The sequence below is a fragment of the Hyposmocoma kahamanoa genome, unplaced genomic scaffold, assembly GCF_003589595.1.
Source record: "Hyposmocoma kahamanoa isolate Upper Pololo Valley unplaced genomic scaffold, ASM358959v1 213, whole genome shotgun sequence".
NCBI lineage: Eukaryota > Metazoa > Arthropoda > Insecta > Lepidoptera > Cosmopterigidae > Hyposmocoma > Hyposmocoma kahamanoa.
This window is the reverse complement of record NW_020653734.1, coordinates 109,447-233,544: the sequence shown is the minus strand read 5'-3', so window position 1 is coordinate 233,544 and position 124,098 is coordinate 109,447. Positions and strand designations below refer to the sequence as shown.

The 124,098-nt window shown below is 36.9% G+C and overlaps 4 protein-coding genes and 1 long non-coding RNA gene across 5 annotated transcripts; 1 reads left to right on the top strand and 4 right to left on the bottom strand.

Annotated features, from left to right (window-relative positions):
- Positions 1-3,651: 3,651 nt before the first annotated feature.
- On the bottom strand, positions 3,652-29,752 carry LOC113227678. The gene is made up of 13 exons (XM_026460649.1): positions 28,078-29,752; positions 26,769-27,033; positions 16,953-17,037; positions 16,133-16,339; positions 15,812-15,916; positions 15,334-15,441; positions 13,960-14,110; positions 13,470-13,562; positions 11,468-11,584; positions 10,762-10,889; positions 9,737-9,911; positions 5,921-6,037; positions 3,652-4,484 (listed from the first exon to the last, which is right to left on the bottom strand). Exons 1-13 carry the CDS (start codon positions 29,750-29,752, stop codon positions 4,366-4,368), a joined length of 3,345 nt encoding a protein of 1,114 aa, XP_026316434.1. The 3' UTR covers positions 3,652-4,365.
- On the bottom strand, positions 18,196-24,341 carry LOC113227705. Its single transcript, XR_003310224.1, has 3 exons — positions 24,266-24,341; positions 20,026-20,225; positions 18,196-18,265 (listed from the first exon to the last, which is right to left on the bottom strand). It is a non-coding gene; the product is annotated as an uncharacterized LOC113227705 (long non-coding RNA).
- A 10,437-nt stretch (positions 29,753-40,189) lies between the features above and the next one.
- On the bottom strand, positions 40,190-75,352 carry LOC113227677. The gene is made up of 8 exons (XM_026460647.1): positions 74,794-75,352; positions 74,058-74,237; positions 69,915-70,073; positions 66,268-66,369; positions 62,734-62,780; positions 49,564-50,683; positions 42,929-43,025; positions 40,190-40,349 (listed from the first exon to the last, which is right to left on the bottom strand). The coding sequence occupies exons 1-8, from the start codon at positions 75,350-75,352 to the stop codon at positions 40,190-40,192; spliced, it is 2,424 nt and encodes an 807-aa protein (XP_026316432.1).
- A 16,875-nt stretch (positions 75,353-92,227) lies between these two features.
- Positions 92,228-97,725, top strand: LOC113227713. The gene is made up of 2 exons (XM_026460701.1): positions 92,228-92,570; positions 97,298-97,725. Exons 1-2 carry the CDS (start codon positions 92,379-92,381, stop codon positions 97,451-97,453), a joined length of 348 nt encoding a protein of 115 aa, XP_026316486.1. The 5' UTR covers positions 92,228-92,378; the 3' UTR covers positions 97,454-97,725.
- A 5,767-nt stretch (positions 97,726-103,492) lies between these two features.
- Positions 103,493-116,452, bottom strand: LOC113227711 (testis-expressed protein 9-like). Its single transcript, XM_026460699.1, has 6 exons — positions 116,348-116,452; positions 115,887-116,268; positions 113,274-113,371; positions 110,926-111,066; positions 104,638-104,805; positions 103,493-103,746 (listed from the first exon to the last, which is right to left on the bottom strand). The coding sequence occupies exons 1-6, from the start codon at positions 116,450-116,452 to the stop codon at positions 103,540-103,542; spliced, it is 1,101 nt and encodes a 366-aa protein (XP_026316484.1). The 3' UTR covers positions 103,493-103,539.
- Between the last annotated feature and the right edge of the window lie 7,646 nt (positions 116,453-124,098).

The window sequence follows — 124,098 nt, the reverse complement described above, 5'->3', positions numbered from 1 at the left end:
TTTTGAGAGAATAATTGCAGGAAATAATTCATAGAAAATAATAAAATTTGTCACCAATGTATTCAAAAGAAGATGGCGAAAGCTGACCCAATAATTATAAATACAACGAAGAGCCGTTCACGGACGTTGTTAGTATAATTTTACGTTTTAGTTTATGCCTAGTTAAGAGTATATTTTTAGAAGTCTGGAATAAAGACATTGTAAAACAATTTATTTTAGAATAAATGCAAGAACACAACGCAATTGATTCAGTTTAAGATAATAGATTATGTAATGTTCTTGTACGTACGGATCATTTTAAGCATAATTGAACACACAAAACATTATAGCTATAAAATACCTAATCAAATAATCAAGGTATAAAGTAAACAATAAAACACAATGAAAATATTCAAATGAGAGATAAGAAAGCTGAGGATGAATAAAATAAAGTTAGCAAAGGAACGTTTTGATTAGAGGCCTCTTGTCAATGTCGCATCAATTGAGAACAGTGTGACCATTTGTGTCGAAACTGACACTGGCCCAAGCCTAATGGCCGCCCATAAGGAAATAATAATAGAAATAGACCATTTTTATTAATTTTCATTGCCGCATCGGCAAACCATGCTAACGTTTTATGTAACAGAGTTTGGCAGATTTGGGAATATTCAATAAGTTCTTTATTATTTTTGGGAACAAACTGAAAACTTGTAGTTTTCTACTGCTGCGAATAAACATCTGAAGCGAAATACGAGACAATGCAATAAAGATAACCTATATCAACTTTATAACCCCAGCTTCTACAGGCTGTACTCAATTAGGTTTTTTGATGCTATGATAATGAATCATAAGTATCGATAGGTCTCTTTAATGCACGTTGTCAAAAACACTGGGTCACAAAAACACGGGATGCCGCTATCCGTCTTTCAATAAATATGCATATTCAAATAATATAATCAGTTCCGAGAGAAATAGAAAGTAATGAACTACCTCCGTGGCCGAACGGTTACCATGCCGGACTGCCATGCAGAGGTCCCAGGTTCGATTCCCGGGCCGGGAGAAATATTTGTATGGCCTACATTCATTTGTCTCGTGAGTTTGGGCGTAATTTGTAATTGTCTATTTGTGTGTCCATGGCACCCGCGACACAGGGTTTCCCTAGTGCGGGGCTATGTCGAGTGTGTGCGTTATTATTAAAGGAATATCCACATTATTCTTTAGTTTATCTAAAATTAACTGCCTCATTTTCCATTACTGCTGATATGATTCACTCTTTCAAGTTAACCATATAATAAAAGAAAAATCACACTTGTGCCAAGCCAATTACGCAAAAAGATTAGAGATCAGTATCAGATTCTTTTTTATAAATTTAATTATAACCTTTGTTTTATAGTTTGAGCTAGAGTGTACTTTATTATTAAAGTCAAGCAAATTTGCCTACAGGGTGTTAATTACAAACAATTCTTATTGCTGACATCAGTATGACATGCTATTATGACCACCAATAAACGGTAGGTATATTTGGAGGAATGCTGAAAAAAATTTAATTAGGAATGGTTTTTTTATTAAACCATGTGACGGGACGAAGAACTCGTGCATCTGGTGGTAACCGACACGCCTGTCCAGTTGCAGTGTCACTCAGAGCTTTAAGATCGCACAGATCAAGTAGATGTCGATAGAAAAATCACATTTTGTAATATGTGTGTTGTTTATAACAAACATCTATTTACTTCATTATTATGTGCCTAGTAACAAACATCCAATTACCGTGTCTCAAAATGACGGCGTCCTATTTTTCAAGTGTCAGTGCGGCCAGTATTTTTACAACTGAAGTGGGGACAACTGTATACAACTGTGTTCACAAATCCTGATGGATCTACTTGTGTTAAGCAATGGAAACATGGGTATTTGACAATCCTATTGGACCCACTAGTGGAACTAAGCAGTCCTAAACGAAAGTAACAAATTCCCTGTAGGTACAGTGAGTACCAGAGCAGCACTCACTCCGGGGCACTCGACCAGAACACCAGGACCAATTTAGAAGTGTTCCAAATTAATCGTACCGGGAATCGAACCAGTTGTAAAGGTTAGGACATCGAGGTCGTCATTATTAGATTTCCACTGAACTGTTTATCGAATTAATTATTTTTCTTAGAAGAAACGAGAGAGCTTTTTTGGACAACTAAATTAATAACTCCAATTCCTCGTCGTTCGGAAATTAATCGCTAGATGGCAGTACATTGATTGAAATTTCAATATATCAAAACGCAACTTTCAATAATATAGGTATTGTTGATATTGAATTTTCAACGATATGCCAACAGGGCAAAGTTAGAATTATATTAACAATCCAGAATTTATAGTGTTACGAATGTAATGTGAGTTTTGGCGACATCGGTTCTCATAGTAATCAAGGTTTAAGGCATTTTTGTTTTTTTTCCTTCCGTGCTAAAATTATAAAGAATAACTTTTGTTAATTCATCAGAATTTACTTTCATATTAAAATAAATGCGATTTAAATAGATCGCTCTAAACGGTAATAACTCTGTGCAGCACGGGACTCTTGCACGTTTGAACTTATTTTACCAAATACACATCTAAAAAGTGTCAGATAATACAAGAAAAACTTTTTATTGTCGGTCATGTTTTGCAAAATGTTTTGAAACAATTATACGGGATAATATGGGTTATAACAAAAAAATAAAACATCCTAAACATTACTGCACTTTTAATCTTAAGTAAGCACAGCTAACAAGATCTAGGTCACAACAAATAACACTTAGCAAATACTATACAGCTCTTAAAACACACTATATCTAAAAGTTACAGCATTCTTAATAACAACTAAGTTTTATAAACAATATATAAAGATACTTTTCACAGGGCTAGAGTTCCGTAGGTGTTGTCAGTGTACAAATAATCTGAAGTATCAAAGTAACCCAAAATATTCACACGTTCAAAGTGATCAAAAATGCAATCGGCTTAAGGTTGAATTTTGTCCACAGATTGTAATGAACATGTGGGTAAAATTCACCATTTGGATGAGATATTTTAGGTTAATATGACCGTTAAGAGCGTTTTGATGATTACTGTACCGAGAATAATAGATTTGTGATGAATTAGTTGATCGAGAAGAAAGATTAGTGTGCTTGGGTTATACCTGCTTTATATTTTTTGTTAATTTATTATTTATTTGTAGGAGAAACATATAACAATCTCTTGTCCATGCTGATAATTTTATTGGGTCTAATGTTATTGGACCCAATCGATAAGAAACTTGATGCTATTTAAATAATCTCGTAATTCCATGATGGTAATTTTATTGGAACTAATATTATTGGACCGAAACAATAAGGTCCTTGATGCTATTATTAATAACTGTTATTTAATCAATCTCAACTTCCAAAATGGTAATTATATTGGACCTTACAATATTGGATCGAAACAATAGGGTCCTTGATGTTATTAATCTATCTCTAGTTCCATGATGATAATTTTATTGGACCTAACATTATTGGACAGAACAATAAGGTCCTTGATGTTATTATCAATAACTGTTACTTTTTATATCTATTCATTTATAATTTATTAGATCCAACCAATAAGGTCCTTGATTTTATTGACACAACCGAAAAGGTCCTTAGGAACTAATATAATTGGACAAAACGAGATGGTTTTAATGGTGTTATTATTTTTTGGACTTAACTTTATTGGACACGAATAAAAAATTTTGCAATTTGTTGTTATCGCGCATTACCCAAACACCATAGAAATGTATATGCATATAAAAAGAAATTTGTCCATCTTGAGTAGCTTACTTTTGCGTACGTTATAACGTAATGTTCTGGATAACTAGCAAAAATTAAACAAATCACCGAAAGCTATTGTTTTTAAAAAAAGTCCATTTGAATCTACGGAACTCATATATAATTTCTGAAAGCACAAACAATTTCAAAATTAACAGAACGAAAGCGTATTTTAGGTCAAAATCCTATATTTTTTCTTGGCAAGCTAACAGAGAATATTTGTTGACATTTAAGTTTGTAGTTTATTAACGCTAAATACTCACCTATTTAAATGTAGTGCTTAATTTGTAATATTAAAGGTATAATCATTTTGTTGACAGCACGTTTATTTTCGGCATCTGTACTTCAGATACTGTCTGTTAACTTGTCAAGAACTGTGGTAATGCCGTGCTAACTCTAACACAAGTTAGTGTCCATTTTCAATGCAACTGGACGGTTTAAATACCGATGTCTTGATTGGCGCTTTACATTTTGACAGCTTAAGTTAAGTAGCTGTGTGGGTTTTGGACTTTGTTGAGGGGTGCCTCTAGGCATAAGCTGTGCCAACTTGTTCTAAGCAGTTGTAAGACCATCTTCGGCACTAATCTTCGTTGATAGTTGTGTTGCTCAAGTTGAAGTCAATGGGGGGAAGTGGTGGAGGTAGTTTTTCCAAATTCTTCATCTTCCACTTCTCAAACTTATTTTCTTGAAAATCTTCAACTAAAAATAACCGTACATTACAATAGTGAATTAATTAAAAAAGAATATTTTTTTAGAATCGATGAAAAACGGTTTACTCAATCCCTGTGAAAGGGCATTGTTATGTATGTACAATTTAAAATTTATTAACAAAGACATTAAACAATTTCCTACTTGCCAAATATATCTAACAATAAAAGAGAAAAAAATATTTCCTAATTTTGAGTAAAAGGACCGTTTCAAATAGTAGCACTGGAGCTCTGCTGATGAAATTACAGGCACCCGGACTTGTCAACTTATGTCACAGGGTGACGGGCGCAGTGGCAGTGCCCCTCAGATCTTTGCGATTTAAAGATCTGAGTGGCACTGCAACTGTTATGGACAGGCGTGTAGTTTACCACCAGGAGCACGAATTGTTCGTCCCGTCACTTGATAATATAAAAAAAATAATACGATTCACAAGTATGTATTTAGATTTAAAAAAATAAGTACTTCAACAAAACTGTACTTATCTAATCTAAAAACGTTAAGTAAACCAGCAAGAATGTCTTGAATAAAAATATATTTTTTATTTGAATTTGTTTGAATCAACAACAGTGTAGTAACTAGAAATACAACAAGTTTATCTTTTGTTTAAAATCATTTATACCCATTGACTTACAAATAAATGGACGACGGGTCTAATACAAAAACCACGAAAAAAATGTCCCAAGTAAACCTATTTAAACGTAGTGACATGTAAAGGAATATGAAAAAGCTAAAACGTTGAATTTAAATTGTAATGTCATCGCAGTACTGTCTAATTTTGCTTGCTTCGCTGTCAGTCGAACAAACGAAGACTAAAGCGTGAATGACGCTCTGTATACGATTTTAACGCCCTATAAGTTCGGACACTTTTTAGCGCGGACCCGACGTCCATATAATTGTAAGTCAATGTCTATACCGCTGTAATTCGAAACAGTGCAGTAGAAAAAGCAATGCTCCTCCTCGCTTGTCGAATTCCGATCACAACCCATAATGCAATATTGGATTTCACAGAAGTCAGCAAACCACTAACAGTGACTTCCGGTGACATCAGCTGTTTCTTACAATATCCTAAAGACGGGTTTCAAATGAAATTTTACGTTCAGAAATTTAATTTCAGATATTTTGAGTTACGAGACTATTGTAATAACGGTACGTATGTTGTAAGAGTCAGCTAAGTTACGACTTAATATATTTTGTATTGATACTTGTATTTCAGGATACACAAAGTGTTTTTATTGAAAACCTATCATCATCATCCACAACCCATTTATACGCCTTATTGCTGAACACGAGTTTACTCTCTGGCGAGGGTTTTAGGCCATAGCCCACCACGCTGGCCCAATGAAGGTTGGGAGCTTTACTCGTTTTCAGAGGGTTGTGATCTTCGATATGTAGGTTTGATCACTGTGACTTGGTTTCTGTAGGCTTACCAGTAGCACGTGAAGAGGACGAACGCCTGAAGAACTTGGCCAGGATGACAGCCGATGGCGACAATGGATGGCTCTTGTTCGATTGCGCTTGCGACGAGTTGCTGCGTTTCTTCGATCCTGTCGTTATTAAAAGTTTGTTCACGTTTTTTTCAAAGCGACCAAGAAATGATTACAACATTAAGTTCAATTGTCACTTCAGCTTTTGATTTTGATTGCCTCCCTCGATCGGAAACTGCCTCTTTTCCGAGTCGAGGCGCATAATTGCGACTTTTGACATTTCTAACTCACAAATTAGAAAGATATAGCAGGAATCAGGTTCATCTTCTCGCTCAGAAAACCATCTGATTTCCAGACTACCCGATCGATTCCGATTTGAATGAAAATCAGGACGAAGCTCGTCTTATTGACCGACTTCAAAAAACGCAGGAAGTTCTCAATTGGACGTTTTTCTGTGTATGTTACGCGATAACTCTTTAAATTTGTGAACCGATTTTGATGTTTCTTTTTTTTATTGGAAAAAGGGTACCTCAGACAGTGGCAGATTTGCCCTAAGGCCACCCTAGGTCCGGGCCTAGGGCGACCCGATTGTAGGGGCGGCCAATCGTGACAAAAAATTCACTGATGAGAACAAGAAATAACTCAAAGTCCCTAAATATTTTAAAGGCTCACGCACATTATAGCGGGCCGCACTCCACCGCATCGTACAACAATAATCTTCCTAAATCACTTACGTACATTGTACTTATAAAATATAGATATGTCTACCAGTAGGTACATGAGTGCTGACAAAGGGGCGGCTGGTACTGACTACATTGCCTGGGGCCTAGGGCAGCCATGACTGCAAATCCACCACTGACCTGATGTGGTCCCATTTACGTTTGAAGAAAATATTCCACCCCTGAAGATGGCAAACTAGGGGATGAATGATTTATGATGTCGGTTTTTTAGTACTCTGTACTGTTTTGTTATTATATTTGGGGATCGACACGTGTGATCCTTAGACTTATGACATATTTCAATGCGATTTTCAAGCAAATCTATTAAATAGAAAGGCAAATCGAATCATCTAGATCAAATGGCAATAAACAAACATTTTGTAATAAATATCATTCAATGTGCCGTTGGCGTTTCGAACATTCGGCAAGAATTGCCGTTACGGTCAATGGATTACGCTATCGAGATATGTTAACAACTCAATTTTGGCCTATTATTGATGATACGGATATCACTTACTTGTTTCAACAAGACGGTGCCACAAGTCACACAGCCACCGAAACAATGAATTTATTGCAAACCAAATTTCCCGATCGCATAATTTCACGAAATTCAGCCGTTAAGTGGTCAGCTCGAACATGTGATTTAACACCGCAGGATTATTTTCTATGGGGTTATGTTAAAGACAGAGTCTATACGGAGCCTATCCAATTGATTGCAGCCTTACAACTCAAAATTCGTGAAGAGATTAACGAAATAGACCCACCGTTTTGTCGTTAAAAAAAGTGATTAAAAACTTTGATGAAAGAATCGACATTTGTAACTGTGGTCGTGGTGGACATTTATGAGATATCATTTTTCATTCATAATTGCCAAACCTTACTTTTTTTAATGCAATAAAAATTAGAATCATTGTCATCTAAATTTATTGTTTTATTTTCATTTACAAAACAAAGTTCTTGTTGAAAACTCATCTCTTTTGTTCATTGACTTACAATTATATGGACGTCGGGTCCGCGCTAAAAAGTGTCCGAACTTATATATTTTTTTTAATTATTTATTTATTTATTTATTTCAGGCAACTAGGACCCATAGATACATACCTTACAGACTAACGTACATATAATATAACAATAATATAATAAAACAATAACAGAAATATTAAATAAATACCTTACGGACTAATCATAAATACAATATAACATGATAATATACATATAACACTATTTATTTACACGTATGTACTTCGACGTGTGACGCAACGTGTGTGTCCGGTAGCCGTCCTCGGAAACGCCGGTACATGACACCCTTCGGCCAAAAGTCTTCTCTCATGAAGGTCGACAGGTGTTGAGTTGGTGCTCGCACCACAAATGAATTAAAATTCACATTGTGGCGCGACTCCAACCGCTCGACCCTCAGGTTTGCGTTGGCCTTCACTCGCATGTACTCCACAATATCCGCAGACTTGGTGGAGTAATGAAGACGTGACACGTATAACAACGTCGTCGGTACCGCTGGACGCAATAAATGATTCGGACCAGTCAGGTCGGTGCCACTAAGGTTTCGGCTGGTGTTCTTCTTTTTCTTTTCCACCTTCCGAAAGCCGTCCTCGTCGCACTGATCAACTCGTCTCGGTGGTACTGACGACGCAGCTCCAGATACGAGTTTCTTTTTCGATTTTCCCTTCATTGGTTGCCTGGGTTGTGGTTGTGGAGTACTAGGTCGGGCAGCGGCAACAGCTGCGTAATCACGTGGAGGGGTCGTCTCCGGCGGGGCGGGGTGCGGGGAAACGCGCGCGGCAACAGCGCGAGAGGTCGGTGACACATGCATGTGAGCCGACTCAAAACTGCTGAAAGAAGCATTTTGCGCCCCGCGACAAGTGTTCACGTTGCAGGCCTCAGGTGACCTACTTACCGATGCCGCACTACTAAGTAATACAACTTGGGCACGCAACTCACTGATGGTGTTGTCTGAGGCCTCCAATTTACACTGAACATCAGCAAGGCTTGCTTTTAGGGACGTGATGTCCTTCAGCAGCCTGGTGACGTCGACGTGGTCGAACGTGACAGGGGGCAGCTTATGCAGCTCCTTCGTCACGAATGCAGGCACGTCGTCTGGGTCGGTCTCCTTGAACAACGTAATGATGTCCTGGAGACTCTTCGCTCCTCCATCTCTCCGACGAGACGGCATCTGCTCGGCTTTGCCAAACGTCCGGAAAAGCAGCGCCTTGCCACTGCAAATCTCTTCTTCTTTGAAATTTGACTTGCAGATCTGCACGATGCTGACTTCGTCCATGGTATCTATGGCGTGTTGTATAAACGCCAACAGTTCGTTGGCTATGAGTTGCTGAGAACCCATAGTCAATTACGTGCAGCGGCTATTGCCGCGCGGGTCGCGAATTATTATAATTCTTATTGTGCAGTGGAGCACGTCCGAATCCGAGCGTGCACCGCACCGCACTGATTCGGATGTGCGTATAGGGCGTTAAAATCGTATACAGAGCGTCATTCGCGCTTTAGTCTTCGTTTGTTCGACTGACATCGAAGCAAGCAAAATTAGACAGTACTGCGATGACACTACAATTTAAATTCAACGTTTTAGCTTATTCATATTCCTTTACAAGTCACTACGTTTATATAGGTTGACTTGGGACATTTTTTTCGTGGTTTTTGTATTAGACCCGTCGTCCATTTATTTGTAATTCAATGATTTAGTTATAAATATTTTTTGCTTTCAATTTTAATATTAATGGAGCCGTTAATGGGTTTCGGCCCGGTTTAAACTCAGCGTTAACAAAGCGCCAAGTTAAATGCTATGCAGCACTTTCTTGCTGAACTGTCTTTGTAGTGATCTTATTTTTTTTAATTTATGTTTGTGTATTTACATTATTATATTCGGTGTTTATAATACCCATATACCTGTGCAAATGTTGGTATTTTTATATTTTTATCTCTGTTATATTTTTCCCTCTTTCTCTTTTGCACACTGTTGCCCGCTTATGACCTTTGTTCTCATTGCGTTGGTTTTTTATTATTGATTTTTATGTTGCATGTGTTTTTGGGGGCAATAAATAATATATAATAAAAAATTATTTTAAATTACCTCTTTTAACCGCCATCGTCCATCGGCTCTCGATATCGTGCAACATGGTATGTCTGACTGAGGGCGTTCGGCATCCTGTCATATGTGCCGTAAGAGCGCATACAGCACAAATGAGACAGGCAGACAGAACACCCAATGCTGCAATAGTGTAGCCGCATGGAGGGTACCACCACCACTGTTTAAGAGGAGAACTGGATTTTGTAACATAAGTATTAACAGATTATTTGATATTTAATTCGGGACTTAATCATGTTTAGAACATATTTTAATTACCTCGACGTTTCGTTGACAAAAACTGCCCTCTGATGCTGGTTTCGTTTATGAAAATAAATAGTGCCAACTTTTACCACTTAATACAGAAAATCTGGTATTCATCCACTATAATTTGCCTTTATTGAAATTTGAGTAGGTATTAAATTTACAGATAACGTTATCTAACAAGTAATGAACGGATTGTCAACGATCGTGTAGTTGCTATTTATCCCATTCATCGAGTATATAACCAGAAATAGATACGAAATGTCATTTCATTTTTTTTTGAAAACTATTCTGCCTTGTCATTACTGTGACAACAGCGCTCCGATTGCCGATAAAGCCGTTATAGTTTCCTGCGCACCGCGACGGCTACGAGTGTGCATTGTGAAAACGGAAAAGCCCCCCACCACCTGGTTTCATCATACCTGAAGAGCAACTACCACCAGGTTGCGATCTGCGGTGGCCCGTGTGGAAGTCCTTAAATCGACTTCGCACTCAGGTAGGACGCTGCATAGACACGCTGTGTAAATGGGCTTTCAGGGATGCTAGTCTAATCCAATGTGACTGCGGTGCCCCAATAAAGTCCATGCAGCACTTACTCTTGTGTCCTAATACCTATACGAGGGAAGATCTCTACGCGACCATGGATAGCGCAGTCAAGGTAGCAACGTACTATACGGAGTCAATATAGTCCTAACAAAAAAGAAGAATCGACACGACAATAAGAAGATTTACTAGAAGGAACTTAGACGGTGTTTATATGTACGTACATCGTACCTGCGCATGCGGCGCAGCGAGATTCGGCATCGGTCGGCGCCCGGCTCCGACGTCGTGCCGGGTGGGCACGAGTAGCACGTGTTGTCGCCGGCCAAGGAGTAGGTGTCCGATGGGCAGGATACTGGAACGGATAGACCTCCTTGTGAGAGTTCGTCTAGGGAAGTACTGCCACCTTCCTTACCCATTTCTGCCGTCAAGTAGTTATGTCACAGATTACTAAGTAACAGATACATCACTTTATTTACGCTATAATAGCCTACTAAATCTGACTAATGACACCAGGAGTTCACTACGAGGAAAAAGGCAGCTAAGTACGAGCTCAGAGAGGTGAAAATAACGTTGCCCGCCCTGTGCCATCGTGCGGAGCCCAATGCACATAAATGAAAGATTTGTATGAGTATATGAGCGGTAGGCACTTATCGCATATAACCTTGACCGAGTGATGGAGCCCTGGTACTGGTAACTCCGCGAATATTGCCTATTTCTGCTGCCAAGCAATAATGTGAGCATTACAGCTTTCCGGGTTAGACGGGTAAGGGGTGCTGATGAAAATACAGGTGCAGTGGGAGTGTCTATCACATCCTTGCCGCTTAAAGCTTTGAGCACTGCAACTGCTATAGATATACGTGTCGCTTAACACCAGGTGCACTTGTTTGTCCCGTCATTTGCTATCATAAAAGAATCAATAGTCAAACTAACCACAAATCTTTTCATTGGGCAACAAATAAAACCCGGACGGACAGGAGACGACGATGTCGATATTGCCCGGGTGCATGTTTGACGCCAGTTGGTGGAAATTGTGGTTGGGTGCCTGGTCTGGAACAGAGGAGCTGAATGTGACGACAAGGTCATTGACTCTGGCAAACACACATACTTACACAATACTTTCAGATCTGGATCAATGTGATTACATAGAGCAGATTTTACTAGTGATGATGCCGATGGTGATATGTATGACAATATCGATAGTGGTGTACCCGTAAATATAACACACTAATGCTTCCGCTACCTTACCAATTTTTACCAAGCATTACTATATTCCGGATTAAAGAGTAAATGTGTTGGTGAAACTTGTTTTTAACAAACATACTCATAGCCTCGCACTATTTTATTTATTTTTCATTTTATTTTATTTATTTTATTTATTTATTTATTTCAGGCAACTAGGACCCATAGATACATACCTTACAGACTAATATACATATACTATAACAATAATATAACAGAAATATTAAATAAATACCTTACGGACTAATCATGAATACAATATAACATGATAATATACATATAACACTATTTATTTACACGTATGTACTTCGACGTGTGACGCAACGTGGGTGTCCGGTAGCCGTCCTCGGAAACGCCGTACATGACACCCTTTGGCCAAAAGTCTTCTCTCATGAAGGTCGACAGGTGTTGAGTTGGTACTCGCACCACAAATGAATTAAAATTCACATTGTCTATGGACAGCCTGTATCGCGGGTGCCTTGGATACACACATAGACAATCACAAATTACACTCATCTCACGAGATAAACGTAGGTCAATAATCAAATAATCATTTATTCCATAGGTAAAATGTTTACACTTGAAAACGTAATTTTTTAAGCTACTGCTCGTTCATTACGCTTACCTCCCTGAGAAGAACGAGCAAGAAACTCTAGGGGTCTAGACTCACGTTATTTTCTCTGCACATCTTTATCTAACACGTAGTCTACAATTTTGTAATATGACTTTACAATTAAAATACTTTTAATGTAAGTTTTAAACATAGGAAATGAAAATCTTAATATATTCTCCAGAATCTTATTGTAAGAACTTATACAGTTCTCCATAAAATAATCGTTTACCTTAGTTAAACGAAATCGTGATACCATGAGTTTGGGCTTAGTTTTAAGGTTAATATTATGGATATCTTCTTTCTTAATGAAATTATGTATATTTTAACGGGCATATAAAATATTTGACTAAATCTACTGTGATGTCATGTCATGATACCAGCCTCCTTAAACTTTTGTCTGAAAGAAACCCGAGAACCTACCGAGAATACCGTAGGACATTTATACTATGGAAATAACTAAAGTAAACTAGTGTAGCAGTAGCAACAACGGTAAGTTCATGCATTCTACGGACTGCGTATGCAGCGGAGCTTAATCTGCTGGCCAGGGAAGATATATGTGGAAACCATTGGAGTTTACTATCCATAGAAATATTTCTACGATTTGTTTGACGTATTTGATATACGTATTTGACGACCTCCTTGGTCGAGGGGCTTTCATGGTGTCGCCATCTCTGAGGGTTGCCGGGTCAATGTAGTAAAGCTTTTCTATATTGTCTCGGGTTTGGGTGTTTGTGGTACCGTCGTTTTTTCCGATTCCATAATCCAAGTGCTTTACTTTGGGTTCGGAGCAACATATGTGACGTTGTCTAATATTTATATTTATTTTGTTTTCTTGGCCCGGGAATCGAACCAGGGACCTTTGCATGGCAGACATCCTGGTCTGCGTTCGGCCACGGAAGCAGTTAAACCTATGGGCACATGGGACTTGTCAACAGCATGTCTCAGGATGACGGGCGCAGTGGCAGTGCCTCGTAGCTCTTTGCGATGTAAAGCTCATACACTGCCGTAGGTGGTATCCCATGAGGCGTACGACTTGTTCGTCTCGTACCAATTTTTTGTCGCTAAATCTTTCATACATACCTTTTTTCCTTAATGTGTGTGTGACGATAAGAGACCGAGGGTTCCTCGTTGAGGGTGTCAGGCTCACGTTTCCGCCATTCCTCGATATTAGAACTATAAATAGTAAACACCAAATATTAACACCTACTAGTTTCCTTGACAGGCGTTTTACAAAAGAGACCAAAGATGTTTTGCGTTGTGACACTTTTCACCATTTTGCTGAGCTGCTGACCTTTATAGCTCTCACCGCTATTGTCTTTTAAACTCTACGAGAAATGTAATTGCCGCCTCCAGACTCCATGATTAACCAGCAGTCTGACTGGCCACAACGACAGATTCACTAGACTGACAGGAATTCAAAAGACCGACTTTCTGTTGGACAAAAGACGACAATCGATTTTCTTTTTGACAAAAGCAGACGACTCCACTTGACTAAATTTATATAGATAGACCGTACAGAATTTATATTTATTAGTGTACTGGAATAAATAAACGATTTTAATTTTATTACCTGGTACAGAAGCCAAAGCAGGTGCATTAGCAGCGCACAATAAGGCGAATGAACTTTGCAAGTCTCGCCTGCACTTTGGGCTGCATCGTACGTCAGGTATCACGCATGATGTCTGGATTGCCGTAGCTCTGAGTTGGGTGGTATCGTCCCACTGGAAAATGAGGTACCAGGAGCTCAGGTACTGTTATCTTTATGTAGTCTTTTGTATTCTTTGCGATGGGCAAAAACTCTTCAAGATCAATCAGTTAATTAATTATTTTAGTGGCAGGTTGTTTGTTAATTAAGAGTTTAAAGGTGCTAACAGATTGACTGCACGTTTGCAATAAACGCGTGAAGCCATTATCAACTTCATGTTTTGTTGCAAACAGACCGAGACCTCGTGTAGTCAATCTATTAGGAGCCTTTAGGGTTCAGGGATTTGAATTTCTAAATTGCGTGAAGAAGAACAGGTGATGATTCCTGTCCAGTAGTGGGACAGGTTGACGATGACGACGAAGTGAATTTATTCATGGCCTCTTTCTTATATGACGGCCATTAAATCAGTTAACAAGTTGTACTCTTGGAGTAATAACGTCACATGTGATCATCAAGGTGTTAAAACCATCAAATATTAATTAATTACCGATTCGAATTCCGGATTTCCGGAAATGCATTTACTGCATCTTAGGAGAAAACTGTTGAACTAGGAAGTCGAAGTTGCATTTTACAGTAATTCTAATGGTGAAAACTGTTGAACTAGGAAGTCGAAGTTGCATTTTACAGTAATTCTAATGGTGAAAACTGTTGAACTAGGAAGTCGAAGTTGCATTTTACAGTAATTCTAATGGTGTCATGTAGAAAATGCAGTAGATTACTGACCTTTTACTAAAACAGACAATGAAAAAGCGACGAGAATCGTCACATTGACGGAACGGCGACATTGTAAAACTTAAGAAAAAAAATTCATTTTAAATTTCATTTACGTGGGGAATTTTAGGACACTGCTAAACGTTTAAACAAGACGAAAAAGTAGTATTTTTGACGGCCTTACCCAAGTACGGATCTTCGTAAATAAAATAAAGACAGGAGTTTCATTCATCCGTAAATCCGGAATTCGAAAAAAGCACTTCATTAATATTTGGTGGTTTAACGACTCAATGTCGCTCTTTGTATATCTATATATATATCTATATATGTAGAACACCTTTTCCCGACCATTGGTGATCATAATGTGAAAGTGCTGTTATCACATGGATGCCATTGAATAATATGAATTACATGAAACAAATAGTAGAATACGAAATTGAATTTTATGCAGAGAATTTTTAAACCTATCTCCTGAAAAGTTGTAATATTGTAGGTGTGGGTTTATCAGACCAAGGGCGCAAAGAGTACCTTGTCCTGCAAGCAAAAAGTCTCATCAATAGCCACAGAATTGTGCTCTCTACACAAGCATGCTTGCCTCGACATCAACGGACCAAGATGTTGAAGGGCTTTTAGATCCTGGAACAAGAATGTCATCAACACACAGTGTAGACAGGTATTAACTTCATCTTTAATTCATGACGTGTTACAACGGAGCGGTACGAATAAGAATGTTTTTTTGCTCTTCGCGCTGCTTTGGTTAATATGGCTTAAAGTCCGTAGATAGTTCTTAAAAATCCCACTAGATCGCGAATGGGCTTAAAACTTATCTTTAGTTTAACTTTGGGCATGCTCTGTGTGTTGTGGAACGAGATCTGTACGTACTGTGATCTCCAACGCACCTACCAAGCGTTGTGATTATGGCACAACCACCACTTTTCAAAAGTTCTATGGTTGTTCATGGACAATAATATCCTATCTTAAATTATAAAAGATAATTGAAACTAACGTCATAAGTGCAGCTGTTGTTGGAAGTGTACATTGGGATAAAAATTACATCAAAAACCGGTAAAGTGATGATGGACAACGTCACTATCTTGTGGATAGATGGGCCCTGGAAAAACAATTATAACTGAGAATCAAAAAATACCTTTATTGTGCAGGCCACGAGGTTTTCAGCATGATTTTCAGAACAAAGGTTCCAAACGATGATCTAATTAAGGTAACTTTGGTTGTTAGTCGTTTATGTAGGTACTGTTAAATGTGTTGATATTAAATTGGAGAGGTTTCTTATCTATAGCATATTCAATGAGCTGTAGTGTAACCTTACCATACTACAAGAATAGTTTCCAGTATTTCTGGACTGCAAATTCTGGATTGTAACCGTAGGTCCATCCACCACAACATTATCGTATTTTAACATCATATTTCTGTCTGTCTTCCAAATAATTTGCTTGTCGAAAATTGGACTACGACTTTGTGTACGGTGGTTGCAGTCGATAATTACGGTATCGTATTTCATTGCGTATAATTCATTCTGAAATTTAGTTCGTTCTGAAATTTGGATCCGTATCAAAGTGATTAAGAAGTAACAGTAAAATTCAAAAGGCAAAGATGTATTTAGGAGTTAAGCACCAGTGACGTACTCGTATATCGCCTTGGTAAATTTCTTTTCAGGGTTCGATGGAACTAACCACTACAGTAGAGACAAGCTGGAAAAAACTTAAGATTAGCGTCCATGGCGATGATGGGTTTCATGAGATCTACTTCAACTTCGACCCTTGATGCGTTTCTGGACCTAACCTAGCTACTATTGTTCATCAGGCGTGAAGCGGCGACAATACGTTTAGATTGGTCTAGCTTATGAAGATAATTGAGGGTGCTAAGTATAGAAATCTTCAAGATTGTACAGGAGAAACTGCTACTGGAGGCGGCTATGAATAGGAACCCAATCAACCAAATGTGTCAATAAGAAATACAAAATATAATTGTTGAAAGATGCCGTTGGAAGATGCCAATGGAAGACAGAACACTAGAATGTTTATATATTTCTGACGAGTCTGTGACAAAGTCAGAAGATACTGGGTTAATTTCGGAAAATGACTGGGTGCTGTAAATTTATAATTTATTTAAACAAATTTCTACCTTACCCTGGCCGGTTTTAAAGGTGGTAAATTTGTCAACTCCGAAGTCAATTCTCTCATGTCAGTAGGAGTTCTTTTTATCCTCTTTTTCCTTTTAAAAACATTGTCCTTTCCTTTATACATTTTTTCAAAATACTCATCATTAGATTGTATGCCTGGACCCTCAAATTCCTTGTCATTATCGAAATACTGTTCCTTTACAGCAATTGATAGGAGAGACCGTTTATTTCGAATCCAATCCCATTTCACGGCCTCAGGTATAGTATCATCTATACCTTTAGGCTTTCGATTTTGTTTCTTATCCCTTTGCCCCCATGTCTCAATATAGAAGTACATAGGAAGTCTTTTAAAATAGATACAACTTAAATTTTGGATTTCTCTCTCGAATTTCCTCTTTGGCAGAGTTTGTCGTAGGTATAGGATGTGATTCAACATCGCATGGATATCACAAATGCACGAATCAGATTTGGAGTCACAGGCCTCTTGAAACAAATGAAGTGTGTTAATTTATAAACTAAGCAAAGAGAGGAGTTTCTGACAGAGAGAGTTTCGGTGGTGTGGGAAAAACAGCAAAACTTCTAATTACGAAACAAACGGAATCACACTTCATCGGTAATTAAATATTGAATATGTAATTTTCCAATTTTCGTCCATTATAGCAAAGCTCAAGTTAATTGGTCGAATTGAAGTGAAACAATTGACGACACCCGTCAATAGTTCCGAATTCGGGCTGGCCAATCGGAGCGCAGTTGCCACCGAAATGATTTGCACAATAATTTTCAAACAAATTTAATGACATTTCGTCTATATTTCTGGTTATATACTCGATGATCCCTTGCAACAGCCAGAGAACATGATGAGCAATCTTGTATGACAAATTTAGCGAAAACGTTATTGTAGGAAAAAAAAACTTTAAAGAAACCCGGGGAAGTGCAAGATCAAAACTACTGGCCTACCAGTTAACTGAGTCGGTTCCTGAGGTAGTGGGAGGGTGGGAGGTGCGCGGTGTGGGAGGAACAGGCGACTTGATCAACTTGTTATTGGTACTTTTTTCATTTAACAGCCTCACCTTTCTGTTTTGGTATTCTCAAAGCTTGCATTGTCCGTATTTTTTTTTCTGTTTTCTTTTTCTGCATTTTCTTCTTTTTTTTCATTTTCTTCTCTGTCTTAGTGACATCATCCTTTCCATTACTTCTTGTCACTAAAATAGTATATGGAAATACAGTCAAACTGTTTTCAGTAGATACTGGTGAAGGCTTTAGTTCTGTGACATTTACGGTCATCGCGTTGAGTTGTGCATTAAGTTTTAATGGGCATTTCTGAAATATTAAACAAAAACTGATGATCCTGTAGGGACGCTTAACAGCGTGAACGTGTGCTTTTAATACAGGCCGCTCGAACTAGATTACTAGCAGAGCTCCTCACCATTCGCTTTATCAGTGAGACAATATTTATTTCAAACACCTTAGATTGAAACAACCTGCAAGAGCTAAACGGGTCCACCAACCACGGATTCTTGTCATCCAAGTACGCAGTACTTACGTGTGGCGCACTATAAGTTTCCGGAATGAATAACAAAATAACCTAACCTCAGTACAGTAAAAAAACCGACCTCAAAAGTCATTCATCCCTTAGTTTACCACCAGTAGAGGTCGAATATTTTCTTAAAATTTAAATGGCACCACTTCTGTGGTACCCTATTTCCAACAAAAAAAGAATGATCAAAATCGGTTCACAAAGGGCGGAGTTATCGCGTAACATACATACAAAAAAAACGTACGGTCGAATTGAGAACCTCCTCCTTTTTATAAAGTCAGTTAAAAATACTATAAATGGTCAGAAATGAATTTGTTGTTTCTCAAAATATTCTCTGTAAGCGTTAATGCACTTTTTCATACGAATGAAACAATTTTGAAAACATTTATGCCACTCCTCCGTGACAATCTCTGAAACATATTTTTCATACTCTTCGACAGCCCCTTCAGGTGACGAAAATTGTTGACCGCGTAACTGGTTCTTAATTTTTGGATATAAATAAAAGTCACAAGGTGCCAGGTCGGGACTGTACGCGGGATGGTTCACAAGGTCAACGTTGTTCACCTTCAAAAATTCATTTGTCTGTCTGGGGGTGTGAGAACTGGCATTATCGTGGTGCAAGATGATACGGTGTTTACGATTATTTTTACGGAGTTTGTCAATAAGTTCCAGCAAACAAATGGTCGTGTACCAATCACTATTCACGGTACAATGATTCTCCAAAGCAACAGTAGCCACGTGTCCAGTTTTATTAAAAAAAGAAGCAATCATCCGCTTAGAGCCACTTTCCATGCGCGCCAATTTGTTTGGTTTCGGCTCATCTCGAAAGCACCATAAGCTCGATTGCTGCTTTGTTTTAGGATCGTAACTATAAATCCATGTTTCGTCACCTGTTACTATGTCCCACACCAAATTTGACGCCCCTTTGTTGAATCTGGTAAGCATGGCGTTGCACCAAGTGACGCGATCCGTTTTTTGAGCCTCAGTCAAATTGTGTGGGATCCACCGAGAGCACAGCTTTTTCACACCCAAATGTTTGTGTAGTATTGACTGTATTTGACTCATGCCTATGTCACATGCTGTGTCTGTTTTGATCGATGCACAGCACAGCGTCGATGTTTTTGTTGTTCACAGCAGTGGACGGGCGACCTTCACGAAATTCGTCACTGAGATTCACACGACCGCATTTGAATTCTGCAAACTAGCTATAAATAGTCGTCTTGCATGGTGCTTCATCGCCAAAAGCAGTTTGAAGCCGAGCGAAGCTCCGCTGAGCTGTTACATTACACTTAAAGTCGTAGAAAATCAAACTACGAAAATTTTCACGAGTTAAATCCATGGTGATGAAGACAACCAATTTCTAAAATGACGCCACAATGTAAAAACAAGTGACAGTCAGATGAAACAAACCGTATACTACAGCCAAAGAGTTTCATTTTCAAATGTTGTAATTACTTTTCAAATATTGTTTATGTAAGTGGCCAGTTCCGGAAACTTATAGTACGCCCAATCTATATTTAATACCTATATTTTAAAGCATTACCTTTAAACTAGTTGTATGTGCGGCATTGATGCCATTGATCGATTGAATCGAAGAAGTAGTAAATTCAGGGGTTTTTATAAATTTACGGTGTTGTAGTGCTGGAGAGTAAATTTTTTCTGTTGTCCTTTTCGTGGGTTCTGTTACTGTGGTGTAATCCTGATATTTGGGGTCTGCAAGCATAGGGATCACAGATGCGGGACCTAAAACAATTGACAGCCTAATTATGTTGTCCTACACAGATATTGAAGATACGTTTTGGCATTGAACATTCGAAATAGGGTATCACCAAACATAATAATATTTATGATAGTCTAAGTGTGGAACATTTAATATTTGGGGGAAAGAATTTGCCAAGAGTTTTACATATTTTATTTAACTTATGTATTGGTCATGGATGTGTGCCGCCGGAAGTTATTCGTACAGTGGTTGTACCAATTGTAAAAATACGATTGGTGACATATCTTCGACTAGAAATTACAGACCCACATCATTGACAACTGCTGTAGCAAAGGTTTTGGATGGTATTCTGAACATGCGTCTGCAAATATGTTTAAGTCTGGATGATGGCCAGATTGGTTTTCGGCCACGTTTGTCAACGGAGTTGGCAATTTTGAGTTTAAAACACACAGTGTCTTACTACACTGAACGGAAGGCAAATGTATACGCATGCTTTTTAGATCTTTCCAAGGCATTTGACCTGGTTAATTACAATCTGTTGCGGAAGAAATTAGAGGGATTGGGGATGTCTAGGGAGTACATTAACTTGTTTAAATTTTGGCATAATAATCAAAGTAACACTGTAAAATGGTCAAATGTATGTTCCGATGAGTATGTACCAAGTTGTGAAGTTAGACAGGGTGATTTAAGCTCTCCCAGTTTGTTTAGCCTCTATATTAACGGACTCATTGAAGAGCTGAGCAGCAGTCATATTGGCTGTCATATTGGACGAAAAAGTGTCAATAATACTGTATTTCGAAAGAAAACCCATACAGATAGGTATTTACATACAGGTAGGTTAGCTACCGTGGGCAAATCTTTGTTTCAGAGAGCACCATGGTGTCTGCGACAGTAATCATCTGGCAGGGGAACTTCAGCATATAAAGCAAGTCCTACATGCGAATAAGTTGAAGATTCCACGCCAATACCGCAGGCCCCGTGTGAACCATCAACAGTCGAGCGAAGACCTGCCATTAAACCTTACGTCAGAGGTGTTTCTGACAAGATCGGAAGAGTCTCCAGGCGTGCTTCTATCAAGACCTATTTCAAGCCCCTGAGGAAGATTTCTCAGTTCCTGAGACCCGTGAAATGTAACATCCCCTTACAGGATGCAGGAGTTTACAAGCTTGACTGTGAGTGCGGTCTCTCTTATATTGGACAAACAAAGCGAAGTATTTGTATCCGCGTCAAAGAACATATAGCTGATGTCAAACACCGTCGCGTAAACAAGTCTGCAGTCTGCGAGCATGTCATGGATAAACCTACACATTCAATGAAGTTTGACAAACCCCAGGTCCTTGCAAAAGAAGTCCGTTATCTGCCCAGGATGCTGCGAGAGGCCATTGAAATTAAAAAACATCCTAATTTCAACAGGAAGATGGTTTCTCCGTACCACCAGTTTGGGATCCAGTATTTCCTATGTTTATATGAAAATCCCAAACAGACATAAGACTGCAGTAATAATTAATATGTTTTAGTTTATTCTAATTTATATTAATTATTAATATAATAAATTGAACTTAATAAAAATTCATTCAATAAAATAATTTGTAAAACTTAATGTAGCGTAAATTGGAATGTTTTCTTTGTAAAATTAAAAATGAGGCATTTAATTAATAACTATTGTAACTATAGTGAAAAAATAGGGTGGTTTGCATCAATATTAGACATACTGGTTGAAGACTGTACCACCTCAGTCAACCGTGACCATGGGACCTGTAAAGGGCCCGAAACGCGTCGGTTTGTTTGAAAAAACAAATATACGCGATTTAAATCCGGAAAAATAGTTTCATTTCCTATAGTAATATAAAATTGTGAAAATCAATAATATTAAGTAAACATTTATATGAAAAAAAAAGTACAAAATTCTTGCTTTTTCAAAGAAAATATGGTTTCGACAGGTTTTTCCGAATGCGGTGGAGGCTTTTCTGAATTCGGTGGCATAAAATACACCGAATCCATGGCCACGGGATTCAGAATATATATATATTTTTTTATATTATTCGTAAATGACAATACTTGTAAAACCAATAAATTGTTATTATATTTTAGTCGTCACAACAAATAGTATAAAAAATATTGCACACAACCATAAAATTTAAAATTTCGTTTTTGAAATATCGTACACACCGAATTAAAAAATCAACGTGGACAAAATCCACTGAATAACCTATTTACACGCAAAAACTCCTAAAATCGGCAACAAATCGCACCCCTCATGGAAGAATGACATAAGTAAAATTACGTCAAACACGTTTTTTGCCTATTAGATAAAGCAAAATATAATTGACATCTTTTGGAATTGGATAGGATGTAGGTTATATTTTTCTGTATCTGATGTACAGTTGGAGAGGATGTGGGTTATATTTTTCTGTATCTAATCGAGCAATAAACATGTTTGACATAATTCCACTTATGCCATCATTTCACGAGACGTGCGAAATCATCCACCAGTTCTTTCCAGCTGCAGGGGCGTGATGGACGAATATTACGAACGAATTGTGAAACTTCTAAAATGCTTCACTTCTGATGTGTAGCGTGAATAGTAACCACCGAATTCCTGCGTAAGCTTGGGATACGCAGCAATCTTGGTATTGTGATAAAACTATTGTCTAGTTTTTGTGAAATTCAGATTAGAAGTACTGTCATCTAATATATTATATGTGAACTAAAGTCTAGTTCAATTTTGAGAAAAATGACACTTTGTGCTGCATTCAGGACACGCATCCGTTGTCAGGTTTTAGACCTTTCGGATTTTTTTCCATTAGGTCCGAAAGGATTATTGGGAACATTTTGTGCTCTCCAGAGTTAGCTTTCGACCTCTATATCTATAATACACTTTTTTTGTAGACTTTTGTTTTGATAAATAAGTGGAGTTTAGTGCATGGACACAGAAAATTGCGGCTTTGGAGAAATGCCCTTATATGACGCATATGACGGACACTCGATATATAAACTAGATAGGCGGGGGACTGGCGAATGCTTTCCTACATTCGTTCTACACAAACGGACATGAAATAAAGGACGCGGCTGTCGAGGCGGACGTGGGGGTACTCGCAAACTAAATTTATTGAGAATAGACGGGCAGTCTATCATGCCGTTCATAATTTTATGTAAGAAACATAAGCCTAAAGTATTTCTCCTACCATTCAAAGTTTGCATGCCAAAGTGCTCAAGTCGGGCACTGTAACAGTTTACGTCACGAGGCGGCCTGAAGCGGTATGCCAGGGGTCGTAGAAACCTTCTTTGGACTCTTTCAATTCTCTCAACATGGACTCGATATGTCGGGGACCACACAACGCTACAGTACTCAAGTTTACTTCTGACTGATAGTGCCCGGCACTCACTGATACGATGGGCAGAGCTGAGGCGTGGGAAATGCTACAATTGCATCGGCCGGAGAGTATTGTGTAATTGTGTAGTGTGCCTACAATCGTGGCCATTCTTTGGATAAATTTGTGAGGTCATACCTCAACATTTTAGTACTGGGTGATACTAAAATAAAAAAGATGTACGATATATTTAATCAACGATCATACTAATGAAATTTGTCTAGTGACAAAAAATCAGCCTGTGTACATATCGCACCCCTCATGGAAGAATGGCATAAGTGGAGTTTTTTAGTTCCATTAGATAATAATAATAACAATAACGCACACACTCAACATAGCCCCGCACTAGGTAAACCCTGTGTCGCGGATGCCATGGACACACACATAGACAACCACAAATTACACCCAAACTCATGAGAGAAATAAATGTAGGTCATACAAATATTTCTCCCGGCCCGGGAATCGAACCTGGGACCTCTGCGTGGCAGTCCGGCATGGTAACCGTTCGGCCACGGAGGCAGTTAAATATAACCCACAGAAAAATATAACCCATATTCTCTCCAATTTTTTAAACTACAAGATTTGGAGAGGACGTGGGTTATATTTTTCTGTATCTAATGGAGCAATAAACGTTTTTGACGTAACTCCACTTACGCCATTCTTCCATGAGGGGTGCGATATATTATAATTACCTGCAATAACAATGTAAGTACTCCCCATCTCGTTTTTACGCCAAAGTCGTGACCTGGGGATCACCCACCTGGCTCCTCGCTGACCTGACTGACAGAAACCTACATTAAAATACCTACTCTGTATTCGTCGTTACATTCAAGGATCTTATCTTATTAATTTAAAGTGAAATGCCAAAGCTTATAACATAGCGAACGCCTGATTTCACTTTTCTTCTCCGTGGACCAACGTACTCATAGTTACAGCCACAAATTAATTGCTAAATTCATTGACTTACAAATAAATGGACGACGGGTCTAATACAAAAACCACGAAAAAAATGTCCCAAGTCAACCTATTTAAATGTAGTGACATGTAAAGGAATATGAAAAAGCTAAAACGTTGAATTTAAATTGTAATGTCATTGCAGTACTGTCTAATTTTGCTTGCTTCGCTGTCAGTCGAACAAACGAAGACTAAAGCGTGAATGACGGTCTGTATACGATTTTAACGCCCTATAAGTTCGGACACTTTTTAGCGCGGACCCGACGTCCATATAATTGTAAGTCAATGGCTAAATTACATTAAGAACAAGTAAGTGTATGCGTTATTATTTGTTCCTTTGAAAGTACTATTTTATTTTCTCGCTGCCGAGCTGGTAGCAGGCGAGTTTCATAAAAAACATCAAACGAGTGTTTGAATGCCTAATTATGTACAGTTACATTCACTGCTTTATCTACACACATATTATAAGATCTCTGTGATGTGTTCAGGAACCGCATGTTACTGGCGAAATGGCGGCAAATAAAAACTTTTCTCACGCATGTCACACAAACGTAGTTTCTTTTTCTATCACATCGTTCGATATCAAGTTACGGGTAAAATTTCATCTCAACTGATATTAGAATTGAGGTCGAATCAAATTGCTTACAGTTACAGCTTCTGGCACGGTAAGCTAGAAGACGTCGGTTCGAATCCGGCCGGATCGAAGGAATTTTTTCTGAGTGTTCGATCTTTGTATTAATAATTATAACAAACTAGTGGAATAATGTCACAAAAAAAAAATTATATCAATTCAATAAAAAATTAAAATACAGTGAATAGCGATATCTCTCGCCAGGGTTGGTAACTGTAAAGATATCTAACTGGGTGATAAAACCGTCATAGATTTCTCATAGATGGTGCTACGACTAAAAAGTCGTTGAAAAAACCAAATACAAAAGATACGAAACACGCACATAGAAAAATTCGTGAGGTCCGCTGGTTCGTTCCGTGGCTTAGTTGGTATAGCGTCTGGCACGGTATGCTAGTAGACGTCGGTTCGAATCCGACCGGATCGAAGGAATTTTTTCTGAGTGTTCGATCTTTGTATTAATAATTATCGAATTTGATGTTAATATTATGCAATAATAACATTTTCACAGAAAATAAATTTGTTCTAACAAAACTTATATTTATGCTGGCTGTAATTTGCGGTTTTTGAATACATCATAGAGGGTTTATGATATGTGTGTAGATAAAGAAGCCTTTTTTAAATTACCCGCATGCCTAATTACTAGGAGGCAAAGGCGCCTCTTATATTAATCCACTTTCGTTTTATTCCTTCGTTCAAGAATAAAAGACGTTTTGGTCGCTACGTCACCTTCTACAAAGCCTACATCGATTTTGGATCTATCAAGGACCTATTTAGATAACAAATCTTTGAAGCTCAGTCTTAGCACCTGTCGTTATAAGCTACGATATGAACAATTTGATTAGAAAAATTCCAAATACCTTCCATTACCTGTCCGTCTTTTTTTCTCATGTAAGTTTGTACAAGATTCTTCAAGTATGTATATTCATTTGTTGTTTTATACGTTGACTTCAAGATCGTATTAAGACCGCCCCCTTCTGTCGCATTCCTTGGAATATTTTTTTTTGGTTCAGGGTCCATCGAGATAGGCTTGAAATTTCTTATAATGGCCAATGGTTTAAGTGTAGTTTCATAAATTGAATTTACGATGCAATAATCCCCTTCAGCCATTTCCTCTATTGTGATCGGTTTTGGAGCGTTTGTTGTGATCGCAAGAGTTCTGAAAAATAAAAACAAAACCGTAAATATGTATTTTTTCTGGACTGGCTGAATTTATTATTACTTTATTATAAAAATACGTAAATTATAAATTGTACTAGAACTGGGCTATGGCGCTATGGTGTTTTGAACGACAGTCAGTATAGAACTTAGAAAATGAGGAGAGTTAAGATGGAGTGGCCCCTATAAAACAACAGGGAATCGTCGACCTTCATAGATGCTTTGAGAAATACGTATCTATTGGTGGTCCTTTAGTCGTTGCTTTGAACTATACCGGCATTTTTACTTCTGTGACAGAACCTTTCCGTGGTTTCTGTTCAGTGCTAAATTTCCACCTTTTACTAGTCTCAACATAGTTTTTAGTAGTTTAAAAAACTTCCGGGCAACTCGATTGAAATAGCTATAGCGTCTGTAACCTACTTGTGCAGTATAAGCAATTAAAAAAATATACTTACGGAGGTGGTTTTATTGGTGTCATACTATTAAAAAAATGTCGGTTAATATCATCCATTGCATCTTCCGAAGTAGAAGTAATGTCGTGTTTAGATACAACTTTCGCCATTTCATCAGAAATTTTACTCTTTTCGTATTGCAGTACGTCTAGTAGCAATTCCTCTTTCTTAATTCGTTCTTTTTCTTGGTTCTGTTTATTAATTACTATATCTATTTTTTCAGTTGCTTGTTCGATTATATCGTCCACACCTTCGTTGTCATAATCATCTATTATGAAAATTGTTGGGTAAAATGTGGTCGTCCTTTGTGATAGTACATCTTTGAGTTCATCGAATAGTATTTCTAAGTTGTTTTTTAATAAAGCTCTGCCTTTACGTTCAATTACGGGGTACATTTCAATTGTTGAATTGCTGATATAAGGATCTGTAGATATATGTTTATTTTGTCTACCAAGCCACCACTTCCGTAAAGAAGCAGTACCTGCTCGCAATTTCTGTAATATATTACATGTTTTTGCATTTGAAGCTTCAACATGTGGGTAAAATATTTTTCTCAATTTTGAATTCGTTATTTCTTCAGGAAAGGTTTCCATTTGTCTCTGTACATTCGGTGTGTATGGCAATGTAGACTGTATTTTAGGTTGATTATTTAAAAAGGATCTATTTTCACTGTAGGTAGTTATAGTAAATCCCTGTGATTTTGTCATAGACGTTTTCCTGAGGTCACTGCGTTTGGTTTTACTTATTGAAGTTAAGGGATGGACGGTTGTTAATTCAATATTGTTATTAAATGGGTGGTGCTCGTAGTTCATGAACTCGTGTGTCGGTGGTAACTTATCAAATAATGTATTCCCGTCGAATGTTAATAAATCAGGTTGTATTGCATTATCGCTTACATTGTAACTATGTACAAATCTCTTAGCGTTAATGTGTTTCTTTATGTTTATTGAAAATAAAGGTTTTGATTTGCCTTCATATTTGTAGTAGCCTTTATCGTTCTTAAAGTTAGTTACCAGCTGTACTTTAGGATCTTTTGTTACACTGGATACGTATTTATTTTTTTGTTCCGTTTTCAGTATTTTTTCTGAAGAAACATTACATTGAGTGATATTAGGAACAAGACTTAAATAATGACATGAGAATCCATGATGATTTGGCAGTTTATTTGGACTTTCAGCAAATGTTGCCGATTTACGTAAAAGTCTTTTGTCACCGTTTAATCTTATTGATTTACGACTCATATTCAAAAACTTTTTCAAGCCTTTGTATTTCTTTTTATATTTAACTTCATCGTCGACATAGTTAAACATACTTCCTGATATTGGATCAGTTACTATGTATCCAATTGAATTTTTATAATTCATGTCTGGTGGTCTGGTTAGACCAGCTGTAGTGTCAGGACGGCAAATAATATTGACATTAATATTGTCCAAAGTATATAACCCTCCGGTTGGATTTGTTGCGCTTTTTGCATATCTGTTCATTTTCTTGTCGTAAATACAATTTCTTACTCTCCTAATTAAATTTTCAAAATGCCCCTTAAGTGACTCATTGGCGCACATATTCAGTTTGGCAGCTGAGTTTAAGCTATAATCTAAAGATTCTAAATCATCGACTAAATGATTTTCTATATAGCCACTCTTATTGCCTGATTGGGAATTTGATTGTTTTTTTACATAAAATGATGTACAAGGTGTTCCTTGACAATAGCCTTTGGATCTTTTAAAGTAATTACTAAGGCTTACATCTAGTTTGTGAACAGCATCTTTGAGTTTCCTTCCACCAGCTGGATTCATATAAAAATATGTTTGGATTTCGGTGCAATGTCTGGTCATGTAGTTTAGTAAATTATCCATTTCAAATATCAATTCATTCATGACTGCATCAGATGCAGCGCATGCCTTGCACATCTTTTCATTTGGTTTACATTTACACTTACATACTCTGTCGTGCTGAAATGTTTTTTTTATTTTTGCCCAAATTTTATGACGATCACACCGCTTGGCTACATGTGCTGATATTTTTTGACCCTCTGCTTTATTTGTATCTCTACATTTAATGTTATGTTCCACAAAACTACTATTATTGGCCTTATTAACTTTATCGTAAAGTTTAATCAACTCTTCATTTAACGATACAATAAAGTCCTTACTCAAAGTCACTCTTCCCATATTTTTAACAGACGTCGTTTTCTCCATTTTTTGGGTTACACTTATACCTGGAGAATCAGAACTATTTCCCTGTTCATTTGACTGCCTTACAATTATGTTCTTTAAAGATTTAATTGGTATAATTGATCGTGGATTATTTGGATCCAATAGAAATAACACTCCAGCAGCAGGTTGTGTGCTTCTTATTAAGACATCGTATGGCACTAATGTTTGAGGTATAACATCTGTTGTAATACTGTTTTCTGGATTATCAATTTGGAAAGATTGCACTTTGTATTCCATATCTACTGGTGATGACATTTTGGCCACAAATACTCTTCTAATTTTAATGGGCTCATCAGCAGACCTTTTAAAATATCCCAGGTACGGTATATCTATATGAATTTGTATGGCATTAGTGTTGCTATTAGAATTACTTTTGAAAATTCCACTTTTGTTGTTGCTTAGGTAAGATGATGAAGTTGGTCGAACTGGTGCAAGGTATGGTGAGTGTTGCATTAAATCAACTATCACTTCTAATGCAGCAACATCTTTCGCTGTATATATGCCGTCTTGGGCATGTCTTTTGATCCGATGATTTATACCATGTGTAGTTTTCACCTGTTGCAATTTTGGTTTTAAAGTATCTTCAATTTCTTTCATTCTCACTTCGAGTGCCTTTCTTTGTTGTTGAAATACGTTCGCATAGTCTTCAATACTTAAGTTCTGTTTTGAAAAGTCTTGTAAATTTAATTGATTACTACTGTATTGTTTTTTAGTATCTTTATCATTGTTAAGTGTGTTAGTACTTGTGATTTCATTATTGACTGGCACCATTTTTACATTTTTCTGATTCTCTTTTTGTTTGCACTGGCAAATGCATTGTACGACATTATCACAGTTTTTGCACTGCAAACATTTGCCGCATTCCTGACATTTTTTACAACCTTGACAGTGGATCAATGTTTGCTCTTTTTCTGTTGTTGTTTCGAATATTTTTTTCAATAAATTTCCTACCTTAGTTACCGTGTCGGTTGGTGCTGGTGAAAGATCAGCCGCATTTTTCACATTGGGCTTGATTGTTGACTTAACACCTGGCGTGCATGGTTGCTTAGAACATGAGCATTTCACGGGTAATGATGTTGATGATGGTGGTGTTGAAAGTTGACAGGGTTGGTACGGTTTACAAGGGGGGCATGACTTACAGTGAGGGCATGGCTTACAGTGGGGACAGGGCTTGTAGAGGGGGTATGATTTGTCGGGGAGGCACGGCTTGCAAGGTGGGCTTTCGCTTGGCTTGGTTGTTAGTTTATGTAATTGGGGCATGAGTTCTTCCATGTCATGTTTCGGTTGTGGACATATTGTTTCATTACTTTCGCATTTTGGAGTAGCAGATTTAAATGTTTTCAAATCTAACTTTGGAGTTATGAGTTGAGTATTGGAAAGCTGAAGCTTTTGAGATTCCAGTTTTGGGGGTACAGTTGACGATCCCGATTTTGTTGAATCTAAACGTGAATAGTATACATGAAACGGTTTCAATGTTGGCGATTCAATTTTTACAGAGTCCGTTTCTAAAAATGCAGATTTTTGTTTAAAATTTCTACTTTTTTCAAGCTTCAAAAAGTTGTTCGCATTGATATTTTCAAAAGTCGTATTTCCAAACTCTGCTGTTGGTCCCAATGCCTTCGATTCCACACTGAGTAGCTGTAACAGACATTCCTGTTTATAAAGGTTTGTAAAAGTGACATGAAGGACATACCTTTTGGGTTTTACAATGTCGTACTCTTTGTCTAGTAAAGCCATCTGTTATCATACGTAAAAAAATACGAACTACATGAAACCTTTACATCGGAGCGTTCATATTAAGAGTTCGATTCATATTTTTTTAAGAAAAGACAATTTACAAATGCAGACAATGTCAAGCATGAAGCTTCATTCGCATCACCATGTTTCTTTTCAATTGGTCGAGTATTTATTTGACAATAATTGTCTCGGACAATAAACGAGAGTAAACCCCCAGTTCGGAATCCGAGAAATGACGGTGTACACTATATATATATTACGCTATGGTTTATTAAGCCTTACTCTGTACTTACTTCACGCTTTATTAAGTCTATATCTTCACGTTTGGTAGTATTCAGCAAACTCTGTATATCTAAATTTGTAGTGAAGGGACTGATGTTAAACGCAGTAAGAATTTCTCTTTTTTTGATTTGCTGTAAAATTTGAAAAAAATGTGTCTTAAAGACGAGTTATTTTGGGCCTGAAAAAAGGAACGGAGGAAGGTAAGCTGGGAAGGAATTGTGGGCTAGAGCGACATAAGAAAGAAAAATTCTTTCAATCCGGCTGGTCTTGAACCAGCGACTGTCGCCTCAAAGTGGTTACTGTTTTGCGCACAGAGCTAAGCATCGAGAAAGCAAATCTTACATTACTCTCCATCAAGGATCGTCATATGTTGATAACAAATATACAAAAGTATATCAAAATAAAAATTAGAATAAAATAGAAAATACTCAATATGGTTACAGTTTTAGGTTCATAAATTCATTTACAGAGTATAAAGGATTTTCAAAGAATAGGTCTATTAGCCGGCGCCTAAATGTTTCGACAGATGGTTCAAGTCTGAGAGTAGCGGGTAGACGCTCATAGCAAAAGGTTCGATGACACGCGGGTTTTTCTCTGCAAGTGCAACGCGTCTGAGGCTGTCCTCAAATGACCGGTACGGCGGAACAGGACGCCAGAACCATTAACAGTAGTAAATGAAGGAAGACTATTTCTACCGTACATTATATTATATTTATGAAAGTTTCTTTGTTTACCAGGTACCTTACAGCTATTAGAGAACTGCAAGAATTTTGTCGCTATACTAAATAGTAACAATGACATCTCTGTCACCTTTTTAATTGAATCGATCGAATCAAAATGATTCTAACAGCACTTGTGACCCGATAACCCGGGTTACTAGCTTCTATATAACCCTATTATTTTAGAGTTTCATGGGTCGTCCGTGCAATATTCGACTTTTATTCAACAATTCACAATATTATTGTCTCGTTCACTCTCACGTCAAGTCCCCAATCAAGACACGGTTCGCCTTCTCACTCTTCGTTTGGGTCGAACATTTGTTCGATAGAACATTCATTCGATAGAACCTTCGTTCGATCGAATTAAAAAGTCAAGCAACCGATCAACGAGTCAATGGGTTAACGGATCATCTATCAATCATTCATCCTAATTGGTCCGTGGCGTTTAATTTGTTTTTCGGTGCGTTGTGTTTATTTATAAGTGCACTAGCTAATATTAAAATATTAAAGAATAATGAATTAGTAATTTTGAACGCTCATAAGTTTTTTGTTATGTATTTTCGTTTTGTATGTGTTACTTTTCCTAGAAAGAAATTTTAGTGTCCTAAGCGTGGTCATCTATATATAATGATGCATTTAACTTTGTACACATTACTCATCAGCAGTAAAGAATAAAAGCTAATTGTATAATTTGACACTTTTAAACGCCATATGGAAATATCGTGAACTACGGGTGACCCGCTGAAAGATCGAACATATGACCAAACATTTGACCCGATCACTTTACGCTTGGCTCATAATCGACCCGGGTTATCAAAAATGATCAACCGACATAGGTCTACTTTGCATCAATAATAATAAAACTTAACGTAGCTGCCAGCACTTAGTCAAGAAAGTTTATTTTTTCAATGTAGACTTCTCCTGGTTGCCCCAGAAAATGTCCGTGATGGGAAACTTCGAAATAGGTATTAAAGTAAATTCTTACTTCTCCATATCTGTAAAATTTAGGTCTCACTTTCTGTTTGCCTTTCTTTACAGGAACTGGCGCTGTAGTGGCTATTGAAGCTGAAACAAAATCATATATTACCTCTACTGTCGTTCGATGTAGTGTGTGTTGACGGGGTGTATCATATAAATATTCTTAATTTAACGCTCATTAAGTAGAAACCAAATATGGGTGAATATCAACAATAGTAAATTGCACAACAAGTGCTTAAAACGCGGCATTTTACCCGAGACGACTATATTTAAGTCGAGGGTAAAATGGGTTTTATGAACGAGTTATACACTCTGCTTTTTCGAAGTGAAAAGCAGGAAATTAAACAGCAATATTACGAATAAACGATTATTTAATTAAATTGAAAATTACAACAATTAGACATATTTAATGCGATGGTTTTTTTATTTTATGCACTAGAGCATAAAATCCTATTTCATGCAGCCTACACCGTAAATAAATAAATAATAAATATAAATACCATAGGCACGTCAAGGGACAAAACCATAAATACGAACATTAAGAGCATGAGCAATGAAAATGAATTTTATTGTAAGTTTTAGTGGTGCAATTTTTTTTTTAGATTTTCCAGTACCCGAGACTCGTTTGCAGCAAATGAAACATTTCATTTATATATATGTCGTAGCCACTCATGTGTATGGACACTAAACGCAACGAACTGCATTTCCTGCGCTTCGACAGAGCCGTGATGATGTTGGCGGGTAAAACAGGGCTCAGTTCCCGATTGAGCCTCCGCCAAAGAATATATGGTTACATACCGTACCGCGCCACGCGCCGGTGCGCGGAACGCGGAATCACGCGCGCGGTGGCGGAGACGCAGATCTACGACTACGCACGGATTAATCTGCGCGGGGGCAGCGGTCTAACGGCCCCAGTACTCGGTTGGTCGCCGTAGTGATTGTACATGTAGCAGAGATCCTTCTTTGACAAGAATGGTAAATAATACAGAACTCATTCGGGACGCTGCAGTTACACTGTCTTTCATTTGATTTTTGTTTACTCAAATAAAAACACACCGAAGATATTGGATTGATCAATTTCAGATATTAGCAACTTAAAATTGTTGTTGCCCCCAAAACTTAGAAAAGCTACCAAAACGTTTATCGGTTTCACCTAAATTGAATATTGCCACCAAAGTTGGAATATATGTAAAAACAATAAGTTTAATTTAATTAAGTATTTTCATTTTTGAGTGTAATAAAATCACCTATGATAACGTCGCTTTTTACCTTATTATAATCAAGGTAGATTAAAAATAATAACGGGCACTCTAATAACGTGCACACTGGTAACCCCGCAGTAGGGAAACCTTGCATCGCGGGTGCCATAGACACACACATAGGTAACCACAAATTACATCAAACTCAAAATAAATAAATTTAATGTAGGCCATGCAAATGTATAACTAGTATTTTGGAGTTATTTCTTTGAAATAATTCAAATAAATAACACAAAAATACATGAAAAAGACAAAAATAAGCACCTTTAAACAATAACAATTACAGAAATGGCTAAACAGTTTCTATAAGTGAAACTTCTAATAAATTACAATAATTGGATCAGTCCTAACTTATAAATCATAATATATTCAAAATAAATTTGAGAAAATACAAAAAAATGGATAGAAAACATTACTAAGCAATTGTAAAAAAAAAACTTAATTTGATAACGGCGGCAAATAAAAACTTTTCTCACGCATGTCACGCAACCGAAGTTTTTATTTTTAATTCATAGACAAACTAGAATCGGCCCCAACTATCATATCGTTCGATATCAAGTAACGTGTGAAATTGTCAAAATTGTTTGCTATTGACGTTTCATTTCGAATAAAACTTCATCTCGACTGATATTAGAATTGAGGTCGAATCAAATTGTTTTGTTTTTCAGAGATGTGAAATTTGAATGTAACAATAACATCGAATTCGATGTTAGAAGCAGTAATAGCATTTTCACAGATAAGAAATTTGTTCTAACAAAACAGTTAGGCTGGTCGTTTTTGAACACATCATAGAGAGTTTATGATACGTGTGTAGATAAAATAATATAATCACCAAGTGCTTGCTACATTTTATGATATTTTACTGTTTAGAACCCGTTTTAAAATCAACTGTTGTAATATTACAATAATTATGTTATAGTTTTCATCACTATCATCAATCAGTTTTTGTTTCTCAATATGTGACATCTTTTTAATCTTCATCTTCGTGACATATTGAAGTAACTAGAGTTTTCAAACTTAGAAAATCAGTCTTGATGTTGAAAATCCAAGTTTGTGCCATATTGTCTGTTTAATGATGGTTTAATGAATCTATGTTCTATACCCGTAAAGAAGAAGTTTTGTTTTGAGATTTCGTTGTTGTCTTCTTAGAATAATAACGCATAGTTTCATATCAAACGAACTGTCACAAGTGAGGCAAAAATCTAATTCATGTAGGCGTAAGCAACTTGTATCTACGCTCGTCGGCACGCACACAAATATACAAATAATGATGCCATGGAACAACAAATCCCTCAAAAGTGTAGTATAAGTACCGTCATTTACGCACATTTCGTCATTTTTTAGCTAAAATTGTGGAGCTGTTCGCGGTGCAAGTTGACCTTGAGCACCGCAGGCCCGCCCGCTCGTGTAGGCCCATTGGGAGCGCTTCAATTTGCCTCACTTAGCGTGTGCGGACTAGGTTTCTATGCGTTATTATTCTAAGGTTGTCTTGTTGTCTTTGGACTAAATAAAAAACTGTTTACCTTTTCAACAACGCACAGTCGAAGGGAATGAGTTCATTGTTGCTTTAATTAGCAGTTGAAGAATTACGATACACATCGCTATGTCTACGAATGTTTTCTAAAGATAAATTGTAGAAATCCAAATGTTTACCGTGAGGACATACGGTGGGTTTGTCCAAACATTGAGGCTTGATGCTAGATAAGACGTGGAGTGCTAATTGAGAGTTATTACTTTTTAACATTCATTCTATCAGGAAAAGGCTACCAAAAAAAATCCTAAAGAATGAGCCAGATTTTTTTCTACAATTTCAAATTTGAATATTATTATTGGCAGCCTCTAACGCCAGATAATCAATGTCAGTAATTTTGCTTCCTTTTTCCGCGCCCCCGGATTTGAAATAACACTCCTAATATCGAACAGACAAGTACCACGGCAAGTCGGGTTTAAACTTATTATTTATAAAAAGTGATATTATACCACGTACAAATTATCTGAATTGACAACATATGAAATGATTGATATTTATATAGTACACCTTTTTTATATTTTAAGTGCTGTAACACAATAACTTTGGCAATATTAGTAAAACAGTTCCGAAGTTCACCGCTAGATGGCATTGGCGTAGAAAACGCAATTTCTGAATCGGGGTGTTAAAATTTTCACTAAAGTAGTTTCATCTATCGCCAGTATTTTATATGACATTAATCGATTCAACGATTGCGTTGCTACGGTTATCCTCACTACTAAGCGGAAGCATCTCGAACTCGCGTCCATCTTTCGGGACTGGTTACGAGACATGAGTGTCTTTTTGTAATATTCGCACCCACCGGGACATGTCGCGGACTCTGCGCCGCGCTTGCATCCAACCAACGGGACGAAATCCTTTTATTGGATGCTCTTGTATTGTAGGCCAGATTGTAAGCTGTTGTACAATAAACCAAGTCTTCTTCACCAAATTTCGTCGTTTGATTCCTGGACGTAGTAAGGGGGCACCAGCTAGCCGAGCGCATCTCTACCACCCTGTACACCACTCCTACTACAGTGCTCATTTGACCTCCATCTCTGACGGAAAGTGGCGATGAGGTCGACAATGTACATCTATTTTAAATAATGCCTTTTCACTGTCGCCTTGAAAAGGTCCAAGTTATAGTGCTCGGAGAACAAGTCCGTAGGCAGGGAATTCCACTCAGGAAGCGAAACGCTTCGTGAGAATCCTGGGAGTATCCACAACTTGGAAACACAGTCCCGATGATGGAAAGGGGAAGGCCGGATGAAATCATGCAATTCCATCGCACACTCTCCTTGATGTTGGCACCCTGAGGGCGCTAGGGTTCTTCTTGTCCTGTCTTATTAAGTTATTCCTGTACAGATTAATTGCCATCATAGACACATTAACATACACTAATCGGTAATTTTAGCGGACTAAACTTTAACCTACTACAGCGAAGTTTTTGTTAAATTTTTTCTAAAGATAAAGCTGGTAGCTCACCTCCTGTTCTCTTTGGTACTCGGATTTGCCTTCTGCGTTGCAAGACTCTAGGTGACACCATATTCAACATAGACTTCGTTGATCCTCCATATATTGTAGTTACTTCGAGGCGTTTAGGTTTCATTGTCAGCGCTAAAATATTTAACCACATTACAAGATTCAATACAAAATAGCCAAATCTGTCTATACAATCGGGGTACCAGTGTACTATATGGTACTACTCAAGTTCTTCGTCATCGACATCTGTCCGAAACAATTAATGTCAAATGGTACTCTACTATACTATCACGGAGAGTGCAAGGGAATTGCACGACTTAATTTCGCCTTCCCCTTTCTATCATCGTAGGACCAGGCATAGGCTCGAGATACATCTCTTTGTTGTGGATATTCCCACGAGGCGTTTCGCTTCCACATTTATATGGCGAACAGCAATAACAGGGAATTCCACTAATTCCCGGCCTGCAAACTTGTTTCCTGAACGTTATAACTTGAACCTTTTCAAGGCGAGAGTGAATAGGCATTGTGTAGGTGATGCCCACCTAAATAGTGCTCCGTCGTCGACTTCATCGTCACTTTCCATCAGGTGAGATGGAAGTAAATGCGCACTTCTTTTTTTAATAAAAAAAAATCTCGAAAGTCAAAAGACAATATCTTGTGTGAAGCTTCATTCACATCATATGCCTATTATAACTGCGTTGTGTGACGCAGCTAAATACAGTAAGGTCGTCGCAAGTGGTGTCGTGATAAGTCATAGGGTGGAACAAGCATATCAGCGAAGTCCATAGAGAGGCCAGGCTTTGTTTCAAAATTGGGTTTTGTGTGGTAAACTCACGGTGGGGTACGCATTTAACGCTATGTACTCTCTAGCCGAAAAACATTTAAATCTAGAGTTGGTGGGTTCAACAGCCCCAAGAACAAATCAAAATGGATTTGCTCGCTACGCATCATCGCAATAACGATTTTCGTAATTTTTGGAAACTCGCCAAGAAAATGGAAGCAAGGCCTGGACACTCTGTTAGTGTCAATGGTATCTCTGACGTTAAGAGTATTGCTAACATGTTTGGAGAGCATTTTAATGTAAAGTCTTCTAGTGACACGACCGAAGGGCTGCAGTTGCTTGACAACGAGTTGGGGAGTGACATTTGTAAAATTTTGAAATCTCCTGGTCACGACCATTTAAGTGTCGAGAATTTGCAGTTTACCGGACCACACTTGCCTCGTCTGTTATCATGATTACTATTTAATGTCTGTATTAATCATTCTTATTTGCCCGTGTATATGACGAAAAGTATTGTGGTTCCCATCGTCAAAAATAAAACCAGTGACATATCTGACAAGACGAACTACAGACCTGTTTACAATTACTGCTAGAACACTTGAAAGTGCAATTGGACAAATGTTTGAAGATACATGACGCCCAGTTCGGCTTTCGAGCCGGACTACCCACTGAGAGCGCGATCACATGTCTAAAGCACGCAGTAGAAAAACACCTATGTATGCGTGTTTTTTCGATCTCTCCAAAGCTTTTGACCTTGTATACTATCAATTACTTTGGAAGAAGCTTGACGAGGTTAAATTTCCCAGGGAATTTACACGGTTGTTTGGATGTTGGTACGCGGGTCAGAGAAACTGTCCGATGGCGTGACGTCTTGTCATCCGACAAGACCTAGTCAGAGTACCGTCTGAAGTCCGGAGTCAGACAAGGTGGACCGTTGATGCCCTGATAGGTGAGCTTAGCAGCACGCATGTCGGATGCCATGTAGACAGGGTCTGCTTTAATAATATAAGTTACGCCGATGGCATGGTGTTGCTGAGCCTATCTGTCGGTGGCTTAAGAGTATTTATAGACACATGCGAATCGAATGCCATGAAGCACAATCTTAAATATAGTGCGCTTAAAAGTGAATACATGGTTTTTAAGGCAGAAAGTAAGCGCCTATCACTTGTCCCCCCCCATTCTTCTTAACAGTCAACAGCTGAATAGAGTGACCTCCTTTAAATATCTTGGTCACTTTATAACAGACGAGATATTGAGAGGGAACGTAGAGCATTAGCAATGAGAGCTAATATGATAGCGCGTAGGTTCAGTCGATGTTCGGAACATGGTAAGCTTACTACACATCGCTGTACACCTGTAATTTATGGTGCAGGCATATACAAAGGTCACTAAATGCGATGCGTTCAGGGTTCTGTTCCGGCTGTCGCGACATTGTAGAGCGTGTGGGATCTTCGCGGATGCGAGCTTTCACATCTTCGAAGGGGCTGCGCCGCAACAATGCGTAGAGTGCGCGCACACACATGGGTCAGTGGACTGCTAAGGCACTGGTCCTCTCTTCATCTAAGATTAAGTACTAACTTAGTTACTTCAGTTCTTGTTGTAATACTAACATTCTTTATGGATCTTGTTGTAGTCCGATATAAATGCATTTTATTTTTTTAATGGTTTGGTCGAGTATTAGTTATTTGGCAGTAATTGTTTCGGGCGGGAGTAGACCCCACGATATCGAACGTAATCGAAAAGGAGACTTCAAGATTAAGTAAGAGTAAAATAATTTAATGACATCCGTTTCTTGCTACTTGAAAATAAAATAATCTTTATTTAATTATGGTTTTTGAATGACATGAACATTGGGACTTGTAACGTAATGTTTATTTACATGTATGCAATGTTTATTTTGTTACGATTTTTAATTACATAAATACTGGTACTTGTAATGTACTTAAATGTAATGTAATAATAAAAATAAAAATGTATTGTAAATGAATATTTAAATATTGTATTATGGTTTTTTAATGACTTAATTTTATGTAAATGTAATGTTTGTTTAATAATAATAATAACAACGCACACTCTCAATAATATAATAATATATTAATATTAATATAACAATAATATGTTTATATAGTACGCCCAGACATTATCCTGAAGACGCAGCCATACTCAGTCAAATCTAATTTAAACTATCGCCTAGAAATGTTATTTGGTGGTTTACGGATACAAGAGGGTGGATATAAATGAATTATTGTAAAAAGTTTCACCTTCCCCGGGCAGCTGCGTTTGATAAGCATCGGCCATCCACGGACGTGTAACTTCCTCGCTAAAAACTTTGTTGGCATTAGGAGTCTTGTACTTGTCCATCCGTAACAGTTTTTACAGGTTTCTTTACGGCCAAAACTGTTCACTCCACAATTTTAAGTATTCACTTTTTAAGTTTTTGAATCATACTGCCATTGTTTTGAGTCAACTATGCGGAATTTTGGGCGTTGAATACTGGGGTCGATTTGAAAATCTTCTTCGGTTATTGGTTCGTTGTAAGTGGGGAGGTCGATTGTGATCAGACTTTGTGGACTGAGGGAGCCGACAGCGGCCTGGACAGTGTTGGCGATCTGTGTGTACTTTTCTGTTACGGATGGAAGGAACAAGCTGGAGTTTTCTTGAAAATACTAATAAAATATTTTAATGTATTATTATTATTATAACATACTGTCGTGCGTTACGGGCGCCATAGCCTAAGGCTGCTAAAAGATGGACTGCGTGCCTGTTAATAAAGGTGGGCGTTTAAACGAAAAGCACTTAAAAAAGGTCTGCTTTTTAAAATAAGCGCATAAGCACGCTTTTCATTTTAAGCGTAAACGTTGGTCACTGGCCAGTTCTATAGATACTCATTTTTTACCACGTGTCTAAGTTTCAAGTAGCGCCATCTATGTTTCCTAAACAAATTATTTGAACATAACGTTGCAAGCTTTTTTTAAACATAAAGTCTATGCGCTTAAACGTTTTTCTAAACGACTTTTTAAGCGTCAAACTAAAAAGCGCATAGCGAAACGCGTTTTTACAAGCACGCTTTTTTAAACGTACGTTTTAACGTTAAAAAATAAGCAGTTTTTCCCATTTCAACGGTTAACAACTACAAAAGTTAAACAACTTATGTTTTTAAACGCTTTTAAACGCCAATGAATAAAATGTTAATATAGTAATGTTATGTTAAAAATATAACTCGTTTGTTACAAAAAACTTATCTTAAAACCTTTAGTGGTCTACTCTTGCGTTTTGCTATCAACACAACAACGCTGCAAGCTTTTTTTAACATAAAGAAAGATACTCTAGAAAGAATCGCGAATTCAACACGCACCGACTGGTAATTTTACAATGCAGAACCATGTGCTCTAATAATAATTCTATTTCAGCTGCTTGTTAATAATACGAGTGATGTGCGATGTTGAAAAACACGTCGATATAGTCCATCACACTGTTTCTAACAGTAACGATCAAACTAGCGATGCATCAGCAATTGATAGATTAAACAAAATGATAAAATGTTAGAATCCCCACATTTTCCTCACATAGCGCCAATCCCCACTATATCCCCAATCTAGTTGAAACTCCCCACAATTTGGGGAATTCTCCACAAATTGGCAACGCTGGATACAATAGTCGTAATTCGCACTCGGGCCTGTCATGGCCGGCATTTGTTTGTTGACAAATAAATAAACATTGTGAAGTAATTCCGTGTTGTGAAATGATAAAAACAATTGAAATGAGCGCGTAAACTACTGTACTTCAATGCTGTGTATGTGTATTGTGCCGTCTATCAATAGAGTACAGTGAAATAATTATGTGGAATGTGGTTGGCGTGAAGAAATAACCTCAATTTTGTAATGAAAATTTTATTTCTTCCAACATAAGTTAGGTATGTCATTAAAATATTCCTTATATTTATATGATGGGGAATTTATCTACCTTTCTAGTCATATATAACACATTCCATATAATTATAGAGAATAACGTTTTTTTTGACTATGAAGTAGCCGAGAAAAATTTATTTTCTTTTTAAAAAGCAAATTAAAGTTGAAATTAGCTTGAAGAAGCCTAGAACTTCTTGGAAATGGTTTGTTTTGTGAGTTATTTTGTATATTTAAGCTTTCTATAAATATTTAAAACCGAAAATCGAATACTGTATTTTTATTAAGTTTATATTTTATACATAAATATTTAAAATTTAGCGAGCGTATTATTTTTATGGCAGGTTTTACATCACTTTTCATAATGTATTTAAAGTCGCACGTCAATTTGCGCTTTCTAACCGATTAAACATTGCGCGAAAAAGTCAGAAATATTATATCTAATTTCGCCATGTTGCAATTTTAATAGTTTATATTTTGTAAGCCATTAAACTTGAAATATATTAGTATTAAGAGAATTGCGTCTTATGTTTGTAACGCTTTCGTATTTTGGTTTTAAAATAGCATTATTAAGAAAACTATCATAGACTATAAATTATCTAAAACCTCTACAAGACTAAATAAAAACTGTCTACATTCTACAAATTGTCTTGTAGCATTCTAGAAGTGTTAATTGAGAAAAAAGATAAGAATCACTCTTAACACTACCTACAGATAGTTTCTCAAAGCACTCTTGTGATCTACTAATAAAGTTGTGCTCAGTTTTACTTTAAATTATCTAGAAACCTTCTTCGAGATATCTTGAGGGAATTTGAACTCTTAAAATATTCAATCGAATTAAATTCTATTAGATATCTTATAGTATGTATTTAGATATGGATGTGCTGCTTGGGGGATCCCCTGGGGGATTGTGCTAGGGAATTCTGGTGGACGAAACGATGCAGTGGCGTGTTTGCATGGATGCGACCGACTATAAATCGTTAGTGTAACCGGTCTAACATATCAATTTCGCGCATGCAGTCCGTCTTGTAGCAGCCTAAGGCGTGTGCTAAAGTGTCATATGGGGGTCTATTCTCATTCTCCGTCCAACATTCTGTCCGAAACAATTACTGTCAAATATGTAATACCCGACCAATTTAAAACGACGCCTGATACGAATGAAGCTTCGTACTTCATAGTGTTTTTTAATTTAATCGAGTATTACTTATTTGATTTGAGAACGAGAGTACAGGCCCAATTCATTTTTTAGAAAAATCATTTCTAAATAAATCATATAATAAATAAAAAATAGATGTACCCACTATCTTCCGGTTCCGTTGTCGTTTTCTTCAACAAATGCCTCAAATGTAACTTGGATCGCACATTTGTTGAATTTGATATATCATTGGTTGTCACTGAAAGAATAATCAATTAAAAAGCTAGACGCGGTCGTACGCTATATGTGTAAAGGTCACTAAATAAAAGACCGGATAAAAATATATATAGTTCTAGATCAGAAAAAATGCAGTTTTAATAATAAAATCGATTATTAAATCAATATTTTAGTGAAATAACAATGATATTTATATTGTTTTAAATTTACACGATTTGCACACCAATTGATTTTGAAAAATCGGGACTTAATTGTCGGTTTAGTGACAACTCTAGCACAAAATAAAAAATGAAGACTAAGGTATGGGTAGTTTTTGGAAAAATTCGTACGGCTACAAGATGTTGACACACGTCTTTTCAGTCCGTTCGATACCACGGGGGTTGCAACGCGTCCGATTAAGTCCTGATTTCTTCATGTTTTTTGTTAATAAATAAAATTTTATAATGTTGTACAAACACCAATTACTCCATGTGACGCAAATAAACAAGGAAACGTCGCGTATTATCTTGTTTTTTCTCCATTTAATTAATCACTTCTAATGAAAAATAAGTTCTTTTTCCCTTAATCTATTTCTTGAGATTTCATCATACATGGCTCAAATTTGGTGGTTATGGTGGCGTTTGTGTTACCACCTTAACTTAAAAACGCCACCAAATTTTAAATTGTTATGATATTTTTGAATGTACACTTTCGAATAATGTTTTAGACTATTACGTTTTAATTGGTCCAATAAACTTAAGAAAGATATGTGTTATTCATAATTTTTTAGATAACCGAAAATTACTTAATTACTCTTTAATCTATTTGTACCTTAGAGATCTTTTAAATTTGTATTTTACTTAAATTAACGCTGATATCATTCAATCAATTTCGTTCAGGATGTCAAATACGAAAAATTAGTTCATTGTTGTTTTCACTGGCAGTTGACGAACTACGATACATAAATGTATTGTAGTCACTTGTTTACCATGAGGACATGAGGTGGGTTTGTCCAAACATGAGACTTGACGCATAATCAGGCACAGAGTGCTAATTTAGAGATGTTACTTTGTCTCCATATAACCCGACGAAAATTAATGTTATCAGGAAAAGGCTTCAAATCCTAAACCATTGACCATTGTCAGTCTTTTTCTACAACTTCGTTATCTTCTACATATTTAAATTAAATATGATTACTGGCAGCTTTTAACGTCTGATAAACGAATCAATGTCAGTAATGTCGTCCCAAACGACACTAATTGATTTGCAGTTCTCTTTAAAAATCTTCCAACTCTGGGGCACCCTTGCCATGGCCACACTCACAATGATGCTAGATTGCGAAATTGTAAAAAAGACTAGCTCATTCTTTAAGATTTGAGGCCTTTTCCTAGTTACATGAATTTTCTTCAGATTATTCGGAGAAAAAGCAATAACTCTAAATTAGCACTCCGTGATTTATCTACCATCAAGCATCAATGTTTGGACAAACCCACCGTATGTCCATAAGGTAAACATTTGGGTTTCTACAGTTTATCTTTAGGAAACATTCGTAGAGATAGCGTTGTGTATCGTATTTCTTCAACTGCCAATTCAACTCATTCCCTAGGTAGAGCAACTGCAATTGTGCGTCGTTTTAAAGGGGCAAACAAATTTTTATTAAATACAACTTCTTCTATAGAGGTATCGAATGTAGATTCATTAAATAGACAATATGGTACAAACTCGAATTTTCAACATTAACACCGATAAAATATAAGTTTGATAACTAGAGATACTTCATTACGTCACGAAGATGAAGATAAAGGAGATGGCACATATTTAGAAACTAAAGCTGGAGCTACTGCTCTGAGTGATGATGAAAACTTTTAACATATTATAATATTTTTTCTAACCTAAGCGATTACAAAAGTTGATTTTAAAATGGCTACTAAACAGTTAAAATATCATAAAATATAGTGAGCATTTGATGATTATATTTTTTTACAAACATTTATTGCATTTTGTTTTAAAGCTTACCAAATAAAAAATTTCAGTTTAGTCACTAAATTAATTAATTTTTTTTTTCAGAATTGTTCATCAATTTTCTATCTATTTTTGGTATATCCCAGTTTATTTTGCATATTCAGATTATTTCGAGTAAATTGACAAAACCTTAAATATATTACGAATCATAACTTAGAACTGATTTAGTTATTATAATTTCTCAGACAGTTTCACTAATAAAAACTGATAAACTATTTCTATATTTGTTATTTTTTTAAAGTGCTTATTTTTGTCTTTTTCGTATATTTTTGTGTTATTTCTTTGAATTATTTTAATGACACCAAAATACTAGTGTAAAGGAAGGGGTCTCTCGCCGTGAGATGACGACAAGTCAAGTGAAAACTCCAAGTTGTTGAAGGAAGATTTATTTTCACCTTGTATGACGCCTATACAATTTCACCCTATATGCGGAAAGTCCGGGCAGTTGTTTGCAAGAAGGGAATCGACTTGTGGAAACTGTTCCGCGAGATGATAGATTTCACCCTATATGATGGGCAATCAAATTTCAACTAGATGTGTGTCGATCGTGTTCGATGGAATCAAAATGATTCCAACAATTTAAATATTTGTGTACAAAGACGAGGTTATCCCATAAAGGGATTTCTTCCAACTAACCTTTGAAAATCTGAGAGGAAAGTTGGTTTTTGGGATGGCACTAAAAATAGATAAATAAAGAAATGGAATATACTATACTCAATAAATACACAGATAAAATTATTATATTAAATGTACATACGAATACATATATATTGCGTAATGTTGATACATTAATACATACAAAACCTATAAAAAAAGGAATGCATAAAACTATAAATAAATATATCAAATGTAAATAAATATTTCATAAGCTCTAACATGTGGAGTCTGAACAATCCCAAAACTTCAAAAGAGCACCCTTGAAAACCCGGACCGAAAGCGACTATCTGACCTTGACTGGGAGAAGGTTCCACATACGGGCCGCATTTACTGTGAACGAGTCCGAATTTTTTTGGGAACTGTGTTGTGGAAGGACGAGGGACAAATTAGTGCCAGAACGCAGGCGGTCACACATAGCCTGACTGTATTGAAAACGCTCACGTAGATAGCTAGGTGAAGCGGGATGGAACAGGATTTTATAGAGGAAGCATAAAATGTGACAATTTCTACGTAAACGAAAAGGCAACACCAATTCATCTCTAAACTTGGAAATGTGGTCGTACTTATTCAATCCAAACACGAATCTGATACATTGATTTTGCAGCCGCTCCAATTTATTAAGAAGGTCCTCCGAAAGATCAAGATAGGCGACGGCACCATAGTCCAGAAGAGGAAAAAGAAAATTGCGTATGAGCATAAATTTGGTAGACAGAGGAAGAAAGTACTGCAGCCGCTTGAGAGAATGAAGTGATGCAAAGATTTTACGACTGCCAATAATTATGGCTTGGGACTTTTGTGTTGATTTAAAAGAAATCCGTAGTTCTTTGCCTATACCGAAACCGTTTGTAGGTCGGAATTCAATGTGCCGATAGCAGTAACTATATCGTCAAGACGGGCTGCTGTATAGATTTGGAGGGCATCGGCATACAGATGGAAAGAGGATATGAGTGGTGATGTAATTCCACCGAGAAAGACGGAAAAAAAGTATAGGAGATAAAACCCACCCTGCGGAACGCCAGCCCTAAGGCTACACCAGTCTGACTGCATGTCACCGGTCTTTACGAGCTGGGAACGACCAAACAAATACGAACGAAACCAGGATTCGGCTAAGGCTAAACATACCTCGGTTTAAAGTTCTGAGCACAGCAAGAAACAAGTCAAAATCAACAGTACTGAATGCACTGCTGAAATCCAATAAAGTGAGGACAGTAACTTTTTTATTTTCTATATTGAGACGAATATCGTCTGTGATTTTCACCAGAGCAGAAACCGTGCTATGACCCGTTCGAAAACCATTTGTTCGATAGAGCATTCGTTCAATAAAACCTTCGTTCGTTCGAACCAAAAAGTCAAGCAATCGATCAACGAGACAACGGGTTAACGGATCAATGAGTCTATCAATCATTAATCCTAATTGCTCCATGGCGTAGTGTCCATTACATGGTAATTTTGTAAGTTTAATCTGTTTTTCGTTATGTTGTGTTTATTTAAGAGTGCACGAGCAGAGAATAAAGAATAGAGAACGGACACTCTCCGTCCCTTCCTAGTTTTAGATACCGCACCACGCTCCGCACATTGCCGGTCACATTGACTGAACGACAACAAGGCTGCCGGCGAGCTGTTTTCGTGCAAAGACGGCTTTGATATTTGAATATAGTTTTCATTTATTCATTACGAAACTTGTACGTTAATATGAAACATCATTTTACGTTACTATTTATAATGGTCGTGAATTGTGCTGTGCTGTTTATCATCATTTTCCGAAAGATGAGACGAAGTAAGTAAAAAAAAAACTTATATCTGAGACTCATTCAGTTTTTCTTCTTTTATTTACTGCAGAGTAATATAATATATGTATGTATAAAAAATACAGATTTATTATATCAATATAATGAGACGCGATGACTTCGCGAATTTTCTATTCGTATTGCCGATAAATATTACGTAGGTAGTGAATATATCTAATTATTAATACCTTGGTTACCTTACTAAAACGTACATGTCCAAAATATAACATTTTAAGTGCTTTTAATATATTTTTGAAATAAATCTTCAATATTACTCTAGTTAGTGAATTAATGAAAAATATACTAATATATCGATATAAATACCTAATAGACAAGTATAATTATTAGGATTCTATTAATAGAATCATAGATAACAGATTCGCGTCAGAATTTTTGCAATGTTGCCGCTCTGACCACGTAACGTAATAGTGCGAGAAAGTGATGGGTAGCCCTGCCACTTCACGCACACATTTGCGCGTGTGGAGATAGCGCTTTGCTGTATGTAGTAGTAGTAGGTAAATAATTTTCGACCGTTGTATGGAGTGTCCGGGGTGTGCCACTAGCTAATATTAATGAATAATAAATTAGTAATTTTGAATGCTCATAAATTTTTTGTTATGTATTTTTGTTTTGTTACACAGTTAGTTTTTCTAGAAGGAAATTTTAGTGTCTTATCAATGATGCATTAAGTATAGACACATTACCCATCAGCAGGAAAGAATAAAAGCTAATTGTAGAATTTGACACTTTTGAACGCCATAATTATATGATCGCTAAAATATCGAACATCGAGTCATTTGACCCGATCACATTTCGCATGGGTCATCGATCGATCGACCCGGGTTATCAAAAATGATTGACCGACACAGGTCTAATTTCAACCTATATAAGCGTACGGAATATCACCGGATAGTAGTTCTTAAGAAACGACTCAACTCCTGGTCAACCTTACTGAGCTCTCGGTATTCTCCGATTTCTGTCTACATAAACAAAATTGTGTTACAGTACAGAGGTGAAATCCATAATCTGAACAGTTTCCACAAGTCGATTCATTATTTAGGTCTTTAGGTGTACATGCTCCATCGTCGACCTCATCGTCACTTTCCGTCAGGTGAATGGAGATCAAATGCACACTTACGTTAGAATAATAGGGAAAAATCTAAACACCACGATTCAGAAATAACGCCAAATGAGTCAATGCCATCTAGCGAATTCTCAGTGAACTACAAGTAAACGTTCTGACTTAAAGCCGTCTAATATATAAAGTAGGTTTGTTACACTAGTAACATATTAGTATGGCCTATATTAAATTTTGGTTTCGATTCGTGGGTTTGGATGTAATTTGTGGTTATCTATGTGCGTGTCGATGGCACCCGCTATGCAGGGTTCCTACTGCGGGGCTACGTACGAGTGTGTACGTTATTAGTGTGCGCGTTATTATTTTTAATAAGGTAGATTATTATAAGGTAAAATGCGACGTTAACATAGTGATTTCATTAAACCTAAAAATCAAAACGCGATTAAATTAATTCATTTGTGTTTGTTTTTACATACATTCTGGTGCAATCAGTAAGTGTTTTGGAGGCGCTTCTAAGCTTTGGTGGCGCCAAAACTTTTGAAATTGCTAATATCTCTGAAATTGATGAAAATGGATATGTTCCTGTCACATATCATATAAATGAAATTTTATTGCAATCGAATCTCGGATACTAAAAAAAAAATTGCGCCACCAAAACTTACAATAAAACTCATTTGTTGATATTCACCTATAAGCGGTGCTTGGCCAATCACGGACACTTCCATTCTATATTCCTGGTTTTTTCTTTTATAGCTTTTGTTTGGATGGTTTTGGGTTTGGATTTTGTGGATTGTTAAGAAATACATTAAATATTGGTTGTTTTCCATTATTTTATTTACTCGTAGAAAAAGTATTGGATGCAAACATTACATAATTTAGTCTTAAAATGTCATAACTATATTCACGGTATTCGACTTTAAGAAACCTCATTAAGGAACCATTGTATCAAATAATATTTTTCTCGGTAGTATTTTCTGAAAAGTTGTCCTATTCTCTAATAATGAACTATCTTTTTTGAAGCCAGATAAGTTACTTACTATTGTTAGACGTTTTAGTTGTATCATCTGGGGTTTTGAACTTGACACTGTATGTGTAGCATTCCTTGGTAATCACAATTGCATTTGATTGCTCATGCTCCTTCTTATCGTGCGTTTTAGTTAAAATTTGAAATAATTCCGGCAATTCTGCCTGTTTCGTATCTGGTGTGTAAATAGTCATATCCTGACCAAATTCCTTATCGTCCTTCGTATTCGGTGTCATTTCGCCAAAGGTATTCTCGCTCATCAGTGGAAATTTATCATCCACTTTATTATCTGCCAGCATGTTATCGTTAAACAGTTCATGAGAGCCGTCTGAGTTCGACCTATCTGTGAAATCTTGCCGTTCTATCTGGGAAATAATATGTTTACCCGGCCCGTACAGAAGTTTGTTATGCATACCATATGATGTTTCATCTGGTTTCTGTACACTATTCGAGAATTGGTCTGGTTTCTTTGGTGTTATGGTTTTTGTTGGTTCTATATCTACTTCGGTTGTTACATTGTTAGTTTTCTCACCAGATGATTCTAATAATTTTTCCATGGCAGTTTCTTCATCAGGCGAATGTGTATCGTAATTTAAATCAATAATCATAATATCTACATCTCCCGGGCTTGTCCGATGTGCTTCTTTTTCTTTTTCCTTTTCAAAAAATTTTAACTTTCTTTTAAAATCTTCCAAAACTTTTTCATTGATAGCATAGTCAGCAATGTTTGCCGAGTATTCATTCGGGTTGCCGTCATCTATTCTTCTTCTTTGTACTTTGACATTGTAATAATCATTCCTTAAGCTATTTTCCAAATCTTCTAACATTTGAAATTCATTTCCCGCGTCAAAGTCGTCCATTAGCTTGGCAGTAGTTATAAAAGGCAAAGTTTTTAGGTTTCGCACGACACTTTCTATCTTTTTTGATTTCAATTTAGCTGATTGAACGTACGCCTTCTTCTTAGCGAGCAATATGCCTTCGTCATAGTTCGTTTCGGTGAATGGCGTCGTGACTACGCTGACGCCCATTAGATTATCTTTTAGAAACTGATTGAATTCCGTTGTGCTCATCGGTACAGGGGTTGCAAAATATTGCTCTGGTTTTGGTGGTGTAATTATTTTAGCATCACGAGACTGTATATTAAATGAGATCATAGTACAGGTCTACCACTTAACTGAGTCAGTTCCTGAGGTAGCTGCGCGGTGCGGGAGGGGTGACAAATTACGTAACAGTTATGTCGCGCTGCACACGGGATAATTTCAACAAGATATTTCTGACGATATTCAATGACAAGTTCATTGAAACAAGCCTACCAAATTAGTCAATTGTTGTTAATAGAAATGCCACGAATAGTGATTAGGCCGAATACCGAATAGTCGGCAACACTCTCGGCCGAAGCGCCGCATATTCGGCTGCCGAATGTTTTGTTACGACCTGCCTCTTTTGCGATCGAGTATATAACCAGAAATAGAGACGAAATAAGGGCCATATATTCCTGGTAACATATTAGCGATACAGCTCTTTTAAATATCAACTCTCGTTTGCACTGAAATATAGACAGGCCAACTACTGACCTGTGTGTACGTCTCCGTATATTCCAAAAAATATTTTGTATTTATTGTAATAAAGATAATATCTCTAAAAATAATAAAAGATTAAATACGTAATTTTGCAATTATCGTCCATTATAGCAAAGCTCAAGTTAACTGGTCGATTTGAAGTGAAACAGTTGACGACACCCGTCAATTGTTTCGAACTCGGGCTACCAAATCGGAGCGCAGTTGTCACAGTAATGATATGGCAGAATAGTTTTCAAACAAATTAAATGACATTCCGTCTCTATTTCTGGTATAATGTGAATATGCTCTAATGAAAATGCTCTTTGCGTTGCGTGCGGAGGTAACGGGAGTATTTTTGTTGAAAAATGATAAAACGATGGAATCAACACATGACAGTTTCTGGACCTGTTTTGAAGAAGTCTGTACAGATAATATGCAAAATCATGAGGATGTGGAGAAAAGTTCAATTTCAATTTCAATTTCAATTTATTGCTTCATATAAAAGTTTACAACAGTCTTATACTCGTATAACATGTGAGTCCTTAATATATGATACCCTGTAAGGGCATAGCAATATGCAATACAATAGCAAGAGGATACCCAAACGAACAACAATTTGGAAAAATTTAAATGTGCTAAGCTCTTACACTTTTTCTAAAAATACTTATACTTTTATACAACAATTATTGCATTTGATTTAAAATAACATAAAATCAAACTATAGTAATTATTACAAAATGTCAAAAATTAAATTAAATTAAATTAAGTCGTGATAGTTGATTCTAATATTATATTTTAAAATAGTCTGTCGTCAAAATATTCTTGGACTGTATAATAACATTTGTCAGTTAACCTTTTTCTTAATAGTTTAACAAATTTACAATTGTTCTCTTCGTTTTTTAAGTCGTCAGGTAATTTGTTATATATTGTAATGGCCATTGAATGTGAACTAGAGGACACTAATTTCAATTTTGGTGGCTGTCTAATTAAATTATTTTTATATCGTGAGGGGTAGCGTCGAGATTGGTCTCCTTCTTTTAAATATAATGTGGGGTGGCGCCTCACAAATTTACATATTTCTAAAATATAAATCGCCGGCAGAGTCAATATTTTTAAATGCTTAAAGTGCGATTTGCAGCTTTCAGTTGTCTTTAAGTTGGCTAGAATGCGCACACACTTTTTTTGAGTAATAAGCAAGTCTTGTGCATCCGTGCTGTTTCCCCACAAAATAACGCCATACGTCAGCCACGAGTACGCGTAGGCATAGTATGCAGTAAGAGCTGTGTTTTGATTTGTACATCTTTTTAATTGACGTAGGGCATATGTAAATTTCAAAATTTTATTTTTTATTTTTTGTACGTGCGTTTTCCAATTTAAATTAGTGTCAATGTCAAGCCCAAGTAGTGTGAATACATTAACACTTTCAATCTTTATGTCATTTATTGAGAAATCAATGTTTAATGGTGTTTTTTGATACGGTCTAAATTCTATTATTTTAGTCTTATTGAAGTTTATATCTAAATTATGATCAGTCATCCATGAAATTATCTTGTTTAAAATTGCATTTAATTTTATTTCTAGATTTAAATTATTTTTACAAGAAGTCAATACTGATATGTCATCCGCAAATAATATACTAGTTGCATCAATACATTTTGGAAGGTCGTTTATGTATATTAAAAACATGATACATCCGATAACACTTCCCTGAGGAATTGAGCATTTCATAATTTGAGCGTCGGACCTAACTTTACTTATTATGCCTGTTTCTTTGTTTAAGTAGTCGACTTCCACATATTGTTTTCGATTTTGAAGGTAGGAAGAGAACCATTTGTGCACTATGCCTCTTATTCCAATACCATTAAGTTTTTTTAGTAAAATGTCGTATTGGACCTTATCGTAGGCTTTTGTCATGTCCAGCAAAAGTCCTACCGCATATTGTTTATTATTAATTGTATTTAAAGCTTCCTGCATATATCTATAAACTGCCAGAGTAGTTGAGCGGTTTTTCCTGAAGCCGTTTTGTGAATCGTCGAATATGTTGTACTTTTCACAGAAAGAGTACAACCTATTGCACATTGCCTTCTCAATTATTTTTGACAGTGTCGGAAGTAGTGCTATAGGGCGGTAGTTATTTGGGTCCGTCTTGTCATTCTTTTTGTGAATCGGTTTTACTAAAGATATTTTAAGGGAGTCAGGGAATACACCTTCTGAGAAGGATTGGTTAATTATGTGAGTCAATGGTAATGTTAGTTCATCAGCGCATTTTCTAATTAGTGATGGTGGGAGATCGTCTATGCCCGCACTATTTTTATTTTTTAAATTGCGGATTAATTTGTTAACTTCACGCGGTTCTACTGGGCTTAAAAACATTGTGTTTTCCGAAGGGCACAGCACTTGACGCCCGGGTCGTGACGAGCCTGCGGTGGTGGACACTTCACCAACTGATACAAAAAAGTTATTAAATGCGTTTGCGACTCTTTTCGGTTCGAACGTTATCATATCCTTCATAATCAACGTTATGTTATGATGGGAAAATTTTTTAGTTTTGTTTGCATTTTCATTTATTATTTTCCACATGCATTTCATTTTGTTATCTGTAACCTTCATTCTATAACTAAATTGTAATTTCTTCGCACACGCAATAGCTTTTCTCAATAATTTTGCATACCGTTGATAGTGTTTTTTTATTATTTCATTGTTTGATTGTACTAATAATGTACTTAGTGCTCTTTTATTTTTACAAGATTTTTTAATGCCCTGAGTAAGCCAGTGCTTTTTAGATTTAGTTTTTATTGTAATTGTTTTTTTGGGAAAAAATTGATTTAATAGTTGAGTTAATAATTTATGTAATTTATTATAATTGTGGTTTACGTTTTCGTTATTTATGTCTATAATTTTGTTCCATTCTATATATCTTAATTTATTTTTAAAAATCTGCACGTTTTTATCACTATATAGTCTTTTCGTAATTTTTATGCTTGTCTGTTTATTTTGCGAAATAGTTTTTAGTTCAATACAAGAACTTTTGTGATCAGAAAAACCAAAATCTTGGACAGATGTCCCCATAGTTAAGTCAGTGAAGTTGGAAAATATTAAATCAAGACATGATGAGCTAGTTTTAGTTACTCGCGTTGGTTTTTTAATATGTTGTTTAAAATTGTATTCTGACATTAGATTTAGAAGACTGCGGGTATGTTTAGTATTTTCGTTCACATTTATATTTAAGTCGCCACCAATTATAATTCTCTTTTTATGACATTTTAATTGTAGATAATTTAAAATATTGTTTAATTGACTATAGAATAAATCTGTTTCCCTAGAATTCCAATACGATACAATTATTAATATGTTCAATTGTGGTAATTCCACCGCACAAACTTCCAATACATATTCAATAGTCATATTTGTAATGTCCTGTCTGTGGATATACTCGATGCCATTTCGTATCAAAACGCAGACGCCGCCGCCCACATAATTTTGTCTACAATAAGCAGCCGCGATGTCATATTGACTGAAATGTATGAGCTCGAGCTTCGCTTGTGTAAGCCAGGTTTCAGAAATTCCTAGGACGTGTATATTCTGTGAATTGTCGTCCATGAAATCTTCGAGTATATGAAGTTTATTCCAAAGACTTTGCATGTTTTGAAAAATTACATTAAACTTATGTGTAGGATCAGAATTTTGGTGAATAAGAATGGGTTTACTTGTATAAGGATCGAAAAAACTCGGTTTTATCCATTAAAAGGTTGTGGTTGTTGTTACCAACTTTATTTGATTCGATAGTAAAGTTCTGTAAGTTTTCAAACATGACATCATTGATCAATAAGCTCAAATCTTTGAAAATCTGACGAAGACCTCTGTTATTTAAAACACCCCTAAAAATAGTGAAATTGCTATTATCGTACGTAAGATTCTTGTTCGAGTCCAGTATGTATGCATATTCATGAGTCAAGTTATCAGTGTACAGTAAATTATTAAATCTATCAATACGCTCGTTAAATAACAAACTTGTATGCAACCCGTGTCGAAAAGTTGGTAAGCAAATAAACACATTCGTATTTTTAACTTTCAACAGTTCCGTCCTGAGCATACTAACTAAACCTCTGTAGTCCATACTGGTTTCAAAATCTTTTCCTCCTATCATTATAACGCAGGAATCATATAATGTGAAATTTTCCACTTTCTTCTCTAAATTTCTTAATAGTTGCTGCAGTCCTACATTCGGTGTTAAGAAATGGCAAAATGTTGTATTCTGGATGGTAGACGTTGCCGTTGTAATAACTTTATTTTTATTATTCGTGCTAATAATACACATTTTTTGTTGTGTATGTCGAGCATCATGTTTTGACGGATTCTGGCCATTAATAACTGTATCTTGTAATTTTGGCGAACTAGTAGTGCCATCTTGCGGAGAGTAGTGCTCGTCAATATTTAAAGTTTCATTATTTAGATTTGAGAAATCTAAATTTCTTCTTTTTAATTTATTTATCCCTTTAATCTCCTTTTTTTTCTGACTCGAGTAACGACAAGATACTTTTTTTGTAGAGGAACATATTTGGGTCAGGGCTTTATTGACAGATTCGAGTTTCGTGACTCGATTTTTAAGGTCATGAATTTCAGAAAGCAGAGTTTTTATTTCTTCATCAGCTGATCCTAATTCTAATTGTAGTTTGTAGTTCTTTTGTCTTAATTCCTCAGACTGTTCCCTCTCGCTCAACTGCATCTCCGGACAACTTCGGTTGAGTTTACTGGTGCTTATTGACAGATCTGAGGATTCCTCTTCAGATAACGACTCAAACGAGTTACTGATCGGAACGTTTACCCTATATCTCCGTTCTGTAACGAAGTTAGGCGTTTTTACAACTGATACTTCGTCGTTTGATTGTATTTGATCCCAACAATAATTACATTTCCACGTTTGTTTTCGACTCGGACTCATTAGATAAAATCTAGGCGATGCGACATTTGCACATGATAAATGGAATAGTTTTTTGCAAGTCGAGCAGCTCATATATCTACGACCCTCTATTCCAACATTACATTTTGTGCAAGTTGCCATAGCAAAGTGGTACGTCCCAGTCTCCCTCTGGCGGATGTTATGATTGGTTGACAGACAGGTGCTGCCCTCCCGCAGGAAACCACGTCTCCAATTGTATTTTAATGTGAGATGCCGCTAATTCTCTCTAGGTTGCGCTAAGCAAATTATTTTTGAGTCTTGGATTTGAACGCAGGGTTGCACGTCTCGCAGTCTCGTAGTGAAACCACTAAACCACGTTGCACATTACGTCACTGGCTTAAACTGTGTATGTCTTTCTAGGCACTTATGTGAACATGATACCGTCAAATAATGATTTTAAATTAATATACTCGCCGATGTCCAAAGTTCACCTCCCACTAACCGTTTTTTTTTTTACACACAATATTTAAAAAATAGAGTATAATCCCTTTATATTTGTAAAGTTATTTGTATGTATTATGTTTCTATACGAATTGGCTTGCTTGTACACTGGATATTCACTTACTTGCTTAAATCTTTTAGGCTTTTCACTGTCACAGAACCACACACTTTATATTTTTAACAATTTACAACAGTTTACGTCACAAACAATAATTGTTCACATTTGTAGCTATAACTATCGGTTTGGTTTACTTTTCGCACTAAATTCGTAACTTTAATTAATTTTATTAGAATTAGTAATGATTCGTATGTTTACTCCTAGTGGCGCCCTCTCTCGGATCTCAAGTTCTATTGTACATGAAATTGATTTTTATTTCAAAACTCTTCGCCTAAATCGGACGGCAGAGCCTTACAAGTGGTTGTCAGCAAACGCAAAGCAGTAGTGTATTACTAACCAATATGGATTTCTATCTGAATTAAATATTTTGAATTTGAAAAAAAAAAAAGTATCCAAGCCTGTCAAAATTTACTTAGATTTACCTATAGTCTCCTGGCAGTAGTGTTTATAGTGAGACGCCATTTTCAGAAGCAGGAATTGTTTATGAGGAGAAGCGCAATCGTTTGTTACTAACCTATTCTGAAAAATTGTTTTCATTCATCACAACCTGCCGCTGATTGGTTTTAAGTATTAAGGCAATAATTTGTGATTAAAATACAAGACACATTTTGAATACGTGCTTTTTTCATTTTTTGAAATTCGGTATTCGGCCGAATATTCGTGGTATCTCTAGTTGTTATGAGAAATGATAATAAAAAAACTGTTATTTTTTAAATAAAATAAACGGATTGATAATTTGGTACTTTGTTCAATCATCTTGTTATTGCACGTTCCCAATACGTCGTAACGACAGATAGCCGTGCAGCTGAAAGTACCGTGCTAAATGAATTTGTTCACATAAGCTAAAACACGATTAATTATCGCTCAGGACTTTTTTGACATTACGACGAGAGACTGTCGTCATAATGGGAAGACCTAGAAGTTAGTCGGCGGACGATAAATAACACGTCACGATAAAAGTGTGACGACAGTTGATCGTACCTTCAAACGATTCTGTCGTGCAAACGACAAGGTGGCTGCCGTGAACCGTTAAATTATCGTCACTATCTAGTAGGAACAGCAAGACACGACAGTCGTCTAACGATAAATAAAACGTTAACCATAATGGGAATGCGCCCTTATGTAAACTGTCACACCTCTCGCACGGCACAGCTACCTCACCTCAGGAACCGACTCAGTTAAGCCTGTACATTGTTTTATTAGACAGGTTATTGTGTCCAAATTGACACTGATAGAGCGGCTACACACTGTTAGAAGCGGTATTGCATTGCGACACTAACTATTTATTGGCGGTTGCCAACGATTGCATTGATGCTGTTGCTTTTGTTGAATCATTAAAAACTTACATCGTGTTGACATCACGATTGTATCGCTACTTAAGTCACGCGTGTGTGTAATGATGCGGCCGCACTTGTGTCTATCATTACAAAGCCTCGCACAATGATTATGATCACACGCGTGGTAACTATAGGTCTCAAAAAACCTAGGCTCAGCCCGCCGTTTTCGCTTTGTATGATTGTGTCATGTAGATTCTCTAAAATCCTAGAAAAATGCCTTATTGGAGTGCAAAAATGATAGCAGCACCATAAATATTGCCCGTGGCGGTATTTCATATCATCGGAGTGTTATTTTAATAAATTTTAAATTTTCTGTTTATCGAATTTTTTTTTGTTACAAGAGACAAAAAGTAAAGCTTATACCCCTGCAATATGGTCGCTTGTTTTTCGTTTTTATGGAGAATTAAATTAATAACTCCAATTCGTCGTCGTTCAGCAATAAACCGCTAGATGGTAGCACATTGATTGAAACTTCAATACAATATTAAAACGTCGTAACTTGTATAATAGGTATTGATATGAGAGGTATTGTACTTTCAACGATATGCCAACAGGAAGTTTAAATTATGTTAACAATCCAGAATTTGTTATTTCTTTCTCAATTTGAAACTACGACAAATCAATGTCAAGATTTTGTAGTGTTTCAAATTAAAAACGTGTGAGTTTTGGCGACATCGGTTCTGGTAGTAATCGAGGTTTAAAGCACTTCCATTGTTTTTTTTTCTTTCGTTGGTGTGACCATCCATTATCGGCTATCGTCGCGAATATTCGGGCTGGACATTAAACGGTTTTAGCGCGCATAACATCGGGCTGCGTAGTCAGACTAGCATATGTCATTTCAATTATTCTCGGTCCGATTAGATGTTTTTTCGTTATGAGTTTATTTTGACTGTCAATAAATGCATGAAGTTATTCTTCGCACACAAGTAGAAGTAAAGAAAGTCGTCGTCCATAGTCAATAGGTCCGGAAATTGTATTGCAGCCATCTTGGATTATTACACGATAATTCGCTAAAAATTACGAAGCCGCTAATGTGACCACATACGAAGCTTCGGCGCGAATTGCTTCATGACGATAGATGCAAGTACGGTCGCAGCATAAAGGTAGATAATTAGCGACTGCATCGCAATTGAATCGCTGCAGACGCGTTGCTAAAGTCGTTGTATGTGACCGTTCTTAGGCGAGGGCCAAGAGACGCGGCGCTCCTAGTGTCATTCGCTAATTACGAATACATTATGATTCTATTCATAAAAGGCCATAAAATAGCGCTGCAACTTGCAGCGACATTCGACACGTGTGTTACGCGCGTTTTTTGCGACCAGAACAATTATACGAGAAAGTTCCATAGTACGCACGAAACTGTCAAACAAGACACGAAACAAATTGTTTTGTTTTTATTTGTTGTTTTCTTACAACTGAAAGCAAATAATTATTCATTTGCTTTATTAATATTAATACATATTTAAAGTATATTCCACCACAAATATTAAATAATATTATAACTCTTTATTTCGAAAAAAGAATTGTACTTGACTCCCCCTACCACCAAAGGCGCTGTAAGCGAATTACCAAGCTTCGATGATGAAATTTTGACGCTTACTGCAAATTGACGTTTCAAGCGTGGCAATATTTTCGTGGCCAAGGCGTTAGGCTGACGTTTATTAAACGAATTTTGACTTCGAATAAGCAAAAATGACGATTTATGCAAGTTTTTCGTAGTCAAAGTCTAAGTAATCGTTTTTTTTTAACTATTGTTCGTTCACTGTGTTAACTTCCCTGAGAAGAACGAGCTAGAAACTCTAGCGATTGCTCTTTTCAAATAAAATTACATGCTGTGGAATACTTACACTTTGAATTATATTTGTGTTGAATCTAGACTCATGTCGTCTCTGTACCATCGAGTATTTAACCAGAAATAGAGACGAAATGTCATTTAATTTGTTTGAAAACTATTCTACCATATCATTACTGTGACAACTGCGCTCCGATTGGCCAGCCCGAATTCGAAACAATTGACGGGTGTCGTCAATTGTTTCACTTCAAATCGACCAGTTAACTTGAGCTTTGCTATAATGGAGGCAAATTGCAAAATTACATATTTAATATTTAATTACCGATTAAACTTGATTCCGTTTGTTTTGTAATTAGATGTTTTGCTGTTTTTCCCACACCACCGAATAGAACAGCACGGCATTGTTAGAGATATTATTTATTACAATAAATACAGAATATTTTTTGGAATATACGGAGACGTACACACAGGTCATTAGTTGGCCTGTCTATATTTCAGTGCAAACGGGAGTTGATATTTATAAGAGCTGTATCACTAAGGTGTTACCAGGAATATATGGCCTCTATTTCGTCTCTATTTCTGGTTATATGCTCGATGTTCTGTACTTTATCTAAGACGTAGTCTTAAATTTTGTAATATGACTTTTCAATTAAAATACTTTTAATGTAAGTTTTAAACTTAGGCAATGATAATCTTAATTTATGCTCCGGAATTTTCTTGTAACAACGTATGCAGTTCCCCATAAAACAAAATATTTGAGTAAATGTACTGTGATGCCACAGTCTGCAAGTTTTTTTAAACTTTTCTCTGAGAGAAACTCGTGACCGTTTAGGTAAAACGGTATACAGAACCAGTCGCTCGTTTTTGCAACACAAATATGGTTTGTATATCTATCTGCTGCTTTACCCCACATGAGAATCTCGTATTTAATTTTTCGTACTAAGTTCACTTCATAACTTGATCGAAAGTTCGTTTTGTAAATACGGAAAACTTGCTTAGTTCGCCACCTTTGCTTAATCGAGTTCAAAATTTCTTTTTAAATATAAATCTTAGCCTTAGTGCATTGACTTACAAATAAATGGACGACGGGTCTAATACAAAAACCACGAAAAAAATGTCCCAAGTCAACCTATTTAAACGTAGTGACATGTAAAGGAATATGAAAAAGCTAAAACGTTGAATTTAAATTGTAATGTCATCGCAGTACTATCTAATTTTGCTTGCTTCGCTGTCAGTCGAACAAACGAAGACTAAACCGTGAATGACGCTCTGTATACGATTTTAACGCCCTATAAGTTCTAAGTTCGGACACTTTTTAGCGCGGACCCGATGTCCATATAATTGTAAGTCAATGCCTTAGTGTCAAAAAATCTAGTTGTCGATACAAAAAGAAATAAGACGAATATTGCAATATTGAGGCCCAAGCTCAATTAGATATGAGCGCCGATTATAGACCAACCGGCGGCGGCGGCGCGTCGGCCTCGACCATGAAACGAATTTGTATAAGTGTTTGCTTTAACAAACACCGTTATACAAATACTTTTTCAAAGGAAGAAATAAAATAACGTATTTTCTATATTAATCAAATTTTTATCAGTTCGATCAGGCGCTCGTATTGTGTTCGTATAGTGAAAATGACGACGCCAGAAATTGACAAATTAATGTTTTAAACAAAACATCTTCGAATATAAAGTCACTAAGTTTTATCTTCGAAATGTCAATTTTTGGCGTCGCCATTTTCACTACGCGTACACAATATGGAAGCGTGCGCGTGCGTACGACGCGGCGCTCATATCTAAGCTTAATTCCTTCAATTTATATTGCCGCCGAACGAAATGTAGGCGAATTTTCTTAACGAAATATACATGCGTACATAGCAATAAGCAATATAAATTAGTCCTAGGGGCATTCAGTTTTTGGAATCATGTTTACATTTTGAAATAATCTTTTCATCACCCTTGCTCGTAAACAGTGTCATAACATGCAGGCAAAGTCAGCTGTAATGTGCTGAACTACGACCACGGCTTTTTCATTATATTGCCCGCTTAGGCTGTCTTTCCACCGGAAATGTGCGACGTAATGACGCGGTGTGTTAGGAAAAAAATCACCAATAGGATTACTTCATTTTCCTAGCCTCGCTTAGCGCAGCTCCGGTGGAAAAGGGTTAGCGGAGCTAAGTATTTGTATATACACAATAGCGAGGGATGCGGGCGAGGAATGTTTGCAAACTGGAGCTACTGGAAAGTATGACACTAACTGACACTGACACATCGCCACAGCTCACCCCTCACCCCTCCACACCGTAGCCAGCCCGCGTATAGCTGAACAGAGTCACGCACAGCTTTAGTGGAAAACATCACACCGTTTCACCGCGCCGCTACACATCCTCGCACCTCACACTTTTACATCTGTGGTGGAAAGGTAGCCTTATTGCGGTAATGGATTTAAAAAAATTTTATTCCACTCTTGGTACTTCTCTTATATAAGTTAAGATTAAGCAAAAAGTTTTAATGTTCGAAAAATCTGACTTATTATTTGATATAAGCTTGAAGTATATATAAAAAAACTAAACATTTGCAAAATTAATTTTATAAATTCAAATTCTGCAGCATTCTTAGTACTGTGAAATTGTTTATTTTATATCTTTACCACCATGGCTGTATGCGTTTTTACTTTTTACAACATTTTAGTTCAAATTGTCTTATCCTGTATTATCCTTGGGTGAATAGCTGGCCATCCGCTTATAAATATAAAAGAAAACCAAAAAACCCGATATTTTAACAAAATTAGCAAAATCTGTAATTGTTATTGTAAAGCGATATTCATTCATACATGAAATAAATTAATATTATATTTATTTCCTCGCAAATGTGAGTTGTAGGTAGCACGGGCGGTAAAAAATTCCAAACCTCGAGTAATTGAAGCCTTAGTAATTTCTTATTTACAGCCTTTAATACACAATGTACCATTACGAACCTTTACATTTCTATTAATTCCTTTATGATGTTCATTGCGTTTATAAGCTGTAACAATTAATATTTATTACATTATCCAATAGTTGATAGGCAAAGTTGAGTCAAACTCAAAATCACATTGTAACGCTTCAGTTGGTGACATATTATTAGCAAGTGAATTAAGTGACCTATGTGAAAGTGAAAACATAAATAATGTCTCCCGCAGCTTAAAAAACTCAATGTTCTTTTTGCCATTGTATAAGTACGTTAAAAACACAATAGAAAATCTTTAAATAGTGAGGACCCAGGTAATTAAATGAAGACCTGGCTCAAAGGACTTAATAACCAAGCAAAAAAAAAAAACTCTACTTCAGTGTAACCATCAGGAAAATAGAGAATCTGACCAGCTGATAATCTGCCGGAATCTACCAAACTCTTCTGAGAAAATGCCTAAAATATGGCGGCCACATTTTAGTGTCTCCATTTGGAATAAGAAATAAAAAACCTTAGAATAATAACGCACAGAATGATAATTTCATATCAAACGAACTGTCACAAGTGAGGCAAAAATCAAATTCATGTAGGCTTATTTTAGTAGTAGTTTAATTTTCGGTTTTAGTGAATATTTATATAAAAATACAAGTTGAAACGCGTTACTTCCTTGCGGAATGTGATGTTAGTATCTATTTTATGTTTGTCTGACGTATTTTTACACTCATTTACCGCACATTTCGTAATTTTTAGCTAAAATTCTTGAGCTGTTCGCGGTGCTAGTTGACCTTGAGCACTGACGGCCCGCCCGCTCGTGTAGGCCCATTCGGAACGCTTCAATTTGCCTCACTTAGCGTGTGCGGGCTAGGTTTCCATGCGTTATTATTCTAAAAAACGTATAAAAACGTAAAAAACGTATTTTAATAAATTTCTTTCAACTTAAACCGTGACATACTTAACAAGTCTCAAGTTATTTTTAAACTAAAACTTTATGACTCTAAAAATTACAAATAAATATCAAATTTAATGTCTTCTTCGTTAATGATTATGAAAGATAAGTGTTTTTAAATGATTGTATAATTCTTAATTTTAAATTTTAATTTTAACTTAATAACTGTTAATTTTGTTCTCCAAAAACAATAAAAAATTTGGACTACAAAATCTGCGAAAATCTGCCATTTTTATAAAACATTACCATGATCTGTCACAGAGAAAATAAGTTGCCAAATCTGCACAAATGGCAGAAATGTGCCACAAATGGTTACACTGCTCTACTGACTGCTCATTTGTAAGGCAGACTCAGTGTTGCCGTGTCTTCGACAGTATTTTTTTGTGTGAATGGATTTAGATGATTCTTTTTAGTCAGAAAAAGGGTACCATTGCTATTTACCTTAGAGCATATAGGATGGGAGGCGCTTTAGCGTTATTTCTCGAACAAAACTTTCTGTGACTTTTTTTGGGGGTAGTACTGTAAGCAAACAGGTGCACTCAAATGCAAAATTGAATTGTGTCACCATGGTCTGACACGTTTGTGTGAAGTTTACAACACTAGCTTATTTTTACAAATACACAGATAAAACACACATTCATGTCATGTCCGTACACAGAATAGGCCTATAAAAATAAATCGATTCTTTCTAGTCGATCTTAAAAGTAGGTAGACATTGTTTTTATCTTTATTTGGAGGCATACATTTATACGACAGTGAAGACGCTACCTGCAAAGTATTCATTATTTCATTATTCGACTAGATACTGAGCGAACCGGAAAGCGGTTTGTTAACAAGTGTACATAGGACGCCCCAAAAACACAAAGAATAAGTTTAATTTTAAATGTATATATTTTATAGTATATGTAGTATCTATAAATAATATGTATTATTACTAAATGTGAATAAACATTATGGAGTAAAATTTTATGACAAAAATTAGTGCCTGAACATTACGTATCTGTGTGTGTTGAAAAATATCTTTTGAGTATGATTTTGATATTTAGATTTTTGAATTGGTTAATTTGTTCTGGTACAATATATTCAGATGTTCGTTTGCCATAGTAGTTGTTGAATTTAGGCTTTTGCAATATTGTTTTGGTTATTTGTCTTGTAATTGTATTGTGAGATATTGGATGTAGAATTTCAGATCGAAAGTATTGTTCTTTTAAAATTTGGAGTGTTTTAAAATTTATTAGAAGTGTCTTCAGATTGGAGGTGAATAAACTGTTTTTGGATATTTTTTTATATGAATGGGTATTTTATTATAGATTTGTATTCCTCTGTAGTATGTACCTTTTTTAAATATTTCCAGGATCGGTTCTGGGAGGATTTGAGGAAAAGGATTTGTCTTTGTGACGTGCACTCTTGTTAAATTCAAATAGACCGAGGTTCGAACAAATGTAGCGGCTTCTAGAATATATAGAGAGAAGAGGTTTATGAAATGCGGCTTGTAGCTGTCTGTTTGAGTGATGTTAGCTAGTACGCATTTTTTGGATTATAATGAATTCACGTGAGTCTGTGCTATGGCCCCATAACAATACACCATGGCGAAGCCAGGCCTGAGCGTAAGCGTGATATGCGGACAGTGCGCAGTCGGTGTGTTTGATATTAATACGTTAAAGAAAGGAGGAAAATTTGGACTTTATTTTTGCTATTTATGTTCATTCCAGTCAAGGTGAGAGTTTATTTTGAGTCCTAACAGGGTAAAATCAGTCACCTCCTCCATATTTAGGTCCAATAATAATGAGCGACCTACGGTTGGACGTTTTTGATGGGGTCTGAATTGTATAATTTTAGTCTAGGCTGTGTAACCAACAAAGTGTGATCATTGGGAGAAGTAATTTAAGGTTTTTTTGATGTTAGGGTTATTATTGGGGTTATTAGGGTAATTAAATAGGAGATATAGTCTGCAAATAGAATACACTTGTGATATCAGGAAAAGCTCACACCCCAATACGATACCCTGATGGACATAGCTGTTGACAGTTCGCCACTTTGACTGTAGTTTGGTTAGTTGTTCTGAATCCTGTCGAAGGTACTCAACTTGTACATATTGTTGTCTATTTTTTAGGAATGATTTTAGCCAATTGAGAGCATTGCCACGAATTCCAACTTCATATAATTTGGTTATTAGGATTGGAAGTGGAAGCTTTGGAAATATCTAGCAGCAAGGCATTCTAGGATACTTTGGATGTAATTATAAACCGCTAGGGTTGTCGAGCGTTTCTGGCGGAAGGCACGTTGCTAAACGCTGGCCACTTGATGTCATTATTAGCAACTAGAGTATCACGCTTGCTTGCATGCTTGGAGTTTTTCTGATGGAAAGAATTCCTAATGAAGTCATGCATCGAACTAAAGCGACTGACATGACTGGCATAGCTCGCAAAAGGGTCGGACATGACAGCAGAAGGGGAAGCAGACTTGTTCTAGAGTGGTAACCGCAGCAAGGACGACCTGGGAAAGGTGGATGGTAGCGGCTGAAAGCGAGCCAAGACGGTGACGTGGCGTGCTCAGGTGTAGAATTTATGTCCAGCAGTGGACACGTGTAAGCTAATGACGATGTATCATACTTACATCTGACTTTGTCGAAGAGCACGTCAGTTGTATCATTAACTGTTGACACATTTGTATCTAATGACGTTGGATCATTACTTTCATAATCGGCCTTAGCCACGTCTGAAAAAAAATTAAAATAATTCTTAATAAATAACATGACCACCTTCAAAGTTGTATTTATTTTTAAATACACTTCTATTTTTTACTATTATTGATGCAAACACCGAGCAGTCCCATATCTTTCTACATAAGTTTTGTTTATAGTGCCCCTTCCTATAAACCTCAAGTCAGGTCCTAACCCCGGATCAGCACGTTTGAACGTATTTCATCCGGTTCTCTGTAAGGCGTGCCTTAGGTGAGCCGCCGCGGGATCACGTACAGCTCCCTATTTTCCAGGCAAGTATCGGAGCTGTAGGCACGCTCACTTCCCGTCGCGCTCCGCACGACTAACGCTTGCCACCGCTGAGCCGCCGACTACCAAATCTCCTCATTGGTGGCGGAGCTGTAAGGTATGCTCACTTCCCGACACCGAATGAACGGCATCTCTCCAGTTCGCGGCCGGAGGAACCGGAAAATATTTAGCTCATCCTCTACTAGCTCCGGGCTAGTGACAATGTCCGGACATAGCCATCGACTTAAAGGGCAAAGCACGTGCCCCGTGCGTCCCCTAGCCTCAGGCCCTCAACTAGACCGCTGCTAAGACGCGCTAGCTGCGCGGGACGAATGCCCCGGCCACACGCCACCGGAGCACACGAACGTGTCCGTTCCCTGCAGCTAACCACAAACCCCGGCGAGTCCATACCTAAGTCCGGGTCCGCTAGAGACGCCCGTGAAGGCGTATGACTGACAGCGGGCTTGGCCCGGACGCCCGCCATACCCTGGTCTTGCCGTCGAGCTCTTAGTCTCTCCGGATTATCCTGTCTCTCGGGATAGATAGGGACCCGAACAAACATGAAAGAAGTTGTAGTAGCAGTAGAAATCCCTGTGAAAGAGTTCGTCCAGGGAAGTACGGCCACCTTATTATCTATTTCTGCCGCCAAGCTGTAATGTAAGCACTACTGCGTTCCGGTTTGGAAGGTTAAGTTTGCTGGTGAAATTACAGGCACATGGGACTTAACAACTTATGTCTCAGGGTGACGGGCAATGCCCCATGAACATCTTTGAGATTCAAGCTCAGAGTGGGACTGTGGGAACAACCGTTATGGACGCCTCTCTTATCACCAGGCGGACGACTTGTTCATCCCGTGTCACTAGGTACCATAAAAAACTAAGTTAAAGTAGAAAATAGGTAAGGTAAGGTGTCATATATGCATACAACGATTTTCCGTAGAACACGCTGAACGTATTGAAAAATATTGTAACACAACAACCTTTAGCGCTCGCTCCGGCAAACTGAGCGTGTTTGCAGGATGCGGCCTCCCCACTTCCCACGAATACCCCGCAATTACACTGCACAAGCACATTCGTTGCACAACTGTGTGGTTTGTAAAACTTTAGTTCGGATTCTACTCGATGCCTCTACCATGAGGATACAGTAAATTCTCGCTAGCGACTGAGTAAATTACTTGACAACATTTTGTATACAAATATTTAACGCGATCGCTAGCGAGAACTGTCACTGTAATGTCATGGTAGAGAAGGAGTCCGCCATTTTGCTGACTTCGGAAAGGTAACAAATACTAATTGAGTAAGATCAAAGGAATTTTTCGTTGTGTTCGTTCTTTGTATAAACAATAAGTCCTTGTCCAGAAGAAGCGAATTCGCTGCAATTATCTTCTCGCGCGTGTTGCGTCCTAATGAAGCGTTTCAATTTCAATTCAAACGGCATAAAACAAAATTTGAGTTTGAATATTTGTACATGCCTAAACTAGTTTTTAATGTCAAAGTTATTAATTTCAGAAGTGTAATTTTTATACCCGTAGCATTTTTAGGTATAAAAATATTCATCCAGACTCGAGGTAATCAAAAGAACTGGTCTAATAGCCAAATTGCATACGGAGGTTATAACAACTATAGTAGGTTGTTTATTAACTATAAGCATCGACCACAAAGACCCAATGAATAATTAACAGCACGCTTATTCACTGTTCCTTTTTTATTGCTTATTTAGAACTAGAAAAATGACCATCATTAAATTTTTGTTATAAATTTCAGAAGAAAAATGTTTACAAACCCTACTTCTATGTTTGCAAACACGAGAGATTCGTTCTGTGCACCGTTTAGGTTCTCGGATTTGTCTCAGAGAAAAGTGTAAGGAGACTGGTATCATGATTGTGGGATCTTAGTACATTTACCCAATATTTTGTATGCTCGTAAAAATTTTCATAATTTCGTTAAGAAAGAAGATATGCATCATATTAACCTTAGAACTAAGTCCAAATTCATGGTACCACGATTTCGTTTAACTAAGGTAAACGATTCTTTTATGGGGCGCTGTACACGTATTTACAATAAGATTCCGGAGCATATATTAAGTTTACCATTTCCTAAGTTTAAAACTTATATATTAAAAGTGTTTTAATTGAAAAGTCATATTACAAAATTGTAGACACGTTTGTGTTAGATAGATTCCACACAAATATGATTCAAAATGTATTCTATAGCATTTAAGTATATTCTAAAAGAACAATCCCTAGAGTTTCTTGCTTGTTCTTCTCGGGGAGGTCAGCGTAGTGAACGAGCATTAGCTTAAAAAATGACGTTTTCAAGTTTAAAAATTTTACCAATAGAATGAATGATTATTTGAATTTGACTTTGTTTACCTCATTTCTAATGTTAAAAAAAAATAATATAGGGAATGGAAAAAATAAACTAAGATTTCGCCAGATACGGGCACTCGCTCTGAACTTCGCGCTTCTTCTGGACGCAACGTACGCGCGTATTACGCGGCGAATTCGCTCCTTCTGGACAGGGTCCAAGCGTCCAGTACCTCGCCGACAGACGAATCGTGGCGAATTCACCACTTCTGGATAGAGGTGGGCGTTTAGACGAAAAGCACTTAAAAAGTCTGCTTTTTAAAATAAGCGCATAAGTACGCTTTTCATTTTAAGCTTAAGCGTTGGTCACTGGTCAGTTCTATAGGTATCAACAATTTCATTTTTTACAACGTGCTTAAGTTTCAAGTAGCGCCATCTATGTTTTCAAAACAAATTAATTCAACATAACGTTGCAAGCTTTTTACGTTTTTCTAAACGACTTTTTAAGCGTTCAAGCGAAAGGCGTTTTTACAAGCACGCTTTTTAAACGTACGTTTTTATGTTAAAAAAAGATGCCGTTTTTTTCCATTTCAACGGTTAACTACAAAAGTTAAACAACTCATGTTTTTGAACGCTTTTAAACGCCAATGAACAATATGTTAAATATAATAATGTTATGACATAGATAAAAATATAACTCGTTTTTTTACAAAAAAACTTATCTTAAAACCTTGAATGGTCTACTCTTGCGTTACGCTATCAACACAACGTTGCAAGCTTTTTTTAACATAAAAGTCTATGCGCTTAAATGTTTTCCAAACGATTTTGTTAGCTTCAAACTAAAAAGAGTTTAAAAAAGCACGCTTTTTTTTAAAAAAGCATAACGTTTAAATGTTTAAAAAAATAAGCAGTTTTTCAATCTCTACTTCTGGACAAGGTCTAATATCATAATTTAAAAACCGTTGTTACCAAATGCAGTAGCGTTAAACGGACGGTCAATTGTGTTTTCAACGTCCTGATTTATCTGGTAGTTGTTGAGCTTTCTTCGCGGTATCAGATTGAATCTTGCTGCACGATGCTTGTAGGGTGTTCGTACACTGTGTTTTAATTTCTTGTTCTTTGATTTATCTGCAAAATTACAATGCAAAAATTGTATATATCTGAGAAACTACCGTTTTCGAGTCTCGCGTACATAATTGTGTGCGAGAAATATGAAATAGACAAAGGCTTAACCAGAATTTCACCTGATGCAGAGAACAAAAAAGTAACAAGAATGGACACTCTCCGACCCTCCCTAGGTTTAGATACAGCACCACGCCCCGCACATTGCCGGTCACATTGACTGAACGACAACAAGGCTGTCGGCAAGCCGTTTTCGCGCTAAGACGGCTGTGATATTTGAATACAGTTTTCACTTATTCATTACGAAACTTGTACGTTAATACATAACGGTGTATAAGTAAAGAAACTTATGCCTGAGACTCATTCAGTTACTGTTTTCTTCATATATTTAGTGCAGAGTAATATATAATATACACAGATTTATTACATCAATATAATGAGACGTTTGTATTGCCGATAAATTTGTAAGTGACACGTAATTTCAAATACCTTGGTTATCTTATTTAAATTAAAGTTGATGTAAACACCTAATGAACACGTGTAAGAATTTTCGCTATGTTGCCGCTCTGACCACGTACAAGAAAGTGATGGGTAACCCTGCCACTTAACGCACACATTTGCGCGGGTGCAGATAGCGCGTTGCTGTATGTAGTAGTAGTTGTATGTAAATAACTTTCGACTGTTGTATGGGGTGTGCCTAATGTTAAGGCGGTTCTGATTCACCAAGCCCTGAGCTCGTAGACGGGGGACGCACTCCACTGCCATAGAGTTTTCGAGTTTCGTGAAGACTCAAACCACTTTCGATATAAACTAACTTCTTGTTCTCATGCTGACGATTGAAAGTTTTTTAAACTGATTAAATCGTATAATAATTGCATTCAATTGCAAGAAGACTTGAAATCTCATAGGTATTGCGAGTCCAACCAACTATTTCTTAATATTTATTACATACACGCGCTAAACTCATATTATCAATTACGAATACAAACCTAAAGACAAGTCCATTAGGAGAGTGAATCACATTAGAGACCTTGGTATAATTATGGATTCAAAATTATCATTTAATCTTCACATAGACCACATAATAAGTCTGCATTTCGCAGATTAGGATTTATATTTAGAATCAGTAAACCATTTAATAAAATTGGTATCCTTAAAACTTTATATTTTGCTTTTTTTACGTCTACTTTAGATTTCGGCAGTGTTATATGGAATAATATATTTTCAGGTTCATATCAATAGAATAGAAAAGATCCAAAAAACGCTCATTAGATCAATTAATTACCGTCGTAACACATGGGGTGTTTCTTACGAAACTTCCCTAAAAGAATATAACTTATTATGTCTTCAAAGTAGGCGTAAAATGTTTGACTTAATTTCACTATATAAAATGCTAAATAATCAAGTTGATTCTCTGAGCTTCTGGGCAGGATACGATTCGTAGCTCGTGTGCGTCTTCCCATACGGTCTTCTCGCAAACGTCCTCTATTTGTCCCCCACCACTTCGTAAATTATATGCAATTCCTTCATTTACCGTTCCACCAACATGTATAATAACTCTATATATAATCTTTTTGACACCACTCTTAGTAAATTTACTGGCACTACAAATTGTAAATGGCATTTAATAAGTACTATTGTTTGATAAACTCCGTCTTGTAAAATTTTATTAACAATGATACACAAGAATGTTATCATTACAAATAATTACACAAAATAACATGTCATAGTCGTCTCAGTTATTATAATTTTTATTAAATTGCTAGCACTATAGGTAGACCTATAGTGCTAGCAATTTAATTTAATCTAAATTTTTGAGAGAAATATATGTAAATAATTACTGTTTCATGTATGACTGTTTGTTGCCACAAATAAATAAAAAAAAACACATCGCGAGTTTATAAATGCGTATGTGTGCGTTCGAACACGCGGGCGGGCGTACACACATACAAACCGCGCTGCCACGTTTGTGTAGAGTCACCATACTTTTCTTAATATATTATATTTACTTTGAACTTACAGCTCTCCCTTAGCTTACAGCACGCGTCTCTGTGGACGAGATTAGCAACAGGTTGGTGGAGACCGTCCGCACGGTCGCGTCAAAATTCTTTAGGACCTGCCGCAAGGACAGGCTGCAGAAACTCTTCGATCATACTACAAACTAATGACAAATCGATGCACTATGACGCTGCAGTCCTCAGAGGATACTAAAGTCTACAGACAGCTCAATAGACACATGTGGAAGTCCATGTGACACGACATACGGGTCTTTAATATCAACAATATTAAAGATACCATAGAGCGGAATAAGGACTCCAAAGTGTTTGCAAGGGACATATCTATTGGGCAAAGTCAGCTTACAATGGAAAATGGTAGCCTTGTATCGTCCAAGCTAGAGGTACTGAGAGAGTTCGGGAGGTTCTAAGCCAACTATATGCCTCGATTACTCAGCATGTTGCCGATTCAAAAGATCCTAGAGCTAAAAAACAACAAGGCACCGGGTGAAGACGGAATTACATCGGAGTTTCTGAAAGCGGGTGGAACACTGGCACTAAAAGTCCTTCAGAGGCTCTTTAATTCAGTCTTCCTCGAAGGTTATATGCCAGAAGCGTGGAGTAGAAGCGTGGTGCTACTCTCTTCAAAAAAGGAGACAGGCCCATTTCGTTTCTAAGCCACGTTTATAAGCTGTTTTCACGAGTCATCACGAACCGTCTCGCGCGCAGATTCGATGACTTCCAGCCCCCCGAACAAGCTGGTTTCCAAAAAGGCTCCAGTACCATAGACCACACCTACACGCTGTGGCAGGTTCTACAGAAGACCGAGCAGTATAACATGCTATTATGCTTAGCGTTTGTGGACTATGAGAAAGCCTTTCATTCGATTGAGATTTGGGCGGTGCCACAGTCTCTACAACGGTGCTACATTGACTGTCGATATATGGAAGTGTTGAAGTATTTGTACAGAAACGCCACTATGTTAGTTCGACTCCAGAGCCAGTGCACGAGACCTATCCAATTGCAAAGAGAAGTGCGACAAGGAGACGTCATTTCTCCAAAAATGTTCACCACGAAGATGCCTTCAAGTTACTGGACTGGAAAGGACTCGGTATTAACATCAATGGCGAGTTCATCACTCACCTTCGATTTGCTGACGATAAGAATCGTTGGAAGAGCTTGGCACCATGCTCAGTGACAGCAATAGAGTTTCCCAGTAGGTGGGTCAAAAAATGAACATGGAGAAGACGAAACATATGTCCAATGTCCATGTTGTACCCACTCCTACAATAGTGGGAGCATCTACTCTCGAAGTTGTTGACGAGTATGTCTACCTTGGACAAACCGTCAAATTAGGCAGACTCAGATTCGACGGAGTGGTCAATCGTCGAATCCGAATCGGTTGGGCAGCTTTCCGGAAGCTCCGGGACGTCTTCTCGTCCCAGCTTTCGGGAAGTTCCGGGACGTCTTCTCGTCTCAGCTTTCGGGAAGCTCCGGGACGTCTCCTCGTCCACAATACCGCAGTCCTTGAAGACAAAAGTCTTTGAGCAGTGCGTTTTGCCAGCGTTGACCTACGGCTCTAAAATGTGGTCACTTACTATGGGCCTCAAAAAAAAAAGCTCAAAGATACTCAACGAGGCGTGGAGCGAGCAATGCTCGGTATTTCTCTACGTGATCGAATCAGAAATGAGGTGATTCGTAGAAGAACGAAAGTCACCGACAAAGCCCAAAGGATGAGGTGGCAGTGGGCAGGGCACATAGCTCGTAGAACTGACGGCCGTTGGGGCGGGAAGGTTCTCGAATGGTGACCACGAACCGGAAGGCGTTCAGTGGGATGGCCCTCTACTAGATGGACGGATGACCTGGTAAGGGCGGCGGGTAACCGATGATGGATGCACGTTGCGTCCGACCGGTTAGTTTGGCAATCTTTTGGGGAGGTCTATGTTCAGCAGTGGACGTCTTCCGGCTGATATGATAATGATGACTCTCAACTTACCTGTGGGAGGGACAAGGCTCATTTTCGATTTAGAATTCTTGTCAGATGGTGCAATTTCATTTCTCATCTGTTGGGAAATTCTGTCTTCTTCCACTTGCATAGCTTTTGTGACATCTTTTTCAGTTTTGTTAATTAACTTTTTCAGTTTCGTTATCTTGTTCTTCATGTTATTTCCATCTCCTTAAATTTATAACCTTTATTATTTACACATGCAAAGAATCTAACAAAATGTTAATTACACCACCACACCACAGTTTTACAAACCAGCAAAGTAAGTTGCGCAGCAAATGTACTTGCGCAGAGTAACGGCGGGTTACTCGAGGTCGAAATTTGATTGATAAAACATGTACGCGATTAGGATCCGTAAGGATAGTGTCTATTTCGTAAAAAGTCGAGATCGCAATGTATTTAATCTGCTTTTATATTTTGTATATACTAATTTACAGATACCGTGGTTTTACCTACCCTTTGACCTACAGCCTCTCAAGCAGAGGACGTGGGCTCGAATTCGGGCTCGCACCTCCTGCTTTTTCGGAATTTACGTGCGAAATTTAATTTGGAATTTACCATGAGCTTTTTGGTGAAAATATCGAAGAAATCTGCACGATGCAGAATGTTCACAACTCTTGAGTAACATGTGAAGCCCCAATTGGTGATGATACTAATTGGCCACTATTATGTCACTGTAAGGCCTTCCAAATTTTTATCCCCTATTAAATACAGAAGCTGAACGCACCTGATCGCAAAACTTCGAAGCTGGTTAAGTATTTATTCATTAAATCAACTTCTTTTGTTAAACTTTCCAATTTTCCGGGGATTGTGAAAATATCCTTATGTAGCCCTTTAACAGGATCCCAAACATTGGCGATATTCTTATTCAATGTGTCATTATGCCATACCAATAAATCGTTGAAATAATCATGGAATATATATTTAAACCGATGGTCTTTGTAGTTTGAGTTTAAATATGGATATCTTTCTTTCATGGCGCCAGGTGTACATGTTGATGTTTTTATTGCTTCCTGGAGGCGTAATAAGGTATCATTTTCCAGACGGTGGGTATTCAATGTCTTGTCATTAAAATGTGACGAATATTTTTTGTCCCACTGGATTGTAGGTTTTCCTTTTTTAGTGAATCTTTCAAAACGCATTGTATTAGAGGGATTTGAAGTCTGTGAGCTCTTATAGCTACTTTTGAATTGTTGTGGTCTTTGACCACGATGTCTATCTGGAGTAGTTTTTTTTGTTTTTGACCTTGTTGTAGGCTCTGCAAAGAGTTTGCCAGTAGTTGTCATTTTGGTTACTGTAAGTGCAGATACTTCGTTGACGCCGTGTTTCTTTTGGTCAACTTCGTGGTTAAATAAATTGAAACCATGGTAATCAGGCTTTTTGGCGTTGAATTTAAAATCAAAATTCTGCACTGCGTAGTCTGGTATTGACTGTAACTTTCTTTCTAAATCGTCTAGAATTCCTCCTATATTATCGTGTGCGGTAACAGTAGATTGAGTAAATTTAATGGTTGGTATGTGGTAATTGAATTCAAATTTATTTTTTTTAGTTGGAGCTGACGGTCTTGTGTTTGCCACAGAACCGAGTTTTACCAGATCCAGTAGTATTCCTGTAAGAAAAATAATATAGATTTCAAATAGTTTAGGTTTTTAAATTAGTCACTAACGTATTTGCCTTTCGAAAATGTTGAGAATGTTATTCGCAACATTTTCGAAAGGCAAGGAAAACCAGCATCTTGATGACATCTTTCAAAACTTTTCGAAAATACGTGACTTTAGAGATCGATTTTTTGTCATATTTAGCTTACCAGCATTACCTTTGCTAGGTGCTTTGCTCTCTTCGAGTTTTTTCTCCCCGTCGGTAGTATCTTTAGGCAGCCACAAGGGGCTTGAAGAATATCCAGGTCCGTTGTTGGCACCATTCCCATACTTAGGGACTATATTCTTAGCATCATTCGTGTTTATTTGATCATAGTCGGGGATTGTCTCAAATTTACCGTTTTTGGTATTTGGACCTAAATTTACGTTCACCTTTTTTGAGTACGAGTCAAAGTTTGCGTTAGGATTCAATTCAAGACCAGGATAAATTTTGTGACCATAGGGAATTCGCGAGAAAGTGTTGAAGTTTTTGATGAAAGGTAATATGGACGAACCCAATTTCAAGTCACGCGTAAAATCCTTGTTCAGCACATTGTCCCTTATCAGATAATGAACTTGATTTTGATATTTATTATAAAAAGTTAAGTTTTCATTGTTAGGTTCAATAGTTTCAATGTAATCGTTCGTTTTGTAGTAAGTTGGATTATACTTGAGTGTCGAATATTTTCTAACATTTTCGTCTGGTGTAAGTCCAAAACCTTCATCTTGTTTCAGCGATTTCCAATTGAATTGTTTCTGGATGTCCTCTATATTGAATCCTCCATAATCTTCAGTAGGATAGATATTTTTGTTGCTGAAACTAAATTTTGCCATCCCATTATTTTCTTTATGTAAGCTAGTCTCAACAGGATCTGACAGTTTCCTTTCGTTTTCAATGAATTTTTTTCCTTTGTTAGAGTAAAGTTTATTAGAATTAGTAATGGGAGGATCATCTGTCAATTTGCTTGGTGATTGATTTGAAGAACTACCTTGGAATATTTTCTTCAGCTGCCTAAAAGGACTGAAACTTAATTCCCTATGCAGCTTTGCAAGAGCATTTCTTTTTTGTTTCCCTTTCTGTTTTTTGTGAAATATTTTGTTTAAAAGCGTCTTGAACTTGCCTCGTTTTTTGCTCATTTTTGATGATATTGTCACCATCGTTGTCCTTGACTGTATGTTAGCATAACCTACATGCTTTTTACCATTATTCGTTGACGTTGTCGTGTCCATGATGATAGGTAAAGTAGATTTCTTATATTGATGAGCTTCAGTAAAAACTGAGAAGTGGCTATCGTCACTTCTCTTCAATCTTTCAGGATAGTCAATAATAATGTCATATATGGCTGCAGCTTTGTTTTCCTCCGTTGTCGGATTAGTTTGGGAACCCCTTGCTCCAAAGAGTTTTCCAAAGAAATTCCTGTGTTTCGTCGTTATGTCATTAGAAGTTTCAATGGTTGGTAGCGTTTTGCTGGCTGCCATTGTAAAATTGTTTAACGTTGTCTTTTCCGTCCTTTCTGAAAAGTAATAATAAGTACTAGATAAACTGTTTTACGGTTACATAGGTAGCTTTTATGGTGAGTAACCTTCATTTTACAAGAGCACCTTAGCTGAGTACGTGATAACGCAAATTTGAGTGAGCTATCTGCACAGTTAAGATTCTTTAGTAGCAATTATTTTTGTATCTTTTTTATTTTTATTTTAATGATATCAAGTCGTAAGCTACACGCCTGTCCATAGCAGTTGCAGTGCCACTGCAACTGGCACTGTCACTGTGCCCGTCACCCTGAGACATAAGTTGACAAGTCTCATGTTAATTTCACCATTCGCATTTCAATGTGTATTAGGTTAATTTCATGATACTGAAAATAACTTAATTGTTCGATGTAACATGTGCGAAATAACTACCACCAGCATTAACTAAACAGGTATAATAAAAGGTCCGACCACATTTTAACTGGTCATAGAACGCAAACAGCTTTAAGCAAATCCATCTGCAATATGACCGGACCTCCTTGTTACAACTAATAAATAAGAAATATAACCCACCATTACTTTCCCGTGTATAGAGAGAGGGAGAGTGTATAGAATAATCTAGAAATTTTAATATATCGTCATAATCACCATCTAACACGGTTTTTGTCTCTTCTCTGGTGATTTCTTTTGCGACTGGCGCAGGAGACTTTTTTCGGCGTTTGTGCTCAGTTGTATCTCTTGCATGTTTCGACGACACCGTACGTGTAGTATGGTACTTCTTTGAAGGATCAGTGTCTATAAACAAGTAGAAATGCCTCTTAAACCATGATTCATCACTTTTTGTCGACAAGTCCTCATCATCACCATCGGAATCATCAAGGAACCGCCTTTTGTTCCTCATTTGAGGTACTGTATTTGGAATTTTATCAAGAATGAATTTGCCAATATCTTCAACTTTATGATGCCTATGCGCTTGGTAGCGAACAAGATTAGAAAAGTTGGAACACGTTGTGTCTCTAACATAGTTCAAGTAATTTTTAAAACCATCTACATATTCTTTGTAAGATAAGCATTTACTCAGACCTTCTAGACTAGTAATACTAGCACTTGTTGAACCATTGTTTAATACTGCTGCCTTTTCATCGTAATCTTCTTTTCTAGATGCTTCGAAACCATTGTCGTCTTTATTGTAATCGAATTCATCAGGCATAGGATAGGAATCGACTAGTTTTCTAACATTTTCTTTAAGATTCAAGTCTTCAATGGTTTCTTGGTTTCTTTTTGGTACTTTGTTCTCGTTTCGTTTATAGAAAATAACACTATTGGGTTTTGTAAGCATCCTAATGACATTGTCCTCGTGGGATTTAGAGAGAACATATTCAAACCGTTTTAACAAGGCATAGTCGTCGTCTACTGCTAATGTTTGTTGGTCAGGCACGTTAGTTGAACTTTCGTGGTGACGAAATAGTCTCTTTTTTTTAGTTGTGCTGTTCCTGACATTTTTTTCTATCAGAATTTTTTCTGTTGTAATCATTATATCTGTATCGTTATATAAGTGCAGAGTGGTTTCTTTTGCGTTTTTATTCGCATTCATACTCATCTTGTCCGTTGTTTTACGGATGGCTGCCTCCGCTTCAATAAAATTTCTTGTCGTACATGTGACACATTTCTTTGCAAAACTAAGCTTGTCTTTTATGGCTTGTAATAACTCTTTAATTTGTTTCTGTAAATGGCATTCAAAACAACAAGCCGAAGAAACAAAGTTGCTTGTAAAACTACTCCCATCTTCTCGAGTTTCTAAGGGAGCGATTGTTGAATTCAATCTTCTTTTCTGCTTCATGTAATATGAGGACAAAGTTTTCAAAGCCGTGGTTCCTGGAAAATAGTGCCGTAATATAGGGTCTGCTTCAAATGTCGTCTCTGTGACAGCTGTGGTAATTATTTCGGTTACAGAAGGCATTTCGTTAGCCATCGTTAAAGCAGCTCTCTCTTTGATTAATGCAAGCATATTTTCTAACTCTGCGGTTCCAAAAAAATCTTGACTCGCATCTGTTAATATTGTAGCCGTAGATGGCGCTTCCTTTATTAAAGGGAATTCGTAAGCAAGTTTAATATCACTGGTTGGGAAATAGATACGCTGACTTAAACCAGAATGGTCAGCGTATTCTCTAAAAGATTTTAGTGGTAATTTACCTGTTGTCGACAGTAATGTCTCGAATGGCGTCGCATATCGCTTTTGCATTTGAAGAGAAAAGTTTCTTCTGCGTTTTCTTCTACGTCGTCTCGTTTTTGTTGTAATATCAAACTTTTCAACAGGTACGGCTCTTTGCTTCGTTGTTTTCCTACCTTTTCCTTTACGTCGTGTCGAACATTTTTTAGACGTTTTATACTTTTTCATTTTTATTAGATTTAGCATGGTCGCACTTGAGAGAAAGGACTTCTTATTATTCTTGGCAGCGATTGGGACTTTAGCCATTGCCAATATCTTTTCCTCTTTCGCTTTTTGCGTTGTTGTCCTGGCCACTTCCTGTCTTCTGTGTTTGTGAAATCGGTCATGTTTGCCTACAGTGTACTCTGTGAAGTACTCAGAATCCCTAAGCCTGTCTATTGCCTCATCAAATATTTTCTCGTCAGTTTTACTTTTAGATATAGTATGGCTTGTAGCAAGCACCATCAGATAAAATAAACTGAAAAAAAAAAGATTCAAGAATAAACATCTGTATTGCAAAATAACAATAACATATATCAATAACTTTCTAAAATAGCGGCCTATCTCAGAATAACTTCACTCATCAGAAAGATGGTTTAAAGAAACTGCAGAATATCGTAAGTTGCCAAAGTAGACGCACCGTATACAGACCAATGTTCAACATGCAAAATGTATTTGTTTTTATTTGTACACCTTTAAATCTGTAAGTTTCCATTGTCTAACACAGGTGTACAGGATTTGGAATAATGGTATTGACTTGTTGTTGTAATAAACAACAATATATAAAATGGAATGTGGTGGACAATGGGCGTAATGAATTAAGTTGGATATACCTTTCAGGACGACCTAATGACAATTTTGTAAAGTAGATATTACTATGACTTCCATAATTATATGAAAGGAGATAAAGACAGCCAGGTTCATAATGCCTGTAAAATTACTTGATGATTTACATTAAATATTGAGTAGCGTTCCCGAGATACTTCGGTGAAATCTGTTCAGCCGTTTGTGACGTTGATTTTAAGGAAAAAAACTAAAATGAAATGGATGACAGATCGTTGGAGAAATAAAGTAGATGTAGGAAGGAACTTACCATAAAAAATTGAAAAATAACATTTGTTATTTATTAACAAATTCAAACCTTGCATGATACCATAAAATGCGCTTATTAAATACAAACCAAAAAACAAACAATTCTCCCAATACGTCTGCGTATAGCTATCAGCCATTGACCCGCAATTGTTTTGCAATTGTCAATGTCCAAGATTTTTTTGAAGTTCAGAAGACGAAAATTATGATGAAATTAGAAATAGTATGTTTTAGTTCTGTCCTCTGTCTATGAAATGACTAAAGAGGTGAAGTTGTAAACGAGTTCTTCGGTAGGGTTATTTCCATAGAGGATGGAAAAAATAATAATAGTCTAAGGTTATTTCTATATCTTTATTTTCTATTATGAAATTTTTTAGGTATCATGTATATCCTCAAATTTGCTTATAAATCACTCAATATACATTTTTGTGATTGAGTCTACACGTTGACTGTTACGTGGAACAACTAGTCATTTGAGGTTGTATCGACTGTCAAGTTACCGAGAGTAGTTTCGTTATTATTAAAAAAAAGGAGAAACTTTGGCAAAAACGAAAAAAAAAGAAAAGTAGGGCATTTGATACGTTGATGTATATTTCTACCACAAAAGAAACAGCGACGTTTCTTCTGACCAATATTAATTGCAGACAAATTATCTTCATTTTCCTTCTTTTCAGTCGTAGTATGGACATAGGGTTTCTGCGCGTCGTCAAATGAGAGAGTATAATTTTCCAAAATACGCTGGCGAATTTTCTGAGAGTTTATTCCTGACCTTAGAATAATAACGCATAGAATGATAGTTTCATATCAAACGAACTGTCACAAGTGAGGCAAAAATCGAATTCATGTAGTCTAGTTTTAGTAGTAGGTTAATTTTCGGTTTTAGTGAATATTTATATAAAAATACAAGTTGAAACGCGTTACTTCCTTGTGGAATGTGATATTAGTATCTATTTTATGTTTGTCTGGCGTATTCGCGTTGCAAGTTGACCTTGAGCACTGAAGGCCCGCCCGCTCGTGTAGGCCCTTTTGGCGCGTTTCAATTTGCCTCACTTAGCATGTGCGGACTAGGTTTCTATGCGTTATTATTCTAAGTTCCTGACCATATATGAACTTTTCTTGTGCTGTAACCGCATGGAAATCACAATCTTGAGCTAGTAACTTTAAAGCACGTATATGATCTGAAATAGACTCTTCTGGTTTTTGTTATCTAGCGCACAACAAATGTCTTGCTAGAATACGATTCTTTGGCTTTTCGTATGTTACTTTCAGTCATTTTACGGCTTGATCGTAATTGATAGTCTTTTATGAGAGCAAAGATATTCGGAGATAAGTAGTTCACGAGCGGTTTTAGTTGTAGTTTCCCAGAAGAAGCACCACCAAATTCTTCAGATATGAAATTCTCAAATGTGTGGTCCCAGCAATACCATCTGTTTGTAAACCTTTTTGCTGACACACCTTCTATATATGTCTGTGATTATTTAGAATTTTTAACCGACTTCAAAAAAGGAGGAGGTTCTCAATTCGACTGTGTTTTTTTGTATGTATGTTACGCGATAACTCCGGTATTTGTGAACCGATTTTCATGATTCTTTTTTTGTTGGAAAGGGGGTATTTCCATAGTGGTTCCATTTAATTTTCAAGAAAATCATCCACCTCGAAGGGTGGCTGTTTACGCATGAAGATTTTCATAAATAGCGCCTAACATTAATTTAGGAGCAATTACTTTAATGGTTCATTTTGCTATTTCTCCAATTCAAGGCGTTTTTCTCTCAATATACTTTGTGTAGTATCGTAGTGAGAACCTATTTTTATTATCTCCAGTGTCAAGTCCTGTATAGTGGCGAAGTAGGAGATATTTCAATAAAACTTAGCAAATAGACGTAATTCCACGTACTTTTGAGGTCGGTTTTTTTAGTACTCTGTACTGAGATCATGATTTAAGTTTTTTTAAAGTTTTCCTTGTCACGACGACTTAAGAATCAATACGTTGTTTTTCTTCATCACGGCAACGGGGATAGGACTGATCGAAAGTCATATTCAGGGTTTCTGAGTAGGTTCGGCTTTTGCATTGTAAATTGGTACAGTCACAAACAACAAAACGTGGCTTGCTCTAGCACCGAAGCTGAATACTACGCTCTTGCGAGTTCTGTAAAAGAGGTAAAATTTTTAATTTTTTTTTATTTGGTACACTCAAAATGGTAGAGAATTAATGTTTTACGAGAACTATAAGTACATAGACGTTCATCATCATTTAATTCAAGAATGTGTTGATGATAAAGTAGTCTGTTTAAAGTACAAGCCTTCTACAGATTTAGAGGCAGACCAGTTTACAAAAGCCTTGCCTAAGGCAAAGCATGAGTTGTTTGTAAAGTCTTTGGGTTTAGTTTAGGTAATCGAAATATTCCTGTATTTTGTACTCTCGCACCATGTTTCTTTTACTCAATTATGATTGCTCGCGTAAGGGGCAGTGTTTTTGCTGACACACCTTCTACATATGTATGTCTGTGATTATTTCGAATTTTGATTTAAGTTTTTTAAACTGTTCCTTGGCACGACGACTTAAGAATCAATACATTGTTTTTCTTCATCACGGCAATTTGTGTTGTTTTTATTTTCGTCGAGATTTCCAAGGATAGAAGACTCCTGTCACTCGGATCCGCATTAAACTTCTCGGGGTTTGAATATCGCGGTCATCACAGGAATATAGTTTTAACACTATTTATTAAGATACAATTATTCGAGTGAATTAAATTGATACACGAAAGAATAAACCTTTGAGGAAATAAGGCTTTAATAAACTCAGAAGAAACATAGTTAAATTTTAGGTAGGAGAATATGACATTGTATGACAACTAGGCATAGACAGACTACAGCACAAGGTTTGATGGCGAGAAGCGCCATCTTGAATTAGAATCTTGGGCGCACTAGATGGGGTTGACACGCTATAAGTTGATTTTTTTTATAACAAGCGATAAAAACACTGAAAATAATCTCAATATAGATTACTAAAAGAACCAACATCAAAATTTCGTGGAATTACATCTATTTGCCACAGTTTTACTGTTTTATTGAAATCGGTAACCGGAAAATGCGCGAAACCGGATTCATCCCCTAGCTTGCCACCCTGGGAGGTGGAATATTTTATTCAAATTTAATTTTTTAAATTTTTAGTTAATTGATATTCAATTGATATCATTTTTTAACCACCAGTTTTTATTGTTTCTATTGAAAACATCTGCAAAAGTAATGGACGCGTATTTTTTTATTTTGACTAATTATTAGTTTATAAGTATTTTATTTTTTTTAAAAGTTGCTTGATCCAAAACTTCATAAGTTACTTAGTGACGTTTTGAACATTGTAGGATTTCTAGAAGTGTGAGTCATAGTCGAAGGTATTTTAAAAAATCAGTGACAGAAATGTCATTTTGATTGATATTTGATTTTTGTTTCTGGATAGGGATGGAAAAAAGGAATAGGGAGCGGGCGCCACTAGCAGGATTGTTTACTTACGATACATGTGAAATTACATGAAAATAGAAACTTTGGGACGAATTTGTTGTGGCAGACAGCTGAAATCTTCCGGTAGAATTGGATTTGTTGATGCTGTGGCAGTACATGCGAGAAAACTAAGTACTCGTCATCCACCGTCCAGTCAACCCGTGATCATGGAGCGTGCAACCGTTCCGAAATATCGGGAAAATAAAAAGAAGTCATACCGTGGTAAGAAACCTGAAATTAGTGAATAACCACGAAAGTCTTAAAATCTATATATTAACACAAAGATCGAATACTTAGAAAAAATTCCTTCGATCCGTACGGATTCGAACCGGTGTCTTCTAGCATACCGTGGCAGACGCTATACCAACTAAGCCACGTTTCGTTCCGTGGCTTAGTTAATTCTTTTTTGTAATATCAATTGACAGGACGGACAAGTTAAGGTAAGCTACACGCCTGTCCATAACAGTTGCAATGCCACTCAGAGCTTTAAATCACAAAGATCGGAGAACAATGCCACTGCGCCCGTCTCTCTGAGACATAAGTTGACAAGTCCCATGTGCCTGTAATTTCACCAGCACCCTTACCCTTCAAAACCGGAACACACTAATGCTGACATTAATACTTGGCGTCAGAACTAGGTCGGGTGGCAGTACTTCCCTGGATGAGCTCTTTCACAAGAAGCTCTACTGCTATTAAATTTGAACATTAAGGATAATTACAAGTGGTTGTTGTTGTAATAAAATACAGACGTGGAATACAGACCTTTTTTGAAGTCAGTTAAAAATAAGTGATTAGAGCAAAAACACATTCCAAAATGTTGCTATTGTTAAAACTGTAGGCGCTCTACCTGGTGAAAATGCATCCAAAACTCGGTTTCTTATTGTTGGATTTAATTGGTGACGGGACGCTCCGTTCCCTCTTAGCTAAACAGACTATTAGTATGTAGCTTTGTACGTCGCCATTAACCCTTCAAACATGTCACTACTTTTAAAACAGAATAGAACTATTAGGAACACGAGTACTTTCCCGACACTGATCATATATGAACTAGTTCGTCTAGCACGTCGTTTTAGTTCAGTACGAACTAGGAACTGTCCGCGTTGGTAGTTCACCTGTCTTTTAACCGACTTAAAAAGGGGGAGGTTCCCAATTCGATTGTATTTTATTTTGTATTTGTATTTTGTATTTTATTTATATGTTACGCGATAACTCTTGTTTTCGCGCGTCTATTTTTTGTTGTCTTTTGGTAACTCGATTTGTGAAATGATTTTGATTTTTCTTTTTTTGTTGGAAATAGGGGTACCTCGGTAGTGGTCCCATTTAAATTTGAAGAAAATATTCCACCTCTAAGGGTGACAAAGTAGGGGTTGAATCCACTTTCGCGCCCTTTCCGGTAACCGATTTCAAAAAAATTTGGCAAATAGATGTAATAACGAACTTTTCAGGTACGTTTATTTAGTACTCTATAAGAGTTTATATTCAGTGGGAACGGTGCAATTGGGACAATTAGGATGTACTACTGAACGCTGCCAGCTCGTTTTAAGTCTCTAATACGTATCTACATTATGTAAATATAAGGCTGTAAAAAAGTTAGTGCTCATACTTTTTGTGTGCTAGATATCTGTATGTATAATATCAACCTACGTGTTTATGAAATCCTTGTAAATATTGATTTTTAAACTCACCATTTTAGCTAAAATATACGTTATTCCATTACTGTTTTGTAAAAAAATTATATTTAATACGAATGACAGAATAACGTCAAATAGTATCGATTCCATACAAATTGTGATATTAAATATTTAGTACAGTGTACTAATGACATCATAATACTAGAAATCCGTAGTACTTAGGTCATGTGAATAAAGTAACTATAGTTTATTTGTTTATATTTACATTTTAGGAAATTTTACGGACAAATAATACAATTATAGTGTACTTAAATATGAGTAATTTAATGTCATTTCAATTTCCACCAACTTGAAACTATTTAAATTTAAACTGCTTAACAAGCCAAAAAGAGATTTTAACAAAAAAACAAAGAACACAGTTACGTAAACAATCTCAGTACAGAGAACTAAAAAAACCGACCTCAAAAGTACGTGGAATTACATATAATTACCAAGTCTTATTGAAATCGGTTACCGGAAAGTGCGCAAACCCGGATTCATTCCCTAGTTCGCCACTATACGGGACTTAATGACGACACAGGAGATAATGAAAATCGGTTCTCACTACTCAAAGTATATTGAGAGAAGAAAACGCTTTGAATTGGAGAATAGTAAAATCAACCATTAAAATAATTGCTCCTTTTAATAAAAGTTAGGCGCTATTTATAAAAATGAATCTTCATGCGTGAACAGCCCCCTTAGAGGTGGATGATTTTCTTCAAAATTAAATGGAACCACTATGGAGGTACCCTCTTTCCAGCAAGAAAAGAATCATCAAAATCGGTTCAAAAATACCGGAGTTATCGCGTAACATACATACAAAAAAAAAACAGAAAAAATAAACATACGAACTGAAAACCTCCTTTTTGAAGTCGCTTAAAAACATTAATAATAAAAAAATAAAAATCATTTATTGCAGACAATATAAAGTCCATTTTGTTAGTACACTTACAAAGCTCTATTCTACTGCTATTCTACTGTTAGCACAAAAATTGCAAAATAAAAATAAAATAAAATAAATGAAATGAATTGAATTGATTACATAATGAAATGATTACATGATGTGTGATACATGGTAAGTTCACCGAGCTCCCAGGACGTGAAGTTCGGTGAACACCTATCCCCTATCATTTTAAGAACTCTGTTTGAGCTCTCTCGCACTCTGCGCAGACAGGATTTACGCATTAGTGCGTAAAAATCCTCTACACTAACGTCGGCAAACATGCCTGACACACTGCAGTATCGAAGAAGCCCAAACAGAGCCCTGAACACATTGGACAAGTGTGTAATCGTCGCCAGCCACGTGATTCATTCGTTCAATGTCCGAGCAAGGACAAGACGACAAGACGAACTAATGCCGGGTGCACGAGTCTTCTGCTTTGCGTTGCAAAGAGACTTGCGCGCATGCGCGGCGCCTTGTCTTTGTTCTGGTCTCATTGGACGCGTGGACGCTGCTGCTCTGTGATTGGCCAGTGGTGCTGTCCTCCACAAACGTTCCCTGTTGCTTGTGTGGAAATATCAAACGTGCTAGATATCAAACACACGCAACGCAAAGAAATGAACTAAATGAACTATAGAACTGAACTAGTTCAGTTGACCGATTGAAATAACTAGGATCGCTCCCTTTAAGGACCGATCAGGCACAAGTCTACTCGATACTTCTCTATGGAAAAGCAGTAGGCGGGAACTACACAGAAAGCGCTTGGAAGTCGCGTTGTAAAGCCCATAGTTGCAGTACACTCATAGCCCGCACTAACGAAAGTCGGCCTACGAACCCAGAATAGCTAGCATCAACCACCTGTGGAACCTGAGGAGGAAAAACAGATCCCGTCTGCACCATCCAAACCAGTTTGGTTCATTACACAGGGATGTACAAAACAAGAGAAAGACCTTCGAAGATCGAGCTACCTCAGCCCGCGGCAAGGTGCCCAAGATGCTGGCAGCGTTCCCCCTTTGTATTGCTATGCTAATGCGTTGGGCAAGGTAGCTGCCGGCCCAAGGGTTTCCCAGACAGTCTATTAATTTTTTGGATAAAATTTTGTACAGATGAAGGGTACTGGGACCCCGCGGGCCAAGGGTTTCGACTCCAATGGCTGTAAATAGGTAGTCGGAGCCGAGATCCTGGTACTTATTACTTTTTATTCTTTCCGCCAGCTCAGCTGCGGAGCCAGCCCTCTTGCTCTTTAATGTTGTATATTTATAAATAACAACCGTTTAAATTATCCTATTTTTTTGTTGTATACAATAATTTCTGTAATATTCTTTAATGTTTCTCTAGTGGCCAAGGTGCACGAGCATGCTCTATATTTTTGTACGTTTTAAGCTATTTTTACCTATATAACATTTTGACATGCGTTAGCTATAAGTTAGTATGCAATAAACCTTCAAGACAGAAACACACGTATTTCCACTCAACAAAACATTTCCTATCTACAGACAAACAATTAACATTAAGGTCGACAGAACATTACACCCCTTACACCCTGTATCGCAGGTGCCATATGGACACACACATAGACAACCACTAATTACAGCCAAACTTAGAGGAATAAATGTAGGCCATACAAATATTTCTCCCGGCCCGGGAGTCGTACCCGGGAGCTCTGCGTGGCAGTCTAGCAGTGCTCGATATATATCGATATTCAAAAAAATATCGATATTTGCCCTCGATATATAGAATCAATCCGATATTATCGTATCATTCGGTATCGATTAGTACTATCGATATATTTTATCGAATACATGAAAAATCGTACAAAGTTGAAAGTACACAATTCAAAATTGTGCAGAAACGCAGCGCACTTCGAACGCTGATTCGCTGTTCATCCGTTAGTGTAATGTAGTGGACCACTACTAGTGGTTATATACTCATTGGCTGGTCGCACACACACAATAATAATATTGTCAATAATATTGTATGTATATGCGGCTAGCTAATGAGAATATAGAAATAAGAAATACATTGGATTATTGTATCAAAATTGGTGGTTTTACTTATTTGCTCTTAGTAAAATTTCCTTCCTTTTATATTTTAGAATTATTTACGATATATCGAAAATATGTTTTGTACCGATTTATCGCAAAATATCGATATTTTTTTACATGAACACCACTAGTCCAGCATGGTAACCGTTCGGCCACAGAGGCAGTTTAGTTGGTTTTTTTTGAGATTCATATAGCGAAATGGGGTACCCCGTACTATCTATCATATTCTGATATTTAATTTTACAGTAAATGCCGTTATGGGTTGCCTCAAATCCAGACGAAATTTGATGATGGAAATGGCAGACAGGTGAGAGGAACTACATTGTGTTTGAGCTCATGTGATTCGTTTTGACGAGGACTTCCATATCGTCGCGTTACTTTCTCAAACTCGTATCTTAAATCACAAAGCAACTGAAATGTAAAAAATGCATTGTATATAAAAAATTTTGCAGGCAGATTTTACATTACATTACTGGGTCTTTGAGACTTTAAAGGACGATTTAGATATAGAAAGGGAGCGTAGGGCGCTAGCGGTGAGGGGCAACATGTTGGCTCGTAGGTTTGCTAGGTGTACTGACGATGTCAAACTTATGTTGTTCAAGGCGTACTGTCAGTCATTTTATACATGTAGCTTATGGGTCAATTATACCCAAAAAGCTTTAAGCTCCCTCCGTGTGTTGTACAATAATTTATTCAGGATGCTGTTGAAGCTGCCTCGATTTTGTAGTGCATCGGGAATGTTCGCCGTGACTCGCTTAGATGGTTTTTCAGCTATCATGCGAAAAGGGCGGCTTCTTTGTTGCGCAGGATTCGGGGCGGCGATAACAGCCTCCTGAGTATAATTGCAAACCGTGTACAGGGTTGCTTCCTAGATCACTGGTCTAGGATGCACATTGGTTTTGTGGCCTATAATAATAAATTGTAAAATAAGCAATTTGTAATACTAACCCTATTTTTAAGTGTTTTGTTACTAACCCTTATGGACTTAGTCCGAAATAAAGAAATTTATTATTATTATTATTATTACCTTCATATTCACACACTGACTTTTACCTATTGTTAAGGTGATGCATTCAAATTAACACCCTTGATAAGAAATTTAAAATAAACAGAAAGTTTTGCCGTTTTCTGAATAAACACCATTTATAAGATACGTGTTTGAGAACATAAGATATGCGTTGCAGTTATTATTGAAGAGACCGCGGTAAAGGCAGCTTCCCAAGGCCCGTTTTTCCACGGACCATAGAAGCCGTCTTAACACAGCGAAAGCATATAAGTAAATTTTTCTGGTCGGTTTTTTATATATGCCATACTTTTTTCATTCGAGGTGCGAAAGGCCATGGAGTAATAAAAACAGACGAATTGAAATCGGTAAAAAATATATTTTAGGCCATGAAAGAGGTGACAATGACAGAATATGATTGCTTCAATCGAGTTGTAAGATAACACGATATAATTGACCTTTGGTACAATTCTCAGAATCAATGAGAATTGATGAGAATTACAAGTTGATTATTTGTTTCACAAATAACATATAAGCAGTTATTTACTTATCAAAGCGCTTAAGTTCAAAATAATTTAATTGACCAACAGATTCTGCGTGTAGTAGGGTAACAATCAATTTAGGAAAGTATGTGCGGTGTATGCGGGATTGTCATGTTATTTTGTCTCGAGTGCACACATTTAATGCCATTTTCCACTAAGCGACTAAACACGAACTACTTCAGAGTCGCGGCCGCGCCAATGGGTAAAGTATAATGACTTATTTGAATAAATAAGACACGCCTGCGGCTAGCCATTTAGTGGAATATGTGCGCTAGATGGCGAACGACTATGGAGTGGAAATCCCTGCCTAGAGTTGATCTCTGAACGCTATAATTCGGACTTTTTCAAAGTGAGGGTGAATAGGCATTATTTAAGGGTGCATGCTTCATCGTGAGATGAATTGGAAGTACGCTTATTTTTTAATAAAGAGAAATAGAGAGAATAGTTGTGCAGTACGTTTATGAAGAGTTACACTATCTTATGATATGTATTATAACCGTGGTGAGAATGTGATCTGTTGGCCTAACATGCGTGTCTTTGTTTATTTTTTTTATGATGTCAACCTTCACAGGTCACCCATGGAGCGTGTAACCGAGCGTAGTAGAGCTCCTTGTGAAAGAATTTGTCCAGGGAAGCACTGTCACCTTACGTATTTTTGACGCCAAGCAGTAATGTCAGCATTATTATGTTCCGCTTTCGAATGGTGCTGGTGAAATTACAGGCACATGGGACTTGTCAACCTATGCTCAGAGTGACAGGCGCATCGACAGTGTCCCTCAAATGTCCGGCACTCCAACTGTTATGGATAGTCACTTGGAATCATAAAAAATCGTTTCGAAATATCAGGAATATAACAAAAAGATATAGCGTGGTAAGAATCCAGTAACAAGTGAAGATAAAGAAAAAGATCGATTTATTTGTGGAAGTAGGTACAATAAGTTCATCAGATCAGTTCAATACATTAACAGTGCTACTACAATCAGTTTCGTCGAAACATACAAATATAATTAGTGGTGGTCGCATAATGTACAAAATATTATAATTAAAAACTGTCAAAAACTAGTAAACATGCAAAGAAAAAATATAAGAAAAATTACTAAAAATTAACAATGTCAAAAATAAAGCGAAAAATCATGTTAATGTCAAACTTACATAATTTAAAATATGTGCATGTCAAAAATGAATGAAAGACAATAATAACATAAATTAGTCAAATAAATCTGTAATCTTATGTAATCTTACTAGATATAAAAACAATTATAATTGGGCCCTAAATCCATCTCGTATTCATATAATCATTTATATTATAAAAACATTTATCAATTAAATACTGTTTACATTTATTCTTAAACAAATGTACATGTAATTCACGGATAGATTTTGGGACTCTATTAATTATATAATCCATGCGAGAAATGCTAAATATAGCTCTTATACATTTCTTTTGTGCTTTAAATACTAAATCCCGATCTGTAGAATTACCCCAAAATAACATTTAGTAAATAACCATGAGTCTAGAAATCTATATTCTACAGAATATGCTTCGGTGAGCCCATACGCTCCATCAGCCCATTCCGCCCGTCCCCTTTTACCATCGGACATCAAGACGTACGGCGGGATATCATCCTTGGTCGATATCCCCTTCATGCATACAAGGCGCTTTCAGTTATCTTTTATAAAATGATATTCCCTGTCTGCGACTGTATATCCGAGCATGTACAACTCGAGTATCATTAAGAAGCGACTGAATAGGCAATCTTCTGGGCTAGCTCGTTCCACCGTAGCCCCGATCTTTGCTCCAGGGCTAGATATTGGTTAAGAAATGAGCAAGTCCATTTAGTTAAAAATATATTTATATGTATCATTGTTTAACACATAACTACCTACTATAAATACCATTTCTAAGAATAATGAGTCACAAACTTACTTATGGACGGATAAATAAGGAAAACCTTGTCACTCTACTTGGCCTTTAGTTAGTGACCTCAGAGGCACAAAAGTTATCACCATTTATGCTTTTAACTTTGCTTTAGACAGACGCAGTTTACTATCAAGTCATTCAATTAAGTTCTAGATATTTCTAAATTCATTCTCCCAAAAGGTAATAATAAATGGTAATTGTAATTGGTGATTTCAGTAAAACGTTTGAAAAAAACTTGTGTTAAAAAATCATTATCTTTCTTTTGGTGCAAAGTGGTTAATAAGAATGAAGTTCCTGTTCGTGGCTTTCGTAATTGTGGCGGCCATTTTTGCGGCCAAAGGAGAACATTTAGTAATTGGAAATGTGGCCAATAGAGTAAAATTGGCTAAGCACGAGTTGGTTGAATATAATGCGATACCATTTATGAAGAGGGTTAAGCAGTTTTTCTACGCCGCACCGGATAATAAGAAAATACAGGTAAGCATTTTTTTTACTGTTTATTTAGTAGCAGTCGAGCTCCGAAAGAGTTCGGTCAGAACGTGAAGTCATTCAACGGCAAACTAGAGCAAAAATTATGAATCTTTTATATCAACCTCGTTGCCATAAAGTAATTTATAAGAATAACTCCTTCAACGTGTATTTATTTACAATAAATTACCAAACGAAATTAAATTGTTACAAGGACATACTTTCAAATTATAATTGACAAAATGGCTTTTGACAGATTGCTTGTATAGTTATACAAGAAAACTTAGAACTTCGTTACATTCATTAGAAACTATAGAGACTAAAAATTAAATCCCATTAATATTTACTAAAGACTTACATTACTTACATTAATACTTAAGACCTATGTAATTACTGTATCCTGCAATGCAAATAAACGTATTCTATTCTATTCCATTATATTCTGATCTATTCAGGGAAGTCCTGCCACCTTATCTATTTCTGCCGCCAAGCAATAATGTCCAGCATTACTATGTTTCGGTTAACAGTGCAAGTCAAATTACAGGCACATGGGACTTGTCAACTTATCGTCGGAGAATTACAAATTACGAAATAAATGTAAGCCATCCAAATATTTCTCCAGGCCCGGGAATCGCACCTGGGACCTCTGCGTGGCAGTCCGGCATGGTAACCATTCGGCCACAGAGACAGTTCTATTTTTCTATTTTTTATTGAGGCTTTAGCCACCTTGAGTGACTATGTCAGCTTTATGGGAGGAATATTGGGTTTCCTACTCAAGGGACATGTTCAAAAACTTGTACATGTTTAGAGCTCCAATACATATAGGCTGTCTGAGCCAACAATTAATTTGTTCATTGCATAAACTTACATTCACAAACATTGTACCCTTCAGGGTTACGTTACGGTTACATTCCACCAATAGGTACATGATACAGATCCTCTATTTTATTGCAAGTACTGCACAAAGGGGATGGTTTAAAACCCATCATATGAAACAATTTATTAGTTGGAATGTGACCAGAACGCAGTCTAAAAGCCGATATAAGAAATTTCCTTGCTAAATTGACAGAATCAAACCAGGGTACCCACTGTGGACTGCTCTGGATGGTTCTGTACCATATTCCAAGGCCTTTATTCACCGACTGTTCTCCGAAATGATATTCCCATTTTTCTAGAGTTCTTTTCTTAATTAGTGGAATCACCTCGGTGGCATAAGGTCTACAAAAACATTGTGATGAAAACTGCACGTCGAAGAAGGTTCACAGCCCTGGGAAAACGTGTGAAGCCACCACTCCTCATTGGGCCAGCATGGCGGAATAAGGCCTAAGTCCTCGCCTGAGAGGAGGACCCTTGCTTAGCAGTGGGCTGATTTTTCGAATTCCAGGCCGGGAGAAATATTTGCCCCAACGACTTCAATATATAGCATCGAGTATATAACTAGAAATAGAGACAAAATAAGGGCCATCCATCCCTGGCCACTCATCAGGCAAATGGTACTGATATCTCTTTTAAATATCAACTCTCGTTTGCGCTGAAATCACAAATTAGAAAGCAGAAAAAGTACAGCACCAACAACTGACTTGTGTGTACGTCTCCGTATATTCCAAAAATATTCTGTATTTATTGTAATAAAGATAATATCTCTGAGGATGGGGGGTTGTTCCATTCGGTGGTGTGGGAAAAACAGCAAAACATCTAATTACAAAACAAACGGAATCACATTTCATCGGTGATTAAATATTAAATTCTGTAATTTTTCAATTTTTTGTCCGTTATAGCGAAGCTCAAGTTACACCAGTCGATTTGAAGTCAAATAATTGACGACACCCGTCAATTGTTTAGAATTCGGGCTGGCCAATCGGAGCGCAGTTGTCACAGTAATGATATGGCAGAATAGTTTTGTAACAATTAAATGGCATTTCGCATTGACTTACAAATAAACGGACGACGGGTCTAATACAAAAACCACGAAAATAATGTCCCAAGTCAACCTATTTAAACGTAGTGACATGTAAAGGAATATGAAAAAGCTAAAACGCTGGATTTAAATTGTAATGTCATCGCAGTACTGTCTAACTTTGCTTGCTTTGCTGTCAGTCGAACAAACGAAGACTAAAGCGTGAATGACGCTCTGTATACGATTTTAACGCCCTATAAGTTCGGACACTTTTTAGCGCGGACCCGACGTCCATATAATTGTAAGTCAATGGCATTTCGTCTCTATTTCTGGTTATATACTCGACGATCTTTAGACAAGAATCAGCAACTACTTGTTCCAAACAAAATACTATCAATTGTGATAGTGTTATGTTTTAATGTTGAATTTTATCAAGGAGTGTCAGTATCGTAGTACCGTGGACAGACGTGACAGTCTTTACAGGCAGATAATATTGAGTGTTTACCAATGATATTAATCCATATTTGGGGAATTAACGTAAAGCCCCTGGCAAAATCGCTATTAGACCCAGGGGCATTCCGCTTAGTATTTATGATTTTTATATTACTACAAAAAGAAAAACAAACTAAGTAAAACAAAAAAGAAATACAGCCGAGTTGTTGAAATTATTGATGTTATGTATTTTTCCTTGTGGAAAGGCAAAGATCTTTAGACCATGTAGTCTGGCCTATTTTTATATTTTTTAAATTTATTATGGTAGCCATAGTAACTATGTTATTCATATTACCTCTACTCTGTTATTGCGTAGTCTGAACCAGAACTCTGTTGCTTTTTAACACGTTCCCTGTGCGTACATTACATGTGGTGCATTTCGAGGTCCAAACGATACGTGAGTGCATCACATATGAGATATGGCCCTTTAAGCGTTAAACAAAATTTGCACGTGTAAGCTAGATCATCTTTATTTACTTGCACGTATGGGCCACAAAAATTGTGGCAATTAGCAAGTGGTACCGGATGACTTTTCAACCATTGTTGCCAGATTATCACTGTCAAATAAAACACAAAAAAATTTTTTTTTTACTAGAAGTTAGAAAAGTCTATTATGGACTTGCACATATCGCACATGATAATAAAAACAAAATGACAATCCACCAATGTCAAAAAACCAATATAATTATATATGTGGCACCAAGCAAAAAACCTATAAATGTGGGGCATTTGGGAAAAACGAAAAAATGGGAAGGGGGTTCATGGAAACGGTTTTTCTATCCATAAATGTATTTAATATATTATAAACTAATTCTGACATATTTGCAATTCTAACAATTTCCATTTCCAGTTACACAGGGAACGTGTTAATCTGTGATATTGAAGTGTTTTGTTGTCACTGCACGTCAGTGACTCACAGCATGTGTAAGGAACGCCGCATCTAGTACGCTACATAGATATCATTGTAGGGCCTACATTTATTTATCTCATGAGTTTGGGTGTAATTTATGAGGTGTGGTTGTTTGGCTGGCACATTGTTAGGTTGGATATCTGTTTTATAGTACCGGCACGCTATGATGGCCGTTTTGACATTTGTCCACTTATTAAGTTTCGTATTAATTCATAATTACGTTTAAGGAGCTAATTGCTATACATTGTTGTGAATAGTGACGTGCAGTAAAATTTATGGAATGTTTAATTTTACGACACAACTCGGCATTTGTTGTTCGAAATTTTTAAAAACTAAATCTAGTACGTTCGTCACACAACTTCTGCCTCCGGCAAACTCCCGTCAAAGCTCAATGCTAAACAAAGCAGTTTTGAATTGGCGATATACTAAGTGAACGTGTATATGTTTGTTTTATTAAAACTTTTTAATCAACTACCCCTTGCAATACCGGTTATTAATCTAAAATCTTATAGGTGCGACTCTCATTTGATTATATTTTTTTCGATAATAAATTGAGATTTGACCTCACTATTGTAATCTGTCAAAACGGCCATCATAGCGTGTCGGTACTGTAGACTCTCGCCCATCCTATCGCTCGAAAAATTAAGTTAAAATTTTTAAACGGGAGAGGCGGTATTTCCCGGCAACGACACAGTCAACCGGGGTCAGGGACTCAAGTTCAAGAACCGGCAAACAATACGTGCCGTATCGCGCAGGGTCGCTTTTTGCACTTGTGCTGGAAGCGACACGTTATTCGTTTATAGGTTGAATGATTTCATGTTAATGCATTAAATTTGGTCTGGAATTTATAACTGTATTTATTCACATTGTATGGGCCACCTTACCCCATACATGTATTGTAGTGGTAGTACGCATAGAAAGACTTCCAAAGAAAATGACAAAAGTATATTGGTACAAAATACAGGTAGATAGTACACTGTAGGTATTGTAGTGTATCAGTGGACAGTCGGTAATGTACTACGTAAAATAAAATGTGAATTACGTATTTAACTTAAACATTGACTTACAAATAAATGGACGACGGGTCTAATACAAAAACCACGAAAAAAATGTCCCAAGTCAACCTATTTAAACGTAGTGACATGTAAAGAAATATGAAAACGCTAAAACGTTGAATTTAACTTGTAATGTCATCGCAGTACTGTCTAATTTTGCTTGCTTCGCTGTCAGTCGAACAAACGGAAGACTAAAGCGTGAATGACGCTCTGTATTACGATTTTAACGCCCTATAAGTTCGGACACTTTTTAGCGCGGACCCGATGTCCATATAATTGTAAGTCAATGAACTTAAAGTGCAGCACGTGGTTAAAGTAGATATACCAAAGAATTTTTGAGAAAATACACACATTAAAAATAATAAATTTCTTCTTATTTCAGGGTATCCAAGCAATAGACACTTTACACTCGAGGGCCTCGATGAACATAACAGCCGGGGGGATCGGACACTCCTTTGTGAACCTCCGAATGAAGAGTGAGAGAGGGCGCAGCCTCGCATATGATATTGGCATTTACGTCAATCCTGATTTTCAATAAATAAAGACATAACTCCAACGGATAATGGAAAAGATAGCACTGATGGCTAGTTTACACCTATTATTTTACGAAATAATTAAATCAATTTTATTAATTTAACTACCAGATAACTCACGTACCTATTTGAGTCGACTTTTTGTTTTTGTGAGACATGTTTGGAACTAGTTCGTGGTCATCAAGTATATAACCAGAAATAGAGACGAATGTCATTTAATTTGTTTCAAAACTATTCTGCCATATCATTACGATGACAACTGCGCTTCGATTGACCAGCCCGAATTCGAAACAATTGACGGGTGTCGTCAACTGTTTCACTTCAAATCGATCAGTTAACTTGAGCTTTGCTATAATGGAGGAAAATTGCAAAATTACATATTTAATATTTAATTACCGATGAAATTTGATTCCGTTTGTTTTGTAATTAGATGTTTTGTTGTTTTTCCCCACACCACCGATTGAAACAGCACGCCTTTGTTAGAGATATTATCTTTATTACAATAAATACAGAATATTTTTGGAATATACGGAGACGAACACACAGGTCAGTTGTTGGCGCTGTATTATTTCAGTTTTCTAATTTCAGTGCAAACGAGAGTTGATATTTATAAGTGATGTATCACTGATGAGTTACCAGGAATGTGTGGTCCTTATTTCGTTTCTATTTCTGGTTATATACTCGATGTTCGTGGTCCTTAAGCATCTGCTTCCGCGGCGGTGACTCAACAAATAATTCGCGCCATAGCCGCGGAAGAAGAAAAACAATGGAAGTACCTCAATCACTCAATTACTAATCAGAACCGCTGTCGCCAAAATTCATACATTCATAATTTGAAATACTATGAAATCTTGTTGATGATTGATCGTTGTTTCAAATTTAAAAAGAAATAACTAATTCAAGATTGTTAGTATAATTAAAACTTTACCCTGTTGGCACATCGTTGAAAGTTCAACACAGTCAATACCCATTATTGCAAGTTACGACGTTTTGATTTTATATTGAAATTTACAATCAATGTGCTGCCATTTAGCGGTCAATGCCTGAACGACGACAAATTCGAGATGTTTACTTAGTTCTCCAAAAAAGAAGCGATCATATTACAGTGGTATGAGGTTTATTTTCGTTTGTTATGTCAAAAAAAAATGATTACGATAATCAGAAAACTGAAAATGTATTAAAATTGAATAAAATAAGCTTAACGATGATACGAAATACCACCATAGTTAATATTACAAGTGCGTTTATCATATTTGCACTCGAAAGTAGCGAAATAAGACATTTTTCTGCTAGTAAGCTCAAGTTTGCGGCACTCCGTGAACTGTTGGCACACATGCCACGTAAACTAAGCACTTCTACTGTATTTATTGTTCTGTGGCCATAACCGTAACGCATACAATAATATTCCTATGATCAAATAAATGCCAGTGTACATTTTAATGAAAATATCGCATTTAATTGTAGCGTTATTAACGTACTGTATGTTTTATATACGATCATAGTGTATCTAGAAAAATAGTTTAATTAAAGTATTTAATTACATTTGGTGCATTTTAATATATACATTGGGCATTTAACGCTTTTCCATTCTATTTTCCTAGGTCTTCATGGAGTGTACTTTTTTACACTTTTGTTTACTCGTCCTTTGGATTTTATTGTATGTAGAATGGAGTATGAGTTTAACTTAGTACTAAGACAAATTTTTTATCATGCTGTCTACATTGTTTTTGGCATGTGGTCTAGTCTATTAATGTATCTAACTGTACCTGTTACCAAGTGATAATTGCATTCCGTTTGTGTATCAAATCAAAATTTAAAAAATGGATGTGAAACTAGCCTTTAGGAGACTTCGATTACGTTTTAAGCGCAGGCCACACCGCGAGCGAAGCCACTAGTTTAGCTCACGCAGCTGCGGCATGTTTTTTTATATATCTTCACACCGCGAACTAAGCTAACCGAGCTGACTGAACTAACTAAAACAACAATCCCGCTATCTAAGTAAACTCTGTTGACGTAAAGTAAATAAAGTTGTCATTACAGATGATTACGTAATGTATTAGCTACTGCTTTGAACGAAAAACTAGCATCAAGTGCTAAGTGGCAGCACGTCACTACGGTCCCGTATTTTCTTAGCTTACTTTACATGCAGCTACATGAGCTAACTTATCGCGGTGTGGCTTGCGCTTCAGTCATGCCGTACGTAGGCGGTTCGGGTGTCGGCGTAGCTGATCGGCCGTTGTCGACTGCGTACGGAAGCGACCAGAGTTTTGCTCTTATTACATAAACTTAATGGGATACCGAATCGACAATAAAATATTATCGACACTCGTTGTTAATAACAACGAGGGTGCGAAGTTGTAATTTTCATCACACTGGCTCGTAAATAGTATAATTGTAACTTGACTAGAATGCCCTAAAACCCCCTGGCCTTTTTTCTTCCCATTACAGCCATGCTCGTTGTGGAGATTTTTTTTTAATTTGTAGCACAACGTATTTCTTATAATTTGTTTTTAATTGTTTTCTGTATAAAAATTTAACAATTTTTTGTTTACAATCCATCATGGCCATTCATGGTTGTATGTGTCTTTTTACAACACCTTAGTTCGAGTTGTATAGTCTATGGAAGAATCCTTTGTTGCCCGTGGAATTACCAGCAGGACTACTAGTAGTGCCACGGGTAATAATAATCTCCCGTGGAACTACCGACAGGCCTGAAAAGCTAGCTGGCCATCTGTTGATAAAAAAAACAACAGAAATCTGCACTATGGTCTGTGACCTGTACTAGAGTGATTTTATTCATACAAGAAATAAACATTGTATTTATGGAAACGTGATGAAAAACATTATGTATTTATGTATTATAGACGGTAAAAAAATACTAAACTCGTGTTATTAAAGCCCTTAGTAATTTCTTACTGACCGTCCTTAAATATAATGTAATAATAATCTTTATTTATATTCTTCAAAGGTCCACGTTAGATTGAATTAATAGCAATTAAACAGTGAGCCTCATAGGCATAGATAGAGAGCCTGGTTATTTATGCTCATAGGTAACTTGCAAGGCGACTGTTAAATAAGGCGTAGATATTTCTCGTGCTTTTAATTATTTAAGTCATGATGCTGTCCGACCTAAACTATTGTAAGCATTCTTTTCATTTACGAATGTACTTGTTACGTCTGTGTTATCTTGTTACTACGTTAGTTTAAATGTGCCATTGATAAAAAGCTATTTATAAAAGTATGAGATAAAAATTTTGTTATAAAACAACGTGTCATTTATTTTCGATAACAGTACAGATGTAAAAAGATAATGTATATAAAATTTCTATCGTCGGTTTGTTCGTACTTTGCAACGGAGAAATAAGTTTCTAAAGCTGGAAATGAATAAAAATAAAAACGTCACTTTTTGGTTTTGATTCTTTTTTGTTGGAAAGACGGTAGCTCAGTATAGGTGCCATTTAAATTTGAAGAAAATATTTTATCTCCAAGGGTGGCAAACTAGGGGATGAATCGGGTTTCGCGCTATTTCCGGTAACCTATTCCAAGAACTTCTGAGGTCAGTTTTTTTTAATAAAAAAGTTACAATTTAAATTTTATTTTTATTACTCCACAAGTTTGTTATAATTATGAATAAAAAGATCGAATACTTAGAAATTATTTTCTATCAGGCCGTGGCTATGCCAACTAAGTCACGGAATGAACCAGCGGGCTTATGTGCTTGTTGTCGGATCTTTATATTTGGTTTGCAGCGACTTCTTATCCGTAGCGCCATCTATGAGAAATCTATGAAAGTATTTCGTCAAAGTTATAATTTTTCCGAATTTTTGTTTTACTGGCACTAGACTACTTTGTACCAACATCGAAGATAAAGAAGAGTAAAAGGTTAAGAACGCCGAAGTCCGGATACTGATAAGCAATAAAGCCGGGTACTCGCTAGACAGCTGCACCCGTAACCTGTGAATGTTATGTTACCAAAAACCATAGGGTGCACGTGGTTCGCGTGTTTCCCTGGAGTGGTTCACAGTGAGCCAACGATAACCAGGTATAAAAAGAGAACAAAAACGCGTACACACTAGAACCTTGTTACTTTCTCTGTCACTTTATATGTATACAAACCATATTTGTGTTGCAAAAACGAGCGATTCGTTCTGTGTACCGTTTCGGTTCTCGGGTTTCTCTCAGAGTAAAGTTTAAGGAATCTGGTATCATGACTGGTGGCATCACAGTACATTTACTCAAATATTTTATATGCCTGTAAAATATACTTACATAATTTCATTAAGAAAGATATCCACAATATTAACCTTAGAAAACTCATGGTACCACTATTTCGTTTAACTAAGTAGACGATTCCTTTATGGGAAACTGTATACGTTTTGACAATAAGATTTCCGAATATATATTAAGATTACCATTTTCTAAGTTTAAAACTTACATTAAAAGTATTTTAATTGAAAAGTCATATTACAAAATTGTAAACTACGTGTTAGATACAGATGTATGGAAAGACAACGTGATTCTAGATTTCACACCAATATGATTCAAAGTTTATTTGAAAAGAGCAATCCCTAGAGTTTCTTGCTCGTTCTTCTCAGGGAAGTCAGTATAGTGATCGAACAGTCCTATATCTTTCTACATGAATTTTGTTTATATTGCCTTAGGTGAGCCGCCCCTGGTAGGGAATGGCCCCGGGGATAGGTACCGGAGCTGTAGGCACGCTCACTTCCCGCCGTCGAAAAACGACATCTTTCCAGTTCCCAATAACCTAAACGACTGGAGGGACCAGAGGATATCTAGTTTATCCTCTACTACAGTCGCAGTGTCCTGCGACATTATCCGGACATAGCTTCCAACTTGAACGGCAATTCACGTGTCCCGCGCGTCTCCTCGCTTCAGATGCGCACCAGACAGATGCACCGTCCACACATCACCGGGGCAGACAAACATCTCTGCAGCTAACCACACAACCCCAGCGAGTCCATACCCAAGTCCGGGTTCACCAGAGATGCCCGCGAAGTCGTATCACTCCCCGGAAAACCCTATTTCTCGGCGCTTTTTTTATAATATCAAGTGACGGGAAGAACAAGTCGTGCACCTGATGGTAAGTTACACGCCTGTTCATAACAGTTGCAGTGCCATTCAGAGCTTTAAATCGCAAAGATCTGAGGGGCTCTGTCACTGCGCCCGTCACCCTGAGACATAAGTTGACAAGTCCCATGTGCCTGTAATTTCACCAGCACACTTACCCTTGAAAACCGGAACACAGTAATGCTGACATTACTGCTTGGCGGCAGAAATAGGTAAGGTTAACTAAGGCTACTAAATAGTAGCAGTAGAGTATACTGGTAGATAGGGTAAATAGTGATCGACCAGTAAAAGTGACGTTTTCAAGTGTAAATTTATTTTATCTATGGAATAAATGAGTCTTCGACTTTGATTACAATTACAGCTTGCCAATCAGTACCTAGCTTCCTAGCAGTTTTGCGAAAATGGCATAGGTTTTTTCGTTATTTTTGATAGATTGTTGTTTTTTTATTTACTTATAAAAGGAAAATGTTTGCTGCTGTGCTTCTAGTTGTTGGAGAAATTACAGTAATAAATCGCAACAATTCATTATTCCTGTTCAGGCCATTCGTGACGCCTGACGAATATGCATTAGCAACGGATCCTACAGATGTCAACAGGCAGCAGCTACCGGGCGGCGTCCTCATTGCGTAGCTAATCTCCGGACTGTGCACATCAATTATTTTGTATTTTCAAAAATTAGTAAAATAAAGTCAAGTCAGCAGTCTCAAGGAGGTTTTACTTACAAAGTCCCTTCAGTGTAACCCACAAAGGACCGGCGCAATCATTTGGTGACCCCGACGTGATCAATTTCACTCTGGAGGAAGTGTGATCGTGAGGTGCCATTTTAGCAAAACTATGATTATTTTTGTTGACGCGTTGCTTATCAGCTTTCACTAAGCATTTATTTGCGATCACCAGCAGTTTCTAAACAAGATGGCGAAAGCATTCAAAATGGCGGCCGTGTAATGAAATCTCCGTAAGTAAAAAAAAAAAAAAATTATTACGTTACGAGATGGTTTATTAATCAAAAAGCCTCCAAGAAGGTGTTATAATCGCTCTCGATGGCATTTATAGCTTTAGTGGCCGCCAATAAGGCGATCTGCTTCCGTAAGTTCAGTATTAGCGCCTCCTGGCGTGTGTTGCGGGTAGTTAGCGTTTTAACTCGTGATTCCAGCCGAGAGATGGCGTTTTGATGATTTGCTGAGAGGGACCGTGTGGAATCCCGAAATTCCTGTCAAACAAAAGTACAGTGAGCATGTTATAAAGAAAGGAGTATAATAATGTAAGTAAAAAAATGTAAGATGTAAGTAATGGACTTTGTGAATTTATATTAAGACCTCCCCATATACGATTTTTCTTCAAGATCCGTCATTTCAGACTGATCGAAACGACAAATCGATAGAGTGTGTGTTTATGATGTTAACGATTAATAATAATAACGCACACACTTATAATCCCGCACTAGGGAAACCCTGTATCGCAGGTAGCATGGACACACACACATAGACAACCACAAATTATACCCGAACTTATGAGAGAAATAAATGTTGGCCATACAAATATTTCTCCCGGCCCGGGAATCAAACCCGGGACCTCTGCGTGCAGTTAAACTAAAGACTTGGACACAACTCAAAGTCGCGTGGAGGCAAGGTGTCGCTAGCAAGCTAACGCAACCACAATCGCGTACACGCATACTCTACCACAATCGCGGACTTCAAGTCATGTTTCATGTCAAGGAAATGTTTTCAAGTCTTTACTTAGGTTAGGTGCCTGCGAGTGCCTGTGTGTGCGTGCGAGCGCCTGTGAGTACCTGTGAGTGTTTACGAGTGCCTGTGAGTGCGTGCGGGTACCTGTAGTGCCTGCGAGTGTGTGAAATTGCGTGCGAGCGTCTGCGTGAGCGGGCGGGTGCCTTTCAGTGCCTGCGAGTGCCTGTGAGTGCCTGCAAGTGCGTGCGAGCGCCTGTGAGTACCTGTGAGTGCTTACGAGTGCCTGTGATTGCGTGCGAGTACCTGTAGTGCCTGCGAGTGTGCGCGAGTGCGTGCGAGCGTCTACGTGGGAGTGCTTTTGAGTGCCTCGAGTGAAATATGGAGAAGAAGCTAAGCAATGGGACGTATTCATGTACCTTTTCGCTTATTTTGGCAGTATCAATCTGATGTTTTAGAGATACTATGAGTTCTTCCTGCGTGGCGCACTTTGCTTCGATAGACGCGTTCTTCGACCGGAGCCGCTTCGCTTCCGAAGCCAACTTGTCTGTTTCGCTTCGTTGCTCTTTGTAGAGGCGGTCTTTTTCCTAAATAAAAAAATCTAGTAAATTAAAAAAAAAATGATTTTGGGTTGCGTGTGCTTGATACAAGCTTCCGGACAAGTAAGAGTCTTCAATGGAGTGATTTATTTCATTTGCATTTAGAATATTTAATGCGATCCTTTACATAATTTAAATACAATATGACGACCGAAAGACAATTGTATGTTGAAAATGAACGATCGATGTGGTGTCGTCGATGATGGATGAGAGAGAGCTTCTGGAACGTTTGAAGCCACAGACCACGTCACGTCATAGCCGGCGTTACACGCTGCGCCCCCTTGCGGGGAGTAGAAGAATATTGTGGTGGTGTCACCATACTTTACTATTCTCTCGCCGCCATCAGGCGTTGAAAACACAAATAAAAATATTAGGGGTTAAAGTATGAAATTGCCATTTTATTGCAATAGGTTCTTTGAATTTTCATAGAATCTTCATGGTTTGAGGTTTTCGAATGAAACTTTTTTCAAATGGTTTCTGTGATTTTTTTTTTTTTAATTTGAAACATTTGAATATCGACTTTCAATTGTTTTTGTTATTCAATTTAGACAAGAAAGATGGATACTGCGAAAATTCGAGTGATTTTTGAATACGAGTTCCGACGCGGAACTAACGCGGCAGAAACAGCCCGCAATATCAATGCTGCGTTTGGAGAGGGGTCTACTAATGAACGCACCGTGCGATTTTGGTTTAAACGCTTTCGTGATGGAAATTTCGACTTAAAGAACGAGCCACGAGGAAGACCGCCCACACAGGTGAATAACGATGAATTAAGAGAGATAGTGGAAGCCGATCCTAGTCAAACTACCCAGGAATTAGCGGCATGGTTTAACGTTACCTTACCCACAATATTGACTCACTTGCGTCAAATCAATAAAATAAAAAAATACGAAAAATGGGTGCCTCATGATTTGACTGATCTGCAGAAAGAAACGCGTGTTGAAACTTGTGTTGCCTTGTTGAACCGGTACAGACATGATGGAATATTGGATCGAATTGTAACATGTGATGAAAAGTGGATTCTTTATGATAACCGGAAAAGAAAAATGCAATGGCTGACCCCAGGTCAAATGCCACAACAGTGTCCTAAAGCAAAACTTACCAATAAAAAGGTAATGGTAACTGTTTGGTGGTCTCAGCATGGTGTTATTCACTATAGTTTTCTCCGATCTGGTCAAGCAATAACGGCAGATGTCTATTGTGCCGAACTCCGAACCATGTTGACAAAACTAGCAGTAAAACAGCCCCGACTCATGAATCGATCTTCACCATTATTGCTCCACGACAACGCGAGACCTCACACAGCACGAGAAACCATTTTGACCCTTCAGGAACTGCAGTTAGAAACCATTCGTCATCCTCCGTATTCACCAGACCTTGCTCCAACGGACTACCATTTTTTTCGTGATTTGGACAATTATCTACGTGACAAGAAGTTTTCTTCCCAGGAGGCAGTACAAAATGCTTTCACACAGTTTGTGCAGTCTAGATCGTCGGAGTTCTATCGCAAAGGCATTAATAACCTTCCCATTAGATGGCAGCAATGTATAGATAATAATGGCAACTATTTTGATTAAATAAATTTGTTAAAAATTTAAAAAATAAACAATTTAGATTTTCAGTACAAATCGGCAATTTCATACTTTAACCCCTATTATTATACAATATTTCTTTTTAATTTTAAAAATATGTCAAATTTATGCGACTGACGATCACACCAATTGCTTGAATTCAAACAAGAAAAACCTAGCAACTAGTAGCAGTAGAGCTCCTTGTGAAAAAGTTCGTCCAGGGAAGTATTGCCACCTTAGCATCCGGTATATAACCAGAAATAGAGACGAAATGTCATTTAATTTGTTTGAAAACTATTCTGCCATATCATTACTGTGACAACTGCGCTCCGATTGGCCAGCCCGAATTCGAAACAATTGACGGGTGTCGTCAATTGTTTCACTTCAAATCGACCAGTTAACTTGATCTTTGCTATAATGGAGGCAAATTGCAAAATTACATATTTAATATATCATTACCGATGAAATTTGATTCCGTTTGCTTTGTAATTAGACGTTTTGCTGTTTTTCTCACACCACCGAATGAAACAGCACGTCGTTGTTAGAGATATTATCTTTATTACAACAAACTTACGGCGAGACGTACACACAGGTCAGTTGTTGGCGCTGTCTATATTTCAGTGCAAACGAGAGTTGATATTTATAAGTGACGTATCACTGATGAGTTACCAGAAATATATGGCCCTTATTTCGTCTCTATTTTTGGTTATATACTCGATGCACCTTACCGTCAAGCAGTAATATGAACATTACTGTGTTGCTGGTGAAATTACAGACACATGGGACTTGTCAATTTATGTCACTGGGTGACAGGCGCAGTGGCAGTGTACCTCAATTCTTTGCGATTCACAGCTCTAAGAGGCACTGCATCTACCACGGACAGGCGAGTCGGTTAAGACTATATACTACTTCAGTTCGTTATTATTATTATTATTACAATTAATGTATGTTTGGTTAGAAGGCTCTGGCGGAGTAACCGCAGCATCCTGAAGGTTGTGGCTGAGGACTGCAGATCACCTGTACTGAGGCCTCTCGTACGGACAATGATTCGGCATGAGATACCTCGTAAGTACATGACATTTTAATTAATTAAGTAATATGTTATACAATATTCCTACTAACAATAGCTTGTAAGTTTTTTCTCTATTATACTAACACCAATGGATCCTGTTATCTGAAAATAAATATTTCGAAATTCGAAATGTCATGAATTGTCACTGTCAAACTGGTAATAAGTAATAAGTAAACGACTTCCGTTAACTTCGCCTTACGACTGGTCAACACGATTAAGTGACAGAGTAATTAACCAAAGTTTTAACTTAATTTATGCGTGTAAACAATCACTTAACAGCTGTTAAGTAATTAATGTTATTATCGACTGATAAGTAGACGAGTAAGTGGATTAAGTAGGTAAGTCGATTAGAGTCAAACCTATTTTTTGATGAAGTAGGCGATCGTCCCGCACCCCGCGTATTGGTTTAAGCCTTGGTACGCAAAATGTCAAAGTACTTAGAGGTTTTTTTATTGTAGGAATAGCATAATAGTCTAAATGGCAAAATATTTTTTTGAGACATCATAGAAAACCATAACCCAGGTTTAAAATATTGAAATTGTGTAATGATATTTTAGCTACGCATCTTTAGGGTAAGTTCCGGTAAGTCAAACACGTTAACTAATTTTAACTGTTTTTAAAAGATAATTTTGTGCTCTATTTTTTTTTCTATTTAAAACGGATATTTGTCACTTAGCGCATTTGACATCTATCTCACCTGGGGGTCGATTCAGGACCTTACGATAACTCAGTTGTCGACCGATTCGATTTGATATCGTAGGATTTTTTTTCATTTTTATTCACAACACTCGAATGGAACGTCAAACTGTCGTATTCGAAACCGAACCGGAACGACGTCACAGCCGTGCGATTACTCGAAGTTTTTATTTTATTTTATAATATCAAATGTCGGGAAGAACAAGTCGTGCGCCTGATGGTAAGTTACACGCCTGTCCACAGATCTAAGGGGCACTGCCACTGCGCCCGTCACCCTGGGACATAAGTCGACAAGTCCCACGTGCCTGTAATTTCATCAAACTTCTCGACCGGCAAAGGACCGGAAAAATTATTTACAAAGCAATAATGTAATATGGAAATCTCTTATTATTTGAAATAAAGTCTGGATTTTGTTCAATGTTACTAATTTATTTTAATGTAAGACTAATGCATTCCTATATTTTAGGCCTTTAAAGTCTTAAAAATGTATATAATACGATTTTTCTTATAATCTATTTCACCGACTAACTCCGTAAACGCTGTTGGTTAACGATATCGTATCCGAATCCGAATTGATCGTTTAACTCGAATGTTCTGAATAGCTCCGAAAGCGCCTTTCGTTTCGAGAACGATATCCAATAGAACGATTCGGTTATAATATCGAAGAGTTCGGAATCGGGGTTCTGATGGAAAGTAACGATAAGTGGAGCATGCACACCTGTGCAATATCTATTGACTCTCGCTTTGAAAAGGCCCAAGTCACAGTGGCGGATTTGCAGACTTTTACCGAGGCCCCAGGCCATGTAGTGAGCACCAGCCGCCCCTTTCCCAGCACTCGTCATATACTGGTACACAATGAATTTATTTTATTGCCAACTTTTATCGAAATGTATTCAGAAATGTACTATTTAATAATTTTAATTTTTTTCTAGGACATTGATTTGATATTGGTATCTCTGTTAGATTACCGGGCGCACGCCAGTGAAGCGCCCTGCCGACAAGATTTTTTCCGACATCTTCCAACATTTATCGTCATATTTCAGCCAACTTACACAAAACCTAAATAAATTATACATCTAAACCTTCCCAATGAATCACTCTATCTACTGGTGGAAACCGCATGAAAATCGGTTCAGTACTTTTTGAGTTTATCGCGATCAGACAGGCAGACGCGGTAGTGATAATATGTAGTAATTACACATTCATTACATTATAGATATGTAACAAGAGCCATGTGTGGACTAAAACCAACAGAAAGTTGCAGACCAAAGTTCATCTCAAATCGCATATTAACTCTACCCTCTTTATATATCCTGGAAATATGCATCTTTGTAAAAATGAATATAAAAAAAATTATAAAGTTATCGGATGTCAGATAAAGGCCTATGCGATCACAATACAGTAACTTATTGTTAACAGGTAGTTACAAAACAGCATTGTTGAGAAAGAGTGTAGTTGCCATGGAACCTAAAATCTATAACAAACTACCGGAAGACATAAAATCACTACCATTATCATTATTTAAAAAGAAATTGACATCACTATTGATTGAAAAATGTTATTACAATGTCAGTGATTTCCTGCATGATAACTTGTGACAACTTAATTTTAATCATATTACAATTATCTTTTTTTATTAATTTCTGCCATTTAATTGTATTTTTGATAAGTTTTATATTTGACATGTTTCATCACAAATTATTATGACTATTGGAATATTTCTATGCCGCTTGTTGGCAAAATATGCTGAACTCTATTTTAATTTGTAACATCTAATTTATATTGTACTTACCATATTTACAAGAAATAAATGATATTCTATTCTATTCTATTCTAACATATCTATATTTTATACATAACATATTCGAAAGTGATTTAGGTGGAGTGCGGGCCGCCATTACGTGCGTGAGCCTTTAGAATATTTAGGTACTTTGAGTTATTTCTTGTTATCAACAGTACATTTTTTGTCACGATTGGCCGCGCCTGAAATCTGGCCGCCCTAGGTCCGGGCCTACTGGGGCTTAGGGCAAATCCGCCACTGCCAAGTTATATCGTACAAAGACTAAGTCTGCAGGTAAGAAATTCCGAATGGAAGCGTAAAGCGATGGCGAAATGATTGTGGAGTACTGCTAAGCAGGTAACTTCACGAGACGGTATTCAAGGTTTTGCAGTTTCGCCTCTAGTAAATCCGAGTCACCGATACGCCCATTAACACGATTATCTAAAAGAGGTGTAAACGGACTTAAAATTGAGTTAAAACTTATTTAATTACTCACTTAATACGTGTAAGCCAGCCAATAAGCGCGATTACCACAGTTTGACGTACCGCCTCTTGAAAATGCCTCATTTTGATACTTTGGAGTGTAAAACTGACAGTCGCACTTGTAATAAAAGTTTCATATTTCCGTTTATCGTAATACTTTTGTTAAAGTAATATGGTCAAGTAAACATCTCGAATTCGTTGTTGTTCTGTTATTGACTCCTAGATGGCAGCACACTGATTGAAATTTCAATATGAAATCAAAACGTCGTAACTTGTGACCACAGGTATAATTTTCAACGATATGCCATTATTTTACACGGTAAAGTTTAAATTGTATTAACAGACCAGAATTTGTTACATCTTTTTAAATTTGAAACTACGACCAATCATTATTAAGATTTCACAGTATTTAAAATTATAAACGTGTGAGTTAAGGCACTTTCTCCGCACTCTTCCGTGGGTAGAACTTATAAATAAAAAAACTAGGTTATCAGTGGGAGTCGTACCTCTAGCTTTACCATCAGAGCCTGGTGTTTAGCTCTGGTGTCTGCGGCAGCTGCCTGTAGCGTGCTGGTTTTGTGAAGCAACGTCATTCTCTCGCTCTCCAGCTCCGCGAGTTTCGTCAGATGGGCCGCGCATTGTGACGCCTGGAAACCAAGAGGGTACAAATTATGAAATGATTATTGTGCGTGTGTAAATATAATTTTTAGTATTAGTATATTGAGGGCACGAAGCGTTACGCTTCCACATTTATATGGCGAACGACTATGGAGTGAAATTCCCTACCTGCAGACTTATTTCCTGAACACTATAACTTGCGCCTGCTCAAGAAGAGAGTGAATAGGCATTTTTGTGTGAATGAAAAAAAAGTGAACAGGATTATCTCAATGTCACTTTCCATCAGGTAAGATGGAAAATGAGAACAATGGGAGGTCAAATGGGCACTTATTTTATCATAAAAAATGATATTAGGGCAATACAGCTCAATTCGATGTTTTTCTTTTTCTAAATGTGTCAAACAACCATATTTGGAATCACATCGGGGCACTACTTGGACTTTCCAGGCTAGAACCAATTTATAAAAGTTCATTTTTCAAATTGGTCCTACCGGGAATCGAATTCGGGACCATCCAGTGCCCATAGTGTACCTAAACTGTTGGGCCACTGATGCCGAAAACCTAAGAACTACAAAATTATATACACACTAATTAAATGAAAAAAAAAAGTTGTATAGCTCCTTGTGAGAGTCTAGAGTAGAACTGCCACCTTACCTATTTCTGCCGCCAAGCAGTAACGTCAGCATTACTGTGTGTCCGATTTTGAAGGGTAAGGGTGCTGGTGAAATTACAGGCACATGGGACTTGTCAACTTATGTCTCAGGGTGATGGGCGCAGTGAGATTTTTGCGATTTAAAGCTCTGAGTGCAATTAATATATAATAACCATAGATTTAGTATATCCATAGATTGGCCCTGAAGTATTGGAGACGAGACCAAAACAAAAATACATCTGTATAATTTCACGGATATATGTATTTATGTAAAAATCTTTTGTGGTAGTGCTTTTAGACAGCTAAAAATTTAAATAGTACCTACTTACATGTGAAATGTACAATTCTGCGAGTTTTCCTTTTTACATGAGTTACATCCGAGCACTGAACACGGTACCATGACTAATAAACGTCCGTTTAACACTATTTCACATTTTAAAAACAAATATTTTTCAAAAATAAACGAAATTTGTTTCGTTGTCAGCTGACGCTAGGTTCATACAGGCTCATAGCGTATAATGAAGTGGTCTATCCATCTCGCTCTAACATACGTGTATACTAACGCTCTTTCACTTGCATTGCCAATCTATGGGTACCTATACACTAAATCTATGATAATAACGCACACACTCAACATAGCCCCGCATTAGGGAAAGTCCGTGTCGCGAGTGCCATGGACACACACATAGACACCCACAAATTATATCCAAAGTCACGAGAGAAATAAATGTAGGCCATACAAATATTTCTCCCGGCCCGGGAATCGAACCTGGGACCTCTGCGAGGCAGACCGGCGTGGTAACCGTTCGATCACGGAAGTAGCATACATACATGAATTATTAATACAATTATATCAATAAAAAGCGCGCGCGGGACTCCCGCCGTAAGCGGAGACGAGACTGTAAAAGGCCGCCAGCCGGAGCGAGTGACCACGTCGTTGGAGGGGCTTACTACAGTAAGAACCTCCACCGGCTGAGGGGCTGTTGCAGCGCGTGACCAAGGTGTGCCCAGGCCGTGCGTATTGCTCGTCTTTCGCCCCCCGTAGGGACTATCCTCCCCCGTTCGTCTCCTGGGTTGGGTAGCGATTGCTGCGCGTGACCAAGGTATATCCAGGCCGTGCGAATCGCTCACCCCTCACCCCCGCATACCCACCTAACCCCTGTCCGTCTCCTGTGTTGGGGGAACAATTGCTGCGCGTGAACAAGATGTGTCCAGGCCATGCGAATTGTTCACCCTTATACCCCGTAAACCTACTCTTTAGCTCAACGCCGTCACTAGATTAGTTAGGGTAGTAACCCCGCGTGGTTCATGTAATTCTAGTATACTTAAGAGGTGCATTTATTACTTATCAATGTTAAGACTTGGTGTTGGTTTCCTTCGTTAGTTGTAGAACCTTGGATAAATTCCTGTAGGTAACAATAGTGTGCTTGTCCCGATCGCACCCCAGGAATATGCTACATTCATGCACATTCTGTACTGTAGTGTTGAACTCAAGTTTAGACTAGTACACACAGAAAAATACATTATCCAGATATTAATATCGCTTCAGAGAACATTCCCTGTAAAGTAGTCACATCAAAATTACCTTTTTATTAATTGTGTTCTGCAATTTGTCGATATGTTCTTGCATCAACTGCACTTTGTTTGATAAAAACTTGCATACGTTCTCCACTGTGGCTCGCTCTGAAAGCAAGAAACGTACATCAAAGGGGATTTGAACTTTCTGCACTTGGTAGAAAGAGTCAATTTGCTCTACTGACAATATCTTACCACCTTAACTGCATAACATTAGGTGAATTTTTCTTCACGTCTTAAACATCAGAACGCTAGTATTATTCCCAAAGTAATGAGTTGTGTTATTATTGAAACAAAAAATAAATAAATAAATAACGTACACACTCCTAGCTCCGCACCGGGGATACCCTGCGTTGCGGGTGCCATGGACACACACATAAACAACTACCAATTACACCAAAACTCACGAGAGAAATAAATGTAGGCCATACAAATATTTCTCCCGGCCCGGGAATCGAACCCGGGACCTCTGCGTGGCAGACCAGCATGGCAACCGTTCGGCCACTGAGGCAGCTATGAATTTAAAAGAGAGTGAACAACACAAAGACAAAATCCTTGAATCTGATTGGATCGGCTGAGTTCTGCAGTATACAAGATATAAAAAACCCAAATTTCTCAAGACTTCGAAATGTAGCAGACATTGATTTACTTCAGCCACTTTCACAGTATAATGTCGTACAGTTTTTTGCTTTAGGGCTGCCGATATTATCAGAATCTTATCCTGCAGAAACATGCGGTTAGTGCAATTTACAATCAGGGCCCCAGAGCGTCTCTGAGAGATAAATATTCATATTTACAGAGAATAATATTAATGTCTGTAAAACAATATTTATTTATAGAGATTAATATTATTAGTACATTTAAGAAATTGTAATTTACGTTAAGAACAATAGTAATTTGTTTGAAAAATAGTGACAAGGAATAAAAATAAACCAGCTATTTTTAACCGACTTCAAAAAAGGAGGAGTTTCTCAATTCGACTATATGTTTTTTTGACAGTTGTCTTCATAAAGACACAAATTCATTTAAGAGGCAATATATACACTTCTTTATTAAGATTCCGGGTGACATTCAAAATTTGTCACGCTTCTGCGTACTTGGATCACAAAAATCCGTAGTAGTGACCTGTTTAGACCGACTTGCAGATAGTTTGCAATAAACATTGACTTACAAATAAATGGACGGGTCTAATACTAAAACCACGAAAAAAATGTCCCAAGTCAACCTATTTAATCGTAGTGACATGTAAAGGAATATGAAAAAGCTAAAACGTTGAATTTAAATTGTAATGTCATCGCAGTACATAAATTGTAACGACTTATAACTAGTTATCTTTTATTTGTTAAATTTATAAAATCTTTATTTTTTTTAAGCTTTGTTATGAAAAATGCACTAATATGCCTAAAATACAGGTACACATGTACTTAGTTTAGGCATCGCAATTGCACTATTAGGCACTAAGATTAAAATGTTTAATTTTATCATGATTATTTTATATAATTTAGATTTTTTTTTTGTTTTGTTTATTACTGTTTATTTTAATATTTTATCTTCAATTACATTGTTTTCATTATAATTGTATTAGATTAAGTAATATTGAAATAAATTTATCTTATCTTATCTTATCTTAGTACTGTCTAATTTTGCTTGCTTCGCTGTCAGTCGAACAAACGAAGACTAAAGCGTGAATGACGCTCTGTATACGATTTTAACGCCCTATAAGTTCGGACACTTTTTAGCGCGGACCCGACGTCCATATAATTGTAAGTCAATGGCAATAAATGTAAATGTTAAATGTATTCAAATGTATATTTACAAAGAGTATACTAACAGTTTCAGTTTCTAAGGGGAATCGCGTTACGAATGACGATTATGACGATTTCAAATGTAATTAGCTTACCTATGAAATAAGGATGATTTGAATTTGACCAGCAAGACACCTGACTCATTAAGTGTCGCTTAACGTGATAAAAAAAACTCAATACAAAAAGATGTATAACAAACGTTTAGAGAATTCATAAGGTCTCCTGATTCAATATGTAGCACAATTAGTAGAGCAGTGGTGTGCTCCTAGTTTGGCATACATAACTTAAACAAACTACAACTACAACCGTTTGACTGAGTTAATTTTTGAGGGAGCTGCACTATGCGGGAAGGGTGATAGTTTACGTAACAGTTAAGTTGTGCAGCACACGGGATAATTTCAACAAGATTTTTCTGGCAATATACAATAAAAAGTTGTTTGAAAAAAGTGCCAAATGGCTTGTCTATTTATTTCAATTATCAATGAAACAATAATAATGCGCACACATTCATAGTCCCGCACTAGGGAAATCCTGTATCACAGGTGTTACGGGCACACACATAGACAACCACAAATTATACCCAACTCATGAGAGAAAAAAATTTAGACCCTACAAATATTTCTCACGGACCGCTGCGTGGCAGTTCGACATGGTACTGTTCAGCCATGGAGGTAGTATATTTTATTATCATTAAGCAAATAGTTTTTAATATAATGGTTTAACAAAATAGCAATCGAGTAATTGTGTAGGCACTTATTGGCCCCTCCTTTTTTTGTAACCGCACCCAACCGTATGACATATGTGCAAAAAAATATTACCTTTTAAAAAACTCTGTGGCAGTACATTCTCTTGGACACTAACAGATACAAATGCATATAGAAACTCCAAATCGTCATGTACCCTGTCTTTTGCGGATACAGCACAACAATTGCAAATAATTTTTGTGCTGTTTGTATTATTTATGTAGTTCAGATCACAATTTGTGTTGCTTTTTGTACTTTCTGTTTCATCGTGTTCTTTATTTGAATTGTTTTCCTTGATTGGTGCTTTCTTCTTTTTAATCGTTGGAGTGCTTTTGGGGGTATTGTTTGTAGTTTGTTCTGGTGTACTTTTCGGCGTATCACAGTAATGTTTTTTGGATATATGGTGCGGGGATAGAGTTAAGTTGTGAGAAAACTCAGAGAATATGTCTTGTTTTTGCTGAAAATATATAAAAAAAAACAATTAGTTAAAACTGATATCCACTCCGACGACAAACAAAATGATAGAAAAATCAAACCATAGCATGTTCGATTTGCTTCATCAAACTTTCAGTTTTCTTTTCCAATTGTTTATTTAACTTTTTAAATTCCTCCTCTCGCGCTAATAAGTCTGTTGCCTCCATTATAATCCACTTTAAATTAAGTTTAAAATACAAATTTCTGACCATTGACATTTGCAAATAAATAAAAATAAAAACATCCTTGCTTTGAGTCAATGTGTATGCAAGTTCAAACTGTTTAAATTTAGTAGAGTTATAATATAGTCAAGCACATTAGTTGCCATGGTTACCATGTTCATGTAGTCATAACAAAAACTAACTTTTTTGGTCAAACTACCTACTTATATATTATATTCTAAAACATATTTGTTATGAATGTAAAAGTGTATATTTATTAAACATAAAGCATTAAAATATAATGCTTATTAATAATTTTAACGTAGATTAGTGTCTATTTTTGTTGTTGTTTGTATATTCCTAGCGCCATCTAGGAGAATTTTGATCAACTTTTACTGACTACGTTACAACGCGTCCAATGTCAAAAACAGCTGAGTGGCGACCAATCTCTAGCCAGGATTCTGATGTCAATATGCTGTTTTCTTTGTTGTTGCATGCATTGATATTTTTGACAGATTGCTTTGTTTCCCATATGATCGTAATTAGCCAAATCCTTGCATTTTTTCAACATAACCCATAAAAATCATGTACCTTAGGTTTAACAAACGATATTTCAAAATCAATCTTTAGTAACAAAGCTATGATTTGGTCAAAAAGCCTATCAAGGTCGCTTCATCATCGACTAGTGCAAGCGAGGTACATAGGAAGTTAGAAAGAGACGAATATAGGTTAATTGTCTGTTTTTCAATCGATTTACCAATGGGAATGGACTTGAGCCAGCTGACATTTTCAGTTTGTGTGAGTTGCGGGCGGAGGACGCTCGCATATTTGCGAGAAACGTGATTAAAATCAACTTGAATTCTACCTTTGGACAGCGTTTCACGCGTCCGTACTGAATAATACAGTGTAATAATGTATTTGAAGAGAAAAAGACACAATTACCGAAGTGTTATTTTATAGCGTTTGCTGTATTAAAGTGGAGTGACGAATTTTGTTTGCTGTACCAAAAGGTATGTCTTCTTTGTTTTACAATGTAGATGTGGTAACCATATGTTTAGATTTCGCTACCTATACAACAATAACTGACGCTTCTTTTGCGTTTTTTCATGAATAAACTCCGAATTCCACGCAACGTAGGCACGATTTAGAAAGTTAATTGACATATTTCTGTAGAATACGACTTATTTGTAGTGAAATCTATTCATATGGCTGCAATATACGTGTAATGTTACAATGCAATTTTGTCGGATTATTGCAGAATTCTATCATAGAACTTGATTTCCCTAGTTTTATTTTAATTGTGTAAGAATGGAGCACGTTTTTGTTTAAAAGTGTTTATATGACAAAGTTGGCTGTATAATGTCGAGTCTTTATTTTTCCTGTTTTCATTTTTTATTTAGAACGGGTTGGGCAGGTACTTTTTTCAGCTATGCCCTTTTGCTCGTTGAACTAGTGTTGTTCTAGTACCGGTTTGGAAATTAGGTTTACGGTAACGGTAAACTTTGGCAAAGTTCAATGTTTTCTTTCTTTCTATATCCGTGAAGTTGGGCCTAAGATTAAATCCCAATACACGTATTTTTTTATTGGCGTGATTGTAAGAAATTTACCACGTTCATTATTGAATGCCATTTATTTAATATGCTTTTCCTATTTGTTAGTGACTTTTATGCACTAATGGTATCATCAGTGAATACCGATGATTTCCTTCTTTTTAATTGAAGTTCGTGTGAATGGAATTTACTTCATTAATATTAATAATTATTAAGTTTTTGTTTGAAATTCGCATGCATAAGGGTTTGTATAATAAACAACATTTAATAATGGTGTGTACATACTTGCACGACATATTCTAGTACGTCAATGAAATTGGCAGCACCTTCATGTGTACTTTAGTTAGTAGTGAATAGTAGAAACTTGGCAAATTTAAGCGTTATTCAAATGACGTAAGGTACAATTATTGATAAAGCACTTTGACGGATTTGTGTATAATTAAGCGCGGTAGACGGAAGACTGTGCCATAAACCATACCACTCGTAAATTATATAACGTGTTTAAGATACATTTCTGAAGAAATGTTTTCTCTCATACTCGTGTTTGGGGTCGTATAATTTTGAGATTTCCCCTGCTACTTTCCTACGACAGTAAAATACCTTGCCAAGCTCGGCGATTATGGCGAATTCTGCGTGTATGGACATATGGCAGTAATGGCTGAACGATTGGCTAAAGTTACGGAATTTTGAGATCGCCAGTAATGCGATATACAATCGGTAATGATGAATGATGTATCCATTGTATGAATTCATGTATATCCGACTGCATGGCGTGCTTGTTCTCTAATAACAATGGATATTATCAGTTGCCAAGTGCATTCTGTAGTGCTGATTATTGTCATTAATCACTAATGATTCTCATTTAGAAATTAACAAGTGATTTATTATGTAATTAGTTATCTAGTTTTATATTTTAAAGTTTGCTTGTCATTAATAATATTACCTACTTATGCTGTAGTTCTTGCGGTATTGGGCCAGCAAGAGAGGAAGTTCCGTCGAATGCCTGCATTTGTTACAGGATGTCCGAGACGAGTTTTTTTAGCAGTTGAGCTCCTTGTGAAAGAGTTCGTCCAGGGAAGCACTGCCACCTTACTTACATTACCGTGTTCCGGTTTTGGATGATAAGGGTGCAGATTGAAATACAAGCACATGTGACATCTTACAGATATATAGATAGAACCTTTATTCACCACCTTGATAAATACATACACAGACACATGATACAGACATTAACTTAGACGTAACACTGTAATATATTCCACTAATATCTCTCTTGGAAGCCATGGCAATGAAAAGGCGCTGACTCAGCATAAATGACGCGGCTGCCCGCGACGATGGTATTCTGCCAGGACCCAATAGGACTGGGACGCCACTCGTAAGAACCCAAAACAAAACCAATTTAATTAAATTAAAATTCTAACCAATTTAATTCGATCCAATTCAATTTTATTTCATCCAATTTATTTATTTATTTTTTATTTATTTATTCTTTCTTAAACACCTTGGCCACTCATATTTCCAATTTCTGCATATTTAAAAGGTACTCTTGCAGCTTCTGCTTGAAATTTCTTTTTGTGACGCTATTACGGCCAACAACGAGTGGCTAGTATCGGAAACTCCCTCTAAATGCAGCGGTACTTTGCCGGGGGATTACAAACCGAAACACCCGTGTCGACCTTGCTCCAAAGAAAGAGTTTACCATGGATGACCAAGTGAGTTTCTCATACAAATAATAAGGTACAGATCTTTACGATTTAAAGCTCTGAGTGGCACAGCAGCTGCTATGGACATAAGTGTCGCTTACGGTTTTGTTTATTAATTGTCACTTGCTTGATTAAACCTGAATGTCGGAGAAAGTTGAAAAAACTCTGAAGGCTCGTGAAATCCCTGACTGTATTAGGTCAGAGTGGCTGTTCACGGATGTGGACGCGAGACGTGGTTTTAGTATAGCACTACCGCGCCACATTATCAGTGCATGTTGAGTAAAACGACGTTGAATGACGTTTTATAGGCATTACTAGCCGGCGCGGACTCAACTCAGCACTATTAAAATAATCAATTTCATTATCACACGATTTTCTTTTTTTTTCTGCTTCAGATTACATTCTTTGATATATTACTTGGGTACGGGCCTTTCGAGTAAGAAAGTGCCAAATCACTATAAAAGTAGTTTGACATTTTCGTGTCAGCATCCGACATTGCAAAGGCCACGGTCGCTGCAGACTTAAATGCCTCTAACCCAATAAATTGATACTATGTGCAACCGTTTGCAATAACTTAACATTGTTTACTGTTTAATGTAATTTTTGTTTGTACAAAACCGGTATTTAGTTCGCCGGAGATTGCAACTCCTGAACCTTATCGCCTATTCCTTTTCGTACTGAAGTTGCTTTGTTATTTGTTACATGTTGTAACAAAGGTATAGATTTTAGTTGAACAAATACCCTCACAAATATAACGAACGGTGTTTGTTTTTATAGTAAAAAAAGGTCAATCTGCATGACCCTGAGATACAACTACTTTTCCAAGACGTGTAAAGCCAAGCCACGACTGAATCAAGCCGTGGTTTAGTGTCGTAATGGTATAAATCCTTAAAAGATTCACCACTCTAGGTGTTAAACATATAACCTCTAATACATGATGTGTACCTGAGTACAAATATAGCTTATTCATCTTCGTCGATAATTATACCTGGAAGTCCAGGAATCGGAAACTGCCGATTACCACAATACCCTAAATACAGATCTCATTAATTTTAATGATCTAGATCATTTTCACTACATCTCAACTTTCTCCCTTTATAAGCGCATTGGCACTTAGTTGCCAGATTATGAAAATGGGTTTTCTGAAACATAAATTAAAAAGCAAACATAATGTATCTTTTACTTTATGTGGGTTGTTCCGTTTTATTACATCATATATTTACAGAATGATTGCATTTACAATAGTAGTTTCGCAGTAGTGCAGTCTACTTCTATACATTCTCTTGAATAAATAGTTAAATATAAATACTAGATAACATCATACACGTTGCTCTGATCCCAAAGTAAGTAACAATAGCACTTGTGTTATGGAAATCGGAAACAACGACGGTACCACAAACACCCAGTCCCTAGACAATAATTATGCAAAAGTTGGTTTTTTTATATTGAGAGAAAAACTAAATTTTCTTTTTAGCTGCGTCTGTGGCCGAACGGTTACCATCCTGGACTGCCACGCAGTCCTCCCGGTAGAAATATTTGTGCGACCTACATTTATTTCTCTCGTGAGTGTAATTTGAGGTTGTCAATGTGTCTTTCCATGGCATCCGATACAGAGGTTCCCTAGTGCTTTTATGAGTAAAAAAAATATTTAGAGATCAGAGATGGCGTCACCATGAAAACTGGTGTGCCTCTCCACCACGGAGGTCATCGAAAGTCTTCAGAACTTAATCTACTTCAGAGAAATATTTTTGCAAGACCTGAAAACTGACGAAATTTTTTATACAAAAAGACATCAAACATGGATACAAAACACTATTTCATTGTCGAGTTTCGATCCAAATAATGGCCCATAATATGTACTATTACGCTAATACATCAGAATTGTAATTTACCGGTATCGATCGAGCCCTAAGCTATTTTTAGATATATTTCAGTTCTCGGGTCGCTGACTTGGTTTTCTAGTATATTTTCAAAATACCCCAAACCTATAATACCATTGAAAATATTTATGTAGTATTATTTATTATTGCCCGAAACGTCGGTTTGTTTGAAAAAACAAATATACGCGATTTAAATCCGGAAAAAAAATTTAATTTCCTATGTGTAACAATCGTGAAAACCTAAGAACTCGATATTTATGTATTATTTATGAAACTATACTATGACCCTCCTAAAAAAAAAGGAAGATTTATACTATGATCACTACGCTTTGGCATACGCGGGCGTAATAAACTCTGTAAACGTCAATTTCCTGTGTTTATGTTTCAGTCACTTTCTTTGATACTTGTATTTTGTATGTAATCTCGTTTTCTCATCCTTGACTTGTCTGTGTAGAGGCTTATCATTTCTTGTTGTGTTAGGAACTCTTACATACACAGTGATGCTCCGTAGCTTCAACATTTTGAACTTCTCGGGGAAATAGCACTGGCAATGACCTCTCATTTCGAAAACAAACGTAAGAATAGTGAAGGAAAAGGAATTCGAGAACGATTTATCATTAAAAAAATGCGGGACCTTGAAAAGAGGATAATAAAAAGGAAGGATGACGGTGAAACAGGTCACCATCGTTACTTACTGGAAGACAACCAGTTTTAGCAGCATTAGAGTTCCTTGTGAAAGAGTTCGTCCAGGGTAGTACTGCCACCTTACCTATTTCTGCCGCCAAGCAGTAATGTCGTCGTTACTGTATTCCGGTTTTCAAGGGTACCCTTACCCTGCTGATGAAATTACAGGAACGTGGGCCTTATCAACTTAGTCTCAGAGTGACGGGCGCAGTGGCAGTGCCCCTCAGATCTTTGTGATTTAAAGCTCTGAGTGGCACTACAACTGTTACAGACAGGCGTGTAGCTTACCACCAGGCACGTGACTTCTTCGTACCGTCATTTGATATTATAAAAAAAAAACCGGGCGTCGCATATTTTGCACAATGTTAATTTTTACGTTATAAAATAAGCGTCATGAATATTTTATTTTGCGGTTTGACTCTGTGCGCAAATATAACGGCTTTCATAAATGAAATTCACACATTGTGTTTACGACTACTTGACCGTTCGAAGTCCACCGCTTCTTTACCGTTCAGAGTCCTCGGATTCCGTCCGTGATCCGAGGTCACATTTCATAATTTACTGGTGTATACAAAATGACTTGTCATTTATCGATATTGCAAATTCAATCTCTTTGTAAACGTCGCAACGTTCTTTTTCGATGTTGAAGTGTCTATATGCGTGCGACCCTCATAAAATTTATTTACCATTGGGTTTACTGTTAAATTGTGATTAGCATGGCAACACGTAAATTTGTAAAAGCTCTTTAATGTGTATTAAAATTTAGTAAAAATTAACATGGTGGTCGATTTTGAATAATAAAAAATACTTATCGGGAATTTGTTATTCTAGAATAACAGTCGACTTTCAATTCAGATTTCTTATTCCACAGGTTTATTGTACTCACGGTGCTGGATTCATTATAAAATGCTGTTTTGTATCTCCTTCCGCTACCAGTTATTAAATTTACAGCGAATGTTTTATCATTTATTACCCAGTGTTTGTTTTCCATCCACACGAACACTACATCCGAATTCAGTCTTCCGGTATTCATTTTTACCTGGATTGTAGTATTTTTACCGGTATTGTGTTATCCCGTGACTATTTTTAGCAACGGCGGTCGGAGTACCCGTGCCCGGTCCACGACCCGCCAGGTTTTTTTGCGCTCGATTTTTCTCAATTGTAAAACGGGTTCCGTTCTTTCAACCCGCAACATATTTTTAACCGACTGACACGAGCGAATAATACCATTTTGCATTATTTATGTGCGTGTTTATACGTAATATATTTGCACTGTTAATACAATAGTGTATTCACTCAAAACGAGGATTTTCTCAGAATCGATGGAAAATGAATTACTTCCCTCAAAAAAAAAAAAATGTAAGTTATAGTTTATTATAGACACATAAACAATTTCTCAAATATATTTAAAAATAAAATGGAAATAATTGATTTCATGTTATTGAATAAGGTTTATTTTGGCCAGAACTAGTTCACATAAAGTGTCTTATTTCGACTTAAGATATCTTTTGATTGTTTCTTGCAATATTCTAACGACGGTTTTTTTGACATGTAGAGAATCAAATTTTACGTTCAGTAATGATATAATATAAAATTTCACATATTTTGAATTAGAACACTATTGTAATAGCAGTGCAATATGTTCTTGAATAAACGCAGTATTCTTTATTCATCATTATCAAATCATTCAACGTGTCCCACTCCTGGGCATGAGTCTCCTATCAGGCGAGGGTTTAGGCCGTATGCTATTCCAATGCGGGTTGGATACTTCACACGTTTCCTAGGGTTGTGAATCTTCTTCGACGTGCAGGTTTCATAACGATATTGGACTGCCA

Excerpts from the sequence above, each read along its gene's own strand:
- LOC113227678 (XM_026460649.1), bottom strand. The coding sequence starts at position 29,752 with ATGGTGCCAGTCAATAATGAAATCACAAGTACTAACACACTTAACAAT. Across the intron at positions 16,340-16,952 it reads CACCTTTAAAACCGGCCAGG|AATGAATTATACGCAATGAA; the intron begins GTAAGGTAGAAA and ends ACTAAATTTCAG. Across the intron at positions 10,890-11,467 it reads GCCCAATGAAAAGATTTGTG|TATCCTGCCCATCGGACACC; the intron begins GTTAGTTTGACT and ends TATCCGTTCCAG.
- LOC113227677 (XM_026460647.1), bottom strand. The coding sequence starts at position 75,352 with ATGACAACTACTGGCAAACTCTTTGCAGAGCCTACAACAAGGTCAAAA. Across the intron at positions 50,684-62,733 it reads GAATTAATAGAAATGTAAAG|TCTCGTGATGCTAAAATAAT; the intron begins GTTCGTAATGGT and ends TTTAATATACAG. Across the intron at positions 40,350-42,928 it reads ACGGAACCGGAAGATAGTGG|AAAAGTACACACAGATCGCC; the intron begins GTACATCTATTT and ends CATCCGTAACAG.
- LOC113227713 (XM_026460701.1), top strand. The coding sequence starts at position 92,379 with ATGAAGTTCCTGTTCGTGGCTTTCGTAATTGTGGCGGCCATTTTTGCG. Across the intron at positions 92,571-97,297 it reads CGGATAATAAGAAAATACAG|GGTATCCAAGCAATAGACAC; the intron begins GTAAGCATTTTT and ends TTCTTATTTCAG.
- LOC113227711 (XM_026460699.1), bottom strand. The coding sequence starts at position 116,452 with ATGGAGGCAACAGACTTATTAGCGCGAGAGGAGGAATTTAAAAAGTTA. Across the intron at positions 104,806-110,925 it reads CTCTGATGGTAAAGCTAGAG|GAAAAAGACCGCCTCTACAA; the intron begins GTACGACTCCCA and ends TTTTTTATTTAG. Across the intron at positions 103,747-104,637 it reads CTGCCAAAATAAGCGAAAAG|GAATTTCGGGATTCCACACG; the intron begins GTACATGAATAC and ends TTTGTTTGACAG.